Below are 126311 nucleotides of genomic sequence, written 5' to 3'. Positions count from 1 at the left end.
TGCTGGACCTTTACGTGACTTTGCTCTCCAACGAAAGTGACAAGTTGAACTCAATGAATACTGTGGAATAAGTCATTATACTGTTGGCACTTATTCACCATTGAGCAGAACCGAACACTTAATATGACGGGCTTTAAAAAATGTAATTAAAGATGGGGCAACTTTACAAAAATATGACCGCATTCTGAAAAATGGGGTGCTATAGGTATCAGCACATTAGACTCGATCGCTAATTTGTAAAACGCTAAACACTAATTTGTAAAACACAATGCTCTAAAAATTTGAAAAAAATCCTAAAATTTTGAAACAATTGGATTATTTGTTTAAAAATCATGAAAATTTATATCGTTAATGGAATTAATTGTTTTCAAAATGTTGATCGTATACGTCCAGAGCGACTTTATTCAAATCCAATGGGAATTTTAATCCGTCATGATGTTGTGATGGTTTTCAATAACCATTTCTTCATAACTAAAATCAATTTTAGAGAAAAGTCACGTTCGTCACACACAAATCCTATATGAAACGTCAGGGACGGAAGTGGAAACAAAAATTTATTTTCCTATTTTTCCAGGATCGGATGATTTCATTATAGTCCGCGACATCAAAAAGTGGATGCTATGATTGGCTGAGAAAAAAAAATGGATTTTACAAAAACGTCTCTGTCCTTGCCTAAAAATTGGAGATCAGGCAGTGGTAAAAATGACTGCCCATATTTTTGCCTCGTACCCTCAACTATAACTGCCGTACTATCCTTCCATGACTAATTCCGGAAAAATGATAATTAATGATCCGGAACCTCTCCATAACATAAGCATCCCATTAAAAGTACCATCTCATAACAAAAAATAAAATATTACCCACTAATTCCGTAAATGAACAAATTACCCAGTGCGAAAAATGTAATTTTAATTAGTGAAGTGGCTATCTTGTTAGCCGATGTAATAGAATCCAATAGGCGATAAAGTGGCTGCAACACGTTCGATGCATTAACCCCTCGAGTAGTTCGATTTCTTCGTTACATGAGTTCGATAAATATAAACCCATGGCGGCTTCACTGCACTAACGAGCTGAATTAATTTATGTCCATTGAAATAGTACCAGTGTGTGGGGCTCAACCCGCTTTTCACTGACTCGTAATAGCGAGACACATACCAGAACAATTTGAACATGTACATACGTACAAGACATGTACTTGATACTCGAGGATTTATTATTTATCACAGGGGGACTAAATTTTCGGAGTGTGGGATGAAGAGGAGTTCCCACAGGTCCACTTGCATTTCACATAGACTGTCATATACCATATTGACGCTGTTGACAATACCATGGGGGATGCAGCAACACCCCCGTCGCCCAGAGAGAGGGTGAGACACCCCCATTGATGGCTGGGAAACCATGACCACCATGTCATTACTGGTTCCCATGAGTCCTGATCAGGGTATTGTTGATCCACTCCCGGTGGACCCTCTGCATCACCGGGGGTACGTTGTATTATGTAATTGTTCGAGTGCGGCATTTGGTTGGCCTCGTATTTTTTATGATGAGTACTTCAATCCATGAGAGAGCAAATAGCAGGTCTCGTGGGACTTCATTTTTATGCTGGCTGCCTTTTTTTTGGCTAATGTTCAATTAGAATGGGCGGATGCTTCATACAGACGACGGATAACATCATTTTAATAAATCAATTGACAGTTATTATATCGAGATCAATTTTTATGGATGATAAAACATTTTTAAGCGGCGGTTATTTCAAAATTTCAGATATTTAGAGTCAATCTGATCGAACATCTTATTGCGGAGGTGAAATACACTTTAAATTAAATAAATTAATATAATAAATAATAATAAATTAATATAATAAATAATAATAAATTAATATAATAAATTAATAAAATAAATTAATAAAAATAAAGAATTAATATATTCATATACTTACTTCTATCAACATGTTTTTAAATTAGTACAATCACCACCGTCGAATACCTTTCCGGAATGACATAATAATTATTTATCAGATGGAATGGTGTGATTGATTTTTCAACAACTTAATAAATTTAGTATGAAAAGTCCATTTAATGACGTACATTAGCAATTATTATCAGTAATTTCTGTGCATTATTTACATTTTCTTTCTTTTGGAAAATCCCACTCGACAGTCAATCAATCGACTAATTGCTAAATACTTAATTTATATATTTATGTTTGTTTAAACATAGAAAGTTGTTAAAAATTAGGGGTGGATCAACGGATGTCCATTGTACCCCAAGATTCCCCACATATTTTTATATACTAGCCTATATGGCGCGCTACGCGCACCCTTCTTACGCATATGGGTGTTATCGTATATTTTAAAAAAATTCCAGTAATCAACATATTCATATACACATATATATATATATATATATATATCCCGAAATCCCGCTTCATAGACCTTCATAACACTTGTGTCAATATTCGAATCATAGAAGGCGAATGTGAGCACTAATGAAAATGTTATTCGTCATAATTCTTATCGGGTTTATGTGATTGTTCACATATCTACATATTTCAAGGTAATGTCAACTTCTACGATAGTATATAAACCTGGAGTCTGATCAGCATTTTACATTCAGTATAAAAAAAAATTTTCGAAATGAAGACCTCGGTGATTTTTGTTGGTCTGATTTGTGTCTTCATGTCTTCTCTGATTGAGGCACATTCTAACTATAGTGACTTGTTTGAGTACTGCAATGAAGGTGCTGATTCGTACACACAAAACTGCCAGCCTTGGAATTCGTCAGCCATAGCTGTGGTCAATAAAATACGTTACCACACTATGCAGCTCATTAGAACGATGCCGCCGCTATACAAGCTGAGTTTCACAGAAGATTACTCCAAGGAATTCAGGAAGTTGAATTTAACAGAAGGGGTATACAGTGGTCTCACAGATCTACACGAGGTCACATTTAACAATATCAACATTGACGGGGCATCGGGTCCTTTCATCAATAGCAGTTCTATTCACTACGCTTTCTTCTTCAACAACAGTCTTCAACAATTTCCAAGAGATTTCTTCAAAGGGATAGTAAATCTGCATGACGTTATAATGCGAGACCAAAACATCTTGACATTATCCAAAGATGGGTTATCTGAAATCACGGAAAACCTGTGGATTCTGGAGCTGTCCCGATGTAACGTGACGACTATCGAAGACGAAGCTTTTTCAAAGTTCCATAAATTGTCACAGCTGAATTTAGCCTTTAATTTGTTGACGGAGCTACACCCTGCGATGTTCAGGGGCCTCGGCGAGTTGAGGAGGCTTCAATTACAGGGCAATCAAATAACCACCATAAATTCTCAAACTTTTTCTACCACATTAAAACTGTGTTATTTGTATTTACACAACAATAAGCAGTTTGAATCTCTATCCGATAAAACTTTCAAATATCTTAAGTTTTTGACAGATGTGACATTGAGTGGAAATTTCACGGAGGATAAGTGTATGACTCTTTTCGAGGGTATCTCTACACTGAGGTTTTCACCTTGCTATGATGTAGACAAAAATTCTCTTTACCTTCTAAACTTGATGCGTAGTAACGTAGCCACCTAATTCACGGCCGTTCCTGTGTCCTTTTGGAAAAATCTTCCGGGCATAGCAACAGAAATTGAAAAATTTCCTTTCTCCAAAAAATTTGAAATTTTATTTGTTTTAATCCACGTCGTCAAAAAAATGGTTAAAAAATTGTAAATTCAAACTAGATATGATAAAAATAATTGGTATCGTCAATAAACAAGTTACAGCAAATGGAATTATTTACTTGATCGTATTTTTCAGTGACATCATTTCCCAGAAATCGAAATGAACATTTGCTTATGCAAGAAAAAATATTGGATGGATTATCGAGATACGCGGTAGCGTATCGGCCAAGTAAAAGTTTCGTCTCTATCCAACAAATAAGGCCGAGAGCTACGGTGTATCTATACACGACACAACTACCCCTTCCACTACCTCCTAATCGTATTCAATCCATAAAATACAAACGCTACAAGTTACATGAAATCTGTGCATAGTTACATTATACAAATCGCCCTCAAGCTTTTCATCGATATAAGTTTCCCCTTTTTTCGATTAATATTGGCAAAAATACGCCCATGGCAACGGGCTCATTTCAATATTTTACCAATTTCTATTATCTTTCGGTTACATTGAAATCACTAAGTTGGCAGCAGGTCTATCCAACCTAACCTGGGCCAAATTTGGCGTTGAGATGTTGCCATCAGTGTATTTAAACCGTTGAATCGCAAAAGTGAAACAGAGGAGAATGTTTTATTTTTTCCCTTGGATTTTATATTTTTTATCTATTTCCATAATTATAATTGTTAACTAGAATATGTTAAATTATATGCAAATGAAATATGAAAATTATATGCAGTTCTTGAAAAATCCGTGAAATCTCCCGAAAGGACAAAAACTGGTGTTTTTGTAAAAAAAACTCAGCCAAGTAAAAGTTTCGCACAATTGATTCCGTGAAAAACTCGTGTTTTGCCAAAATATGGCATTCCAAGATATTAAAGAAACTCAGAAAATGTAAATGAAAATGCCAAGAAAAGTTATACGAGTCGATAGAATGGATTCAATAATGAGAATAAAAAAATCAGTAGAGACAGGACCAACTTACTTGGCACGGTTTTATTTACAGGATAATGCTAAAATGCAATTTGATTAATAACTAAAAGTGACTGAAGATAATCTTTGGCTCTAGCTCTAGTTCTTGGGAAAAACCGCGCCAAGTAAGTTGGTCCTGTCTCTACTGATTTTTTTATTCTCATTATTGAATCCATTCTATCGACTCGTATAACTTTTCTTGGCATTTTCATTTACATTTTCTGAGTTTCTTTAATATCTTGGAATGCCATATTTTGGCAAAACACGAGTTTTTCACGGAATCAATTGTGCGAAACTTTTACTTGGCTGAGTTTTTTTTACAAAAAAACCAGTTTTTGTCCTTTTTATTTATTACGGAAAGAACTTTTTCTCTCGTACACACTTGAAGATATTTTTTTCTTAATTTACGTGATTATTATCTTTATTCTATCCTTGAGCTATGCTTTTCGTATGATAAGATCACAAAATTACAGAAATAGTTTACCAAACTTTTAAAAATTAATTTATAATTATTCCATTCATTTTTTGTTGAAAAAATCCACCATCAAACCCCTCACGCAATAAAAATATTTAAGGTTTAAGTTATAAGTATTTATATATTAAGTTATAAGTATTTATTCTAATAAAAAAAATACATACATATATTTTGATATGCATAGCTTAGCTATGCGCCTAAAAAAGCTGAGAAAAAACATTACATGCTTTTTTTTTAAAAGGGATTATTCTATGAGCTAGTTCAGCTTTTATATTATATACATTTCACGTATTTTTGTTCATGACAGTAAGTAGTAGTGTAGTATCATCATTTCCAGCTGAATCAACGTACAGGGAGGGGGATAGCAACTGTTGACGACTGGTGTTATCGTGCTCTACCATTGTTAGCTGATAGCCAGAGACAACTGGGTGAAACGATTGCATGTACGTATCGGCACGTGGCCCCCACCCCTCGCAAATACTTTTGCCACATATTCGTTGTATGCAGTATACATAATTCAATTGTAGGGCCGATACAGAAACCCCAAGCGGTATAAATGCGGCGGGAGTTTTAATTCTGGAGATATATCTACTCGATATTTTGTGGCATTGTTCGAGCTTTTTATGTGAGTGGCACTCACAGCACGTGTCGGGGCTCAAAAAAATTTTCAACAGATAGTACAATTGTTGGAGTATATAAAATCCGCAATTGTCCTAAGGATTGTCCTCACCTCTTCCACAATCATCAAGGTAATATTTTTTTTTCCTTTTTTCGACGATAAACTGGAGTAAATACGATGGCTGATGTCATTGACTCCACTCCTCTCACGGCTGTGGCACTTAGTTTAATCGTCTAGAAATCCTCTGTATGACGCACATCCGGGGGGAAAGTGACGATGGACCTCTTGTGCGAATCGGAAGAAGGAGAGATAACGATGAACAGTGGAGAAAAATTGTCATGGGGATCTTATGCACACGTTCAGTGCCACTCGTTGCCAATCGGAAACTGGTTGTTTCGACAGCCGCCCTTCCTCTTTGTTAACCCTAAGCATTTCACCCCGACACAATGCGAGGAACGTGTAAATTAAATGCAATTCAGTGTCACATCAGTCTAGCCGGAAGCTCTCTTTCACATTCATTATTCTTTATGCGTCAGAATCAGGGGAGAGTTTTTTCGTTTGGCAGTATCCAAGTGCCTTTTGCAGTTTCATATCGATATGATATATCCCGCCTGACAATTTTCAATCATCAGATTTGTCAATTAATTGATTTTATCACTATTACATTTTCATTTTGTCCTACTCTTCATACTCTTCTAGACCTGTTCGTGCCCCCTCTGATTTCCAATTCAAATGAAAAGTTATGAAATTAACAAATAAATTGTCCTATTGATGCCACTGATTTCACCCCCAACATTTTTACCCTCAATTTTTTAATTTGAAATTGTTTGACAGTCCAATATTGTTCCAATAAAAAAAAGATCAATCAAGAATTTCGCAAAGTAATTACAGTGAATTCAACAATAGGTGAATATCGTCAACACCTCAGGAGTTCCCAAGCAGTGACTCACAGAAATATTTTTATTGATCAAACCAATAATGAGCTTGATAACTTCAGATGACGCAATGGGAAAAAACAAGAATTTTCCAAGACTAATGTTTGGAACGTGTTGGAAAGTACTGAAACAAAAGGCCTTCATTAGGGACTTCATTTCTTCATTAGAATAAACAATTTGCCGTCTGTTTAATTGATCATGAAAAGAGCACAGAAAAAAACGAATTAATGATGAATGAAAATCACACGGGTTGTCAGGAGCAGTGGAGACTTGCAGGTTTCCAGAGTGGACACGTGCCTCAATACACCGTGGGACCGAGTGTACATTCTGTTTGGTGCATTGAACACTAGCAAAAGGTTCGATTATAGTGGCACGCGGCATATTGCGATCATCCTACTTCCCTCACCCCCTTAACAGTAGCTGTGATTCAGTATTTCCACGGGTAACTGACAGTTAAGTAGGGGTGGCTCTGACTGCTGGCCCCATCCACATCATTGAAGTCGTGTTTGAAGAGCAATCCCATCCCCTGTGTATACAACTAGCCCCTGGGAATCTCCTCGAGTGAATTCCAGTGACTTTCAGCAGCTGGGGGAGCTGCATTTTGTCGCAATCAATTGATATAAATCAAATCTTAATTGGACTGTGGGCTCTTTTTTGTTATCTCGGTTATACTTTCTTTTTTATTTTTCATTCCTCGTGTCGATTCATTGAGACACATTGGGATCTGGATACCTGCATCGGTGACAGGTAAATGGGAGAATTCCATTCGTGGCAGGCAGTTCTCTCCCACGTTTTTCTTTTCGGCAGCTCGGGGTAACCCGCATATGACCAGGTGGACCACAATTTTTTGGATTCTGTCGTAGCCTCCGACCCGTATTATTTGATAGAGTTTAATAGAACTCGGCTGAATGATTTTTGAATTATTTGAATGAGTGTGTAATGGGAAATTTAGAAGTTAAATGATTCAATGGAAGTGGATTCACTTTTCGTCCATGGGAAAAAATCGAAAAAACCTGAATTGATGGTCTTGCCTCGTCAACTGGAAAATTGTTTGTGAAATTATCATTATCTCGAAACTCCGGATGCACTCATCATGAATCTGAGGAAAATTAAACATGACTTGATATCAGACATCTAACAAGGTGTGTAAATAATGCACTCCTCTTGTTTTCCTCGGGGAAATTGAGAAGCGATAGACCCAGGAACTTCACGGAATTCGCTGACACCCGTGAAATCATCTACATCAGTATCTTCTACGAGAATTGATGTGTTCACTAGCGTCTGCGACGTGAGTTATCGCAAATACGTCATAAACTAACAATTCCCCACTATTCTCGCAGTAATCTTCATTTTACCTCCTCTGTTAATTTGCATGCAGCCCAGTATGAATAAAGTATCGTAAAACGTAGTTCCAGCATTACGGTGTGTAGAGCGTCACGAAATAACAGTTTGATGGTATCCGTTCAGTAGTACCGGCCTTCCTCCACACGCGCTGTCACACATAAATTTAATCGCATTAGAACTCTGCATTCGAATTATAAGGAGTAATTCAAAGTGAGTAATCAACCTCAGTAACCCTTACTATCAATACGATAGTATTAATAGTATCAATACTCATCGTAACACCTCGAAATTTACGGAGAGAAATTTATCAGTAAATTTATCTTGACACTGTGTTCAAAGAAATATTAATTGAAAATAAATTGGTATAAATATAACGAATTATATAAAGGGTCATAAACTTTTGTTTTGACTATACGTGCGGTACATCCTTAAGAGTCAATAGGCAAGCATTACTCAACAAATTTTCTCCGTGAATTTTCTTCATGACTTTCTTGCACGTCCATTGCAATTACGAATTACGGAGTCCTTCAGCTGAGTAGATCAATTATGGGTATTTATTAATAACCGTACGTATTAATACGTTAAAAATTGTTTATTAAACATAATGACCTTTGTCTCCGACGAAAGGATCCTCTTCAAAAAGCCTTGAACTGTTGAGTTATATAGTTTGGCCCACATTCCAATGAAGGCCCGTTCTCTGGCATCAAGGTCATCAGGAATATTCAAACGTAGATGCAAAAGACAAAGTTCTCCTTATCCATATTCAAAACCGATATTACGTATTGGTGTCAATGAATAATAATATTAAAAACCTAACGATTGCAGATGCTGAACAGTTTGAAGATCTGGGACATACTAAGGACATCTTCTCTGGTGCTGTGCCTGAGCCAATGTGTTGTATCCATATATCGTCCTGTCAGGAACCACACTGGTCTTCCTGATGCCAATACCAACAAATTGCGATTGATTTATTCGTGGAAATCACTGGAATTTGACTATCCGAATGCGATCGCACGCCAGACGGCAGTGGAGAGAGGAGAATTCACGCCTGGTGATCCCGTTCCAATCGATGTAGATGTGATACAAGGTAAGATGCTTCCATTTTTATGATTATCTACTGTGGGTGGAGCAGACAGATGGTCAGTAACTCCTGAGAGAAGGAAAAATTGGTGATGGAAAACAGTTGGAAATTACTCATACGTCTGTGTGATCACAAAGGAAATTGAAAAACGCCTGTAAAACTCGAGGTAAACTGCAGAACTGAGTACCGCTCATCACTTTATCCTCAGGCTTGTTTATCTGATGTCAATACTCGTTAGACGAGATGATTATCCATCAATCATTGTAGTCGCTTCATGACTCCTCAAATGCGAAACTATCACTTTCATTGAGTCGGAAGAATACTTTGCAACGCGACAACTGCTAATTCCTTCATCCAGGCCTTCCGTATTTTTCTTTTGTTATTTTTTTTCTTTAATTCCAGGTAGATCTCCAAAGGTTCTGGTAACGATTCCAAGGTTTCAAGACGGTGTTCCAGTCACTCTTGGCTATGTCACGGACAAGGTATCAGCTGAGGGCAATCCCATCATTGCGCCATACCCCAATTGGGAATGGAACAGACTGGGGAATTGTAATAATATAGTCAGCGTTTATCGAATCAAGGTTAGAATCAATAGTGTTTTATCGTTTCATTTTATTAGTGTTCTCGAATTCGACTTCTTCATATATTCATACGGAGAGAAAAATACTGGAAAAAGTACGTGAAAAGTTCGGTAAAAATTACTGTTTGAAATATAAACGGTGGGCGAACGGCGAAGTCGGAAATAGTATATTACACTTCGAGGAGGTTAATTTTGTTTTTTTACGCGTGTGAGGGGTGTTATCGTACGCGTGAAACACAAAATGACCGTCCGAGTGGCATACATTATTTTATATTTCAGAGTGCAGGAACTGGCTAATCACACGCGGACAGTGCAGCGCGCTGATGTCTAAAAAAATCGGTTTCCTCACAGCGGATAGGTTCCAGGTTCGATTCCTGACTGGGTAGAATGGTGAGGTCTAACTATTTTTGAAGTCTTGATTAATCGTCACCTAGCCATCATACCTCGAATCGATGTAAAATAAGTAGAAAAAAAAGTATGGTTCTACTGACGTAAAATTTACCCGGAATTGAGTAATCTTTACGGAGCGAAGCGAGGTTTTCGGCCACAATAACATAAAATAGGATCATAGATACGACCAAAAAGCCATTCTGACTCATGCGCTTTATAATCCTCACGTTCGGTTTGGATGTCAACCTTGCATCTGGGAAAGGATGGTATTGTTTCCACGACGAGGCTTCAAAACAACTAACACTGACCGTCTCTTATTTTTTACCATGATTTTAAATAAAAATCACTTACTTTTTCCTGTATTTTTCTCTCCGTGCATAAAACATGAAGCAACAGTTTTGTCATAGAATGCAAATAACCTAGGAATATATGATGACGCGGAAATGATGGACGTTTACTGCCACCATTAAATTTTTTATGTCAAACTTTACTTTAGACTTGTAATCTCGAATGTTTTATGGTGCAGATTTCTAAGGTTTCAAGTTTAAGGATGTTTTACATCTCTTCCCCCAAAATTCATGCTTTTTTTCATATAACGTTTTTGCATTTTGTCATTACTTGATAACTCTATGAAACTATGGAGTTTCAAGGTGGTTCAAATATTTTCTTGTGTTTTCTTCTAAAATTTTAAATAGAATCACGAAACTGTAAAAAAAATACATGAAAATGATTGCACCCCCACGAAACTTTATAGGTCATTAAATAATGACAAAATGTAAAAACATTGCACTTTTCACATCAACTCCATCTATAATTTGCCAAGAATCCAAAAGAAACGGACATTTTAGCTGAAAGGGTGTTAAAAATTCTTCAATAGGAATTTGACGAATCCAATAAAAACTTCAAGTTAATGTGGAAAAATCTGGAGCTATTTGGGAGTATCAAGTTGAGATTTTTGGAACTCAAACTGAGATTTAGAAAAGCTTCACGTCGAATCTTTGGAAAATCTCTCGTCAAAAATTTTAATACAAAATTTCATTTGTTGAATACAATAGTTTTCCATTATTCAAAAATAAAAACTGTAGCCTTCTAGCACTTTTAGCGTCACTCGGAGTTCAGGAACCTGACGCATTTGGAATTTGAACTCTGATACATCACATCGATGACTATGTAAATTTATTGATACATTCGAATGTTTGGGTCCGCGATTGTAAATTAAAACATGTAAAAGACAATGTGCTGGACTAAAAATTCATCAGAAAAATATATTCATAAAGAAATAACACAAAATCAATCAACTAATTAATAATGGCGAATAAATGAAGCCACACTTATGATTCAGGTTGACGAGTGCGGTAGACTCTGGGTTTTGGACAACGGAAAATTGAAAGAATCTCAGATTTGTTCTCCCAAACTCCTTGTCTTCAACACCAGAACTGGCTACTTGATTTCTCTCTACCGATTCCCAGATCATCAGATTTTGCCTGATTCTCTGTTCATAACGCCAGTAGTGGATGTCCGAGATGCCAACGAACAATGTCTCAACACTTTTGTCTACATAGCCGACGTCACTGGATTCCAGCTGATTGTCTACGATCATCAACGCCAAAGATCCTGGAACATTCAGAACGACCTGTTCCTTGTTGATCCCGATAATACTACCTTCACCATCGCTGGACAAAGTTTCGAGATGCCCGACGGATTGTTCGGTCTTGCATTAAGTCCTATTCTCCCAAACGGAGATAGAATCTTGTACTTCCATTCTTTAGCTAGTATCGTTGAGAGCTGGGTGTTGACTTCCGTTATCAGGGACCCTTATCCTTTCAATTATAATCCACGGGCTATGGCCAGGTTTTTCCACTCTTTTCGCAAGACCAGACCCTCTCAATCTGGAGCTCAAGCCATGGACAAGAACGGTGTACTATTTTATGGATTGATGTCGGAAATTGCTCTTGGTTGCTGGAATTGGCGGAACGAGTTCGGTGGAGACAATTTGAGCATCGCAGTCGTCAACAAAGAAACTCTTCAGTTCGTATCAGGACTTAAGGTAAATCATTTATTTTCGTCTAAAACTTTCTTGTTCAAAGTTAGTCCAAGTTGTACAGAAAAAGGAATCCTTGCAACGAAAGAAAACAATAAAGCACGCAAGATTTCTTGAAAGAAGATGTTTTCCCTTAAGAAGGTTTATGTTATGTTTCGATATTTATGTTAAAACAATAATAAGGATGGAGTTTGCATATTCATATTCAACTATCTACAAAATGTATTACGAACTAGACCATTCCAGCCATGACCCTCTAGATGGAAATTCTATAATTTATTGATTTCATTACAGGTTATGGGAATGGGCCAACGTGGGCAGGAAGTCTGGGTGTTGACGAGTGCCTTCCAAAAGGTCATGAATGGGTTGAACCCTAACGAGACTAATTTCCGAATTCAAGCTGGTTTTGTCGATGAACTTGTGCGTGGAACGAAGTGCCGCAGTAAATAAAAATCCAATATAGGTTTAGACCATTGACAGCAGTATAAATAATGGTCAAATCATTGCCATTCTTCATTGTTTGCTCAAACTCCCGGAAATTTGTACATCTGATTATTTCGGTACAAATTCCCCCAAATCGCATTGAGCAAGTTTCCAAAATAATAAAATTCCTCCATTCCGGGACTTTCCCAACTATTCCACAAAAATTCCAATACAGAATACGATTGCAGCAACCATCTGCAAAAATCCGCAAAGCAATCTCCATACGGGGCAATGCGATAGTTTTCCCGTAACGAGCATCGATGCTCGTGAATCTCGTGCGTGAGCCAACAAAAATATTTACATCTACAAATATAGAGCCTCAGCCATCGATTTCGCAAGCAAAACAAAACCTCCAGGGCTGCCTAAGATTGATAAATCGTGCAACTGCATTTTCTTTGTCTCCTCTATTTCAATAATAAAAAACAACTGAACAAATAAAATAAATCGTAACTAAGATCGGAAATTATTAATAATCCTTTTAATGAGTGACCATGAAAGATTTAGGACCTTATTATTATCCCAAGCCCAGCCCCTCATTACCGTCATGCATTATTCCTCAGTATTTCTATTATCCTTCCAGCGGCATTCCAACTATTACATCCACCTTGCATGCACTTACAATTTATATTCCCCACCCGTTCACATCAATTACTCATGCATTTTTTCCCCCGAAATGACCGCGGACTATTCCGCCAAAATAAAAAGACCTCATGGCGCCTTAGGTGCCAACGCATGCGCAGATTTACGAAAAAAAGAGGGGAATCCCAGAATAGCGCGCACGCGCCTCTGCTATCTCATCGTCTCAGCAACGTCTGTAATGCATTATCTCACCTACACAATGAGATTTAAGTACGGATAGAGGTGCAATGAGAGAAAATCATGCGGTTGTGAAAAATCATGAACACGTGTGTGGTATCCAGATGCACGTACCTACATTCTACCATTACCAATGACCCACGAGAAATAAATGTACACAATGGAGCGATGGTGGCCATCGGTATTGCCCAGTGGCGAAACATGAAATAGTGAGGGGGGTGACGCTAAGAGGAGAAATAGGATGCGTTATATTTTATCGGTTGGGCATTATCTCTTACCGATGGAGCGTACACGCGCTACGGAGACTTGATAAAACGTGAGATATACCCGTGTCTGAGATCGGTATTACTGATATTGGAAACCTGATGGGTACAGGTTGATCTCGTCCCCGAGTTGAAATTCTCGAGGGAACGGGTTTATTATTTATTTTATGCTGCCAATTGTTGGGGATTCGAGGTTATTAACAGCTGACCCATAACGTCTCGGGACATTTTGATATCGAGAAAATCTCAAAATCACTTCAACTAAATAGAAAATCTCGAAATCGGTATGTCATTGTACTCACAATATTTATGTACTTTCCTTCCATAAGTAAAAGATGCGTGAGTGTAACTAGCCTTCTTTCTATGAAGCATACATATTGCATACTCATTGGAAAGTTTAATAAGTAAATTTCAAAATGACACCTGATTTATCCATTTCTAATGATTTTTCATTACCTTATGATAGTTTTGGGTGAAAATTTGATTTTTGTGTTTAAAGTCAAAAATTAACAATGGCTGAATTTTTCCATGCTTTTCAATGGGTCAGGCAAAGATATATTCATATATTATTTTGATGAACACTTACTGCTGTTCAACATGGTGTATGAAAAATGTAACCTAACGGAATTTTCATCAAATTATAGCAAATTGTTTTTCTTTTTTACGTTGTCAAACCCAAAAATGATGGTTTTTGCAACTGAGCAAGGCTTGACGCTACACTAGCGCGGGTATATTACATGTCAATTTAAAGGTCTCGATGACATGACCTACAATAAAGAATAAAAATAAAAGATATCGGAATTTTGAACATGACGTATTCAATTCTATATGCGACCTGGCTATAGGCCGCACGTCCCGCCTAGTCGTTGAAAAAGAGCATGTACCGTTTTTTTTATTTAATACCGCCCTTTACATAAACGCTCGTCGAGAGATTCACAATGAGTAAAGGTAATACTGAATGAAACTTGGAAAAACGACTAGTACTCGTGTAGGAGTTTGTCGATGACGTGTATGACGATGAAAAGGCACCGGGAAAATGAGTTGGAGGATATTCGGTTGTACACAAATCGACGACATGCTAGTGGGCGTTGAGGGAAGATTCAAGAGTGGTAACAATTTTATGAACCACTTTGAAGACATACAACACCCACATATTACTCTATTTCTAAATCCACGAAGTGGGAAAAAAAATTGATACACGATGGTTATTGAGACAGAGTTATTTTACAATTTAATTTATAACTTGTTCTAGGCATTTCGAGAGGAATAAAAATATGTTCATGTTTCCGGTGCGTTGTGTATCGCATTGCGCATAACGAGGGAATTCGTTCAGCCCGAGAATTTATTTGATTCGCTTTTTTCCCAAGGCATTAGTTTTATTTTCAATGTAAAGTATTGTTTTTTTTTATTATAGAATAATTGCGAGGTGCAAGAGAATCGATCGACCCCCAATGTAGGATACGGAGTGGATATACATCCGTTGGTTACTATTACTATTTGCAGAGTCGGTAATTTATTCAATTATCGATCAACTTTTCTGATAAAGCCTGAGTGCGGATTATGTTTCTATTGCAGTGGTGTTGGGTTCAAACTAGAGGTTCGGAGCGAAGTGCCCGGCAATTTGACATAATGTATTAGCCACGATTGTAAACCATTGTGATTTGTTTTTTTTTTATCAGTGAGTGGCAGTAATGCTTCGTATTACGGGTTAATTTTGGACTCAATGAAATTAGAAAAAAGTTTATTGACAAAATTATTTTATTTGAGTTTATTTCCTCATTCTACATGAAAAATTTGAAAAATCTAAACAATGCAAGTTTCATTTTGATAGCTGGGATATTAAATTGATAGCTTGCAAAAATGAGAAATTTTCAGTAATGATTGCAAATAAATTCTCAATGTTTTGAGGTTCAAGTTGATTTAAGATTGAAACAATTAGGCTTTCCAATCGCGTCATGGAAATTAAATTTTCAATTCGATTACATTCCCAATAGTGTCAGAATTCAGGGAAATAATTACCTGAATTACCATTTTGTTCACCCATTTTCATGATCATATGAACCAAAAAATGAGAATTTCATTAAGAATTCGAAGAAATTATCTGATTTTCAGTTTTAAAAAATGAAATAGAATTCGCATGAACTGTAGAGTTGTTTTTCTACTTGAAATTTCCGTAGGATTTTTGAAAAATTGGAAAATTTCCCACCACGAAATGGGAAGAATGAAGGATTGCAATGAATCACCAAGGTGTTGGAAACACCTATCCGCAATTAGGAATGACTAGTCATGACCCGACAGACTCACAATTTTTTTCCCCTCAAAATAGGCAAATATCGCTTTTTCGAATCGCCGCCTAATAGACAAAGTGAATGTTCTCCCGTGATAGGTAATAATAAATTTAATTATCAAAGGCTGCACTCTTGCGCCGGGTCATGCTCGAAAGGACAAGCGCGGCGTATGTTTGTTAGGCGGCATTAAAACTTCATACCAAACAATCACTTTACGTGAAAGTATGAAAATCATTCCACACATACTCGAGATAATGTTCGGTTCATTTGCGTACGATTTTTACATCTCCACGGGGTATCATTACGACGGTATAAAAATAATATTGAAAAATAGGTGAGGAAAGAATATTTGTAATGACAAAAACAAATGTTTCTCGGTGGTATTTACCAGCTGATAATTGAATAACACGTGATATTTCACATGTATCCCAGTGTAATATTTTCACGCAAATTCGTATCAATGATTTCACCGTTTGGAAATTGCCTGCAATCGCCTTGGGTTGTAATACGTTAGGAAATTCCGCACAATGATATCTAATAACTCAAACCGGGAGAACAAAAGTGAAGAGTATGGGGTTAAAAAATTGTGGGAAAAAATTGGATAAATTTACACTACAGATCCAATTGGTTTTTCGCGTTGTCGGTAGAAAGGCGCGTGGTTTAATGCGGGTGTACATACGTTCATTGGAGGTGCGTGTCGTAAGATGGAGAATAATGGCTGAATAGTTGGTCAGTGCTGGTGATTTTATATGACGAGAAAATATTTCGTTCCATGTACACGCCATTGTACAAAAAATCCTTCAAAATGTCCATTGAATTTTTTTCATATTCATGCTCTCCAAATTGACAGCATGAATTGCTCTTTTTCGACCATTTATTTTGCCCCAGTTTATGAAAGACAATGTGAAAAAAGTCTCATCTACTATTTTTTATCACCTGTCGAAACTTGATGAGTCAACGGCTCTGTATTTTTTTTTCGAAAAAAAACCGTTGAAGATTCTTGACTCCAGCTTCAATACACTTCTGTGAAATTTTGAATTTAAAGTAATTTTTTTTACATTTATTAATATTTTGTCAGTGACTATGCAAAATTTCATGAAATAATAAATGGACTATTCAAATAAAGACATCCTTGTATTGTCTATTGATCGGAAATTCAATGTAATTTCATACTGAATGATTCGATTTTTTTGGAAATTACAAGAAATTTTGAGAATTCTCGTTTTCTTCTAGTTCAAAAATCGAGTTTCTCTAAAATAATCATTGAAACGCAAAATGTCGTAATTCCTCCCTCAAAAACGATAAATTTGAAAATTGAATCAAATTGCACGGAGATAAAAGTTCAATAACAATTAACCACAAAAAAAGTAAAATTTACAAAATTTTACATCGAAATTCTTGAACATAATTACTGAGAGTACTTGGTATGAGTGTTCAAAGATTCATGGTTAGCCCATGGCTGTGTTAGTCCATATTAGTATTTTATAATTTTTCTTAGAAGAGCATCAGGATAAGGAGAACAATTTATATAAACAGGAATAAAAAGAGATGAATAAATAAGAGCTTTTTCTCAAATGGGTCCACAGCATAAAAATTTTGGTTGCCATGAGTCAGATGAGCAGGAGAGGTCATCACAGAATGATATATCTTCTCAGTGCGTTTAATAAAAGTTAAAGTCTAAACTAATTCCATTTTTATTATTTACTAATTCCTGTCCATAATCCAATAACAATTATCTGTGAACATTAATATCTAATTGTTATAATGAGATTTGCGATCGAAGGTCACAGACGATTGGGGTGATACCCTGGTTACCAAGTGCAATTGATTACCCGTGATTAATGACTCCCAATGATTTCCCCGATTACACTCGATGATTACCAGGCCCCTATCATCGTAGGAATGTAAAAAAGAACGCTTCTATTTGGAAGAAAAAAATTTCAGTTACATATTATTTTCAAATATAATTTAATGAAAATTACCAGAAGCTGCAAGGTAATAAGAAAAATGGGGAGTGGTTACGACAATAAAATGGTGTCACCATCACATGGTAAGTTACACTGACTAAAAATGATGACGAATAGCCCTTCGTTTGCAATTCGAGCTGTCCTTCAAAAATGAATGATCCGCAGAGTTGAAATGCAGATATATTCGGTAGAAGTAAATGAATTTGGCAAAAGTAATTTTCGTTTGAGCGTAAATTGGCCTTATTTAACTCTTGGGTAAATATTTCAGGCTGAATCAAACGGCTTTGCACCCGTGGATGTCGTTAAAATCTATTTTCGCCGATATTTCCCGAGCTGGATGACGTTGGAGATACCGAAGAGTAGTAACAGCCACCCAGTGTGGAACCTGTCGATATAATGCACGCATCAGAGGCTCATGTGGCTTGCAGACCCGTTACTCCCATACAGAGATGGTGTACAGAGACTGAGCAAAAGCCGATCATTATGCGGGTGCTCCGGTGGTATATAACGTAACGCGCGCCAGCCACGCGCTCAGGCACATACACACTTAACCATATACCCAAATGATAAAAGGTACACTCCGATCTAGATTAGCCTCAAAGTTAGTACACAATGGGAACCTCCAGGGCGTACAAAAGCGCTCATGCACGCACTACCGCTCAACTTTCATCGCTTTTAAAAAAACAAAAAACCAAATGAAAAATACTACCCGCCACAGAGATTGCACGATAAGGCAGGCTTTTACGCTTAATTGAAAACAAAATTTTCCGTGAAAATCCCCTACAACATGGCTTCTCGTCTAAATCGCTAAAGTACTTTGAAAATTTATGAAAAAGTTCCAGCAGGGCAACAGAATATGAAATAAGTTGTGAAAATGAACGAAATCGGAAAAATAGTAAAGGTCACTTTTTGTGAAAATTGCAAAAAATACCTTGAATTTTTTTTTCATTACAAAAATAAGTCTTCAAAATCGAGAAGAATACTTAATATTGAATGTTTTGAATTTGTATTTAAAAAAAAATCAAAAGGTTAGAATTTTGAGAGAAAAAAGATGGCGCAGCATCCGCCAGGATTCGAACCCGCGTCTTCCCATTTCAACCTTACAACCCTTCCAACGTAAAAAGTATTTTTTTCACTTGTATCAAAATATACCGTTTAATGAAGAGGGTGCAATTTATTCAAACTTCTCCATTGACGAGACTTGGAGGCGATAAAAAGAAAATCATTTTCTTAAAACTCAAAGTCGTGACTCAAAAGATGAGATGACAAAATTTCACTAGATCAAAAGACGCTCGAGAGTCCGAATGTGGTACACGTCCTAAAAAAGTACTTTTTTCCCGTATCACCGTAATATAGTATTTTGTACTTTCTTCTCAAGCGTTTCTCAAAAAAAAAAAAAAAACACGTACCTGTGTATTATCACAAGATGTTTTTTCTCCATCGCTGACCAGTTTACATAAATCTACGTGCATTATCGAACTGCAATCAGTTGGTCGCTCCACATAGTACAAAACCTCACACACATATACGCGTCTCTTTTGTCTCGGCTGGACCCAGGGTCTTATCCTGCCGTCTTATCCGCGTCTGGTTCTCGCCCGCGTAAAACGATCGACCCGTGACCGCCTGAGTACAGCCTTAGGGGAGTGTCGTAACAGACACTCCACAATCAGGATTTCGGCCGTGAGAATAAAATTTCCATCTTTTCTTCTCCCCCCATTTTTAGATTTTTTTATCAATCCGGACTACATGTAGGCCCGCCAGAACGTCCTACTATTCATACCAGAGACACTGTAATTAAGAGATTCAGCGAACTGATACAATGTGACAATTAACAAACCCTACGCTTTGAAATAATTCCATTCTCTTGGTAATTGATTTTTAGGTTGTCTTGAATGGGCTATAGACTATTGTCAAGATATTGGATTTAATTATCCCACACAGGAATACACTCAGAAGGTATTCAATCAGTTAAATTCATTTACTTCAGCCAATTAAATTTACTTAGCATAATATGAATACTATTAATTGATTAATTTTTATGAATAAACAATCGGAGAATCAAGAAAAGTGCATCATCTTGAAAAAACCAAGTCTTTCCTCCAAGATACCACTGATTTTCACTCATTAATCATGAATTGGATATTCCACCCCATATTTTTTGCTGCATTTGCTGCATTCTATTTCTCGGAAATTAATGAGACTGAGGTATGACGGGTACCTAAGAGAGGGGTAGCCATTTCGGTTCATCCATCATGCCCAAATTTATTCTTTTCCACTCATTTTTTAATCCTGAAATGTTTAATTCCCGTATCCAATATGGAGGGATTGAGGGTACAATGGGGTACTTTTAACGAACTAAAAAAAATATTTCGCCTTTTAAGTTTTAATTGTCTAAAGATAATAGGAAAGCGATTTTCAATCAATACCGAGGATCAAATTTATTGATAGTTCAGTCTGGGGTACAATTGGGTATTAAAAAAATTTTTTTAGGTCGAAAGTTTTTTAGGAGAAAAGGTTTCCGCACATTTAGATTATTTTATTTAATGTATGCATCATATAAGAAAAATGTGTTCATTTATTTTTCCTGAATTGTTGCAATGGATTTTTTTCAACATCAGAAAAGTTAATTGAACGGAAGAAATGATATAATTTTCTTTGCAACTCTGACAGCTACGGAATAAATTACCTTCAAGACTAGCGTGTGCTGAAAAAATGATTACCCTGATTTGCAAAGTGCATTCTATTTTAACACGAGTGAAAAGAGTTGACGAGGGGAGGAGTCCTCGGAGCAATCAACAGCACTCATGTCACCTGCAGAATTGCATCCATACGACCCCAGTTACCGAGCACTTTATAAATAACATTAAAGGTCGCATTGCCCTCTTTTAAAATTGTCAGGAACGTCAGAATGGGGTGTTTCACAGGGCCTACCACCGGTATATCGATTAATCGATGCCACATTTATCGATCAAGCGATAGCACTTGGGATGGTGATTCGTGAACAACAAAACGCCCATTTTACCGATTGCACAATACTCTATCGATCTGTAGCGTGGGAAATTTTTCCAGTCGAGAAAATATGATTTGTGGAATGCTAAGCTCAATTTATTCAAGTCAAAATTTTTCCAAAGATCGCACAGAAAATTACCGATTTTTTTCTGTAACTCGAAGGGCAAAGTGTTTGAGGAAAATTTTATGGAATTATTAAAGAAGTTTTTCAAGTACAAACTAATTTATTGTGTACACATTCGTGATTGGATATCGGTATTTACTAGGTAAATGCCAGTAGCTTCAGCGCGTGTCAGAACCCACTGGCATAATGAGCGACACGGCATAAGATCGAAAACACGTAATTGCGTGTTTGCCGTTGGAGCAATGTTATTAGACCTCTCCAAGTCTCACACGCTAGCTACACACACATATCCTGACTATCTTCAGGATGAAGACCTCTCTACGTGACCTCGAACCTTCTTCATCCCCTCTGTCGCCCTTCCTTATCCCTCCAGAGTAAAAATTATTTCATATCATTGTTTGATCATCGCATTTCCATGTGCATTATTTTTGACTATTTTTTAAATCGGCCAATAGCGTTAGAAAATCTTTAAGAGAGACCAATTCTTCGAGATTTGGTGAACAATTGTTTTTGAAATTCTTTGAAAATGTTGGGAATTCAGGCATTTTTTCTGATTTTCAACCCGATTTACCTGAATTTTTTTAAATCAATGGAAAGTTTTAAAATCAATGGAACGTTTTCAATTAAAATGGAATTAAAAATTCCAATGATATTACGGCTGAAATTGTAAGAAATTTCTAATAGTATTGCATTGATGGATTTATAATTATTTATTTTTATAAAAAACATACTCCTCACACTAAGTGAGCAAAAAAAAAATCGCCTAGAAATAATTCAATCTGAGAAATAACCTAGTGAAAAAAAAACATGTTTCTCCCAAGTAAATATTTTTTCTCATGAGATATTCACACCGGAAAATAAAAAATTGGAGACAACTGAATTTCACAATCCCGGAAGATGTGAGTAGGACTGGGGAGGAGGTATAATCAGGTAGGCGGAGCTACTGCAAACCGCATTAGACCGTCGTCCTGTTGAATGGCGATTGGTTAATTTGCGATATTAAAAGGTGAGAGTAAAAACGAGCTAGCCATTTCCCGTGATAATTATGTCGCCCATGTAGACTGGAGGAAACCCGTCCTGAGGAGTCACTGCGTAATGGACTAAAACTCGCGGTATTATACTCGTAAACCACACGATCATCCCACACATACCCCACCTGTCAGTGTGCACCGACGAGGAGGATAAAAAATACCGAGACATTCCACGTGGAACAGAAGAGAACAGAGCCGAGAGGTGATATTGCTAAATGACGATAGGCTGGAATAGCCGCTGTGAGATAACATCCTCGAAATTCCTCCTATTGAAAAGTCAATGAGCAGCCGGAATCAATATTAATGCGATCATATTACAGTAGGAATAATCATGGAAATTATATATATATCCCTGTGGTATACCGTTGCACCGTTAAAATGTACATTAGTCAAACAATTAAGAGCGCGTAATGGAATACGTCACATAAATAATAACGCGAGACACAAGTGGTTGTCATTTATCTCATCCAGTCTTGTACATTCAGTACGTTGTGGTTCAGGGTTGAGGAGAAATGTTCCCTTTATTTTTATCAGTGGTTTTAATGATGTTTCGTAATATAATTATTCATTTTCTCCGAAGAATTTTTTTTCAATAATAAATATTTCAGTTCCATGAAAAAAAATAATGGAAAAATAAATTCTGATGTCCGTAAAAATTCCACTTCCGCTGTTAAATATCTTCACCAGGAAAGTACTATAAAACATCATTCAAATGCCAATGAATTTACATATCATCGAGTATGTTCCATTATAAAAAAAGTAGGAGGGTATTCTCAAACACATGAATTAGCATAACACCGGTGATGGTAAGACAGCACGTGGGGTATCTACGATCGAATGAATATAATGAGACATCGATTTTATGCATTAAGTCAAGTGATACCTTCCAGTCAATCCCCCCGCCCAATTTTCAATCACAATCACACCTCGGTGAATCATCTGCATTAAAACCCCTGAACAATGCCTGAAATTCAGCCAATGTTGAGGTATTTTTTTTTTACTTACTAAATCGAGGGGACATAATAAATTAAATTGTCCGGTTAAACATGTGTGAAGTGAAAATGTGACGGGGGCGAAGGGCTTAAGACACTCTATTCACTGGCATAATGTCTCATACAATGCCCTGTGTACAGTACATATATGCATCGGGCGAGTTATATGAATGAATGTGGCGCCAAAAGAGAATGGCTGCGTCTGATCCCTGGGCCTACGCACAAACTTGAGTTAAGAGTAAAATCTGCGGACGTTTTATAAACGAAAAAAAAAAGGGATTGCGAAAAATTTTGGTTCAGATAAGCCGTTCAGTTCTCTTCTGTTTCGTCACACTTCAATCTAGAAGGAAACAATTGATCATTCTGGTCTATTATTTGTGACACATGCCACAGGGCCCCAACAATTCCTCGCAAAAAAACTGAATCTAATCATTTATCCCTCACTTACACTTCATGATTTTTTACCATCCCGGAAGTGCGTTTTATTGCGAAAATATCAAACTATTATCTATTATATTGAATGTGTATCATACAAAATATATGTTTTGTATGTATTTTGTATATATTTTGCAATAAGGATAAAATGAAAATGAAAAAAGGAAAAAGTGATAATAATCTGGTAAAAATACAGATAACTAACCATTTCCTTCCCATTTTCGAAACAAAACGTTGAAGAATTATTTAAAAAATCAGTCGTAATTTGAAGGGACATATTTGAATGCTTGTACTAAATGATAATAATCTAATAGTGATAATTATCAAAAGAACCGCTTTGGTCTTCCAACGGGGCGTAATCGAAGAAATAATAAATTGAAAACGTGATCCTGTACAATAGTCAATGCAGTCAATTGCGCAATTGTTAATGAAAGTGATCATGTAATCGTGCTGGTGGTTCGTAATTAATCAATTGAGTGGTACCAATGGATGGATGCAACTAATCACGCTGCGAACCCGATTAGGATTTGATTGTCGAGCGCAATTGTATCTCTTTCCTCCATTGTCATCACAACAATTCCGTCAACTCATTAACGCAATTTCACGACAACTCCATCATTAGTCCTCTGCACTCGGCCACCAAGCACGTCAATTCTCCAGCTTTTTCTCTTCCCGTTTTTATTCAGTTACGAAATATTTGTTTAACTTAATTACTAATTAAGTCGTAAATGCTGATGTCTCTCGAGTACGATCTTTGAGTGGCGCTTCTTACCGGTTTTATGATCAAAAACTCATTGCATGGTTGGTAATTGATGGGGATTTAGAAGCTCCAGAGGTTGATTCTATTAAATAAGTAACTGTTCTCAAGGGACATGCGAGGATGTTCGCACGATGAGTTATTTATGAAATGTCCTTTGCTTTTATGCCGATGAAATTCACTCGTGTGAAGAATGTCATGTAATTATACCCGAGTACTTGGCGGTAATCTTCTGCACCTGAGAGTGGCCTATCAATTTTTTAATATTTTTCTCTGTCCAACAAAGTTTGAATTCATTCATTGAAATTTCCATACCCTATCTATCGGCAACTCATCAAAGCGTCCCGTACTTCAGAAAATACCAACTGCTTTTCGAATTTCTACATTATCTACAGAAGAATATTATCTTGTGACCGACTGTCGGTAAATGAATTTTCGTAAACCAATTTTGAATTGGGATTTGACGAAAGGAAGAGTCTAAAGACAATTTAATATAAATAATTCATTGTCTTTTTTTCTCCATCATATAAAATGTTGAATTAATATCCAAATATAATACTTCATTACATAGGCACATTTTCTCCTCCATTTACAAAATCAAACATCATCGTTGTACCACATTAATTCATGTTCCCTGAAACAAGTTTATTTATTAATAATAAATACCCGAATTAACCATGTCATACATCCAGAAGAGTTATAAAAAATTATATCCATAAATAATCAGTGTCAGTCGACTGGATTGACTAGACCGTGTATATACTATACTATATCCAAAAAATAAACCTTCTTTTAAGAATAAGAAGGTCTCCATTTCGAATTTCTAAAAGTCGTGCCTTCAAATTATCCTTTATTGCAAGTTTTCTTCCAAAATGCGTGATTGAAAAAAAAATTCATTGCCGCAGAAAATCTGAGGTTGACTTTAGAAAGTTTCGAGTAGAGACTTCTGAAAATTTGACTGATTCTAGAGCATAAAAAATTGGTCAATTGGCATTTGTGGAATTCATAACGGAATCGTTTTGAAAGTCTCAAAATACAGTTTTAATTTTGCAGGTAGATCAGTAATTTTATACCTCACATCAATATAAAAAGAGTATGAATTACAAAAATAGACATTAATCTTCCTGACTTTGGTGAAAGCACAGAGCACAACGGAGGACTTGTGATGCTCTCGCTCCACTTTACACATTCCAATTCAATAACTCAAGCAACGACTTACATTTTATCACGAATTACAATCTTCAGACTTCTCCTAGCTTCATTATCTCTATCAGAAGCGTATTATCCATTTATCGATTGCAGAACTCGTCTCGATTTCCAGCTCAATTTAAAACTACTCGTCGTCTGCCTCAGAGACGCCGCAATGATCGTGTCATTATTTGAAAAATCAACTGCCTAGACAATCTCTATGATGAAATGACGGTTACAATTGCTGATAATTAATATCTTCTCATGATCTCGTTGAGAAGACCTTGGACAATATTAGCTAGAGTTTCTATCTCACTCATTCAGGTGGTGATGGATATATCACCTCCTAAAAAAGATCTTAATTTATGATTTGAAACATCTTAAATTGAGACTTTCACAAATCTCAATTTGCGGTGTGGTAGTTTGAATCCTAAAAGTCTCGACACTCAAAAGTGTCAGAACTTAACTTGACATTTTCTTTTAATCTAGATTTGTCGCAGTGAGAAATTGGAAAGAAAATTAAAGTTAAGTAGCTAAAACTCAAAGTACCTTTCAAGAATCTCAAGTTGAAACTTGCAGGACAAGCCGTGATTATTTTGATTATTCAAATATATATTATAATATTCATTTAACATTCAAGTGGGTCCATAAAGTTTCAAGTTAAAAGATCTGAAAACACAAAGTCATGATTTTAAAAATCTTCAAATCATTCAAATACTTAAAGTTTCAAGTTGAAGCAATGAAAATGGTGAATCAAATAATGTGAAAGTCCCGCCTCTTACTTTCAGCCCGTTCTATTGAACACCGTCATTTTCAAAACAAAATTTTATTCTCTTGGATGTATTCCTGCATATATGTAAGAAACATTTCATATACAATATACAACATATACCACATAATATCTAAACAATCGATAAAACGCAAAGTGAATGAAGTATTTCACTTAATTGCGTTGTTATCATCTCAGGTACTGCCCCGGATAGATATCCACCACCGATAATCACCTCAAGAGGAGTTCCAGTCCCCAATGTGCCTTCCAATCCATTATTTCTACCCAACTGTCTCGTTACGCTTCCACCAACGAGTGATAACCCATCAAACGTATCACAAAACATCATTGCAAATAAATCAACCCTCATTTTGTGCTGACACCCTTCAAAAAACTGCATCACCCTCCGTCTCCCTGATATCATCCTCTAAGTTTCTCTCCTGTAGCCCCCCTCTTCCATTTCCAACTTTCAATTCACGAGGTTGAAGATTCACATACCGTGGAATGTCTTCCGGTTTAACATTAATCGGTTGAAGCAATGCAGAAGATTCTCCAGAAAGCAGAGGTAGTTGTCCATCGTGCCTCATGGGGGTGTCTACATTATTTTCCTGATGGATATCCAAAAGAGGAGTGTTAGTGGAATCGGAAATGATTTTCCCCGAATTGTCTACAGTTTGTCTCCTGGACATGGGCCAGGCTAGTTGCAGTGAGAATTTCGTGATATTATCATGCCCTGGGAAGTCCAGTTGCCTAGAGCTCTCCAACTGTACACTGGCAAGAGGTACATCGAGACATGGACTGAGAAGTCTCGGATTAGTGGCAAGAAAATCAACGATTTCCGGAGCTGTCGGCCTCTTGGAATGATCAACAGCCCAGCACGACTTGATGAGTCCTTCCAACGTGGGCTTCACGCCTTTGGGCACCCTGAGAGAATTTCCCGCCTTGACATGCCCCAGGACTTCATTATTACTCATACCCTGAAACGGAAAACTCCCGAAGGTGATGATCTCGTACAGAAGAACCCCGAAGGACCAGACGTCAGAGGCCGGTGTAAAGATGCCGAGACCAAGTGATTCTGGCGCCATCCACCGAACAGGCAACATCCCCTTCCTGTTGAACTTGTAGTAATCATTCTCGTACATCGGTCGAGTCATACCAAAGTCACCGAGTTTAACAACTCGTTGCGCATTGACGAGACAATTACGAGATGCTACATCCCTGTGAATGTACTTCATCTGCGCCAAGTAGCTGAGAGCTCTCGCCACATCCAGCGCCATTCCTGTTAATTTCTTCGTCGATATTTCGTCAGAGTCCTCGTAATTCTGGTCGTTGACCAGATGTCGCCTAGCAAGTAGATAAGTCTTAAGATCTCCATAGAGCATGAACTCCATGACTGTTAGTACAGGCGCTGACTTGATGCAGACACCCAACAGTTTTATAATGTTCTTGTGCTCGAATCGCTTCATCACTTCGACTTCACTGAGAAAGTCGAGCTTCTCTTCGGTGGAGCTACCGGTTTTCAAGGTCTTCACAGCCACTGCAAGCCATCCCTTCTCTGGAAAAAATGCCTCACCTCCGTAGACTGTACCGAATGCACCCTCTCCGAGTTTACGATTGATCACAACACGATCGCGTGGAACCTCCCACTTGTCCAGACCGGAAGTCGTGTGACGTGGATCGAGACCAAAAGATTCCATCACCTTCTCATGTTGGCGAACTTTAGCGTCGTACTTGCGTTTCACTATGATGAACCCTATAATTAGAAGCACCACCAAAAGACTCACACCTATCACATTGACAATGACTATGGCAGCCTCGCAGGAGACGTTGAGAAGCTCTGGCATGTCTCCGAGGATGCAGCGCACTGGGGGCTCAGATCCATCATCCGGGGTCGATTCCGATAACCAGACAATTTCCGATTTGTTGAGGATCAATTGGCCCCCAATTATCTCGTGACTCATCGGGGATACCTCGGGATAGAAGTTACCAACCATTCGGATCTTGTTGTTTATTCGTTGCATGATGTTTATTACTGAGACGCGGGACGCACCACCGAAAAATTTTATGTGTCCCGATACCTTTGAGAGAAGAAATTGGAAATTATGAAATAATTTTGTTGCAAGATTGCAATAGAAAATTTGTATGGATCTTAGTAGATTAAATGCTTTATTTACCCCGTTAAAATCAGTCTCCTCAATGATTCTGGTCAATCGTTTAACTGTCTTCTCAGAGTGAAGGTCAACGACATAACTTTGATTTTCTCTAATGAGTCGATCCATCGCGTAGGCATATGTCCACATAGCGTCGTAAGCATAGGCCGCGTGAATCGATGGTGTTTCATTATTTTTCCTGCACGCTTGTTCGTAACTGTCTCGCCAAGTGGCGACTGTTTCCCCCGTTTGTATGACATTATCATCAGGCGCAACGTATGCATGGGATATTCCAAGATGGCCATTAATAGCCGTAACCATTTCTGTCGTATTACACGGGACCTTCTCATCGCTGTACTTGTTGTGGTAGTCCGTGTCGTACCAATTGGACCGCAGCCAGAGATTCAGAAACCATACATAGCCCTGAGGAAAATCAAAACAAATTATCAAACAATCGGAAAGCTGAGAACTAACGGTTCAATATAAAGCATAAAGAATTGTCCTTTTACAAGTTTTTATGAGGATTCAAGAATCTCCAAAGTAGCATTTTTGTTTAAAAAAATAAAATTTTTTGACGAAGACAATAACAATGCGTCAATTAAATGCGATCTGTCTCGTCTTCTTGTCATTTTTTGCTTCACACTTTACATGCCTAAAGTAATGGGTTTATAATTTTCATGAAAGTTGTAATAATTTTTAGAATAATTTATTTAGCACTCGAGAGGATTTCTAATGGTCGTAAACATGAATCCCAAACATTGAATTTATTATACATAATCATTTTCTCATTGTATCCCTAAAACTGGTAATTTTTCAAATAACTTCTGCCATATGGATGAATATTTATTTCAAACTCTTATTTGTCTCTAACAAAACATTCTCAAGTGCTTCAAGTATTTACTCATTTTTTTAGGAATCAATTCCATCCGATAAAAAATTATTCAAATTCTTACTCGTACTTTTACTTTGGGACTTACTATAATTATAAAAACGTCAGATACAGCGACCCAAGCAAAACAAGTTATGGAGAATATATTACCTGCGCGGGCATCATCTGCAATTTGTACGCCTGGCACATGATTTGTCTAGCAACTGTATCATAAACATCAGCAATGATTATCCGGGCGCGTTTCCGTTTGAGGTCTAGCAAATACTGGGTCATCTGATTGTTCTCTCTCTCCCTCGGAAACTTGATATTAGCAATAAAATCAATTCCTTTATCCCTCAAGAGGTCCTGCATATAAGATATGTATTCTGTGTACTTCTGTCCATCCTCCGTAAGTGCAGCAACTCGTTTCCACCCGAAGCTCTTCAATAGCTGCAGGTAAACGTACCGATACTGCTTATTTTCTCCAATCGTTCGGAAGAAGTACGGATACTTGGATCGATCATCGAAGCTGGAACCATCAGCGCCGTAGCTAATGATGACTGTTCTGTAATGTTTCGACACACCCACGAGTGGCTCAACAGTTTCTGTGCAAGCAGGTCCAAGGACACCAACGAGTTTCTCGTAATAATTATGGAAAATGTAATCGATGAAGGACTTCATTACCCTATCAGATGTGCACTGGCCATCATTAGCAAGCAAAACCATATTATAATCCCGAAGAATTGTGCTGTTGTTATTGATAGCTTCTTTTGCCATTTTGGCTGCTAACAGAATGGATTTGTCTCTGTAGTTTATCCCAGACATGGGAAAAATACCACCGATGTACAATGTATTCTTGTCAGCACTGTTGGGCATCCACTCTTCAAGAGTATAATTCAAATTGTCTCGCAACCAGCCACAGGCTACATCGTCCTCGGTCTGATTCCCCGATAGCCTGTTGTAACGATCTATCAAGTCTTCGTACATGTATGGGTAGAATCTGGACCGATTGATTGCCTCCCAGGCGAATTTGGCGATCGACTCGAGCTTCGACCACGCGAGCTTGACTAATCGATTTGTCTCGTAAGTGCAGCCAATCCTGAGGTCTCCACTACCGCATCTCGGCAAGTCAATGGCTATGAATTGACGTTCGTTTGGAATGATTTCGCTGGGAGTCCAGTGAAGCATCACCAGAGATTTCTTACGGTCGTTCCTCTTATTCCAGATTGCATATTCTTTAGTCAAAGAAGTTGTTAGCTTCTGTAGATTGGGACCGACCCAGATGACTTTGACGAAGAGCTTAAGCTGGTCGATGTGTTCTTTAACGATTTGAGTGATGTTTGTCTCGGAAGTGAGGAGAACAGCGCAGGACTGAGTTTTCTCTGCTAAGCACTGAGGAGGAATATACATTCCTCGTGTACAAAAGGATGCCTCGCAATAGTATTTACCCGTGACTGGATCTATCGAAGACTTTTGAATGCGTTGGAGAGTGTCATTGTCAACGGAAAAGCGTTCGGCTGTCTCCCGATTTGCGAAGATCCGCCAATTTTCACCGAATCTGCTCAACTCCTCGGGAACGAACCAACCAATTCTCCCGGTGGAACAGATGGGTCCGCATTCTTTAACGTCAAACTGATTCAGCAGTTCTGTCGCTTCGGTCTGGGGAGAAATCCACACCTCCATGTTCACCATCGTCTCCGGAATCCACCTGTCGACGTCAGGATCGAAGCTCTTGGCCATCTTTATGAAGACGGATGTTATATCGAACACGTCGTCTGGTTCTTTTAATGTCACGTCGGCATAACCGAGAACTTCCATCAGGAATATCCTCATCACTCTTGTCGCAAGTCTTTGGGTTGCCCTCTGAGTCAACTCGAAGGGAATCGTCAGGGACTGGCCATCTAAGTAGACAACTCGCTTGGGGTTCATCTCTAAAGACAAAATTTATAATTAACTCAGAAAATTGGTACAAGTAGATACGATCATTGAAACCCTTAAAAACTAAGCAACATTCAACGATGACAGAGTAAACAGTTGATGGTTTTGAAAATAAATACGAGGTTTGAAAATTCTGTCGATTAGTTCGATATTAAACAATAATAATGAAGTTTGATTGTACCTGGATAATGTTTGAGGCACTGATTTGAACTTGTTGGTCGTAGGTACCCCACGATAACCAAGAGGACGATGATCTTTCCGTATCCCTGCATCTTGACCTCCACCTGCAAAGAAAATCGACACACCTACGTCAGTGATTTAAAAAAGAAAAAAAATAGGAGGAAACGTTTCAATCTATGATTGCAATGCACGAGCCCGCTTATTATGGATTAATACCCTCAAGGCAAATGGAGATATTGAGTAGCTGCATAAACATTATCGCCGACTACATTGTTGTGAAGACGGATATGAATCTAAGGTCTTCATTTCACTGAATTAATGAGGAATTCAGTTTTTCATATTCTAACTAATGGAAAAACCATTTCTCATCTTCTCTCGATGCAACGGAATATCAATCCTCTCACACAGAGATAAATTTATTATAAAATTTGTCGCTCTAGTACTGAACAAATTATCATCTGCTGAGTCTCAATAATAATAATTCACTTCCTTCGAGTCATCAGTAAATGCAATGGAAGAGAAGATTGTGGCAAGAATGAACTTGATCCTAGAAATTTTTTTCCCCCTCAGTGTACCGTTATCGTCGACGCTGTAGTCATTTTGTTTTTCTCAGACATACAAGTGAATTATCACGTCGTCGCGTGATCGCAATCGATGGAATTGCGCGGCTATGTGATTACATTTGCGAGAGATAATAAGTCGGCAGTACTATTATACGGCACATAGAATGATAAACCCCGAAGTATCGTGTGCGGTTGATTTAAAGACGTTTGCATATTCATTTCCATTTAATCTTGCATGTGATCAACTGCTGAGTCGAGTTTTTCGACGATACATTTTTCAACCACCAAAAAAAAAGTCTGAAAATTGAAAAGAAATTAATATTTATCTTCATTTTCAAGTACCGTTTATTCAACATTTTAGACCATATGTTGCTTATTTATTCAACACACGTGTGAATTAACTGCTCGTGATATTCCACCAATGGCAAGATTCAGAAAAAAAAATGTAGAGAGGAATGGAGAATTCGTGAAAAGACAAATTTTTCTTTCGAGGAATACGACGGATTAAGGAGATATTTGATAAGATAATCACGTGAATCATCAACTGGATCAGCAGTCGCACCTTCTGAATATGCATTGGTGCTTTTTAATCTGATTGTCATGTGTCTGATGTACACGATCAATTTTTTTGGATTGAAAATGATTTTCTGCATTCGATGATTAAACTAACTTCCGGCCATTAATAACTCCCTGCACGAGCTAATCACCAATTATCTGATGCAAATCAGCAAAATTATTTTAGATTGATGTAATTAGTACACACAGTCATTGAATGCAATTTAAACTTGCTCCATTCTTTTCCCCTCGCTGTTAACGTTCCAGATATGAATCTAGTGAATGGAAACAGACGAGTCTCTTACACCTAGAAATGGTAAAAATGATTAATTCAACAGAAGGTGAATTGTCCGAGTTGAAAAGTCCCACTTGTCACGATCATCGAATCCATGATGCCGTCATCGCGCTTGTTATGTCTGGGAAAGTATTTGCTGTGACAAATAGTTTTTTATCATTTATTTTCGTAACGAACACCAGAATTGTTAATGGAGTGGCCTTCGACGTTGACCTTCGGCGATTCATTAATACATTAATAATTCAATGGCGGTATTCGATATCAAATTACAGGCGTTTTCAATTCATTTAAAATCGTATCCAGTGAGTTGTATCAGTAAAAAATTAAGAGTAACTTTTTTTAAGATATTCAATTCCGTTTTTTGCCTCATGTGTTTGATGAATGACTATTGTAGATAGAATATTGCTTAATGTTCTTATTGTTCAAAATGACTTGTTCTTGGAATAATTCTTATTTTTTCTCATTTCTCGAATAGCAATTCCATTAATTTCAGGAATCCTTGATTGTAAAAGAATAGAGTGAATCTGAAAATCAGATTAAATTACAATTTAAAATGGAAATGAAAATTCGAATCGTAATTGTACTTGCGCATGTCAGAGAATTGTTTCATGATCCCAATTACGTCTATTATTCATACTCGTTTAAATTCACCGTCAACATTCACCTCTCCAATTCTCTCCAATTAAAAAATACTCGAAGTAAGTGACCGTGACATTGAATCATAGATTGAACCATTGTCGTAATTACATTAGTCCCTCGCGTTGTCTATGTCGACTGAATTAATGAACGCACCAACAGATAAGCAAATGATAGGTAGATCATTTTTAGAGAACATCTTTTGACACATTTTTTACTTATCAATGAATCAAAATGAATGAATGAAAATCGAAATAATATAAATTATACAAATTGCCGCCAAATATCTTTTCTTTTTAATGAGAAAATGTCTGAATGTTACACCAACAGGGGAAGACCAGATAAGTGTGGAACTATACTTCATCAATTATATATGCGGGAAATATATGAGAATTATACCTCGTATAATGAAATAATATATTTCTTATATTACTTTGAAATGGGAAATCGAAAGATAATTTTGAAGCATAGCTGGAGGTTGTCACAGATATTTCATATACATATATTTGATATATATATAACAGTGTTAACAGACATATATGTTAATGTTAATGTTAGTTGTTACATCGGATTTGGAAATAATCAACATTTATTTCACATAAATTTGAGATAGACTTCAATTATGGCATTTTTGGCCAAGATATATGTGCTATGATTTCAATTCATGTTTTATATAAGTCAGCATACAATTTTTTTCCGTGCGGGTATCGATGGACTTTACAAGTCTGCTTATAAAGCGTACATTTACTCACACATAGACATAAAACACATGAAATGAAATGAAATGATCGTGAGGCTAGTGACACTTCCTGATTCCGGTGGAAACGTGTAAAACGCTCCTAAAACCCTAATACCTCATTGGAAAATAAAGATAAACAATGAATGACACAAAACGTGTCATCAATTTTTTTAAGAGGAATATCCTTCTTTTCAGTTTGCCTTGTAAAATAAATAATAACACACCCCTGCATGAATTACGCAGAAATTCACTGGTCTGCAAGAGACAATCGTCTTCATAAATGTTTCGACAGGTGTATGAGCGTCTCATATCTTCGGAGTAATGAGGGAGAAACCGTCTGCTTACGGCGGCATGAAAATTTATTCCTGTCTTTCGTTCTTGAATACACAAAATCCAACTGTGACGTTGTGTCCTCATCGTTGGTTGCCAATGCACCTCAGCTTGTGACAGTGTCACGTTGCTATCCCTCCCCTCTTCAAACTCACCACTAGCTAAATCTGTCATAAAGCACTGAGACTGCACGTGTCCACGTCACAACTTCTACTGAAATATCCGTCGAATTGACGTGAAAAAATGTGACGTTTTCACATTTTATGATCTATGAGTACCCTATAAAATTTCATCGTATCAACATTACGCTTTTCCATAAATATCTACAAATTTTCAAAAAAATTGAGGAAAAACGATAAAAATGAATTTCCACTGAATGATCGAAAATATAGCGTTATCTCCTTTATGCATGCATTTGAATATTGTTTAATGCTTCGTTAGCATTCATTGACGTCTTTGGCATTCGCAACTAGGGTGGTAATTGTAAGAATACACGTTATCTAACTAATTGATGGATAAAAAAACTTCATCGCTTTGTCTCAATTTCGTTAATGGTTCACAGAAAAAATGGTTTTACATCCGTGAACATAAATTTATACATTTCAGATATCCAACGGGGTAATATAAAAAATAAGTAATATTCTTCGTGTACAATTGAATTTAATTGAAACATCACATCCCCGTGGAAAAAATTGCATTCTTAAGTATCTTCTTTATCAGTCTGCTCTCCCTCGAAAATATTTCCCCATTTTGCATGTACCATCAATCTCAACTTTAACGTTATCATGGAGAAATGCGTAATATCCCAACTCGGGTCCAGCACGTAAGAGTGGGAACGTTCTCTGAGATTAAATTTCCAAGGAAATCTCCTCAGGGTTACGTCCCGAACCCGACAAGCTAAGTAGTCTGTTTACAAAAATTAATTGGAGATGAAAATATGAATGAAGTTCTACGTCATGTATTACCATCATCGAGAAATAATTGAAGGTATAAATGTTTGTTTGAATCAATAAAAAATTGCCAGCCACTCTTTCTGAATCATTGCACATTTTTTCAGCCGTAGCATGGATGAAAAGCAAATGAGATAATATGAGGCGACGATGCATTAAAGTGGCACCACCACAATGTGATCTAGTGATATCTTCAACAAATAGAGCAAACTCAATACTGCCCTTGTAATCAGCATAATGTCATCACTTCTTTTTAATAATTACATGAAGAACTGTCGACAAATTTTTACTATTCTCAATTCGAATCTTTTGCTGCGACAAAAAGTGTCTTTGTCACTCAACACCTTACCTCCCTAGGGCAACAAAAATCCCTACTCGGGTCTCGTAACATAAATTACTATAATATTTGAAAAAAGTCTTTTCTTGATTAAGGAAAATTGTTTACAGACTCAAAGAAAAAAGTCCATTTTTTCTGAAATTTTTTTTACCGAATTCAGACTGTAATTCCTAATTTCCAATATTCTTTGAGAATGCGGAATTTGTATGAGACAGAAGAAATTCCAGTGCATGAAAAAGTTGTTTTAACAAATAAAAAAAAAACTTCTTTGTTTCGATGTAAAAAAAAATTGTTCAACATCAAAGAACCTTGCATATGCTCTAATGTTCCTTGAATTAATAAATTTAGGATAATTTATCGTTCTGCACAAATTGGCTCCGCCATAATAGACATAATAGTAATTTATCAGTTAATACACACTATTTACTTCCTCGGCGTTAACATTGCTCATCATCACAAACATTATGACGAGTTATATATCGAGTTAGACGCGCAAAATGGCGCCAGTAATCATCCAAAAAATATGTTATGACCGACTTAATCTTCTAGAAATTATGAATTCTGCAAACATCGCTTGTTGCTCGGGTATAAAAATAGTTGAATGTTGTCAATCCAATCTGATTGGATAGCGATTGTCGATGCATCAAAAAAATTTATAAAAATTTAAAATCTAAACAATATCGTTTTTATGATGAATATCCATTCTTTCTACTTATCAATGAATTATTTATATTTGTTTGCAGTAAAATTTCAAATGGAAATTATTATTAATTATGGAAGCAATGGTTGGTCCTTCATTGAACCTTATTTAAAGAAGTAATAATCTTAAATTAAAAAGTAATGAAACATGATGTTTTGCGATTAACAAATTACGAGGCCGAACCTATCCTATAGCGCGCTGTAATTATAAGAATCATGAATTTGAAATTTCAAAATTAAATGAGTTCTAAATTCAAATTGGCCGCCTCAGAGGATTAATTTTATTTAATTTGCCCTTTTTATAATAAGGGTAAGAAGGATAGGAAGGATTGATTCTCAGATTGAACTATTCTGATCCTTTTCACGCCTTTCCAATTAATTTCAATAACAGAAATATTATAATCGTTTTACATGAAGGGTTGCATCAGAACCATTTATTCAAGTTGAATAAAAACATGAAACACAGGCTATCAATCTAGTGACATCAAAACAAAAGTATTTACGGATATATAATGCTGATAAGAAATCATTGGGCTATGTCAATTGACGTCAATCGAATTATAACTGACCAGCATATGGATCTAAAACTCAGCTTTCGTTGATTCGGTTCAACTTCTGTGAGACTTATTTTTCGACTAGATTCAAGACAATTTTTCTCTGAGTTCTTCATTAATTTCAGAAATATTCATCATGAGAACCAAAATAAGTAAAGAAATGTAAAACTAAGAGAAAATTTTATTTTTAGTATGTAAAATACCAAAATAATCGCAACAATTGTTCAATGAAAAAATATAAATTTTTCCTAGACTTCTCTTTAACTCAAGCCAAAGGATTTTACAACTGATCATTTTCACAGAGCGACTTTCTTGACGGAAGGTATTTAGGGTTGAGAAAAATTGAATGGAATGGAATGAAAAATTCAAATGACTATTTCAGTGTGAAAGTGATACTTATGGGATTTATGAAGTACAGGAGAGAATAAGAAGATGATAGATTGCAGTCATTTTCTGTAGTCAAAACGGTGACTGTTTACTCTAGCATTGGGAGGTTGGTACTAAAACCAAGTGTTTATTCCTGTCATGATTTATGCCATGAGTCTAGACGTGGGTGTACTTTCACCCAACCGAGTAAGTGTAAGAACTACCCTATTATACTTTCTGGTAATTGATCATTCCTCAGCAAAATATAACACTTAATTTGTCTTGACTGGTTCTCGTATTTTGATGATACTACCGGGTGCCACTGAGATGATCTTATGAAACTTTGTACTTGCATGGCTCTCGGAGCTTTCCCGATTTCAATGTACCAGAAGGAATCGAATATGGAGGAGTAAATGGAAATAATCTTAATTATCTGTCAATTGTAATTCATTTGTTGGAAATATTTTCGACGTTAAAACGAACAAGAGACCTGTTGTGACAAACCAGAGGGAATAATGGAAACATTTAGGCTGTTTATACGAAACAGCCCAACACGTGGACCAACCCCATAGACAAAGGGCCTTGTCTAATGGGTAGACCTGACACCCTGGACGATTTGGTGACTGAGGACACTTGGAGACGAACTCGCGAGCAAGCAACATTAAATTTACCACAATCAACCCAGCTTATATTATATCGAGTCTTTAAACCAAAGTTCAAATGTTAACAATAAATGGAAGATCGGATTAATTAATTAAAATAAATCGTTAAATATTTACTCTCTTACATATCAGAAGTGGGATAATATCCAAAAAAATACGCATAAAAAAAAATCCTGAAAATAACTGAAGACTGAAATAAAAGCGGAGTGAAATTATCGATATTAGTTCGAAGAATGTAGTGATTAGCTCCAGTGAATTTGAAACTATTTTTAGTGTGAAGTTGACTATTAATTGGTGGATCCGTGTATAGTTAACAATGGCGAATACATCGACTTCAAGGAAACATTTTATAATTCCTATAACTGATACATTGATTATAAAATGTAGGATCAAAATCATATAGGAACAGGATTTTTTATTTTACAGTGATAACGAAATGTATTTGAAAAGAATATGGACTGATTTTACATAGAAATGCTCTACATGCTCACTTACGATCAGTTGAATTCGAATTGACTCACTCCTATTTCTCCTATCTTAGACATACTCATTTTCGTACTCTATTATAAACATAATTGTTTCACTTACTCTCACTTCTTAACAATACAACTTTTGTCTCAAAAATTACCTCATATGTTGGAGACTAAATATTTAACGATTATTTAATTAATTGATCCGATCTTCCATTTATTGTTCACAATTAAACTTTGGTTAAAGACTCGATATAATAATAGCTGGATTGATTGTGGTAAATTTAATGTTGCTTGCTCGAGAGTTCGTCTCCAAGTGTCCTCAGTCACCAAATCGTTCAGGGTGTCAGGTCTACCCATTAGACAAGGCCCTTTGTCTATGGGGCTGGTCCACCTGTTGGGCTGTTTCGTATAAACAGCCTAAATGTTTCCATTATTCCCTCTGATCTGTCACAACAGGTCTCTTGTTCGTTTTAACGTCGAAAATATTTCCAACACATATGGCAGAAGAAAGACCACTATTATGTAACAAAGAAAACTCTTAAAACCCTAAACACAACCGTAATAAAAATGTGATACTACGCAAACACTTTTCCATTCACACTTATATCTCCTAATGCAAGCATAAACATTCCAAGGAAATTAATTACTTAGCGTCTCTTATATTCACGTTTAAACAAACTCATAAACTCAATCGCTGACGATATATCCCCCTCTCACTCGTTAATATCTAAACAAAAAAGTAAGAAAGGACTAATTCTCTCATTTTTACCAATCACAAGAAAAATCAACAAGAAACTTAAAAACCAAAAAAAAACTATTTGCCACCCCTACTTTTTTAGATATTTGTAAAAATTCTGGGTCCCTTTAACATCAGAAATATTCTAATTCTAATGAAATGAAATTTAATTTTACTGCGAGAAATTATTTATACATTAACACTCGGTCATTATAATAATAGAGTCAACGCGTTGGAAAGATGATCCGTGCTATTTCAACGGATGTTAGTTAGTCTTTTGCATGCAGGCAAACATTATCACTAGTTAGTTTATTGCAGAAAATATTTCTTGTAAATGAAGTGATAAAACACCAAAACAATCGACCTACTGTCATAATTTTCCACCATCGCAGTTGAAAAGAAAAAGTTCTCACCTCCAGATTTATCCATAATTCCAAGTATTCATGCAATAATTGGATAATCAAACTAACTTATCTGTAAGTGACATTCGATCCAAATTATATGTATACATATAATAGTAGTAGTAGAATGAGCATTAAATATTGTGGCATCAATCCCACTTGAGAATAAACATTTCTTTACCCATCTACTGTATTCTAATCTAATTGTATGAGCACGCACTGCTTCATGAGGTTTCTTATATGAGATACATAATTGTTTGCTCTCTTTTCTCAAGGAACTTGTTTTATCGAAACATAATTTGATTACTGAAGTAACACATAACAAAGACTTATCATTAAACTTTGATAATCTTAAACATGACTGATAACGCCCTGGGCCTGAGGTTTTGAAAACATCACAGATTTTTATGTCAATCTCATCAGGCATGTCTCCTATGAGATCAATACTAATTTTTAACAATGTTTATGCTCTTTGAGCCGTACTCAAAGCTAAGAACATTATCGTCTTATACGTTAAATTTTCTAAATTAGATATATCCAAACTCTCTAAAAAACGTAAAACCATCGCTACGTCATATGTTGAGGAATACTTGGGGCGGCAAGGCCTAATCTTGTATACTGAGCTTGAGACTATCGCTCATCTTTTGTAGAGCGTTGGCCTCCTTTATTTTGTCCGTCAAAACTTTGCCATATAAAAATTTTTCAGGCTTTATCTATTTCAAAATAGCTTTTGTTTCTTTGGATAAACCAGGTTGTGAGAATTTTTCCCGAATCACGCATACGTGTCAGGAGTTTCTCCAAGTCAAAGCCATCACTCTCCTCCCTAGATGCTGGTAACCACTGAAGCCAAGATTGCGGATTTAATTTTGGGGCTTCTCGTTCCGATGCACACGCATATTTATTCATAACAGGCTAGATCTTCCTTATTTACTCCTTCTACCTAGCTAGATAAAAAAACATCTCGGTTCTTTTTTTAAAAATTATTCACTTAATTTCCCCATACATTTATAATAAAAACTTATGAATTTCATCCGGTCCTTATTAGACTCAGTTTCTTATGTTCATCAGCCGTCATATCCACCAATTCTTCTGACACAATTGTGGGCGTTTCTGATGTAAACTCAGTGTGTTCTTCCAGATTTTCCTGGTTATTCTGCGCCTTATTTTCCGACTTATCTGGTGGAATCTCCAACTTCTCTTCTATTTTTTTAACTTTATTTAATAATCTCTCTAATAGTTCATCTCTTCAACGAGATCTTTTGGATTGCTTTCCCATCGTGAATACCCAAAGAACTTATGAACAAAGAACATAAAAATCTAAAACATATGTGCTACCAAGCACGCGCGAAAGAAAAGTGAAGTTTCTTTCGCATAGTTTAAAACCTCTAGCTTTCTTTCTATTTACCTCTAAATTCGGGTGTGCTGCCTTGCCAACAGGAGGCATACTACAGTTGTAATGTAGAAGAGCAAGGGCGAAATATAATTGAAATTGAATTATAGAATTATTACTATGGCCTGATTCCCGTGAAATTGCAATTGAAATAACCCTCCACCCCCCGCTGTCTACCGAAAGTAAATAGAGGTTGTTGACTTATCATCTCCTGCGTGTCTCAGTAATTATGAGAGAGTTTATTTGTGATGGATTAAAGTCCCGTGTCCCTAGAATGCCATAAGTCGGATCCTTGAGTCCCTTCAATTTCCTTGAGCAAGTGAGAGAAGCTATTTGCAATGCGGTAGAAGGGAATGAGTACCCGTTATTCGCAACATGAAGGATCATACCTATTTGGGAGAATTAAGGTCTGGTGCATTGTAACTGATTGGGGAAAGTATGGGATGAGGAGAGGAGAAGTACGGACTGATTGCTTTGCGGGATAAGCAACAGGAGGTGTGGCTCAACTGAGTCGTGGGGTTGCACATTAATTTCCCAGAGATGCATATTATTATTTTTTTTCATCGTTCCACGTTGGAGCAGCCTTCGTAATATCCAGATATCATTTATGTGACTGGAAGAGAATGGCTATGATTCGTTGGTCTGCATTAGTTCGCCACAAACCCTCAACCTTTGCGGCAATCCCCGACGCGGATTGAAAATTGTTGTGAACGGGCAATGAAGTACACATGTAAAAATTTTTATGAAAAATTTCACATAAATTGCACAAGTACATCCGTGAAATACCCATTTTTTATTTAAATCGACTTGACCTGGTTGACCACTTCACTACCGAATTATGAGACCCTTGTTGAGAATCACGTTTCCAATTGGTTCACGACGTAATTAATTTAGGGAAAAAAGCATCGTTGAAGCACAGCCAATTGGAATTTTAGCTCAATTCAATGATATACAGTATTATTAGCCATCTTTCAACATTACTTTCATTTATTTTTTATTTTTTTGAAAATTCTACTTGATATTCAATCAATCGACTAATTACTTAATGTTTAATTTATCTGTTTATATTTGTTCAAAAATAGAAAAATGTTGAAAATATAGAGAATGGAATGATTTTTAAAGGTAGTTTGTTTTACCCCAGCATCCCCCATATTTTTGACAAGTCGAGTAATTCCAAGAGGAAAACCTCAGTTTAAATACTCCGCATTTCATGTCTACCAAATATTGAATAGGTAGTATATTTCTGGACTGTTGGGATGGGGGTTTTTACTGTTGGCAAACGACACGAGTAAAAAAACACCATTGCAAAAGTCCGAATAACATTTTTCTGTAATGTTTTTCAAGTTTTCGAGTTTGGAACGTGAGCAGCACCAATTCTCAGACGAGAAATCGTGAGAAGCAGTACGGAAAAATTCATTCCATTAGATTCTCAAAAAGGATGACTCATCGAGGTTAATAACCAACGCAATAACACGTGTCGATCCCCTGAACGACTTTTCGTTCCACAAATACTTTAAAAATCTAAAATAATTTCTTTAGATTTATCATCCGACATTCGTTGTCACCACTCATAGGGTTGAGGTAGGTTATCACTGCTATCAATTTCTTTCATCCTCCAATTACTTTTCATCTCAAGATAAATCAATTATAAAAACAAACCCCGTGATAAAGAATATCAAGGGTCAATCCCAAGGTCACGGTAGTCGATGCGTCATGCGTAAAATTTCCCGTGAAGTAACTTCGGTATTCCACGAATCAGCGGCGCTCGTTTATCTAACTGTTTATATAGCATGAAGACACCCGGAATTTCATTTCAAATTTTTTTTTTTCAGAAAAACAGCCATGTGCAATGATTCTTCTCGCGGAACCATTTATTCATGAAAGAATAACATTCGTGATTTTTTGGGCTCGACCGGTATCGGCGTACCATCTAGACGGACCGACTCCCACGTCCCCCAATTTTTCGAAGTTTTTCACGCATATCAGGGTGAAGCTGCGGAAAAAAGTCTTCATCATATGCGGGGTGGCATTTGCCTGGTCTAACAGGGCTATCTCGGCATAAGATAACATAGTCCTGAGGAACGGACACAAATTGAAGGACGTACTGGAAGTGAGGTTAGGGTACCGAGACTGCCAACCTCAGGCCCCGGGTTTAACCTGCATCTCATGGAAAATTCTCGGCATCGCAATGCAGAGCAATCGTCTGGAAAGAGTGGAAGCAGGCTGGACAAAAAGAAACTCTTTAGGAACCAACAACGGCCGCACACAGATCTGGAGAACACTCCCCGAGGAAGCAGGGGCTCCAGGTGAGGATGGGGAGGCAAAAAAGTACTATCGGTGGTCCTGTGGAAAGGGGCACAGTAGGCACAGAAATTATACCTGGGAACTTGAAAATGCCGATGGATTCTGCGGCAATTAAGGTTTAGGCAATTAGGGTTAAGGGAAAATTGGAAGCACTGCCGTTGGACTTGCAGGAATACTAGTGGAAGCGGTCCTGTGGAAATGGACGCGGCATGTATACGAGGCAAGAATAGGGCTTGGAGAAGCCCTGATGGCGTACAGAGGCAATGGAGGGACCATCGGAAATTTTCTCGAAAATTTTTTTAAATTTCTCGGGATGTCTTTAAAATGTTTCTTAATTTATTAAGTGCTTTCTTACTCAATAATTTTTGCGGAAGGAAGTGACGATGGTATCTACCCGGATTTTTTTAATTGTATATTGTATTGTAAAAGGTGTAAAACCATACAGGAAGGAAATAAATAAAAATAATCATTCGTGATTTTATTATAAATTCCATTTGAATTCTGGGAATTTAATTATGACTAGGGATCGTCACACATTTAATTTCCTACAGATTCAAAAATCAATTTTGATAGTTCATGATTACTGAAATAATTGTTAGTTATTTGTTATATTTTTCATTAGAAGTGCATTCTTCCTAATGGATTTTCAACGTCGACCGTTTCTTGCCTTTCTTAGGCTGATATCAGGTAAACAGGTGAAGGAAAATCCCAAGAGAAAATCAGTTTATAGGTGTTTGTTAAACAATGAGAGGACATGGCTGCAAAACCATGGGCGGTCGAATTTACGGACTAAGACCTCGACAATCCGACCAGTTTAGCTGAGCGTTTATAACAGCATTTTATGAATGAAACTTTCGAGGAATGCATTTTCAGCCTAATAACACTGAAGATCATAAAAAATCGATTTCTTTTGAACTGGTCATTAATTGCCCAATCCGACCCACACATTAATTAATTCTATCATTCTTCCTTCATCACATCCTTCATCCTTCCAGCCAAAATTCGCGTTTTTGCTTCCGAATGGAAGCATTGCAATCGTCCGATCCCGACCGGAAAAAAAAAATTCTAATTTTGCTTGGAAACGATGTAGAATGGTCTGAAATGTAAAAATACAAAAGTTTTTGAGAATGTCTGTGCGTGGTGCCCCCTGGCCAGGGGTGATTTTTTAGTTAAGAAAAGATAAAGGTGGGTAAAAAAATTCCAAAAAATTTGAAATTTTGTCAAATAGTAGGCAAGAGTTGAGGCTAACTATGGAATGAAAATTCGGCTAGATCGGTCAAGCCGTTTTTGAGAAATCGTGATTTGTTTATAAATCGTTTTTTCGAAATATCTCCAAAACTAATGAAGGTATTCAGTTTTTTTTTATTTCATTCTCTTCGCCATGATTGGCTCTATTGGAATCAATCAAAAATTTGAAAATGAACTCTGGAAAAAATCATAGTTATTGTCGCTTTTATGTTTTTGAAAAAAAAATGTTGTACGCACTCTCACCCCCGCAAAAATCGAGATATCAACTTTAAATTTTGACGAGATTGTCCTTTTATCACTGCAACGGATGGTATTGAAAATGAGTAGGATTGACTGATTAGTTCCGGAGATATTCAATTTTTAGTGTAAAATGATTATGTGGAATATCTCAAAATTGACTAGACCGAATTCATTTTTTTTTATATGAAAATTTTTGTCTCGATGTCCCCTGTCATTATCAATCAAAATATATAGAGTCGCCCATACAAACTTTTCGAGATATTTAGATTTTTTCGTTTTTCAGTTCATTTTTTATTTTGCTGGCAAACTATACGTGGGATTAGTATGAAAAAATATAACATTTTCGTATTTTGTCATTCAATTATTCAATGGCTCCCGAAGTTTCTTTCCCGTTTAGCCTTCTGGCCCTTTAGGGCCAATTTTCTTATAAGTTAACCACAGTTAGCATACCGATAGTTAATTATGCATTAATGACTTCCATTGGCTGTAATCTAATCTGCTTTAATTCCATCCCATTGGGGTTCTTGGGCCCAAGTTAACTTTAACTTAACCAAGCGTTAACCATAGTTAACTTAACCAGAAAGCTGACCCTTAGGAGACAGATAGAACCCGGAGGTAAAGTTCTAGATTCGCTGGATAAATAATGGCATCAATTTCCCTCATGCAAATTTTAAGGTGGGCAACAACTTTATATTATTTTTACAAATGTTTCACTTCAAATTTCTCTGAATTTCCATATAATCCAATAAACTTTTCCATGAATCTTAATAATAATTATTTAAATAATGTAATCGGTAATCATAGCATAGAAAATTTCTCTTAAAAACATATCAATGTATAAGTCGATATAATTCAATCCCTTCTCAATCTGTATCACTGTGTTGACGCACATAAGGTCAATTTTTTCGATAATTAAAAAAGAATATCCCAAAAAAAAATAATTACTGCCCATCAATAAGACATCGACTTCCGTTTCTCGTTGCCTTATCACCTGTCAGTGCTGTAACTGTTTAACTCCCAGAAGCCCAAAAACAAAACTGTCAAGTCACGCTCAAATATAACTAAAGAAAGAAAAACTGGTGATTGATCTGAGTGATTATGCGAGTATGAAACATGAAAGAGGACGATTAAAATGCGGGGCATAAACGAAAAAACAGGTGGTAGCAGTTAAGTGGAACAATGGAGAAAAACAAAGTATCAATAATTCCTTATTCCTTCGATTTCTGGACTTACGAATTGACTATTTGACTCTAAGTAGCTCCTTGAGCGATTACTCATATGCCCCAACGATTCCTAACTATATTAATAAATAATTAATTCATAATTACATAAATCACATGATTGTGTGAAGGATAAAGTCGGCAAATAATCATTATCTCTGTATAAATAGAAATCATTGGAGTCAAAACTCATTCAGTGAGACAATAGTATGTAGCATTTGTGGAAATATTTATGGATGAAGTTGGTTCCAACTGTTTGTCTGCCCTCCGACGAATATTCGTATATCTTTTATAATATTATTCAATATTTATCCACACTTTTTTATCACTGCTTTGTGTCGAATTATTGATATTTTGTATCAATGACCAGTGAATATTTCGGACTCAATGGAAGATTACCGAAATCAAAGTCTAAATGATGATTTCGCATCGAATAAAAAACCAGATGTCAATTATCGCAATCCTCCTCAATCTCCGCATCTTTCGTAAATTAATGAATATCTAGTGAAATCACCATTAACGCATTTTCAATTTCAATATATAATTTCATGAGGCCGAAAAAATATTTAAAAGACATCCACACGTATCAAGAATCAACAAAAAATAGCGATAAAACCGAGATACGTATTACCTGCGCAGTATTAATAAATAAAGCATACAGTATTCGGGTACAAAATAGCTAAATCGAATCTACGCAATTCAATGTCAATATCACTGACGATCAGGAAAATTTTCTTATTCTGTCGTGAGGCAATATCAGCTGATTTCACTTACCTCATGACCTAGTGTTGAAATCAATCCAAGTTTTGCGCTCAGACATCCAATTGTTTAACACTTATTATCCATGACCCATTGAAAACACGAAATACTCCGAATAAATTTGTCCAGGACATTTCCTCTTCCCTTTTCCATCATTCAATGTCATGAAACATTCGAGGGATTGGCAAATTTGGGGTAGCACTGTTGACAAAAAAATGTTACACCACTTTGACTTATCAATTGAAGGTCAATTGTAAACTTCGGGCCTCACTCACAAGATTTGAAGTTGATAGACAGTTCTCAATTTGTTGACAGTTCTAAGAGGTTAAATGACGCACACACATATTATGCGCACGAAGGCTAACGCTCGACTGACAACAACAGGCCAGAGTCGAAGTGATGAAACTCGAGAGTGAATCGAGTACAACATGAGTCGGACAAGCGAGGGACTCCTATGGAGGGGCAATCCCAACTGTTTCCGTCGTTCCGGTAGATTTTTTTGATTCATTACCGTCAATATTCCAGTTAATGCCCTTGTTGCTGTCACCCTCATCCATCACTAAGAGTTGCATCTCTTTAGCTCTGAAAAAACATTTTTCCACCATTTTTGAAGAGCACATGTAAAAAAAATTATTGTGGTGCTCGAGCGAGTTGATGTTTATTTATTATTATAAATAATTATAGTTTGCCCTAGGAGCCACAAAATGATATTTTTATTCAGCGGATACTATTACATTTTAAAGTGCTAGGCAGGCCTGCACTTTTTACTGAACCTTCAGGATTTGGGAATTAATATGAAAGAAAGAGAATTTAAGAGGAAAAACGATGTTTAATGATCCTCAACTTCATCGAAGAGAATAATGGTCAAAAAAATAAAATACTATTTACAATTGACAATGCTCTTCACACATACACATACTCGTTTTAACAATAATATAATTCTGTCTCTTTCACGATACGGATATTTGATTAACAATAGGTTAACAGTTTGACAATTGACTAATGATTTCGTCTCTGCACGAACATTACAATCTTATAACCAACTTAGTAAGAACGGCACCTCGTTTGCCGGATGCGGAAATAAAATATTAATAATAATGTGGGATTAATCACTACGAAGTTGTGTGTAATTGTGATTAATAATAATCCCGAAATACTCGGATGAATGATAAGCACTGGGTAGAGGGAATGTAACTGATTCTGGAATCAAGTATCAGACAATTTTGGAGAGTTCTCTTCTTGGTACTTTCCTTGATGAAGCTAGGACGCGACTAATGTTTAATTTGGAAATATGGAATAGTTGGAAGTCGGTCAATGCACGAGTGCATTGAATGAATTGCTGATTTAGTTAAATTACGAAACTTGAAACATGGACATCATATTCGGTCGATAAAGCCGTGTGAAGAAGCGTGAAATCGATGGGATTTATTCGCTCAATTTTAAATCAAAGAAAAATTAATGACGTGAATATTTTCAAAAATTCTCAAACAAAAAAAACAATATTTGATATTTAGAAGGGGGGGAACTAAGCTGGACCCCCTCTCACCATTAATTTTTTCTACTTTTTCACGAAACACATCATTAAACAAATATTCAATTAATCATCGGTGACTAATCAATTTATTTCCTTCCCTTTCTGTAACTGCGGTACAGGAGAATGGAGTGTGGTAAGGGAACAAATCGTAAAAGCCAAAAAAGGTATACGAGAAGAGAAAAGTTTATTTGATAAAAATGAAGAGGGTTCAGTCACCTTTATTTCCCTAAATACGTTATGTAACAATATACTCAATATATTCTACTTTTTTCGGTTTTACTATGTTAGGTTCAGTTAATAAAATTTCATGAAATTGTCAATAATAATAAAAAAAGCTTGGCGTTACACCTGGATTGTGAAAAAAAGACTAGAGGTAGATGCACTACGTGCGGCTAAGCCCCAACTAATTAATCAAAATGACTAATTCCCGTGGAAGTTTATTGGAAGTTCATGTTCGGGGCGGAGATGTTGGGTCCATCGCCGAGCCACAGGACTTGGAAGATACCATGAATTGTATGAGGATGAGGAGATAAGTAGTAATGCCCCCAACGACCTGAGACAAAATTACAACAAAAATCATTAACTCTGTGGCTATTGTGCCCCCGAGATTGGATGGAAAGGCAGACAATGGGTGTTGAGAAGAAAGGAGATGGAATTAATTCCGGTTGTATACCGATGTCAGAAGTGTTGCATCCAGAGTGAGACCTCGGGCCGTGAAGGTGTTGTCACGATGGAGCACTTGCAGCGAGAACAACTGCAGCTGTAATTAGAAAATTCCATCATTGAATTCAGAATCGGTGGAAGAAAACGTTACCCGCTTTTTTTTTCAACAAATTTCCAATATTCACCTCTTCTTTCACTTGCTTGTCGACCGTGTCAATAAGCACCTCATGGACAATAATCCCCGTCTTGACAGCTTGATCTTTAGACATCTCACATGCCCACACAATAACAACCAACTTCCAAGCATAATAAGTAACTGAAGTGCTGAAATAGGAGTACCATATCTGTTTTTCCATATTGATCCCAGTCTTCCCAAGGCACTGCAGAATATAAAAGTACAAGGAGAAAGTCACTTCAGCAAACGTCATCGTGACTGATGCGACAAGCTGAAGACTGAAAGTCTGATTGAGACAGTGAACGAGTTCACTGACATCATTATGTTGACTCTTTATGCCCCGAATCTCCATCAGAATCAAAGGATTATGTTTCTCATGGTATACCCTCCTGAGCAGATGAGGCTGATCCTTCTCCATATTCATTTTTAGCGTCAGTAACTTCTCGTTGATGTTTTTGAAGCACTCGCCGATCACCAGAACGCAATCAGCATAAAGCATATCCATGAAGAATACAAGAAGGGTTGCATACATGCTGACAACTTTGCTAGTAGCCAGATCAAGTCTCGAGGAGTAGAGATTCGTTGCTTGTATCATGAGGAAGAGGAACCCAATGATATCTTTCCCATGGATAATTCTCGATAAACGTTTGAATGATGATGCAGACAAGTTGGCAGATACACTGGCGAAGTTCCGCAGCATTCGCATTCTTTTGGAATGTAGAAGATAGGAGACAACTGCCACCCACCATGCCAGCAAGAGGTAGCAATTGCCTTGAAGAGTCCCCGGAACCGAGTCAAAAGCTAGATCCTTCGAGATGTCCATCAGATACAGAATGACGCCGATGAAAATCGTATTCACTATCGAAATGAACGTCGCGTATATCCATCCATACTTCGATGGCACAATGACACCTTTGCTGTTGAACTTGTATGGAAACAAACCGTAGATTCTCGATAATTCAAAGCACGGCCACATCAGAGACAGGTAATTACTCGCACGAAAGAGTTCCCACCTTTTTTCACTCTTCTCACCGGATGTACCCATGTTCTCACCTGAGAAGAAAGGATGAATGTGGAAAAAAGAGGGGAAAGGCGAGTGAACTTGCTTTTGCAGAGTCACAATTGCAATTCACATCGCCGTGACTCTATAATTTTTATGTTGCAGTTCGTGTTGCCATGACGATGCTCAATCCATCAATTTCACGTATTTTTTTACATCATTAATTTTTTTAATTCATCGCAGGGGTATGAAAGGGGTAAATTGGAAAGAGTACTCCATTGGGAAGTGGCTTGAATCGATTGACGTTGGTATAATAGGCTCTAATGGAATTGCATTGTGGAGATGTCATGATTGGGTTGTACTGGTTTTTTAATCAGCAACTATCAACACGCACTTAACTGATTGCAATGTACAATTGTACCCATCAAATAGGAAAAAGGTGTAGGAAAAATGAAGAGAGCGTCGATTCTTAATTATGAATTTGCTGTCCAATGATTCATATTGCTCGAATTATATTTCTGGTATCGTACTGATGATGTAGTGCGATCACTCCGATTCGTCGATGCTCATGATATATTCCACAATAACGTCATCTATCTTTCGATATATTAGGATCAAAACACACTTTTATGAGCTGCTTATACTGCGCAAAGAGACAACAGGTTCTGCCAGCGATTTTTTGGAAACCGGTTCCGTCCATATCTTCCTGGTGTTATATTTAATGTCTATTTCGCCGCTAACGTATGTAAAATCTTTGAATTTTTGAAGTGAAGTGACTTCTTTGATGGCGGTCGTAAAATGAAAAATCGTCACGAAAATCGGAACGGAAGTGACGCAATTGATGTGACAGATGCATTCTCATTCTTCCATTCTTTCATCAGGCATTCTCTTCTGCTATTTTTGCTGCTGAAATCCTTATGATCGATTTACGGAGAGTGATTGGTTATTTCTTGAAATTTTGCACTTCTAAATGCCGTGATTCGTAATATTTCGGAATTCCGATAACATCAGGTACCATTTTTCTCCTCTTTCATTCCATTCCTACACTGCCTAGACACATTTGATAAAAAATTTGGAAAAAAATCGGTCGTATATACAGGGTACAACTTAATTTACAGCCTGAATTTTTCAGTTATCGACGATCGGACATAGTCTCTCAAAATGACTATCTGCTTCCATCCTCGAGTGATCACATCTTCAAAGGGATCTTTTTTATTCACATAATTAGTTCACGCGCCACCGCTGTGAAACATTCCTGTGGAAACCAATCAATCCTCTTTGCCCGTGATCTTGATAGATTTTGATTTCTTGTGATACATAGCAGTTCCACACACCTGTTGCGAGAGCTCACATGATATTTAGCGCCTCTTAGGACGCAATCTGTCAAATCAAAACGAATCATGGCATTATTGATATTCACCATCAACTCCTGAGAACATAATTCTTCCTGATGGAAACCGACGATGAAGATGTATTCGCCTTGGACGAAGAGGAGGACGAGATAATCGAGATTCCCCAGGTGTATAATCCTGTAGATGAGAACTTGATAAAACAGCTGACCGAGGTGGAGGAACAGATTGAACGTGGAAAGAGGCAGAACGATGAAATCAAGTTGGTCACTGATAAAATCCTCGAAAAACTTCATAAAAAGGCTATGTACTATGACGCTGACAGCTCTGGCACTGACACCGATTCCGAGGTAAGGATGTAATCAACAACATTCATGTCATAACCTCATTTATTTGATTTCTGATTCAGCGTTACGATGAGGCTGGTGTGCCTGTACTGAAACGTCAGAAAAGGAAGAAAAGTGTAGGTCCACCTGCCCTGATTGTCTCTGGAGTATGGCAGCGAGTAGTGGATGACAAATGGGTCATTGGTGTTGATCTTCAGAATACGTCGACTAGGTTAGTCCTATTTTCGTGTTCTTAAGCGGGGCAATGGTCGACAGGGGAGAGACACGAAGGGCACGTCCTGTCCGTACGCCAGATACTTGTCCATTGAATATTCGAACAGCTCGAAATCAGCCCTAAAATTTACGTTGAAGTGGAATTATCAGCTGAAGTATCCCACACATGCATATATTGACAGTTTGGAAAAAGGGAAAATTTTTGGGGCTTAAATGGCTCCAGGATTTTGTAGATTACTTCAGCTGTAAATCATGACATGATTCTCAGGCATCATTCAGCTCTAAATCATGAGTCTCAGGACAATTCTTTGGTGATTTTGCAGTCACAACTTAGAAGTTTACAAAGAACGTCGACAGATTCTGTCAAGTTTTGTGAAATTGGCTAATTACTGTGGATAAATATCTCCAGAATATTTTCACACATCAAAATTTTTCACATCTTCCCTAATTTATGATAATAATAACTAATATAAATTCCTTCAATTGTGACTGCATGTTTGCTTCAGAGAACTTCTAGCAATAATTCAATTCATTTAATTTCTCACTTGTAGTACTTGTAGAGCTCGAGAATTTGTTGTTTCGAGAGTGTGGAGAAATATTTTTGCTCTAACACTTCGATTTTTTCATCTGACGTATCATCTTCCCATCTGGGTTTTAAAACTTCTTGAAGGTTTGCACGTTCTATGAGTACCTGCTCTTCCTTCTGAAAATTAATAGTCAAATTTTGGTATTTATTTTGACAAATTTCTGTCTTTCGAATGTTTCCTCACACTTGGACTCAGAAAATTTTTAAAATTTTTTTGAAGTTCTTTAAAGTGAACTCTTATTAAACCATTAAAAATTAAAAACCGGATATTTGTAAATATTACAATCCGTGCTATCAATCAGTTTTCAACGCGAAATTGGTTTTTTCCACTTTGTATTATATACCAGAAAATAATTTCCCTTCTGCAAATAATGATTTTTACAAAACCTTGAAATATTTTCAAAACTGCGAAATGTCATGATTGAATATTCTCTAATCGATCGCACAAATGCCTTTAAACCATCAATTGCTACAAACATTAGATCTCGCCATAACATTTTCCAATCACTCTAACATACCTCAAGTGTTTCAAACTTGATGATGTAATCAAAAGGTACATGACACGGAGTGCAGAATTTCGTAATAGGTTTCCAGTGTTCATCCTGGAGTTTATTATCTTTCCACTCGCAGAGCGTAAACTTGACGAGCTCCTCGAACGAGGGTGGTAGGTACGTCTGATTGATCGTTCCATCTCTCAGCAGCGAAAAATCGTCCTACCCAAATGGCTATGAAAAATTATCGCCGAATGCCACATCGACATAATTTTTCGATTATGCTTACCTGTAATCTCGTTCTCCATATTATCTTCTCTCCCATTTCTTGATAGAACTTGTCATCCCCTTCTAAAATGAATTTATCCTCATAAGTCCTGATTAACCGCTCAAAAGGATGTCTAACGATTAAGAAACTGAGATTCTTCGTGAGAGCTTTAAGAAGTTCTGAGGGCAAAGGTCTCGCGTATTTTCTCCTCGCCACCGTCATGGGAGATACCGTTTCCAGAATTCTTTTTAAAGTCTCTGGAGCAACACTAGAAAAGAAATAAACCTGGCCTTATGAAAAGTTGAGAGCACATCCAATATAACAATAAAATCTGAATTACCCCGCTAACAAGTTCATATTGTACAACCACGAAGTCGAAGCAGCCTTGAAAACACTACAGTAAATAATATGATAGTCATAGTTGATGAAAAACTCTTGGGCATTTGGCCTGGGTATATAATATTGCCTCCTGATGAGCCCCAACTCTTTACATTTTTCTCTGACATGATCTCCTCTTCTCAGAAATTCAGCTTCGAGCTGCTCTTTTCCGTCCAATTTGTAATTAATTGTTGGAATTGTCGCTATCATTGCTGATTTCGTCGGCGCAAGCACCTGATACTGTTTACCAAAATTATTACAATTCTGTTATTAGTATTCTCAAACAAGTCTTGTCTGTATTTAAGACTCAGCTGTATCCTCATTCTCAAATGGACCTTGAAACATTAACGGGATCTGTTCGTTACATGTAAATAAATCCTTCGTACACTGTAAACAAAATAATAATTCCGAGAGGAATCCGGTAACTCAGAGAAAAAATATTTGTCTTTCCACTTCACGTCATGAGGGATATTATCTGAGATTGCCAAATTTCGCGTTAATCGTTTGCCTTTTGAGACAAACGACTTAGAACACTTTAAACACTTAGAAGCATAATAAATAAAAAGTTGAACAATTTTGAACGATCAAGGTACGACTTTCGTTGAACAAAACAAAACTTGTTTGAGAACTTGTTTCCCTCCAACTCACCTCACTTAACTCATTCAAATGTTCACTAGTAATGGAGATGTAATTATAAACAACCAAGATCATCAGGAAAATTATTCCCATGATAAATGCAATCGTCTTGATCGTCCCGAGCTGATAAAATCTCCGAAGACTGCCCTTCAGCAACAGATCTCCATTCAGCGTCATATTGTCCTCAATAATCGTGGAAATATCCTGATGACGTTACGAATGTTCCACTTCACACGACATACTGCAGCGAATACTGTTTAAGTGCCCACGAGTATCAAGTGATAACAAAAGAGGAAAAATATTGTACCCCAATCCACAATAGCCAATTGCATAACAATGCGAAGTTTATATTTTTTTTTATCCAGTTCACTGCATACCTTTCATAATTTTATCGGTCTAGTTTTTGCATTGATGGGACTGATAATAATAAGGAAAAAGAAAAATCTTTGTACCGATATTCATGCCAATGGTCAATAATTCTTGTAATTATCCCTCCGGAAATATTAATAATCTCAAATTATGGGGTGTTAGGTTAATATTTATAGTTATTCTTAAATTCGTTGCTCGACAGACTATTCACAATTCTCCTGTTTACTCTCAAAAATAGCAATTTGTCATTCTGAGTCACGACAGAACGTAAAAAAAAACGATTTGGGAAGTCATAATTATGTGGCCTTGTATAATAACAACGTATGCACATGTCAATTACTTCTTCCATAATTGCAAGGCTTTGCTTTCTTTGCATTCGTCCTTGTACTCACAACTTCCTGTCATTACTGCCAGAAAAATAATGGAGGCTCTTTTTTACTTTTCTAATGTAAAACATATATTTTTTTAAAGTATCCTTACATGTACATATTTACAACTGAATAACAATTCTTCATTATTACGTTAATTAGCTGCTAGCTCGACATTAAATTGATTAACACCTAAATATCGATTTATAATCATTCTTATTTGGTCGCTCTCTTAATTCTCCTCACCGTCGAAACGTCTAGGTTTTAGTTCATCTAAAAAATTCAAGTAACATTGGTTTAGTTCCATTTTTGAATTGTTAATACAGTGGGATTACAACTCTTGTAATTAAATTAGGCCATCTCTTATTAAATTACATAATACGTTGATGGATCGTGAGGCACTATTGCAATATATCCAATGAGTTTTATGATTTTAATATCAGCAGAGTAGATGTTAATCTCCAAATCCATGCTGTATGTTGATTTCATAAAACTGAATGTAATTCAAGGTCACGGTAAGGATCTGACTGACTTTTTCCTTGACTGATGAAAAAAATAATTGCTATAGAAAATGCAATGAGACGAACAATCTAGTACTTAAAAGGATTAATTTTACGGATTTATTTGTGCATTCACAGAGCGTCTTTGATGCTAATTGCGCCATTCTCATGGGCGATCAATTTGTAAATTCTAGCTACTTAAATTAAGTCCGATATGTGCGACTCATTCACTCAATTCATAAGATCGTAATGAATAATTGAGAAAATAGTTGTCCTAACAAGGCGAAGAAGCTTAATGAGTGGGTTGGAAAACTCGAATTGTCATAAACGTTCCTTCGTTGTTCGCTGATGCAATTTTTTTGATTAATTTAGATTGAAGTTACCCTGGCATTTTTGCACTCGAAAGTAGTGGGCTCTTCTCTGCCGATTGCCAGATACTCATTCGGTGAATAATCGAAGAGTTCAAAGTCATACCTGCAGAGTAAGAGAGTTAATTAGTCACTGCGACACTGAATTAAGCAAGTGAATTACTCACTTGAACATGTCATATAGATCAGCTATTTGACTTCTGGATAATTGCATGAAGTAAGATTTCATGACATCCCTGGTTTGTGCACCTTTGGCTGGGTTCTTCCACTCCGGGCGGATCATGTGCTCCAGATGGACGTGTTTTATGAGGTAATTTTGATCTTCCTGGAGCAAAAGAAAAATATCAATTGACCCACTGCAGGTGCAGTTCATTCATTAGTTTCTCCTGACCCTGTAACAATGCCAACTCACCTGAAGCGTCTCAAACTTGGCAATTACATCAAATCTAACTTGACAGGGTGTGCAGAACTGCAACACTGGAGTCCAGTGCATATCCAGTTCATTACCAGCACGCCACTCGCAAAGTAACCACCTGATAAATTCCTCAAAGAGTGGATACCGAGGCCCCTGTCGCATTGTGTTCTTAGGATTCTACAATTCCAGGGATAAGCATTTGAAATATTGAAGAAGGAGGTCAACGAGTTCCTCAGGCACTTGGCAAATTAATGAAAGAGTCAACTTACTTTGGGTCTGTACTGGTTAATTATCCTCACTCCAAGCTTGCTGTGAAGTGTGTTGGGTAGACTCTGCTCGAGTTTGTCACGATAGGCACTGAGTAGTCGTTCAAATGGATGTCTCACAATGAGAAAGCTCACCGAGTCGTTGAGATACCTGGCAAGCTCTTCGGCCGTTGGCCTGGGATATCTCTGTCTAGCCAGTGACACTGGAACGGCCTTCGAGGCTTTTAAGAACTGCGGACTGTACCTGCACTCAACGTTCAATCTCAATTCTCTTTCGGTGAATTATTCATCTTTAAATGGAGAGGTTTACTTGGCTCAATTGGACTTACCCGGCCAGTCTATTGAAGTTGTATATCCACGAGGTGGAAGCGGCTTTGAATACGTTGCACCAGATGAGGTGGTAGTCACGGTTGACAAAAAATTCCCAGGCATTTGGCTTGTGCAGTGAATCATTTCCAGGACGATCTAGACCAGCTTCCGAACATCTTTCCGTTAATAATCTCCTTCGCTCTCTCAATCTCAGCTCAGTCTCCGCTGAACTACTCAACTCAAATTGCCTCTCCTCCGCATTCTGCGATGTTTCCTTCTGTGAAGTATTCATTTTTTTCTATTATTTAGCACAATGAAAACATAACGATTTTTTATTTTTGTTGGTGACTGAATAATTGGCACAATATAATTGGAGGAGTTTGAAATTGAGATTGAAAACCTCATTTCTTTTTCGAATTTCATAACTATTTTGTTCAAAGCATATGTTTAAACCTCATAATATTAACCTTTTATAATGTTTATCATTTTGAATTTTATTGGATCCATAAAATCTTTTAAACATCTCGGATGTAATTCAATTAACAAAGTGGTTGATTAGGAGAAGGACATGAAATGTTTTTGTAAATACATCAAGAACAAACATTTGCACTGGGCAGTTGTTGAATGACTTTGAAGAACATGAAGATAAACAAATTGACTATGACTCAATAGAGTGAGGCGCTCGAGTGGTTCATTATCATAAGGTTACCAAGGTCTATCCAATTTCCCAATTTCTGCAATTACCCTAAGTAGATCTGATAGTTGACCTCCTCTATGTATTTCATGACCACTTGTGACTGTGTGCTGTGCGCGTTTGCCGTGAAGGCATAGGTAAATGTACATGTGGTCAATAATTCTACACCCGCATGACTACAAGTCAAACCTCTACTGACTGACACCTTTATGTTGGATATATACGTGGGTTAATGCCATGGATCGAGAAACTTTACTGTTCAAACCGAATACATAAGCCCTCAAGAAACTTCATACAAAATAACTGATTTTATAAGTGTTATATTCCTCGTTATTATGGGGAACAATTGAAATTTAATAGGTAGATTGGTAATTTTCAAGCGGCATTGCATTCGCCTGAATTGAAAAAAATTATGAACTCTGAATTCATAATTTCCCATAATTTATGATGATTTTTTAATTTTAGGAATTCAAGGTCGGTAGAAAAGTCACTTTTCTCCACTAAAAATTGTAGATGAAGCCTAGAGGTTCTGATGGAAAAAATGTTTCGTATTTTTACTGGATAGTTTTCTCACAGTTTAATTTATTCCACAGTTGCCTGAGATAACTATATTTCAATAAAAAGTGTCCATTCTTGAATCTCCGAAATTGTTCCAGTCCACGCAATCTTTAATATTGTTTCATTTGCGTGGAGGAACATTGTTATTGGAGTGTTCACCAGGTTCGTGGGACAGGCAAGGGAACGTGAGGAGTTTTCAGTGGTTTTTTAATTCTGCTCGAGTCTTTGTGGAGAAGTAGAGAGACAGCAAGGAAAAAAGTGGAAACCAAGTGGCCACTTTTTGCAAGCAGAGTGCCCTCTCACCTATCGCCCTATTGACAGCACGAGGGTACTATTGAAAAGGGGAAAGACCTGAGGATATTTTTTCTATCTGCCAGAAGGGGGACCATCATTCCTCTGATATATTAAATTCCATGAAGGCATTCTTTAACGCCTATTCCAGATTCTGGGGTATTCTGAAAATCAGATTAACGCAGCTTGTAGAAAAATCACGGAAATTTTGGCGGATGAATTTAATATAGATTCTGCCAACGCATTAATTTAAACGCGTTACGATGCAACTATCGCTGCCTAAGAGATAAGCAGCTGAATTGAACTGGATTTGCTGAGTGAACTTGACGTACACACGTGGATTGAATGTACGCGTTGGAGAGTGTATAGGCGAGGTCATCCTCAATCCGTAAGAAGGACGATTATCTTTATTTAACTGAGAACGACAATCTTCAAATCGATTTCATTTTTTTCTTCCGGAAAAAATTCGCAGTTTCATCTAGAATTTTTATTCTACATCTCATTAAAATTTCAATAAATATTTCAAATTGACAAAATCAATACATAATTTCATACGAATTTATAGAAATGAAAAAAGCTGGGAGAAGTATATTCTTTGATTTTTGATCAATCGTCAAATTTCTTCTAGTAAACTCGAATTAATTTCGAATTTCAGGGAATATTCATTAACTTAGAGATTATCAGACTTTTCACCCTTAAATATTCAATTTTTCGCAGTAAATGTAATTTAATTTTGTTAAAAGCGTAAATTGAATATTTTTATTTCTTTCGCCCGGGAATGGCCTTGATGAACAGTTTTTGCAAAAAATGTCCGACGATTTTCGTTGCGGCCCACATCCGCATCATTTATATCTTCACCTTAATCTTCTGATTCATTCATATCGTGCAATTAAGATAATTGAGTCTGAAAATGAATTGTTCAATTCTTTAAACGATTGTCATATCAGATACATTTAGTGTGAAAAACAGTGGAATTAGTGACTCAATACCCGCAGTGGGCCAATTACCCCGGCCAAAATTAAATCGACTATTTCATTCGATCAATTCTTCCGAGGGTCAGCTAATCTTATTATCCTCCTCAAACATTTTCATACTCCTTGCGCAGTGTGGAAAATTGCACTTGATATTTGTCTACAATTTTTCATTGACAAATGACTTAATTTTTTGAATCCCTTTATCTGTCGATTTTCAAAAAATTTTATTGAAAATGATAAACTGTAATATCAGCATTTTTTGAAAGTCAGCTTTTAGAAAATATCTTGGAATTGAAGAAGACTAGTAATATTTTCATAATAATCTTTTTTCTCGCTCCCATCTTTCTCTACAAAAACTGTATACACAAAAATATCGCTATCTTCCTCGCATTTCGATATATTACCTAACGACAGGTCTAAAATTTCTGTGGAGTTTCAATTGCAATTGAATACATCCTGGCGTAATTGAAAATCCAGATAAGCAGCTATAATATTGCAACTGGAACTTCGAGGAACTGCATTTTTCTCCCTGAATTCCCGATTACTCTGCTATCATATGAATAAATGTTTCAGACAGGTGAAACGACACGTGATGCATCAAACGGTGGAATACCCAGTACAGTAGTTAGAATTTGAATGCACAAGTGACGCCTTCCGTTTATTGATTTTCCTGGTGTTACCCCCCTAGCCGCAACGAATGTGGGCCATACTACCTACTCTCCACCGGTTATATACCGTATCCCTCAAACGTGTCATGAACAAGGGGCTTTTATGCTGTTTCATGTAATCTGATACGTTTTTTTTTTCTCAATTTCACTGCGTCACTTCTCAAGGATCAAGGAGAGAGAGAGAAATATTAGCCAGTGGGCATGCAATTTTTCCAACGCAAAATTATTCTGGGGAAGGTTAAGGTCAACTGCGTGATGGTAATTAGCTTTCATGCTTATACGTACTGAGGCTTATTGCATATTGGAGGTATGAGGCAACTACAATTCCAATTGTCATTTCGTTCAACGAAGTTGCAGAGGAAAAATGTTTTACTCTTGAGAATAAATACTTTACTTTAGGGATTCTCGAAGCGAATAATAATTATATATTGAAACAAGTAGAGAATTGCTCTTATATCGCATATTATATACTTATCTTTTAATGAATTAAAAAAATGAGCGCTGAAAAAGTTTATTTGAACACCATTAATTTGAATTTTCGGTCATATAGTACACTGCTACCGAATGATTCAATTTAATGAAGTAAAAATGAAAGCTTATTCAAAAAGGGAAAATAATGGGGAAAATAAGCATTCGGAAGCATATTGCTAATTTATTAAAAGAAAACTATATGATACGCGATATAAGAGCCATTCTCCACTTGTTTCAATATATCATTATTATTGGCTTCGAGAAACCCTAGAGTAAAGTATTTATTCTCAAGAGCCAAATATTTTTCCTCTGCATATTCGTTCAACGAAATGATAATTGGAATTGTAGTTGCCTTATACCTCCAATATGCAATAAGCATTAGTTTTGTAGAATAAAAAATGGAATTTCACAGAAATAAAAAATAGTATATTTCACGCCTAGGACGGAAAAAGGGAATCTGACGAATGCGACTTTATAGTCCGACTCGGAGACGAGGATTATAACGCGCATGAGTCAGAATCACTTTTTTCACCGTGGCTATGATGCTATTTTATGTCATTGTGGCCGAAAACGCGTTTTTATCCGAGCCGCAATGACATAAAATCATTATTGCTGCCAGCAATAATAATTATTATTTACCTTCGAACTCGGCCTAGAGAACATCAGGACAATTTTTTTAAGACGTCATTTAATTAATTCCAATCATTTTTTTTAAATTATCGTGAAACAAACGAATTTTCAAAAAAGAAAAGACTGAAATCAGCGAAATCAATTTTTATTGATGGCGATAGATAGGTCCCAATAAGATATTTGAAAGAAAAAATTTAATTAGGTAGAGATGAGGGTGAACAATCAGGGGCAATGAGTGGAAAAAAAAACACATACATACACACATACATACACACATACATTTAGGCACGGTCTCAAAACTGCACTATTGAACTCCTTGGGTTATACTGAGTTGATATATGACAAAAAAAGGGAAACTTGAATTCGGTAGATTACAAAGCTTTCATTCTGCAGTAAATATTACACAAAATAATAATATAATTAAAGAATGAATTTACAATTGATTCAAGTAAAAAATACGACAATTTAGATTAATATTGTGAAAATATACGGATGGCAGGAACAGATTTTTGAAAATTAAATATCTAGGTTTGAGAGACAGATTTGTGGGATAAAATAGAAGAGGAGCAGAATAATAAGGGAATTAGAGTGCCAGTTTGAATAGTTTTAATGAGTAAATGTCAATTCAAAATTGTGCAAAAGGAGTTAGTTCTACTTGAGAACCTAAATTTCGTATGAATAAGGAGTATTGCTATTGACTTTGATGATAATTACCTTAATTTTACAGTATGCATTACTTTCATTCTTTGGTGTTTTCCATGCCTTTAAGGGAAATCCCACGCTCATTAATTTTCATTCAGAGAAAAATATTCAAGTGACTTCTTACAGAAGATGTTAAAATATTAATCTAGCGGTAGATTCACTGACATCTCCAGGAATTTTTCAATAGAAAATTAGATATTTTCTGAAGAAACTCAGGGAAACATTAATTTGTATAAAAATCGAAATTAGGAGAATTATTTTTGAAGGTCTAACTAAATCGATTGCTCTGATTTACATAAATTGAGAATTTTTTTCATCTGCTCATCAGTTTCATTTTCTAGGGCAAAGCGAGATCGTATCCCCGGCAGATGAAAAAATTCCGGAAGACTGTCACACAGTCAAAGAACTTGATTACAGCTCTTGGATAACTTAACTTATCGACTTTACCCATCTGTGTCATTAGAAAAAATGGCATGATTACCAGGCAATCACTTTTCTCGATTTTATCTAGTCCACATGACATTCTGCTATCACCGGGTATAGGTTGGAGCTAGTGGAAGATGTCGTGCGTTGGATCAACTCTTTCATTCTTTTTTGGGGTTGGAGAAAGGTCGATCTACGGGATTTCACCGAGAATCGATCGACCCACTTACAGCTTATGCTTCTGCCCCGCGCAGAAAAGACCTTCCGTGATGTCTTTTGATCGTTGTGGTCTCAACTATCATGCATACAAGGGTTGCATGGTCAAAATCGTCGGGGATTCACATCGTGACTCGGTACACACTGATACATTAGATGTGCGTGACGTGGAATAATCATTTTTCAACGTTTCAAGATCTACCAAATCGTGAGGAAATAGAGAGTTGATGGAAAGTTTAGGAAAATCGGCTGTGGCTTTTGGACGACAAATATTGTTATCGGATATTGTTATTGTTCTGGAGAACCTCACGTTACACTCATGTTTACCCTAACGTGTGCAAGGTCGAGCTTAATGAGACATTGAAGGAAGTTTATTTTTTTAACCCACTGCAGCTTATGTTTTCATTACGAAGGAATTTTAATTTCCCGATAGAAAATTTCATTGTTAAAAGTTCTGGTACACACTAGTAGAATTCACTTTATTTTCAATAACTACAATTGAAATTTTATCGTTCATGAGATTGCCAATTGTGAGAGAATCCCGTAAAATAACGACCTGTTTTTCCCCGGGTTTCACTGATTTTCTTGGTTGCATAAGTTTCATTGAACACTCAACGGGTTTTTTTTTTCAATGAAAACAGTTATCTAAATGTATTCATAACATAATTTCCCTTTTCTTCATAAATTAACTCCAAATTCATGGCAAAAAAAAGAGTGACTCAAGACACTTTGGAAATTAATGTGCATTATTTGAGATGTATAATTAACTGAGAAGACAAACGAATGGAATAAATTATTTGACAGCAGCATTTCCTGGTGTTAAATGATGCAATTAACATTCCCTTGACTCTAATCCCTGCGAAATTCTATGGAAACCGAAAAATATATCTCCTGACACCTCTTAATGGGATCAATTGATACAAATGAGTGTTTTGAAAAATAATTACTACGCTGGAGGTGCTACCACCTGCCGCAATGCGTCTGGAGGTTTGCCAAATGCAAGAGCAAGAGAGATACCGAGCTTTTGAATTCTATCGCCGACCATTCAGAGGCTTTGTGGGTTTGGAAGTTTTCCGAGCACTTTGCATCCCCCAAACGTCACCAGATTGATTTCTCCTCGAGTTTCTTCCTTTTAATCTTATAAATACATTGTGAACGGTCGTTGGACGCTTTTTTCTGCGTCACTCACTCTATTTTGGGCTTTCACTCTGTTCCTCTCTCCCTAGGCTGCAATCACTGGGGAATTCGATGGAGGGGACGACAGGAATGAAATGCACGACTTTCCAGTTGATCCGGTGGTGACAGACATTGCTACATTGGAGGAATGAGGGGAATGAAGGTGAAAGAAGGTGTCCAGGGGAAATCAACCCTCATCTGGGGATTTCTCGTTGAGTCATACCCCACGGACAGGGCGAAATTTGCCCATGCGCTTCAACAGCCTGATTTGACAGGTCTCGAGTGATTAATTAATCCCGAGTACATTAGGACGCTCCTCGAGAAGTCTACAAGTAGTAGGGTACTATTTTCGTCAGACTTTTCATCTTATACCCCTCCATGTGACGCCTCCGGAGCCCCCGGAGTCTTCACGGGAGATTGCAATCATTAATTTTCACTTCTCCCGTTGCCCTCTATCTTTCATTTACTTTTATTGGGAATCGCAATATTAAACGGTTCATGTTCACTTCATTAACTGGTGCGCGAGTTTATTTCTTATATTTGCAGCTTTCTATTTATTTTTAGGGATTAATTAGTTTGACATTTAGTTATTTTAGTTATTTGACATTTAATATTTCAGTCAAATACTTGAAACTGTATTGCAAATTTGAATAATATTTCAATCGATATTTCAATTACTACTTCAAAAAGTATTTTCGCTATGTAAACGTAATATTCCACAGCAAATATTATGTTTCAATTCCCGGTTGTGCGTGATATAAATGAAAAATCAGCGGATTCTTTCTCATACCCAATTCTCCTGCGGTTTACTCACTGGGTACATAAAAATCCAAAGCACTGATGTGAGGTATGGGCTATGCTCGAAACCCCTGGATTTCTTTTTTACGATGAGTTTACGATCCAATCGAAGGCCACAGAGAAGAGATGCGAAAACTTGCAGATATTCTCTTCTCTCCAGGCCCATCTCTCCTCAACGCGCACAGAGTTGAGAGGCTGAAGAACTCGTGAAAATCACAACTCGCTTTCCACTGTGCAAAGTTTTCTCAGTCTCTTGCTGTTTGTACTCTTGGTGGTTTTTTTTTTTTTTGCTAAAGTGAATTTCAGGCTATTCGCGTGTGTTCTGGGAAGAACATATGGGGTTTAGGGTGTCGTTTTTCGGAGAAAAGTTTGAGTTTTTAGAGTTTATTGGCGAATTGTAGGGGAAGTTCGGCGTGGGAAGAACTCAACTGGTGGTACTTTCTACATTTTATGAGGAGAAACAATGTGGATGAGCAAATAATGTGTTTTAATCAGGCATTCGACAATTGCATTTATTATCTCAGGGGAAATTCCGAAGAGAAAAAATTTTGGATTATGCCTCAGTTGATGATTTCTCATAACCAAGTGCATTCGAATTTTTGGTGAACCCAAAAATATGTTCCTTAGCGAGAAATCTGTGTTAATGTTGTATCGTAAAATTTTTGTTTGACAGTTTTCGTTAAAAATTTTATGGTGAACAGTTCAAAAAATTAACTACAAAATGAGCGCTTTCTTTTTCCTTTGAATTTTTAAAATTCAAGTGATTTAACACGTGTTTAAATAGAGTTTCATCGATTAAAATTTTTAAAATATCAACGGCTCGGCAGTATTCAAAATAAAAAAAAAACATGGAATATATATCGTGGCAGGGAATACAGGAAAAAAAATCAAATCGATTACTATTTGGTTTACGCGATATAAATCGAACATCCATAAATTTATATAATTGAAAATAGTTAATATGGAAAATATATAGTTATGCTTCAGATATCTATGTACAATGCAATTTATCAAGTGCGACTATATACCGTGAAGAGATTGTGTTCTAAACTGGCCCGTTTTACCGTATAACTTTTTGCAGAGACTATCGTGATACAACAACCGTAATCGATCTAGCTGCGGCTGAGGCGCACAAGAGATCTTGGATTTATTGTAAAATTGTGTGAATTATAACACAAGTATGCAAAATAATTCACAGCGGTTTAGCTGTCAAAGCAAATCACAGGTTTGCATCATGATTTATCTCATTTTCAAACCCAAAAAAAACCTATGTTTCAATCCAATTCCGCATTTATCAGATAAAGTGCAGTGCATTTTCGCGAAACGAGTTCATGTTTAATTGATAATTAAAAAAACGTTAAAGTCGACTTCGTTAAAAAATTGAGAATTTTAATTGTCTTGTGGGAGTTTAATCGTTGATTTAAATATTCAGAGTTTCTATCGATGAAAGAATTAATAGAATTTAACGTTAGTTCCAAAAATGGCAAAATTTCACTTTTTTCTACCAATTGGGCAAGAATATTGAATGGAAATCAGACCGTTTCCTAGTGTGGCCGACGATTTATGGGCCAGTTTATTAGCGTCCAACGAATATGGGGGGTTTATGATGCCGTTTTTGGAGGAAAATTCAAGGAGATGGTGTTTTTAGAGTTTACTGTCGAATTGCCCGGCAAATTCGATGTAGAAGGAATTCATCTCCTGGTGATTCGGGCATTTATAGCAAGGATGAACGTGGAAGAGTTGATAATATCTCTTAATCGGGTGTATCTAGAGGTAATCTACTGGAATAAAAAATATTTATGCTCTATTCCCGACGAATTTAGAGAATGTAGCAATTATCATTTATCTTCCGTAATTATTAGACACAAGGAATTAAAATTACAAATTGGAACAAGAATCATCTATTGACTGCCCAGACATTTTCACATAATAGAACTGCCATCAGATAATAATTCCCCCAAAATTACTGGCTCTGATTATACTGTCTTATTAGATATAAAATAAAAATTAGGGAGTCGGGGTAATTTTGTCAACAGATTTGCATATTGAAACTTTTGACCAATGAACGAATTTGTAGATATTTGAAATTCAACATAAATATTGGATATAGAGAACTCAAAATATCTGGATTATGTCGACATTTTTGTGGGTAATTTTACTCACATCCGACAAATATGGGGGTTTATGATGTCGTTTTTAGGGGAAAGTTGGCGGTGATGGGATTTTTAGAGTTAACTGTCAAATTATAAGGGAAATTCGATGTGGGGCGAATTCGTGTGGCGATATTTCGCTATTTTATGGGAAAGTAGAACGTGAATGAGTTAATAAAATATTATACTCAGGTGTATTCAAGCGTAATGTCCTCGGAAAGATTATTATGTTCAAATCGAGAAGAGTATATTCATTATTTAAAAGCATTCTCAATCAAATATCTACCAATAATTTGATAGAAAATATAAAATTATCGTTATTGCATAATAATATCGTGGAGAGAATTGAATATTAAAATTGCCAATTTTCCACAGTGCTAATGTTCAATTAAAATAGAAATGGGTGCTTGTACTCACTTCCAATGGTGACTGCACTGTGTTATTACTGCTGTCCTGACTCGACAATGCGAGAATGATGATGGCAAGTACTGCAGCTGCAAGTAGCGTCCTGCGAATTCCAGCCAGGACGTGTCTGCGTGGTGTCATCTTTTCTCTGTGATTGTTTTTCCGCCTGTACTCATAGCGCACTGAAAGCACAATAAATTACAATAACAAACAAATTAACATCTGATTCATTGGCCGTGTAAATTGTTCAACTAATGACTCAATACGTCTATTCTGGACACAATTCTGGTAAATTCGCATTGCAGATTTCTATTTTTGGTGGAGGTCACATCGAGTTCAATTTAAATAAAAAGAAAAAAAAACCCTATTAGATCATAATATCAAAATTTAAGAATCAATTTTATAACATTGCTCAAATTGTGTGAACATAACAAATGTAATGTGATTTTTACTTGGATTTTCAGACAACAATTATTTAATAATTATTTGAAATCGTCAATTTATATTCGTGCATTAATTCAAGTCTTTTGATACTATTTAAATTATTCAGATATGTTTCAAGATTAATACTGTAATGGAAGAGAAGAGACAGACGAAAAGGCAGAAATTGCAACCAAAAATTCTTAACACCGTGTGAAATTTGTCGCAACCTTCGTAATTACTTGTCCGTTATCCATCCGTGTTAATTTTTTCGGTCACGCACTCCCAAGATTGTGATCAGTCCAATACAATTCAAGTTGATTGTCATTTCAAAGACTAATACTTGCTGTAGGATTAAGAGGACATTTTCATAGAAAAACTGATTTCCACTAAAAAATGCCTGAAGTTTTTCTTTCGCAACAGATGATAAAATAGAACTTTTTACATTATAGAATATTCATACAAGTTTACAACAAAGATGTAATCACCACCAATTTAGATATGCAATTCCTTCATAATTATCTCCACCTTCTCAACGATAATTTTTTCAACTTCCTGATGACGGACATCCGCAGCGAATTGTGGAAAATATTTATTAGATTATCTCGAGGTTTATTCACAAGGTGAATAATCAAGTAAGACAGAAAAAAAACGTCAATCCAGATGGCAATTGACAATTGCGTAACCCCGTATGATTCCTCTCGGTGAATGCTTGTGTACTGGTTCTGTACACGGGTGTATACCTCACTTGTTATGCCCATATTACCGGCAAACCCAAGTCAATTAATTCCATACGATGGATATCGCATAGGGTACACCCTCTCCTCGATTACCATGTGAATTGTTTCCTATATTATTTTCTTTACACCTCACATAAAAATATTCAATGCAAAAGGCCATGTGATAGTGACACTCGCGTATATTAATTCTACAATCAGGCGAATTCCGCAAGTTTAACGTATTCATTTTTGATTTTTTTTTTTAATTCTAATGAAGGACTGGCGAAGGTAATTGTGTTGTTCAGTGCGTGAGAATGTGCAGTAATGCATGGGAATATTCATTCAATTCTCCTGGAATCCAACGATATCGAGGTGAAACTGACTAGAAGTTTCTTTTTTAATGAGGCAATTCTCGTGTTTTCTGTGATGAGAGAGTAATTTAGTTATGTTTAGTAATTTAGTTATATTTATTTTCATCCCGGGAGAGTAATTTATTTATGGAGAAAAATTGTTATTTCATGTTCAATTCCCAATTTCTAATTTTCAGTCATTCTTAAGAAAAATCATATTTAATTTAATTTAGTAAACTTACGGAAATGTGAAAATAAAGTTATCGATTATCTAAATTCGCAGGATTTTTTTGGGTCAATACCTAATAATTTTATTTTATTTAGCACACAGAAAAAAATATTCAACATAAATTACTCCTTTTTTTAATAGAACGAAAAATGGTTGGGGCAAATTTTTCCGTGACTTCTTAAATTTTTATGTTATTTTTCAGTGAAAGATTACAGTATCGCGTGTAATTTTTCGTAATCCTGTATGTAATCGGTGAGCAAAGTCATTTTTTTTTTCATATTTCCTCTGTATAAATGAAGAAATCATGAAGATTGTTTAGTACGTGAGAATGTGCTGTAACGCCCCTTTCTGAATTTTCCCAGTATCAAATGAAACCAATGAAGCTAGGACTAGTTCTAACGGACTTTATTGGCTCTAGAATAACAGACCATGAAATAAGGCGATCATAATTGCAATACCACGAATTACGGGGAACAAGGTGGTTGCGATGGGATGAACTCAGTGGGAAATTGAAGTAACCGAGATTTCTTTACTGAACGGACTAATGAATCCGTATTTCTCTTGCTGTATTGAACTCGACGATCCGCCCGATTTCCTTCATCCGCTTTTCGTGCAAACAGTTTCGAGAAAGAATTCACAGAGATACGAGCATAAATGGGAAATCAATTTAGCCTTTTCTGTTGATTCTTTTTGTCTCTTTCACGTGGAAAAGTCAGTTTTTTTGTCGTGCACACGACCAACGATGCTGACTCACTTATTCATGTACGTTGCAGACAGCGGGGGATTCTACAAAATTTACATGGAATAGCAACTACAGAATTTAATTGAAAAAATATTACTTCAAATTAATGGGACAGGGGTTTAATTTTTATTTTTGCCGCCAATGTTGCTTTTTCATCTAAGTCCTCTCGCAAGAAAAATTCTATCTCTAGAAATTCAATAAATTAAATGTTTTCTATGGGTAAAACGGAAAATATATGGGAATTCCCTCTCATACTGCAGATAAAAACATTCATTTGATGCATTCATTACCTTGGAAACTATTTCTCAGGGCTTTTACACTCGGGTTTTATCAAAATTAAGAGGTTTTTTTCATACGGAATATTCCAGTATTGTGAAATTATTTTGATTTTTTTTCGCGTGTTTTTTTATTGTGTTTCATAAAGAAAGATCCTGACAAATGAAAATTTTTGCGAATACACAACTGGGAAAATCCTTTTTCGTTTGAATTCCAGAATTAAAGACAACCTATTTTACCCCGGTATTAACAGATGAAAATTTCTTCATTTCACCGAAGGTTTTTTTTATCGCATCGTAAAAAGTACGGAGGGAAAACCGGTTTACTTTTTTATAAACTGAAAAATCCCTGGATTGGCAATTCAGCCTTGGAATATTTCAAACTAATCGATTTCTCGATTCCATTTGTCACTTTTTTCGCAATTAAGTTCTGTATAGTGCCATAAAAAGAAAATCAATTTGATAAAACGAAATTGAATTTCAGGGATTGGAAACTAGTCATTTTCAAGAACGTCATAAAATTCAATCTATTTCTATTGAATATCAGATCTAAAATTCACTATTTCTATTTCTTGTTGATAAAATCCCAATTTTCAGTTTCCGCACAGAAATATTCAATAAAAATTACGGAACTCACGGTTCGCCCAGCGATTCCGAAAGTCACTCAGAACCTTGACAAAGTTTTAGATTTTTCTTCGGAAATTTAAAAAAAAAACATCAAATTTTTATCAAGTATTTATTTCCGCGCACTAAACTGAGATAAAAATGCCCCTGCTCAACGAATTCACATTTTCCAAGTAAATTTGCTCGGCAAAAGTAAATCTATACAAATATTTACATCTTCAAAATGCGATTTTTTTATAGCAATAATAATTATTTTTCTCCGCATGTTTGCCATTATTTCCTTATAAGATAAATAAATAATGAAAAAAATATTGAGACTTACCTCCACCTAGCATACACGCAGGGATTTGATCACAGTATCATTTACCCCGACGACTCGGCGTCTCGTCGCAGCTCCACCCGGGCTTTTCCCCCAGAGGAAAATTCACCGAAAAAGCTGCGATAAAATTGCCCCGTGAGTAGGGGAAAAGTTCGGTACGGGTCCGGATATGATCGCGTATTTATCTCTAATCACCTAGAATGTGGATTCAACACGTGTGAATGTGCTGACGATATGTCCCCAGGGTGCATCCGTTCACGGCGGCATTCTCTGGTGCACTGTCCACAACGAGTAATCCGTCGACGACGCCGGGCGCCCCGACGCTGTCGCTCTTCATTGCCAGCGCCAAAACCAAACACTTCGGCGCATACCAACACACTCCAATCTCCACAAATGGTGGGGGATACACTCCAGTATCGACGTCAAAACTATTGACAACTTCCATACTTTTTTTGCAATAACAAATTAATCCGTTTTTCCTCTTTAGAAAATTCAGTGGAACGTTTTTCACTTACATCTATATATTTTTTTCATTATTTTCTTAATCTTCACAGTGATTTTTCGTTTAGAAAATAGATTAAAAACATTAGTATTAACAATTATTAATCATAAATAATAATAATAACCAATAAATTCCGTTTATAGGAAGACAAGTTATTAGACTATTTCGGACACCCTGAGCTCCGTAAACAAAATTAATAATTGAAAAAATAGTTTGTTATGATCTGACATTTGTTTCAACTTCAATGATAATTTGACAAAACTTGAAAGTTTTGCATGACATGCGCGAGTAAACCGCGCAATTAAATGTTTTCTTTTAAACCATTTATTGGAAATATTCTGAAAATTCCAATTAAATAAAAACCGTAATACTACAGATTGGAAATCATTGATAAATTGCCATCCTTGCAGATTTCGGTTTCATCTATTTAAGTGAATAATCGATTTTGCATTCTAAAAATCTCGCAGCAATGAATTTTTCAAGAAATTCATCGTGCCAAGGAAACCAAGAATTCAAAAAGCTGAAACCTCTAGATTCTTAAAAAAAAAAATAATTGAATTGAGTCAAACAATTCGAAAGAACCTATCAAAAAATATCAATCAATCAAAGACGGGGATCGAGTCACGAAATAGTTGGAAATAATGCTGTCTGCTAAAAAAATTCTGGCCCATTTGATCGAATTATTCGGTAAAATTGAAGAATAGTGGGCGATAGAATTGTTTATGTCAGGGATAAAATTCCGAGAATAAGGAAACGACAACAGAGAATAATGCTGAAAGTCGGAAGTGTCAGTACTTTCTACACAGTATCTCCAGTTGAGATTGGTCAGATGCATTTCGCGGGTCGATTTACCAGTGAACATGCTGAAGCGCAGACGCAAACATCCAGTGGAAGCTCATCATCACCAACAATAAAGGATCAAGGCCAGATCTGACAAAAATATTTTCAAGAAAAAGTTATGCAACTTTTGCTCCCATTTCTCCTTCCTTTTTCTCAACCTCGGGACTGATTAGAATGCACATCTACTGACACAGTCGATAGTTGACCTGAAACCCAGTCACTCTTTCCGCCTGTCTGCAATCGGACCACTAGGTCCTATTCACTGTCATATTCCAGTAGAAAAAGATTACAAAGACTCTTCCCTTTATTCATTGGGCAAAAAGTAAATTCATTGAATAGAGATGAAGTAATTTCTCATGAGTAATTTGATGGAAATACAAAAAATTGTCCACATGAAGTTTTCTTGAACACTCATGATTTTTAAAATTCCTCCGAATTTTTTCCGTTTAGAATTCTTCCAGGAAATTCACACCGATGATTGCATCCAGGTCCTGATGATCTCCACAATGAAAGGAATGTAAACTCCCGGAGCAATGCGAAGTACCCGAAGCATCCAAACTAAGAAGCGAGCTGTAATCGGATGTTCAGAATTCTTCGAATAATCATTCAAATGCGGAATTGGGATTCTGGTTCATTGGGTATTACCAATAGCCAGAATTAGTTTGCGGTGGGGTTCATTCCCCGGGCATTCGAGCGAATCACTCTATCTTCATTAAGGTTCGTAGCCAGAGACTATAAAGCCGGACATCGTCGGATTGGTGAAAAAAAAATTTGATCCGCCTTTATGACTGAAGGGTAAGAAGATTAAGTACTTGGGTAGTAGGTGCAAATTGCACGGCAATAAATTGAATGCGATGAGAGACAGGGGCCCTAAACATAGACGTTTCGGTACACATTAAGATGTGTCAAGAAGACAGTTTGGCTGATGCTAAACAGTCGTATGCTAAATTATTCTGGTCTCATTTTTCAATGTTCAAAAGCACTTCCTGGTGTGCTCGTGGCATTAATATTTGACATATTACGCAACTCTAAACGCTTCACGTCGGTTCACTGAACATGCATTTTTTTTCTGATTGATGAACGTATGAGTCAGGAGAATCGCGGAATCATAATGTCCTGGGTGGGTCCCGGAATTGAAAAATTGATGAGTTTGAAAAATTGTTTGCATCCGGGAAATGGTAAGAGGTGGGGACAGGAGAGGGGGAGTGATTGGGCATCGATCCACGATTATTCCACTCGTTTCCGCTGATTGGGAATGATTATTCATATATGAAGGGGGAGGGAATCAATCAGGGTCGTTAGTACTTATGAATTTACGAGGGAATAATTGCCAGTTTGTCTCTCGATTACAGAAGAAAATTTAACGAGTTTTAGCGCTTGTTAATGCATCGTTAGACAGCCGTTAATTTAAATTACAATTTTAATGAAAATTATTACTCTTCTAAATATCTTTTAATTATTATTCTTCTAAAATTACTTAATAAGTGAAGAATGGAGATTTTTTCCCTAAAACCCATCGCTTGTTGGAATAATCCAACATTTCCAATGATGAAGAATCATTTTTGTTTAATGTTCGTTATTTCACTATTTTACTATTACGTTTTTGGCATAAAAAAATGAAACTGTTCAATAACATTTTTTGGCTGTTGCGTGTTTCTGTTGTGAAGTTGTCGCCACGACAATAATTTTCACCAGTGCACGATTCAAAATTGTAAATAACAGTAAGAACGTGACACTACCGTTATCAGACTCACCGAAGGTCCTCCTATCACAACCCCTTCCTCTTTCCAAGTTCTCCCAGCAATTCCTACAAATACCATCTCCTCACAACACGTTTTTATTCCCTTGCATTTCCGTTTTCCGACAACTGCAGACACTTTTATCATGAAAAATGTTCAAGCAGAGTCGAAAAACGAGTGATTGCTATTGTCGTCCCCGCCCACATGCTATCACCACTGCAAGACATCCATCCGCATTGATCCTTTGGTGCTAAAGGCCGCGATAAGATACAGAACTTCAAAACTTTGAACACAAATTTATTTTTCCAACTAAATTCAATTTTTTTTTTAATCCTAATTATCTTTGAAATTCTTTCTACATGAAAAAAAAAAACTGCGAAATTTTTATGTGAATATTTTTTAGTTCATATATCGTTCAACAAATAAATGGTCATGAAAATTGGCTTCTTTTCATACTTATTTTGATTTCAGTTTATTGACTGTAGAATTGAATATTTAAATAAGGTTTCGGTTTGAATAAATTTTCATAGTCAGAAGTAGTTTTTCTTCTTGACGTAGATTCACTTCGAGCAAATCAATTTATCTCTCAGGGATAGTTTTTTCTTCCATAACATCGGTTATTTCATTTCTGTCCACAGGGTGCTGGTGGAACCAACTGTGTACGTGATGATAAAGGGTCAGAGGGAGTTGCAGGGTGTCACGTGCCTCTGGGAAATGACGGAGGCAGCATTGTGGAATAGGATAGAGAATGTGACTCCAGATGTTGGACATAAGGTGGCCACTGTAGTCCTCGATATGCCGAGTTTCGAGGATTGCGAAGTTATCGAGGGTCACGGTGTCATCAGTTACGAGATCGAGGGCTATTATCTCCAGACCCCAATCGAGTCCTTCAGCATGACAGCAGCTCAGGCCGTTGACAAGTCAATGACACCCAGACACTCGGCTGTCCTCGAGAAGAGTGTTCTGGCGATAAAAGCATCTTCTGTCGAGACAACTGTTAGTATTCCACTGGGACAGGATCTCGGGGCTAAACTCATGGACTTCATGGAAGGGAATGGATTCAATGAGATCTTTCCTGATGTTCATGTCTCTAAGCACACGGAGATGCTCAGGCATTGCATCATTGAAATACTCCTGGGGGAGGACGACGTCAATTTGAGGATTTCAGCCAAGTAATTCACTGTCTAGATTTTTTTGCTTCCGAATGGAAGCCTTGTATTTGACTGATTCTTCGATTTTATCATTGCAATTGCAAGTTATCTAGAATGTTATGAAAGGCAAAAAGACGATGTTTTTAGACCGTGCCTGTGCGTATGTGCTGGAAAATTCGGAATTTTTAAGATTAACTTTGAGAAAATTCTACATAAATACGTGAAATTTGTAGCTAAAAATTAGAATTTCTAACTTATGATAGGTATCATCAACCTTTACTTTGATGCATCGTTTTAGTACGATCGGTCCAATAGTTCCTCACATATAGCAACTTTCGTTTTTCTTCAATATCTAAAAAGCTACTGCAAAGATTTGAATTTTTCTTTTCTAATACTCGTTTCAGTAGGTCCTGTCTATATCAATAGAAATATATACATTTGTTCGGATAAAATTTCGTGATATCACCGTTTTTAGACTTTATCGTCATCTGATGCACAAGCGTTTATTAAAAATTCTCCAATGATTCTGCTAATTAAATTATCGATTTCGAATTTTAGAAGAGAAAATTGATCTTTAAAATTTTCAAGCTTCTTATAATTCCATAAATTTACTGAAGAAAAGAAATAAGAAAGCCAAAGTCTCATCATTGAATAAATGCGTAGTATTCAAATGTCAATATAGAAAAGGATATCAACAAAAAAAAATTACCCAAATCCTTGAATATTCTTGAACTTTCGTTAGTCAATTATATATTTGTTCCCCTCCTTTTTTTAAATTTGAAATTGATTGAAATGATTATTTTTTTTCACAGATCAACATCACAAGTGAACATAATTCTTCACCTCCTGAAAACAGAAATACCAGAAGTAACAGAGAGAAATAAAGGCGACAAATTGCTCGAGGCGGCGATCGCACTAGAACGAGAGATCGAATTAAGATTAGAGGGGCTCAACCTACGTAAAATACTCAATGCCAGTATCTTCACAGACTTGCTCATCCCAGAATAGTCATCAATCCCATGATTACATAATAAATGAACCCAGTGATAGAACAGTAGTTCAGAGGTGTTTAAAAACTCAACTAGTATTTTTCAAATTATTTATTTTGTTAAACTATATAAAGCACATATTTTATAATAGATGTTGCGAGTGAGTAGAGTGAGTTTGAGTGAGTGTGAGTTAATGGAACTCGCTGAGCACTTTTCTTATTATTTTTGTTTCATTTATTTTTCGATAAAAAATATCATCATTACGATCGGCACATTGTTACGTACCTCAATCACTCATGTTCTCATTCAGTCACATTTTCATCGTTATCCACGAATCAGTGACATGTTCTATTCGATCAATAGCTTTGATATCCCTGAAGCTTTGAACAATTCCTACCAGCATATTAAGCATTAACAATTTCAATGAAAATATACGTGTTTCAATGCAACAACTCTGTCGGTCCGGCTATTTGAAAACGATAAGAATAAATACATAGTTTTTTTTCATATTAAAACATTAAGATTGACTGATTAATCAACGATGTTTGTCAATTAATATTCAACATTTTTTTTCAATTATGCCGATTAATGATGACAATTCATATCCCTTTCAATCACCACATTAGGCAACAATACAACTCATCGATATTTATTTTTTTGTTTCATGACGTTAAAAAGAGGTAGATGAGTAACGGTGACAGGATTTTATTTCGATTTTTTGTTTCTCAAATGCTGATGAATAATAATACTAATACTCGGCCGTTATCTCGAACGCAACAAATGATTTTTTGACTCTCATCTGTCGTTGGGCACCGAATCGTTCAGTATCGCAGTTTGCAAGAAAGTGAAATGATAATGGACATTACTTTGTTTTTACAATTTCTTATCATTACCCATTATTATTTATTGTTGCAGGCTGGATTATTCAACGATTCAGTGGGGTGCAGGCCCAGGCATCCCTCTTTATTCCCTTTTACACTCTAGGTATCGTTACTTAATGGCTCAGTCTATCTAGTATCGCAAATATCACTAAGTTTTTTTGTCCATATAACACTAGTATGGCAAGTATTTTTCATCATAGTTTTTTTTTGTTATTCCCTTCTGAGGCTCTCCAACGTGCATATATTCTTATCAGCCACAAAAAGATAATTGATTCTTCAGTTTTCCTTTGATGGTTTTAACAGAAACGTCTGATAGGATGAGAACAGGGGGCTATCTATTTACAGGGTTTTCTAATTCCGTTATTGCGAGGGGATAATTCGTTAGGCCTTTACCTTCGAACAACATTGTGTGCCTAATTATCCTCTTTCATTCGTCCTTAGAAATTCCTCTCACTCGATTATCTTTTTCTTTCTCGTTAGAAAACAAATGATTCTGCTAATTGTTACTGGTTACGTCTCATCGACTGGTTAAAATCGGTTCTCTAGGCATTTTTTTAAATCTGTGTTTTGGGTGCTCAAGCTCAAGCGAATTGCAATTATTTTTTTTTCTCCAGAACTTTGAATTTTAGGGCAGAGTCATTCGTTGGTTCATTCAGACAGGGATTTGTTGGGTCTAATTACATGTTCGATGCTCACGAGTGGCGAATGCAGGAGACCAAGGGATGAATTGGTAATTAGTGGAGACTAATTATGTTAATTCGTTGGTTCTTCAGCGTTCGTGGGTGATGCTTCACACGTAGAAAAATAAATCGTAGAAAATACATAGGAAATTCTGTCTTCGTACAAAGTACACGCGTGCGACGAAAGCTGAAGAGCTATTTGATAAACACTCATTGATGCTTAGGAAGTTTGAAGAAATACATTGAGAATGAATATTACTTTCGTCAAGTAGATTTACTAATACTCCACGCATTTCCAATGCAAATATCTATATACATTCAATTGTGGCAAGTAAATTTGGTTGGCCGAAGCAATTCTTTCTCTCAATGTGAGGGCTTTGTTGAGTTTCAAAAGAACAATGGATATGTAAATAATTATGAACAATTGCGTATTTCAGGAGGTCGATTTGGATACTTGATGAACGTTAATCGATTATTTTTAGGAGAAAAGACGTATCATGAGGTGTTTGGATCAAAAACAAAACGCAAAAGAATTCCCATTGAGACCAGGGTGGGTTATCTATCGAACGTCATCTTTTGTTTAAATTTGATAATTTTAGCCTAAAATACATTAAAATTTGGAATCAAATTTGTGTTGCGGTAAGCAGTTAAATGGGTATAAAAAACTAATGAAAAAAAAGAGGAAAAATTATTGAAGGGCGCTAAAGAGCGATATTATTTAAAAGGGATCTACCAAGTTGACTAAAAAATGATACAAAAAATACGTTGGTTACCATGATGCAACACATTAGATTTGTGGCCGCCATTATATATCAGATATATATACATCTGTATATGTCATATATCATGAGCTATGTATTCTTTATTATTTTTTAATAAAGTTGGTAGACCCCTTTAAAACAATAGCGCTCTTCAGTGCCCTTTAATAATTTTACCACTTTTTTTTTCATTATTTTTTTATGTCCATTCAAGTGCTTCTTGCAACACAAATTTGATCCTAAATTTTAATATATTGTGGGCTAAAAAGATGAAATTTAAACAAAAGATGACGTTCGGTAGATGGTCCACCCGGGCCTTAAAGTTGATATCAGTTTGCGTTAAAAAAAAAGCAATCATGAACATTTTGCCAAGGATTTTATCATGTGTTTACATTTTTATGAATAAATCACTAAAATTTTTGAGAATCTCAAAAACTGTCGTTGTACAAAATAAATTTCTTTCGACTGACAGGGAAAAGGCGCATTTTGGATTTGCAATTTGATAATAATTCAATTTTCTTGGAAAATAGGGCAGACGTGGCTTGAATGGAAACTCTAATATTCAACTGCAGATATAGAGAAGAATTAAAAAAAAAACACCTGGTAGCCTGTCAAATCACAGTTCTTTATCCAATACTGTGATTTATCTATAATAAACACGACTTTAATAGAGCAGCATCAATCAAATGGACCTTTTTCGTTTCCATTTAATTTTGAATATCTTTGTTTATGAAATTTGTTCTCTTGGCTTAACGGTTTCCTGACTAATGCAAAATTAATCCTCTCCGGCTCGTATTTTCGTCTCTATACATTAGAATGCTGATATATGATATACCTCGGGGATGATTCCGGCAATAAGTTACGTCTTTTCCTCCAAAAAACATCGTACCAATAAACAGAGAAAAAGGCATCTAGAATTTTTCATTCGCCACTCGCTCCTCATCACAGGAGCATCGACCTATAGTGGATAATGCTTCAAAATTATTCATCATTTCTTTCGTTTTTTGACCTCGAAAAGAGTCATTTTGCGCAATCTGATTAATCTATCACATGCCCCCTCAAAGACATCAATAGGTTGAGTGTCTGGGATTAAAATCCCAAAATTTTCATCTATTTTTACTGTCGATTGCCCCTAAATCCCAGACACTCTTTCCCGCAGATGGAGGTGGAGGTGGCGAGAGGCCGCAGGGATTAACATACTTTGTGGTTTGCTTTATCAATTCATTATTTGTCCTTCCTATTTTTTTATGTACACGCTTATCTGTGCACCAGTGCATACGGACATTGTTGGTCGAAGTGCTGCAGTTCAGAGGTGTTTTTATTACTGCAGCACTCCACGTACACAACGGCCCACAGATACACTTTTTCACTTTTTTTGTAATGTTTTTTTTAGATTTTTTTTTACTATTTAGATATAAATTACAGCGGTTAGAAAATGATCGACCCTTCATCGTAAGGCTAGAATCCCTTCTACGTTGCTTATTTTATTTAATTTTCCCCCTTTGATACTCAATTAATCTTATACTTTTTTTGGTTTCACGTTTCTCAAATCGTTTTTTTTTTTTTTTGGTTATTATTCAGCCCGCTGGTGATGCTTTGTGTCACTGGTTTCGATCAAGCCCCTAGAATTTTTTCATTATGATTTTGGATTGAAGATAGTGCGATACCACTTGTCGTTTTCCATTGCGTTCTGGGTTTCTAATAGCTTAATTTTAATATTTGATATGCGACGATCGTCGTTCGTCACCGGGCGTATCATATCGGAAAACTTGGAATGGGATGAACTGACAATTCATGGAACATCTATAATTACATAACGGGATAATAACGTGAGAGCATCAGTAGCTATTTTTTTCTCAATATAGTTAGAATAAAATAAATGGAATAATATTGTTTTGTTAAATACCCATAAGTATCTGCAGTTAACAAAAAAATAAATATTGAAATCGTTCCAGTCATCAGCACTTTTCCATAATTGGACAGTTCACCCTATCCCTTGCATCGATAACAATCTCCTGGCATCGATTTACGTTCAACGATTCAGATTATTTTCTTTCTTCGATTTTTAGGAAAATCGAACTCCACAGCCATGAATGGGTTTTTCATAAATTGACTCATGGGGTTTATTGATTTTTCTTCTCACTCTGGTCACGTCGATTGCATATTTCATCGATACGGGGGTCCGGGGATTTCAGGAAGCGAAAGTCAATGTTCATGACGGATTTTCTATTCTTTTTTTCGAAGCAGGTGCAGTAATGTAGTGGCAATTAATCTTATTTCGCTTTGTAAACGGTTTCTGACAAATGACGGTAACTCTTAGATTCAAAGTAGTACACATACACAAGAAAAGTATTTTTCAAAGAAAAATTATTTACACGTGAAAAAAATCTAGACAATTGTGAATCTCTTCCCTATTCTTATTCCAAATTATAGTGGCAACAAACGATTTTCTGGCAGCAAATACGCATTCTGTAGAACTGGTTTCGTCAATTTAGTTATTACTAAATTATTGCATTAGTTAAATTATGAGATTACTTGCAAGAAGATAATCAGGAAACTAATGGGACTAGAACACCAGGCAAATGTTTCCTATAATTTTCTTACAGTTAATTAAGTTAAAATAAAATTTGTTTCAGTTCATTTACTTTTAAAAGGGAGTGACCAATTTTTCTTTTGTAATTTGGTTGACTTTCTTTTGAATCGATTACCAGTATTCGCTTATTTTTTTATAATTTCCCTGAAATTTCACGCGCTCGCCAAAATAGTATACAATAAAGTCACAGTAAAAATTGGTAACGTAGATCTCCAACGACTGAGGTCATAAATGAATTAATCTTGGATATGAAGGGTCATTTTTAAGTTCAAAAATTTATGTTAAAGTGGCCTGTTTGTTGAAAGATTAACAAAAACTGCACATAATTTTCAGAAAAATGCATGGAGATTTGGAATTGTAATTTTTCTCTTGAAAAGAAAAACTTGAAAATTTTCATATCTTCACTGTCAAGCTATACCCCTCTTTCCTTTCAAAACGCCGTCTCCCATTTTTTTCAGGGTATGTAATTTTGCCCCTAGAATTTTGCCTCTCAGATATATCGCGTATGACCAGAATTACTTCGTTAATTCATCCACGAGGTCTCGAACCCAATTCTTATTTTGAAAAAATGAAAAAAAAATAACAATGATATGGGAAATTTAATGGAAATAATATCAATACATACAATGTAGTCTGAAAATTAAATTCTCTTAATCCTTTAAATTGATATGGAATCCTTTTTCAAGATTCCCTCGTAAAGCGAAATGAGACTTCTCTTGGAGTGAATTCCTCCAGTCTTACCACATAATTACTGACCTACTTATTGACTAATGGAATAACGAAAGTTGGCATCGAATGACAGCCAGTGCCTAACAAGTGGACGGGCGAAATCGATTATAATAGCAGGACTTACGATTACTCATTATGGTCATTTCATTCCTCGCTTTCCATTCTCTCTATTACAGTAATTGCAACCTTATTTTTTCAAGTAATTTCCTTTTGCTTACAGTTTAATTAGTTAATAATTTACTATATAATTCTCACTTCATTCAATGTCACCTCCGAAAACATTAATGTCTCACTCCCCGTCTGCGTTCACTCACTTTAATATATTCTATTCATTAATTTTGTTTAATTTGCCATAATGGTTTTCTCGTTCTAAATACCACTCTACGTATTTTCGTGTGAGTGTCTAGGTTCATTTTCTCGCTTATTTGTAGATTCACTTTACAATTATACGTTTCGCTAAGGCATTCGTTATGGCAAGTAGTTATATCTGAAATGATGTGCGATCAGAGTTAATTTTGGTTTGTTAATTCATCTATTGGGATTACCTGGAAAATAATAGAAAAGCGGATGGGGTCACTGGGTTACTATTAAGATTTCTTTGTACTTGTTATTTTCCTCCAAGAAATAGTGAAGCTATTGTAGATGGGAATTTCACTAGAAAATTGCTAAATCATGATGAACAAAATGGCATCAGAGCTTTTGGATTTATTTAAAAAACGAGTGATTCGAGGAAAAAGGTTTACATTTCCCTGGAATCACTGGTTATCGAAACATTTTGAGATAATTTTGTTCTGTCATGTTTTACAACTCTCCTAATTTCTCCGGAGAAAGCTAAGGGTCAGGTTGCCTTGACGATAATCTTTTAATGTTAAAATGAACATTAGGAGGCTGTTTAATTGGCGACCGAGAAGCACGTGCACCCGTTGTCCGACTCTGCACGCATTATTTCGTAGAAAATTGACGCAGGGGTGATATACATTATGTTTTCATATTTTTCATAAATTCATTGAAAGTTCATCATCTTACCTCCTCCCTGTTTTATACAAGGCTCTCTACTGCGCGTTATCTCTTTAAAGTTCAGCTGAGAATATAAAAATAGTTCTTACAGGGTGTCGTGATCCACCCGCTCTGGATACCCAAAGGAACGAAATTCCATTAACTTCAAATGAACAACAGTCCCTACTCATCAAATCGCGAAAGACTACAAGTTAACTGAGGATTTTCAAATATTTCTGGAATTGGAAGCTACGGTTGGGGTCAACTTGGAACACTTGCTGCTGCCGTTCATTTCAGCTCGCGAACCTCATGGTGACACTATGGCACGTGTGAGATTACTATTTTAGAAAATATGTCAACGTGGAAGATTCAGCCAAGCTTGATTATCCCTTCTTTTACTTTCATGTCTCTAACACATGAAAAATTAAGAGCCCAAAGAATATGTAAAGGAGAGGTGATGAGAGTTCGCAGACGCTTGATTTTATTTTCGTTGGGAGACACACCGCCAATTTATTGAAGATATTCCTGTGCGGCAGTTTATGCAATTAAATTTATTTTTGGGTGTTAGAATCTCGGGAGAGTTTAATGTGACGTGTGTCATCCGTTGATGGTCTTGCGGAAATAGAAAATATTTATTGATAATTAAGAGAGACCTGCACGTCAGTCAGTTCTGGTGCAGATGGTCCTCGGCAAGTTAATCTTGAAGAATCATTGTGATAAAATAGAATCTGACCATAATGATCCTGAAATGATCACAAGACTTGTGAATAGTCTGTGATGAAAAGCACAAATTGAATTGTTCACTTTGCTTATTTTTTTTCGAGTAGAATGCAATGTAACAAGATTCACATGAATAATGTGAATTGTTAATTGTCTTTTCTCAATTTTCTTTTTATTTCCGCCTCGTATACGATTTAATGTCCTACAATTTTATTTTCATTAAAAAAAAACAGGATTGTTTTTTCTATACGGATCCATATGTTCAGAATCATCTTTTCAAGATTGAATGATAAGAATTAACAAGAAGAAGTGCTCACGGCATGAATTACAATGAAAAACGATAAAAATGATTGTTAGCAAATAAAGAAATTAAATTCTTCGACGAAAGATTTTTTTCGATAATTTTAGACGAATAGAAAATAAATTAATTGAAATTCCAAAAATATTCTGATTGCAGAAACTTCCTCATGAACAGTAATCCCGCACATCACACCTACACCTTGTAATTATGATCTAAAGATTATCCAACTAAGACTCGACTTTCCCATCCCCAGGATTATTCTACCCAGAATATCACACACCTCTGTTGTTTTCACTCAATTAATAATCGTAATACCTACGCATGATCCGTGAAATCGGAAACGGAAATAATGGCCCGTGGGGGTGGTCTGGGACTGGCTTAGGGCAATCTCGCGAGCTATACTCATCTGCAGCGTTCCGGTTTCATACCTCCAACAACTCGGCTTATAAATCCTCTTTAAACCTTACTCTTAAACAATTGATTGAACGGCGTATTGTATCGAGTAGAACTGCTCTGATATGCTCAAGGGGTTTCATTCGAGAGAGAAGAAAAATAATGGCTGTTTGTCATTGCTAGAATTTAGTGATTGCACTGTAGTCACTCTTGGCTCACGAGTCACTTCAATATCAATTTTGATTATTTCTTTTAACAAGACGATCCTCAATTCGCCATCCGGTCTCGCCCCTCAATTCAACAAGTTCCCTTACAAAAAAAAAATGAAATATTATCCTCTCACAACTCCATATCACGTAAACATTGAACATAAAAACGAATAAAATGTCAACGATTAAATTCCCCTATTTCATCAGCATAACACTCACATCATCAACGAAACTCCCTGATAATCATTCAACAATAAACTATTCAATTATTCAAATACTGAATTAACTTGTCATAAATTTCATCCTCTCACTCACAATTTAAAATAGCAATGGCAACAGCTGTTTTTCTCGTTAATAGTAAAGGTCTGTATATTGTTTTACAATTGTATTTCATCATTCAATAATTCATCATTAAAATATTGCTTCTCAACGGAATAAGCAAACGTCACGAGGTAATTCGTAGAGCGCAACGCAAGGGGCTGGATAAATGCTACATTGTTCTCCGACAAAAAAAATAGTTTAATTCATTTATTTCTCGCATTCTGTTATTAATTATCTTTCACTTGTGTCTCGTGGTGTTAAATGCTTACGAGCATTACGCGATATTTTTCTTATTCATCATTTTATTCTCGTGAATACCTAGTTTCAATTGCGTGTTTCACGTGTCACTCCTACAGCGACTGTAATTTATTCATATTTACATATATGCATAGTTACTCATGCTTTTTATTTAAATTGGAGATTGACCGGTAATCTCAATTTATTTCATTGACTTTTAGCTAGATTTGTTTGGGCTACAAAATTATAATTCATTGCATCATCAATTCTCTAGGCACTCACTAATAATTCAAAATCATGAACAATTCCAACTGATATATTATCTGTAGCTTATCAACAACTGGAAAAAGGGGAAAACCAAATTTACCAAATTCGTTTTTAATTTATCCTCAAAATCATGATCGTCGCAACTCGCGTAAATGAATTTTCTCCTCGAAAATAGTAAAATTTAATCAAATTAGTGCAATTTAAATATACTTATCAACCCTGCATTCATAAACTTATCATTTCATTACAATAATTAAAATCTGCAATATTGCATAACGTCCTCGATAGCATTTCACTATTAAATATCTATTTTTTGTAATCCACCTGCATTTAATATAATCTCTCAACTTCCTAATAATGCGGCAATGGTAGTGATTCATCGCAATAATTTATTTCTCTCATTATTTATATAGTATTTGAATCTCTTTACAGTACACCGCGTTTTTTTTTAATTCATGAATTACTTCTTTGCTAATCTCGTAAAAAGATAGCGTTTTATTCTCTCCCGCACTGTTTCCTTGTTAGCCGATTCCACGACCCAGAGGACTCTCAACAAGTTAACATAGTCCTCGGGTCCCTTTCGGGTCGTTCCAACTTTTATTGTTTTATTTTTATTACGAAATTGATTGGTGCGCGCGCATTGTCCATACGTCCTATTAAACATTTTCATGATTTTGGAGAATTTTCAATGTGATTGCTCCGTGGATGCACACGTGGAATTCCTATGGCATCTTGAGAGAGCATTAATGATGAGTGTTTGATGCTTACGTGTGGGTGGTACAGCTGGGCAATACTGTGATTAATACTCCACGGATGTACATTGTATATTCTTTCAGTAACGCTGCGCGTGCTAATAGGACGAGTGTCGTCATTGATACGAATCCTTGTGGAAGGTATCGCTCTTGTGGAAGATTCGTCGGCCCTCCCTCGTCAATTCCTGACTGGCGAAATTATTCTCTGATTTTGGCCGAGGTAGGAGGCATGTCGGGAGGGCACGGAGCTCAAGACTGTGCACCTGCAAATTTCACTGCATTTCAGCATACTAGATCTAATTTATTATAACATTACTCTACACTGTTGGAAAGTTACATGAAATTTCTACATAATTCTTCATTCATAAATTAGTTAATTTTTCAAAACTCTGGTCATTCTCCATTTTTAGGTCTATATGATATTGACACTGAGACAAAACCAATGTTTCACGATGAGGATGAAATTATCATTTAACATGAAAAACACATTTTTTTATTATTTCCAAGATAAATAAGAAATTGAGTGATAGTTTTTAATTGAAATTGCATTCAAACTCATATAATTGAAAATTCAAATGACTTTGTGATTGTTTCAATAGACTTCAAGCAATTTTTAATAGCGGAGGTGCAGGAGATGTTGAGATTCTTTAAAAAAATTCTCATTCAGGTGCATTAAATCTCAGAGGCTATCTGATTTAAATTATTGACTTTATCAACAACTTAAATTGCCTTCAACTGTATTGGACACCTGAATAATACTCCTGCGAACCTCCTTCACAATTACAAAGATAACGAGAGAAATAAAAAAACTCATTCAACTCAATTTACCGATTCCTCGCTGACACTAGCGTGCGCAGCTTGCTCCGCTAATGCATTAACGACAGCATTTATCGTCTTTGATTCACTGCCAAGGTCCTCCTCCCTATTTCCCACGAGATTCGGATTCTTTCCAATTTTGTTCAGCCTGCGAGGAAATGAGTATTAAGCGTAGGGAATGTCGCAATGGACACAACCAACGATTATTATCAGTTGACCATGAAAACCCTCGCAGGATATTCAGCAACAGAATGCGTATTACCTCACATGTCACCCGAAAAAATAGACAAGTTGCTTGATTATTCCCGCCAGAGTTTTCCATAATGATAGACCAGTGGTTCAATAAAAACGAAAGACCCTTTGTCACAGTAGTTATGCATGATTAGAAGGGAATGCATTCAACCATCTTCGAAGAAACGAAGATGTCGAATGTATTCTAAGCACTTAATCGTCCGGGCCAAGAGAGACAGGATAATTATAATCAATAATTGAAATTATCAGCAACTACATTGATTCATAGACACTGATTAAATCACATTTAGATGATTAAATATATGTTTAACAGATCGCTCTATTGCTGGCAGCTGTGAGCTTAGCGCTGAGTGTGAAGAGCAGGCAAATGCTTGCGCCTATTGACTTGCCAAGACAATACGATTGATTATGCAGAGTTAAAATATTGAAATATTCAGTGATACTCATCTTCAATCTGTCATTTCCCTCTTGGTACTTAATCACCCAGTATTTTTCCATAATAAATCTTGGAACTCAATGAAGTAATTAAAAGGGTGTAATTAACCCGGCTGATTAAAGAAAAGATAGCAGAGCGGTTTAGCGGCTCATCAATCTTTTAATATTATAAAACATCTAGTGGAGTGAATCGTTTAGTGTTGAAATCTTGAATTTTTTCCTTTCTCAACTGTATTGTTTGTCTCGGCGAAGACAGGCTGTAATTTTTCATTATTTAAAAAAAATTTGAGTAATTGAACGCTAGACGATTTTCTCCAATTATCTACCTATCTTAAAAGATAGATCGAGTCGCAAGCGAAGCAGAGTCGACGCACAATGACTGAAACCCTCGAAACAATGTCTGAAGACATGATGAAATTTAGTAGAGATAGAACAATGGATAAAAAAAGAATGATAAAAACAATTTGATAGAAGAAATTTCGTTATGACGGGAAGGAGGGTTCGGTGAATCGACATCTATTAGCACACCAACTCGATAGAACAAACCTAACCAAAGTTTATACCTCTCGGCGGCAACGCTCTCCATTGTTCTCCGCATTAAGGGATATTGGTCGAGTACTGCGTTAAAATGGTCCACCGAGAGGCTAAAAAGATTGCAGTAAGTCTCAGCTCTGACTGATGCCACTCGTCTTGCATTTGTTAGGAGGCAAATTTCACCGAAGTACGAGCCATCAGATAGGGATGTGGCTACTTCACCATTTGCCATTACTATGTCGACAATACCCTCTTGGATGAAATACATTTTTGAACCTATTGTGCCCTCTTTTATGATGATGTCACCTGGAGAGAAATTACTATTCAATGAAAAGTTCAGAGAATACATTAAACAGCTGCTTAACGAGACAATTCAATAATTAATAGGCATGAAAAGACGCCGGGGAAGTTATTCACAAGTATTGGATCATCTCTTTACTACCCTTAATCGTTGAATTAAATGTGTTTGAATACCTGGCTGGAAGACTTCGTATCGCAACTTTGTGACGACGTCCGAGACAAAGTTTGAGTCGGCGTTGGCAAAAAATGGCACAGATGCCACCAGCGACCTACAGTTATAGTTTATCACATCCTAGAGGGGATTTCAAACTCACGTTAATCAACAATGTCGAGAAGTTTTTACAGTGAGAAATACGTTATTCATCTTTGTGTTGAGCTTAATAGCAATCCTATTCTTACCTCCCGCAACTTTTCAGATAGTTCACCCAGGATGAGCTCTTCGTCGAAGAATTTACCCTGGTATCTGTGCTCAAAGTACTCCGTGATCCTTTGACGCATCTCACGAGGCAGTTTTCTATATGCCATGTACTCTTCAACCTGCTTGACCTTTTCGCGATACTGTCTTCTAGATGAGTCGAGAGATTGAATGAGATTTGTTGCGTGACCCAGGAAGAGAGCGTAACACGTTGCACCACTTATCATGCTCAGCATTGTCAGCCACATGTCGGTCAGTGATTGGGGTGGAAACCTCCCGTAACCGATGCACAACATGTGGGACATCGCTTTGAACAGCGCCCAAGAGTATTGCTCCAGCCAAAAGGCTTCCTGTCAATATTTTATCAATTATTCATTCAATATTTTTGTTAATTTGTCACTCTCATTTTCCATCATAACGTGAATATTCAGTGGTAAATTACATTAAATTTTGTATTCATCGAGAATTTATAAATATAGTTAGCTTATATACCTTATATTTGCTACATAAAAGTAAGATCTTTGAAAATTCTTCAATTGATTTCAGAATAAAATAAGAGTGACAGACCGTTTCTAGATAATAATTAACAAACCTGCAATTCATTGATAGCAACCCAGGAGTTGCTAGGAAATCCCTGGAGCATAGGTACAAGAAACTGTAGACACCCACTCCAATGGCCAATCAGTAGCATCATGCAGATCAGATTGAATATCCTCATGAACACCGATGCCATATTCAGGAACTGCCAACAGCAAAAATCAACATTAACCCCACGACATTGACCCAACGGTAGAGTTTACCGTTCATTAAAGACATTTTTCTCCACAGGGAATAGTAATTCACCCCCTAAACTTTGGGGTCGTCGAAAGCTTCATTGGCGGATTGTGTACAGCAAATAAGCGAGGGTGTAAGTACGCAAAATAAATATACTTCAACATTTAAAAATCAGATTAATAGTGATTGAGAGAGTCCTGGGACCCAACATCGGCTACTTCGTAGCTAACACACTTAAATGTCAAATATAGGGAGATTAATGGGGTCGCAACGTAAATCAAGAAATCCGTGGAACACATCAAGCAACATGGAGCAGAGCTGGGTAATAACACTAGATACTATTCCAAATTACTACTTTAATGTCCTACAATTTCATAAAATCAATGCTAATTACTGCAGTAGCGAGGAGGTAACACTCCCCAAATCGACTCCTATTTTTACAGTTATTAGAAATCGCTTTACCTCTCCGCTGCTTTCTCTCCATTAATTAAACGACAATATGCAGTATTTATTGCCTATTCACCTATATTGTTCGATCTTTGGTAAGACATAAAACTGACGAATACAAAAAATAAAACACCTGAAAACCAGAATCGTTTTACCCAGCTCTGAATTACAGATCTAATAAAATCCTTGGGGCTTTCACAGTTGTTTACACAACAATGATGTCCAAAATAAAAGAACAATCATGCTGCATTTTTAGCGAGCGTCTAAACTCCAACAAGAAAGTAAAGGTGAAAAAAATATAAGTGGAGCAGGACGGGAGGACAGGAGGAAATACTTTGGGGCCAGGGGCTGAGATGGTAAGGGATTTTAAATTCAGGTATAACGCCATGTATAGAGGTATATAACTACATTGTATGCTTTCAAGCAGCGGCCACGAAAAATCAATCTCTTGGCAATGGGCGGTTATGAAATTCTGAAATGCGGGGGCGACCCTGTGTGCGCCGGTGCAGCTTTATCCTTTCCGTGCGTTCTGTAATATATGGCTCTATCAATCCGTTGGGTGAAATCATATTGTTGAATAATTCCAGAGAAAACAGGAGAAAATATTTTCATTATAAAAAAAACAAATTCTATTTTGTGAAAATGCCGCAGACGTACAATCTCAAGTAGTCATAATAATAACATCAATGATATTGACGAAACTTGATGTGTAAAATGATAATTATAATTAAATTAGATATGCCAATGATTGAGACAATTAGTAGATGATGAAAAAAGAGAGACAGAGTTCACCCACCTGATGACAGATAGAATTAAAACAGGGCGCAAGGAGCACTCAGGGCTAAACGCCTCATTAATTTCAAATAAAAAACCTATCAATCGTTTGATAGGTTTTTCATTGAAAACAAACAGACTAACAAAGCGAGGTCACGCTAATTTGAAACGAAAAACACCACAAATATGCGACAGTTAAATCCACAAAAGCCAAATAATATAACAGCCGATAGCATAACGAGAGACAAATGTGGTAATCAATCTACTGAGCTCACAGCAATATTATTTATCTCATCAGGACACATGGGTTTGATCAACGATACCAGGAAATTCCTGAACGCAAAATTGATAAATTGGATTGAATGGAGGGTATCATTTGATGATGTCGAGTGCTTCAATGTATTAATACACCTGGGTGCGTGATCCAATTACAGCCCAGTTGTGATCTCGTACAGGGGTCAGAGTTTGGTCACGCGCACATACAGGAGGTTTGGGATGTACACAGGCATGAGGTATGAGTGATTCAGCGAAACTCTGTACTCCCAGCTTTTAGGGGGGTCCAGTGTGACGCATTGTGTACGACAAACCCATTTAGCTCGATTGTCACTGGCCAATATTTGCCCTCAAATGTTGCAAACTCCTTTGTTATTGCAAGCCAGACAACACCCGAAAATTGTCTTTTTATCGAGATATTTCAGAGGTTTGACGTGCAATTGATGATTTATCGATGAATTTCGTAGTGAAATTATAAGTGGACTCGGATCTTTTAGCATTTTCGCAAATATCTACTAAACCAAGGGAGATAGAGCATTTTTTGTCCTCATCTTTTTTTCAGAGCTTTTGAAAAGCCACGAAAAAAGTTATAACTCAAATTTCGCGATCTGCCTTAGTTTCGGAGATATTTTTGAAAGACTTGCCTACTTTAGCGCTTCACTACGAAATTATTGGCGATCTAGAGTAGAATTTATTGGGAATTCAGCAGAGAAACGATGAAACGTGATGATTTTTGATAATTTATAACATCCTCTTCGGGTAACAACTTTTGAGCCTTTACGTTTCACTAATTCTCCGCTGAATAACAAACAAGAGAAAATATATTCAATTCTACTGGACCATAAGTCCATATAAACTTAAATATTCCTCTTAAATTTTCTAGTAAAAACCACAAACATCTCCACAAAGATAACATTACCTGAACTAACTATTTACGACAAAACGCAAGAAGTCACGAGGAGTGGGAAAAATGACATAAACCGGGGGTACGAAATATATGAAAATACTCAATGATCGCCCAATGGCCAGATAAGGCGAAAATCCTCACGAAAAATATCTATTGAACCTCGTGTGATTTAAAATGTTGAAAAAACTTTGATCTACGAGACATATCAATCGCGAGTCGTGTGAGCGAGAGTTTCTCAATGAATTGTTCACTTAAATAGAGATGAAATAGAACATCATCCTCATTATAAGCACTCAAACTAACGAAAACAATAAAGTTAACTCAACTTTTTAAAAATGTAATGGAACAGATAGCAATAACAAAATAGAGAATTCAAGAGAATTAATAAATTTGAAACAATCACGGATTTAAAGAAAATGGTCAAATGTATTTAATCATTCAGACGATGGCTGACAAGCGAAGAGCAACTTCAAATTTTTCATCAATAAGGCACAAATAAGAGATTAATCGTCAAGAACTTTTAATCCCTGCCAAAGTGCATGCAGCAACACAAGCTCGTGCAGGATGTGCATACGAAGGATTTACGACACACAATAAATCAAGGTGTTGACAAATAATTCAACTGCAGCTACACACATTCGTCGAATGGTGATTTTTTTTTTCAAATACTTAATCAAACAATCCTTCAGCTTCTAATGCATCATCTACGCTGGTTCTCAACAATTGGGGCTTATTTATTTTTAATATATTCATGTTCGTGGAGAATTATAGCAACTTTATTCTTCAACGGCTCAAGCGACAGAGGAGGGACACCCAAATTACGTGCGCTGCATCGAGAGTCAAATCCTGTACTGCACCGTCTAGCGATCAAAAGCCAAGTTTTTTTATGCATCGCTTGTCGGTGGACTCTAGAGGAGACATGGTGAGAGAAAAAGCTCTTTCAGGCGGCAATATTTTGCTGAAAGAATTTTTATGCAGAGTGGAGAGTACAGATGGAAGTAGAGAGGAGTGAAATGATACAGAAATTATTGGAGTGGAGGAATTGAGTGGAGGTGGATGAGTTCATTTTTTTCTTCTCGTGATTATTTGATTATCTCGACCACTGAACATCTCTTCATATCTGTGCTAATTCAATCCTTAAGATCGCATCAGGACATCTGGCACCTGCTATCTGGCCATTCAATTGCTGAAGTGAACAATCCATACTGTCATTCATTGGGAAATGAATAAAAATGCCAGAGGATCGGTGGAGAGTTGATTTGAGAGTTGACGATTTGAGTAGCTTGTTCGGTATCCTTTTATGCTGAGATAATTGCATAATCACGAAGAATATTGGAATGAACTCATCGATTCATCACTCGATTGGTGTCGGATCTGGTACAAAATCGAGGACTAAAGCTACTGTACGGGGGCGCTTTTATGAGCTCAACATACTTTCCATCGCTAGGCGGATGTGTAAAAGAACTTAGTGTTATAACGATTTTAACTGAGTTCTTTCCCATCATTTATCTGAAGCCCAAAAGTAGCCTATCGCTGCGGGTACAACGATAATACCAAAATAATCAAAATAACTTGTCAAAAAGAAAGGCGGCGGAAGGAATAATTAAGCGAACGTCTTGTAAGTATAAACCAACGATCCAATCAGCGTGCAGCTCCTCCCTCCACTATTCGCTAAATTATCCTGATTCAGGAAAACGTCGATGGGACCCAGAGACCAATGAAAATTTACATATCCCTGCATTACAATTGTGAGAAGAATCATGAGGAGTATGAAAATTAAAGGTAACGCCTAGAATCGGACAAAATCGGCAATTAAAACGACCCGTTCTGCTCCATTTGCCTTTAAAATATTTTTAAAACTTTCAATATTGCAAAATTATTATTGTTATTTTTCAGAGTATGGAAAATATCGGGGCAGAATGGGTCGAAAGGAGTCAAGTAGATTTTTGAAATGTTGCGTAAACACTGAAATCGATTGAAGAAAATGAACTATTGCTCATTTGGATATTGACATTCTCGAAAATTACAGAATTGTAATTGAGCCTCTAGGACAGAGAGTCGTAATACAATACGTAATATTCCGAGGTTAAATTAAACTCGACACCGGGAGAGTTAGTGCGACAGTGATAAAAAAAAAGTATAAATGGATGAGACATAGATATAGATATCCCTTGTCTCCAGGGATATATGGATGTAGATGGGGTCCTTTCCATCGAGTTTTCCACGCACATGGCACAGAATTTATCACAGATTTAAGTTGTTACTAATTATTTAAACAGCGGAGGAGAGTGAGCCTTTGCGCTTATCCTCGGTGAGGGCGGGTTACCTTAAAAATAAGGTCGCTTTTGCTGAAACCGGACTTCTTTTTATTCATATTGTCAGAGCTTAGGCGCCCCCTCCGCTCAGTGCGCTTTTTTTGTAGGTTCTGCAATATCTAGAAACAAAAGAAAAGCCGGGACATAGCAAGACATAGTACAGAGAGAAGGAGTCAGAGATATTTTTGGGGAGACGGATTTATTTTCGTTACATGGCTTGTTAATGGATGTTAGGGGTGTAATTAGATTTTGTTTTTCTATGGCCGGATCAAATTCAGAATGGAGAGGACGAAATTAGAGGAATTCATTTTTAGTACAGAAATGTTGAGAGTTAGATTGGAAAATAGAAGTGTAGAATCAGTTCTGGAACCATCGACGATAACTTGGCCCGTTGAATTTATGGAATCTCCTTGTTTTATGCGTTTCAGATGATTTTTTTGTCATTTTTTTTAATGCTCTGGTATTCGAAGAGGTGATCCAGTTAATGTAGGTAATGAATGTTTGTTTGGTTTGTTATTTATTCATCGATGTCAGTTGGTGGAGCACGTCCTCAGCACAAGAGGACGAATTATTCATTCCGGTCTCGCAATGAATGTATGTAGAGACCGATTTATTCGGGCATGTGACAATCGTACAAGTTGACCATTCAGTAATGGTTAGGGATTAATTTTCAAGTTGAGGTGAGATTATTGAATTGATAGAACTGATTGCGTTGGTTGATGGGTAAGCTGTTTGTCAATATATCAATCAGGTGAACAGAATTGTTTGGATGGATTAATTGCAGGACGCGCGAATGCTGCGGCAAGCGCAAGCTGCAGTGACTTTCGATTTTTGCCAAGTGTTGAATGCGCAGAACGCAGAAGCGCGGAAATTAAATTTATGGAAGTTATCAAGCATTCACTGTTTAATATTGTCGACGGAGAATCAAAGTGTCTTATGTGAAAAAAATGTGGCGAGTGTCGAGAATATTTTCAAACTAAATATTTATGAAGTGAAGAATAATTCAGCGACTCCATGATAACAGCTTGACATAAAAAGAATTGTAAAATATCTCGGGCTTTTACTATTGGTCAACTTGCACATTAAAATCAAAACCGAAAACCTGAGTAAACAGAATATTATCGTCTGTACGAATGTGAAGTGTTGATTATGCATTTTTAAAATTTGGTTGTAAAAGTTGAAAAACATTTTTTATGGAGGTGATTAAATATTTGAGGGGTCAATTTCTTTGCGATGATTTTGTCATTTTCAATTGAAGGATGGTATTGCCTATTGTAAAGGTGGGTTTACGCTTCACACGTAAACATCACTAATTTGATATTGTTGAACGGAGGGCAGAACTTTCTACACACAGATTCTGTAACTGTTCTACTCTATGTATTTATCCTCGACCTAGTTTGATGAACTAATAAATGGGAAATACGGAGTTTCAATAGTATCTCGAAACAGTTTGTCTATCGTATCATCTTTATGGCTTGAGGATGAAAGACGTAAAAACGCGACAAAAACTATGTTTTCGTTGCTAAACGATTTCCCTATTTGCGCAATAAATTTCCCAATCGTATCGACGAATTCATTTAGATTCGAAAAAGCTTTCGTTAATTTCAGGCAAAATCTACAGGTGTTTTATTCAATTGTTTTCCAACAAAAAACCCAATCATGCGTATCCCGCGATGTTCTCTGTCTCTAAGCCGTTGGAATTCATTTTCAGATATTATCGCATGGAAATTGATATTCCTATTCAGATTGAAGAGATTCGTATCATGCTAATTTTTCATCTCCATTTTCAACGTTTCAATTTATTCTACGCATTTGTGTGTTGATGATTTTGACTTATCGCAAATTCAATTTTCCTGGCTTGATTAATGTTTGGATATCATTATTCGGTTTATGACATATGTTCGGTGAAGATCGATAAAGTGTGATTGTTTTGAAATGGTATTTTCACCGTACGGACCAAAATTGATCGCAATATTTTCCCCAAGTTTATTTTGTTAGCAATTTCAGCGGTAAAAAGAATTTTGGACATTTTAAAAACTCCATTCCATTCAATTCTAACTAATCGTCTTCCTTAATGAATGAAAAAATATAGAAAAATCATTAAAATTTTAAAAGTACTGACCAATTTCGCCACAACAGACATATTCTTGCATCATGGAAACTACAGCCGCAAAACGGCTACTTTTTTGTTATCAATTCCAAATGATTCTCCGAATGGGTCTCTATACTTAAACTTTAAAAATTACAATTTCCACAAGTTGTCGAAGAAGAATAATTCCCCCGTGATGTTGTTTTTAATTTAAAATTTAATCTCATAATTTTCCATCCGAAATGAGAGTAAACCCTCATTCTTTCTGGTCCTCCCAAGCATAAGAGAATCGAGTGGGAGTACTGTGTAAAGAGGTTATTGTTCCTGGCCTCTACGTCTGCATAATGAAAGAGTAAAGGAGCGTAAAGTCATAATTAGAATGTTAACTACACCTTGCACTCTCGCCATTCTCATTTGCAGAGGGAAAAGACGATTAAGATTAATTATTTATGCTCAACCCGTTGAAGTCCCCTTGAGAGTCGTAGGGCCACGCGAGACCATTACCACCATAAACATTTATCGCCAATGAGTAAAAATTCAATTGTAAATCTCCATAATGCATTTTTCTCTGCGAACCGGAAGTGCAGTTATTTTTTCATTCAATTCGCCGACTGTCTAGTGTCGCTTGTATATTTTTATTCCCATTTAACGGTGGGAGTACGGGCGAGCAATGAATTGCTCAATTATGCACCGAGTATTGTATTATGTGATGTGATTTTTAACGTAAAAAAATGGAAGAAATAGCCTGAAAATAAACAATCAATTGTGAATAATTTTTCGGATGATTATGTAATTGAATGTGATCACGTAAACGGTTTCAACCGGACGCTCTGTTTTTTCCACTTGTCGCATTGTGTAATGATCATTAATAAATAATTCGCATTAATATTTACGTTAAGTGAATGTTACAATAAGACTAAGCCCTCCCCTTCCCACAAACAAACCCAATGAGACAATGAAAGGAAGGGGCAAAACAGGCAATTTATGACCATGTGCATCACCGTACTACCACAATGATCAAGAAAATCAAAGGATAACTCATTGTAAACGATCTGAGGATGAAAAACAGTAATCAAGCAGCAAATGACACGAGGCAGCAAGCAGGGGGTCACGTGTGAGTGATATTGTACCCTATTAATCTCCAGGAATGACCAACCTCCATGGGTTTGGCCAGGACTTCTGGCTGATACACCAGAGAAAGTATATGTACATAAGTATTACACTCATTCACAAGGCAATTTTTGAGGACAAACAATAACGACGAAAACACATCCTCTAATATCATCAAATTGCAAACATTTTCTTCTCATCTTCTCTCAAATCCTAATAACACTGACAGGCAGACCTAGTTGATCATGACACCAACTGGTGTTTCATTAATGGATTATCTAGAGATTCAGGCATCGAGCCTCCTTGAATCATCACCTCTCCCCATTTCTCCATCAACCCTCTGCAATCTTCTGATTAATTGAATGCATGAAAGCATTGAAGGCTCGATGCGAGAATGCCTGACAGGCTCTACAGCATGTTAATCTCAGAAATCCTACATCGGAAACTTTTCAACAAGACCTCCGTTGAACATGACACACGTCATAACAAATAGTTCCCAGGTACATGGGCAGTAATAACTTTTCATACCACTCGTTACAGAGCAAATGTTATACTTGCTGTTAAATCTCACTATTTTCATGGCTAATAAAAACATTTCTACAGTGTAATTGCTCTGCAATGGGTGGTACGATCCGTATACTACGTGAACAATTATCCGTTTTCTTGTTCAATTAAATCATAATAGTTTGCAAATCAACATCACATAAAACAAGAATTAATTAAAACAGAATGAAATGATAATACAATTGAAGAAGCAGTCTTCTCAACGAGTTTTCTCAACGCGCATCTCGAGAATAAAATCCATAAAATCAAGAAAAATAAAAAGTCACTAAAAAAAGGTAACAAACACGAAATAATAATCCAGAGAAAATGAATAATTCAAACACGAATTATTCCTAAATATTGTAATTTCTGAATTTTCATTTTCTCTGAAATGTTGAATGCAAAATTCCGACACCACACAGACTAATTGTAAGAACAACTCCTCTAGTGTTAACGATTATTAATCCCAAGGCCTCAAAAACCCACAACTTTCCATGAATCATCATGATCATTACCACCAATCAACAAATCAACCAAATAAACAGACTAAAGAAAACAATAATTATAAAGAACAAAATGAAAGAAAAGTAATATAAATCAAATGAACAAAACGTGAAAGAGAAAAAAATATACATAGTACACAATCTATGCGTTAAATAGACGTAGAAACATTAATTTTTTTTGTTAACAATTAACGAACGATTTAGTCAAGATAAAAAGGGCATTTGGCCTTGGTAATGAGGGTTACTAGGCAGGCACACCTTGCTCGTTCTGTCTGGTTGGGGCGGTGTAGCCCTTCTCTCGTAGTGCCTCTCCGGCTGTTGATAAAGGGGAATCTGCAAACCCATTCGAAACGTGTTCGCAAGGCCCAGAAAGACAAATCACCATGTCATGTCTTAATAATTTCTTAATTATATCCTTCTTCATCCACTGGGATTCACTACACAGGGGCTGAGGTACATGTACATGATGGACCAGGATGTGGCAATTACGTATTGGCAACAGCAGCAATGAGATGATGTGAAAATTATTGACGAGACATATTTCATGGCGATGCAATAAATATTATGAAATAATGTGGCGTTTATGCTAATGATTGTATTCGGAGTATTCGTGGTATTTTTTAAGTTACTTCTTTGTATGACTGAATAACGAGACATGTGAGATATTTTTTGAATTTATGTGCAGTGAAAATCTGAGTGATTGATAAATTATAAAATATTAAAAATGAGCCTCGTGCCAGCAAGAGTGTACTTTAAAATTTTCTATTGTTCTAGTTTATTACAAAGACGTCGGGGACAATAAAAGCAAATAGCTTTTGAGTTCATTTTCTATTCGGGAGATCTAGAGTTATTCTTAAGTTCTGATGGAGAATTAAATATCAGTAATGGGTGGAGTTTTTTAAATTTCAGGACAAAAACTGTCTTGGTTATTGAGACTTTCATGGATATTTCAATAGTAACTAGAATTTATAAACTCATTATGTAAATGGAGTAATTAGAAAGATAAAAAATTAATGTGTTTCGATTGTTGTTTCTGAAAAATAGAGACGTTAACTGATTTGTCATTGGCAATTTTTATTTCATAACTCTTTCATCCCAAACTCCAACTAAATGCCACTCTTTTAAAAGCTAATGAATTGTCCCTGAAGTCTCACAATTTTGAAATTAATGTATGTGCAACTTCCAAAGTAATTTTCTAATTATGTTGAGTTTTCCATTCTCCCCATTACAGACGGAGAAGAGTAATAAATAATTTGAAAAAAACCTGTACCAGAGTGGTAATTCGGGAATAAAGAAAGAAAAAATGAGGAGCATGAGACAACAGTACAACTAAAGCAAATTGCGTGTAATGGAGAAAAGCTTTTGTCGTGAGACGTTGGTCGCGGCGTGTTTAACTCGAAATAATACAGTCCGGAGGGATTTTTTCTTCTGGATTCACTGCCAACTGTGGCAAAATCACCGTGACAATACCGAGAGCAGAATAAAAGTCGAAATGCAGAGAAGGTAGAGGTGCGAGTGGTCTTGTTATTTCGAGGTCCTTAGAGGAGTTGCCCCGATTTTTTTTTCATCACTTTTTCAGAGAATATCTCCGGGATTTTTACGGAATTCTATTAATCAGAATGATCGATCGAGTGGCGCGAGTCATCGATCACTCGGATTTCACTCGTGTCCGTCGTCGTTTGCACCTGGCTGCTGTTCGCAACCACAGGAGTGGATTAAAAAGAATAATGTGGCGTTTTGTACTGATAGAAAAATTCATGAATTCGAATGTATTTTCACCTAGTAATAGGGAAAATCCCGTCTTGGGAGAATTTTTTTTACAGTCGGAACGTGAGAGGAAAATTAAAAATAAAGCCACTCGAGGAATTCCTATTATTGGAGGAAATATATTCTGGAGTGACGTGCAGAACGTGAAGGAATCGCTCGATTTTTTCCATCTTCTTCATTATGGGATTATCTTGATATTGAATGAGTTTAGGGGAAAATTTAAGAATTTTCACGACACATCTAGTACCCCGGGGAATTCCAACACATTTTGTGAATGCTAATGCAAAATTTTCGATAAAAGTGAATAGAAATTGTAAATGAAATTCTCCGATCAGACGATATCATGACAATTAATCACTCCACTCATGACGTTCCCCCAATTCCCTACATTATGACTATTGAATTATGAATAGTTCCATCAGCATTAAACATCCACCCCTCCATGATTTCCAAAACAATTGATCCACTCCTCGCTACCATGAAATAATGCCTGATTGATTCGTTGGCCTGTACCACGTGGCATGTGCCTCTATTGACTGTTTTATTTGCACTAACGAGTGACAAAGCCAAGCCAGAGAAAAAGACAACAGTGGCAATGAATAAAACAAACTGAAAAACGAAAAAAAAAGTAACAATCGTTGAATAAAAATGAAATACACCGGTTCGAGAGCACTTTTTCAATACGCGTTGACCTTGAAATAACGAATGGGTGAAGTTTTAATTACTCCGTTTCGACCAGCGTTTGATTAGACTCCGAACTCGTTTTTATTCGTATCTGTTGTGAATGTTTTTCACTCTGTATTTCGACATTTGCGAGCGACTCTTCTAGTTGTGTACATCGTGATGAATGTCTGATGTCTGTTCTACTGACTTCTCTATCTCTCCTAAAGGACAACTCGTTTATCGATAAGGTAATCACTGCATAAATATGAAAATTGTTCGACCAGAATAAAATTACAATTAATAATTCCCAAAAAAATTGTGAAAACCCAAAAAAAATTGAAGTTATGGATTCTTGATTATTTTTGTTGGGCATTTTCTATTCAATTTTCATATTCAGCTTAGAATAGAAACTTTGGGGATATTTCTGAGTCATGTGGAGCGTAATTATCATTCTATTATCCTAATTGAATAGTCTCAGAGCTCTGATAATATTCACGAATATTCCATTAAAGTGTATGTTGATATAATAGAGATTGAAATAAACACAGGTAGCGGATTGAATATAAGGAAATATTGTTTGGACACTTACATAGACTTCTTCCCATTGTGAAACATAACGAACGAGTCTAGAGAGTCGTAGTAATCTGACGAGTGACAGGAGTTTGGCGAGCCTGAGGATTCTCAGTGCACGTCCAGCATGCAGCAGTTGAAAAGACTCGCTAAAGTCCTGGAACTGATAATGTAGAGGATTTTCAACAAAAGAATCTTTGGGGGAATGCAATCAGTGTAAGTGAGGTGGAATTACATCCCACCTTTAGGCTGATGAAACAACCCACGTGATTTTCATTTTTTTTAATTTTTTTTCGGGAGAAGAATAAATGTACTGTACTTACTTGATTAAATATGAGAAATATGTAGTCTAAGGGGATGGAGGAAATGAGGTCGAGAAAGAACCAAGTCCTGAGGTAGTGTTTCGCGATCAATTTTGGATCCAGTATCACCTGCTCCGCATTGTCCTGCTGCATTATACCTGTAACAAGACGCAGCAGTCAGGGGGATACTCGCCTTCGAGTTAATTAGTCATTAATGGATTATATACGTGCACTAAAAATTATTATATGGCCATCGCAGGTGAACTGGCACTTAAATTGAATATTAACATTTTTTTCAAATAAATGCGCTTGAGATAATATTGTTGTGTACAAGTTATTGCGATTATTCAGACTTCTATTATGTTTTACTGGTTATATTTATTTGGAGTTTAGCATATTGCGAATTTGCCATGAATCTGATTTGAAATTCTCTTGCGTTGCGAATATTCATCAAAATAAAGTATTTTATGTCATTGCGGCCGGTAAAACGCGTTTCTAATCTCGCTTTGCTCGGATAAAAACGCGTTTTCGGCCACAATGACATAAAATAGCATCATAGCCACGGCGAAAAAAGTGATTCTGACTCATGCGTGTTATAATCCTCGTCTCCGACTCGGACTATAAAGTCGCATTCGTCAGATTCCCTTTTTCCGTCCTAGGCGTGAAAAATACTATTTCACATTAAAGACTGCGAAGTAATTTGGAAATTAAAATTTTCTTCGATATATTAAGCATTCTCCGCTTAATGAAAATAATAAATTTGGCGTTCTAGTACTATTTCCGAGAAAAATAAGACCCCTCTGGAAAATTAGATGATAAGGTTTTCGGATGAGACAAATTAATTCTAGGGTTAATTATAGGGGAAAATGTATGAAAATTGGAAGAATTAATTTATTAAAAAATGTGATGTGCACTTTTAATTTTCTCGGTCCATTAATTCCCACGGGGTCGCGGGGGCACGGCAGGGGGTGGTAAGGGGCGGTGAGGGGGTGATATGAGGAATGAGAAGGGGGTGATGAAGCCGGAAATAGATAGGGAATTTGGTATGTGGCGGTATAACCGAGGCTGATATTGCTAAGGAGTTCCCCAGGGTACCGTTTTCTCGTCGCAATAACGGCCCACTAGCACTGGCCACCCTTCATCATCCTGGATAGAGTTACTGTGGTCCATGTATCCCATTTTGTGGAATATAAAAATGTTCAATAGTTTTTGCATTGCAATCGTCAATCCCGACCAAAAGAAAAAAATCGCATTCTGCTCGAAAACGATACAGAATGGTCTGAAGTCGAAAAATACATTTTTTTTTTAATGTTGAGAAAAGGCACTGAAATTCATGTTCAGATAATCCAAAATATGCGCAAACTACAAGATTTAATGTTGCCCAAAAAAGCTTTTCTTATATGTGTCCTTATATTTACGATCCCAATCACAGATTTTACCTGATTGAGATGTCGTAAATGACGAGAAAGGGAGTGTAAATGATGGGGTCGGACCCCGTAATTCCCGAGTTCGTAACTTGTAATTCACAATATGGGCCTCCTCATTCATGAGTTCGGAATCAAGATACGCGACTGCGTATCGGCCAAGTGGAGGTTTTACCGGTGTGACGTCACATGCCGATGCTGTCGCGTATAATATACACGACAGAACTACTCCAAAAATGTGTTTGATTTTTTTTCTCTTAATACGAGAATTTTTCGCAAAATCGGGCCTTAGTTACATTATATAAGTTGACAGTGATCTTTATAAAGATATTTTTACTTTTTCGATTGAATCACTAAATAAATCGTAACTTACGACATGAAAATCGTAATGTACGGCATTTCTGGGCGTAATTTACGTGATTTTAGCTTGTAATTTACGTTTCTAAACTCGCAATGCTCGAGATCTGAAATCCTGGAAATTACGGTCTAAATCTCGTATTTTAAGTATAGTATTTTGTGTGCGTACATTTGAATCAATAACTCATCCACAGTCGCATAACTGCTGTCGCCCGTGTGTTTAATTTTATTCCAAAAAAGTCATGAAATTTCAATGAGAATTTAACACAACCAGCAATTATTTCTGTGAATGGACTTACGTGTTGATGTCTTGAAAATTAGTAGCCGATTGTCCGTGGAATTTCATTGTTTTTATAATAGTGTATTCTAATCAAATGGTGCAGATGGATGGACAATGATTTTTGTCGAATATAGATTCAGCAGAGGAATAGACAGCACGAATCAGCAGACAGTCTCGTACGACCCAATTTCACATTTTGCGCCACTCAAACGTGCATCAAATTAATCCCCGGGTAATAACGAAATGTCAAGGAGGCCCACACTGAGTGTGTCCCTTGATACTGTGTGAAACAATAGTGTTATTGTTGCTGAGAGTGAATAGACGTGGTTGACGTGAATTTCTTAGTTCCATTCATGAACCCTCAGGGGGTTTTTCTCGTAATACAAGTGTGTGAATTTTTTCAAAGATCTAAAACAGCCGGCATTTTCTTTTAATTGACAATTTTTTTTAATTGAGACTTGACACCAGAAAATATCCTCTGATCGAATCGAAAAGTCAGAAAATCTCCCCCACATTTTGGTGGCAAAGTTCAAAATGGAATTTCTAATTATTAGAACCACGGATTCAAAAAAAAATGTCCTTCCACTATAAGTAAAGGAAAATATTGTCAATGTATCGAGTCATGCTAATAATAATCATTATTGTCTTGATTGACAAAATAATTTTTCAAACTTCTGAATTTACCTAACAGTTGTAATTGAATTTACCTGTCCTAAAGTTGACAACGATGTCTACGAGGAATATCGTATCCGAAAGGCAGTTGAAGGCTATCCATCGGGTACTTAAATCGTCGTTGAAAAAACTAATTGCAACTGGGAGAATTATCAAGTTGGCGACGAGCAGCAGCAGCATACAGAGATCCCAATAGAATCTGTAAAACAATAAATAATAATGAATGAAAAAATCAGCTACCCATGGAAATTGAGAAATTATTCATCTATTTCTCAAAAATGACCAACAATTATATAAAACAATATATTTTATTCATTAACGCAGAATAATTTTTCATTCGTATGAATTATTAAATTGTAAATCAGGAAAAAAAATCCTTTAATTTTAGAATTCGTCACTCATTGAATTCGAGAATTACTCAAGGGGAACAACTCTCATGTCCTCTTGGGGATAATAAAAATCTTTTCAAAGTGGCGCTAGATAAATTCAATTTTGCATTGGTGCTCTCGTTATTGTTCATGTTTTTAATATGATTTATGATCTTCTCAATGAAAAAAAAAAACGGGATCGGTTGTTTCATTGAGGTTTTGGGGACCCATTCATACCTGAAATATCACATAACTGTGAAAAGAACTAGCACACGCACTTAGTAAAGAATGAGTCCTCAATTCCACATCAACAGGTGGTCTCACCCTTGGTCCCTCCTTTTTAACCCCCCATGTTGAATAAATGAGAAAAACACTGGGTGAGAGGCCCAAGAAAAGTAGGAAAAACTCAAAGGAGCGGTGGAAGCAATCGAACGAAAAAAACTAAATGCCAAATCAAGTGCAAATGCAACCGGGTTGTTCGTCATAATGGACATTGTGTTGAACATGAAAAGGGGACAAAAAAAATGGTGGGGTGGGAACACTGAAAGGCTTTCACCCGGGTATAATGAGGAGAATAAAGGTAATACTCGAGGGGTTTTGCAGCACAAAGGTGCAACTTACGTGCACCTGACACGCGATGGCGGGTTTAAATGCTGGAGTTATGCTGCCGCAGGGAAGTGATACGAGTCATGAGGAATTCTATAAATCTACGGGTAAAAATAAAATAATTTTGTACACAATTAATTATTACTCATTTTCAGGGGAGCGACATTTAGCTCGACTCATTGAAAATTACCAATTTAATCTCAAGATTTCCGAATCATTTTTAGCCATAACTTGCTTGGAGTCGACTTTGGTCAAAATTCAATAGCATTTGATACCCAATTTTTATGATTAGTCTGAAAATTTATGTCTTCATTGGAAAATCAATTATCATTTAATGGAAAACTAATTTTTTTGAATTTTCAAGATAAAGTAAATTTAATAAATGTTTACCAATAAAAATTAATTCATAAATTTTATAAGAACTCAATTGTCAGGTTTTGTAGTAATTTGTCTCGTATGATGCATTCAAATTTAAAGTTTCTATCGATTTTTTCAGTGGAATTTTCAATTTCCTGTAATGAAAGCCTTTGGATCTCAGTTTAATGTTCGCAAATTACAACAAAATTTCTTTTGAAATTGAAACATGAATATTCATTAGCTAATTACGCTACATTTTCCCTTGAATTAGAAATTCAAGAACATTTACATAATATTTACATACTTTTTTTCTATTCCTAGGCATTCTCATGGAGTTAAATCGTCAATATTCAGTATTTCTGGATTTTTCAGTAAAAAATTCTTAACTGAATAATTTTTGAGAAAGAAAAAAATAAAATTCGAAAGTGAATTTATTAAAGTTGTGCAGTGGCTGAAGGAGCAAAATGCGTCAATGCGGTGTGAAAATTCTCCTGAGATGGGGTTTTATCACGGAGAAAGACGAATTTCTCGGGTAAAGTTTCTATCCAACGTTGAATTTCAACCATAAATGCTAATGCAGAGTTACCGCAGTGGATGAGGAATTGTTATGATTTTCCAGGAGTAATAAAAAAAGAGATAAGTTGGATGAATAATTCATGAATTGCTGGAGGGATTGGTGGATAATTATGGGATAATTGATGAATTGATCATTTGAGAGTGAAGACTGACTGGTTGGGTGGATTAAAAATTATTCCGGGAATGAACCTATAATGACGAAATCGGGATGCCTTCATGGAATTAATTTAGGGTTTTGAGGGTCCATTGATCTTTGTAACGCAACGATTCATTCCTGAACTCATTTCCAAATAAATTGGAACAAAACGATTCTGAGAGATCTTTCAAGGATTTTATTATGTTTTTATTATGTGCACAAATGTGTGAGATATTCATCGAATTTAAAATATCAATAAATCGATTGAAATGATGAATTAAATATCGCTAATTAGAATAATTATAGATGTAATACAATGTAGGCAAATGAAAAATGAAATAAATTATAGTGAACGTTAGTTTTCGCAGATGACACAAAATTTGGGATTCTCAAAGAAAGAATTTGTGAAAAATTCAGTAAAATTTTGATATAATGCACTTTCCCAAAGTAGAGAGATAAAAATTCAGCCCATTTTTTGAACAGTCTGTAATGTAAAATTCAGTGTCACAGTATTTGTGTGTGCTAAAAAAAATCATGAAAAAGTCTATCACTTGTTCGTTGCTAACCGAACGTGAAAACGGATTTTGTGGCGGTGTAATACCGTAATAGGATTAGTGTCAAGCTAGATCTGGGAATTCACCCCCTTCCATTATCCGCATCTGTACACGATTTTCAGTGCAGTGTAATCAGCCGGATACATAGGAAACAAAAGCTCCCAGATCCTTTGTAACCCAAAATAATTCCGGGCTAATAAATCTTCTCCAAATATACCCGAAGAAGACGTCAATTGGTATCGATTGGTAATTGCTTCCGGTATAGGTGTATCCGCAATTGTCTGAGCGCCATGTCCGCACTTTCAGAATAAAACCACTCCGATGAGTTCTATTTATATGAAAATTTCCGAGAATACCGGCGAGGTAATCAAAAACCTTATCTGTTCTATGAATCACTTATAAAATCACGTTTCAGGACTGCTGAGGTCATCTAACTTTGGAAACTCTTTTTAAGGTCAAATCAAAACACGCGTCTGATGTCTGGTTTAAATAGATGTATAAAAATAAAAAGAATGAGATTTCTGGTTTCACTCACAGCTCAGGTGGATCTAGGTGAATCTAGAATTTCAAAAGATCCACGGAACAAAATATGTAATTGAATCAAATATTTTTTTTTATACTTGATTCTAGTATTTTCGTTTGCAATACGATATTACTAAAAAATCGTTTTTTAGACGATGAAATGTCTAATGAAATTGAGTTATTTGTGTCACGTTAAATTGGATTGAGTATCTGTGATTATCTGACAGATGCAATTGCGATTAAATTATTGACTCATCATCAAGCCAAAAAAATTCCACTAATTTCTAAACATCTGTCCCCATGATCTTCGCATGACTTTCCGAGGTCAATCGTTTTGCCTGACATGAGAGAAAGTATCTCCACTAATAGATCCACCAGAGAAGCGCCCACATAAATTGCCAAGTGCTGTCCACTTGATTGTGTCAGCATCTCACAATGACCTCGTGCATCATTGTTTACGGGTGATAACACTGTCGACTCACCATATACAATTTATTATAATGTGCATTGTGTCAGGTGGAGGCTGTTTGTGTCCTAATCGACTCGTCGACCGAATAACAAAGTTCGTCAAGCCTGGGTCACCCCTGCTGTCATCCAGAACGATCGATTATGCACTTGACAAAGGATCCAGAGGTCAAAACCGCTAAACAAACCAAAACTTCGGGAGTCAATAATTCATTTCCCATGTTGGAAACTAATCAAAGATCAAATGGTATTGATCACTCAGTGAAATACACACATTATATGTGTTGATGATCAAATTATGACACACGGAAGAACTATATACTTCAATCAAGTATGTGATATATTTAAAATAAAAATATTAATATACTAATTTTAAGTACACTTTGTACTTGATTCTAATATATACTATGTGTATTTTCATGTAGTACATGATTTTCGTGACCACAGCAGTTTTCGAAAATCAACTTTCGATCCTTCATAAATTTATTTATCCTCCGAATAATTTGAAAAAACTATTATTTTCTACAGTTGAAAAACAAATTTTCATTGATATCACATCGGAAAGGTAAAACAATTGATTGGTTCCTGATTCTGATGAATTTTTACCCCAACGCTGTGAAAAAATGATAAGTTTAGCGAAAATTCCACGAAAACTATTATGATTTAGGAAAAAAAAAAAATCTTTACTAGATTCATCGTATTTTTTTACAGCGTCAACAATGCCAAAGTTTTTACAACGTCCTAGGAAGAAATATATCGTCGCCAATATGTCATACGATTATAAAATGTCAGGGGAAATTTTACTATCAATTTTCTTTTATGTGGTAGATTGAAGTTGTGATGACCCATTTCTTGCTATTGACCTTCTGATCGGTCCGTTGAAATTTGCAGAGATTTATGCTGAAATGTATTGGGTTTATTTGAAGATTTAATATTAATTGGGGGAAAATTTGATAGATAACCAGTAAATGGGACAATTACACAGCGGAATTTTCGATAGGTTCCGGTAATGATCAATTGCAATAATTTGAACTAAGAGAAAATTATAAAATACTAATATATTGAAGACATATAAATCATTGTCGCCATGAATACTGTGAAGTCATATTCAATATAATGATCACGTATGATAAAAAAAGTTGATAGAAGAAACAAGAAATAAGCTAGTATACAGAACACAACTACTGTTATGGATTGTTCGTGACCGAGCAGTTTCCCCGTAAATTGGAAATCCCTCGCTGACGGTTTAATAGGAACTTTCGTAGCAAAGTAAACAAAAGAGACCTCAAGGGTGAGCAATCGATATCAGCTATTTTCCAAAGAAAACGATCCACTAATTTCTTCATCAAAGAAAATGCTGAAGGACTTGAGTTGAATAACGAACCCATTTTTTTCTGAAAGGAAATTAAACGAGAAGATAATTCTCAACTTCTTAAAGTAAGAACATCAAATTATAGATATAATAGTTTTTTACCCTAACAATTTCACAGTTAACGATATCATTATTGTTTTTTTGGGGAAGTGTCTAGTTTAGCTCCACCACCAAGAATATATCAGAGATATACCGCTCGTCGTGTTTAGTAAGCGCGTTCAGGCCTAACCTGGAGATTATTCTTTCCCACCTTCGAAGTTGATATCCGAACTGAGGCAAGCATGTGGGGAGACTGATATATTTTCTACGGTGTGGCTTTAACCTGATTTTTCCAGGACAAGCAGCGTCCAAAAAATGGTATATTTCAGGCACCATGCTAGATACATTCATTCATATCTTTGTGTGTCCATTGTCTTTCATTGTACCAACATGTAGTCTTGGGGCCGGCCATACCGCAACGTCCTCGTTGTAGCCCTGGATAACGCAAATAGCGATGTATTGACAATCACATCTCCCAAACTAATTGTTTTCCTAAAAAAGGTCCTACACACTCCACCACAGAACATACAGACTGGCTGGATTGGGCTATACTATAGGCATTTACCTTTTCTTATATTTCGTTATCTTCTCTGTGTCTTTAAGAATGTTATCATTATCTAGGGGCGAATATATCCATGAAATCAATTGTTAGTTGAAAAATGCCGTTTTGAGGAAACGTTTCTTTCCTCTTACAAATATCCTCATCCGCTCAACGTCTGGCTAAAAAATGAAGGTGAATTTATATCTCTCGGATAAATTATTTGGGGTGAGGCTAAACTTGACATATACGAGAATTATGTTTTTTCGAAATCGAATTTTTCATATTTGTCGCGTTATTGAGGAGTTTATTATCATCTGGAGCGCGGATTTATGTGGAATCGACGATTGGTTGATGAAAATATTCGAATTTGGAAAAGAATCGACGCTCACCAAAGGTCCAGGAAATCGATCTAAAATTATGGGTAGTCACTCATTTCAAAATTGCATTTGCCTTTCAACCCTGAGAATTCTCATTGCTGCAAATTGACATGAGAATTTTCCTTGGCGCAAAAGGAGCCTCCAAATAATCGTAAAAGTCTCGTGGTACGCGTTGTGGGTGGCGTGTGGGTCATGGACAAGATTCTCAAGACTCATACTATCGGAAGGCTTTAGAGTGAGATGATAAATTAATTAATTGAGTTACTCCCAATTGCACCTCTTTAGGCGACTTATATTCTTATGACGGACTGAACTTTAATTGAGACATCAAGAGCAGCGGAAAATTGAGGGTGGTTGATGAGTTTTTTCATTACGTGGATCAATTAACAATATCCAATTCACAAAAACCGTCGAAATTCTTTATATTTCAGTCCTGAAGCGACGTCCTATGGCGTCACACGGCATTGCACTCATAATTATATAATTTATATAGTTTTTGCTCCGATCAGCTACAGTATACCCCGAAAATCTCATTTCAACTTCAAACTTATGATCTTATATGAGGACTTTCGAAAGTTCCAACTCGAGATTTTGAAAAATCTTGAATTGAGTACTTTGGTAATCTCAAGTGGGAACTTGGCTGTCTTAACTTGGAACATTTGAGATTGTCAACTCATGCTTTTCAGTGTTCAACTTTTCTCGATAATACTGAAATTTTTCGAAACTAGAAACTAACGGTTATGTGTTCAATTCTTCTCAAATTTTAAGCAGTAGGGTTGTACGTTTAATTGGACATATAATAGTTTCGTGGAACTGAGATACTAACGTACTCCAATTATGCCTGATCTTTAGGTATACTAGACAATTGGAAATCAAACTTCTTGTCAAAATTTCCATAGTTTTAAGTTAAAATTTATTAATTTTGTAATTTCAAGTTTAGATGTTCAGAAGCCTTCCAAATCTTAAATTAAGTCATTGGAAAACCTAAATTAAGCCTTTCAAAAACCTTATTTTTAGATTTTCACAATCTTAAAATACGATTCATTTTTTTTGGGTCTAATATAAAAAATGAAATACTTCTCAATGCCCTCAATCATTAGATATTTAGTAACTGAAATTTTTCTTATTTCTTTTGCGAGAGAAAATAGCGAGAATGATCAATACGAACATTTGTAAAGTACAAAACTCACATAATTACGAATTTACAACCGAGAGTAAACCGTCAGTTATAAAACACGTCTAGGTGGAAGGTCTGTGAATCTTGGGCTTATTAAATATTTGAATCACTTCCTTACTTCGACCGTGGCCTACTGAGATCAGGAACTCCTCTCCTCGCTGTCCTTTCTCCATAACACATAAATTTTCCAACTATATGCAATGACAATATCGGTATGCAATATATATATGCAGTGAATGCTTTCTGTTTGGAAGTGTTGGGTCCGATACTGCAACCGTGCGAATACCAATTTTCGTTAACCAAAGCCTCTCCCAAGGACGTCGCAAGAATTGACATTTGAATTTCATTTCACTTTACTGACCTTTGATTTATGAAGTCATCAGCCACGGGACCGATCAATCTTCGCGATTAATGAATATCGGAATCATATTACTCGTTTCACGGAATTACCGGGACGCCCAGTCCTTCAGAGATGAATCTTCTCATAAGAAATTCGCTTCAACATTTTTGAGATCGTTTTTGTATATTATAATTTGTTATATTAGTATTATGTATTGGAATATTATATAGTCGAGCAAGCGAATTTCTAGCTTGATGCTAGGCAGATGAAATTAGGGACAGGTGGAGCAAAATGCTCATTATGAAAATTCACAGGCTTTTCGCGAATATCTGCGAATCTAGGAGACAGAAGAATTTTTAGACTTACAAAAAAGCATACATGAAAATTTCGCTATCTACCATCACCTGTGAGCTTCCAGTGGAAGCTGATTTGATACATCATCTCAACGTTGTTGCATTATTCATCTCAAAACGAAGTTGTGACAACAATCCACATTCATTTCATGGCATTATACAAAACTGGTGTCCATAATTGTCCCATTCTTCCGTATCTATTTTTTTTAGTAAAGAAAAAATAAAATACTGTGAGAAATAATTATTTTGGACAAATGATAGCAAAAGTATTTTTTTTCTCAATACTGCAGTGTCGAAATGTACTTTTGCGATTCTAGTGAGAAAAAGGAAGAAAATCTCGTGGAAAAGTGTCCTTATTTCCACGAGTATTATAAATAGATTTTTTTTTCTCAGTGAGAAAATCTCCCAGGACTACTATTCACCGGTTGTCCCAGTGTGTCTACATGATAAAATCTGCATGAGGTGATAAGAGAGGAATATCCGAGGAGAGCGATACGATCGGCGTCGATGGCACTGGCGGATGGTGTCGGGACAACGTTCAATCCCATTCTGTACTCCAGAGACGAGAAGTCCAGGGGGTTGAAATATAATGTATGTATACATAGTATACATAGGGCTTTACACCCGTGCTGCGTTACAGTCGTTTGCTCAAAGCCTCTTGGCTTTATTTGCATAGCACAACGGATATCTTTCTACCGAACGCCTCTCGTGCTATCGATCTTCGGAATATCGGATGCGGCTTATGAATAAAATCATTCGTCCTCAGCAAACAGAAGATTTCGATAAAAAATTCTTCAATTCATATATGTTTTTGCGTCACTCTCATTTTTATTCTAGTCTGAATTTTCCATTTGTCATTATTTACCATTGAAAAATGATTTTTTTTTTAAATTTAATTGGAATATTTCCGGAAAGTTGTAAAATTAAGATATTTCATTAAATAGTGATAGAATACACTTGAAAAATAGCAGAGAATAAAAAATGAAGAATTGAAATGAAGAATTTTATCAGATTTCTGTAGTGTAATGTAATATGAATAATAATAATTTAACCGATGAAAAAAATTTATTTTCATGTGCCAGTTTGTTCCGCAATTACCGTAGATTACACAATTACCTCCTGTTGGACTAATTTCTTCAATAAATTTATGATAGGCCGATGGTTAATTCCTAGCTGAGATGGAAAAGCCAGTTTTCTAGCGAGCTTCATCAGATATAAGCCGCAAAGGACAAATAGTAACGCGCGATCAATGAATTCCTCTCATCAACTACATTTATTACCCCATTCTCTCGTCCTTTACGATGAACTTATCGCTTTACTCTATGTTAACCCGCCCCTTTTATTATACACAAACTCAGCCTAGATAATCGACAATTCTCGAGCGCAAATTCGCTGCGCATAAAATACTATCGAAACTGGAGCACGAGTTTTATAACCCCTTTTTTTTCTTCACCATCATAATAATACTTCAGGTCAATACGTGATTTGTGACGATGGGTTTTTGACTCGACTCTGTGCATAAGAAATAGTTGATTGGTGGCACTTGATACTCTCGCTAACAACTCAATCCACTGAGCATTCAACGAGATATTTATTCAAATTATGAGGAAGGAATGTTGCAAATTACAGTCATCATTCGGAGTTTCGGTGAATAATTCTCGAGCTTCAAATACCGGACGTGAATGGCACTGAAAAACCGAGTCTATGTAATATTAAATGTAATTATCCCATTAATTCAAATTCCGGAGTCACGGTGATAATAGATTCATTGAGTAATTAAAACGAGTTTTTCGAGAATAAATGAGAGATAATGACACATGCAGGAAACGATTACTGTCAATAATTGCACAATGTTACTCGTTCAAAGTATTGGCATTTACATTGATATGTCACCATCGATCCCCGATGATTCGATAAATTCGGTCATTACCGCTGATCGATTCTACCAGAAAAACTTCAATTAATCGGTTAAATGTGGAGCACGAGTATAATTGTTTGTTTGCATATGGAGTCACGCAAGCGTGGAAAATACCACTGTAAGACTAAACGAGAGAATTAATAGCGTAAAGCTATTGTACAATAAAATTTATCAATGGGCTCGTTATGGTCGCTTGCAGCAAATGATGCAGTCACAGAATTTTATTTTCTTCAATTAACGTACATTGTTGCCGCCTCACTCGGATTTTTTAAATCAAGGGATTAGTCATTCCAGAAATGACGTGAAAATCATGAAAATGATGGAAATCGCACGATTTCCAACAAATGAATCACGAATTATGATTTAATTCCCTTAAATCACAAGAAATCATTTGAAATTAATTGAATCAGCAACCATTAAAAATTTATAAAATTCTTGATCTTCGACCAACCCTGAATTCACCAACCCTTTGAAAATAATTAAAAATCCGGGAAATTTCCATAATTTCCTTCAGATTCTTCTAAAAATAAAAAACGACTTTTAAGAGTATAGAATTTGGAATAAATTCCATAAAAAATCCACGAGGTTGCTATGCTCTTATTTAAAGAACCAATTTCTTTAGCATATTTCCAATGCCTCTCGTTAAAAATCACTCATCTAAGAGGTCATCAATATTTCCAACCTCGAGTTTAAAAAGCACTCAAGAAAAACAAATGCCTCAAAGTAGTTGCAATATAGAAATCATCAAATATCTGAGGCATCCGGGAGGACAATTATGCAAATAAATGAAATAGCGCGGGAAAACTGTAACTCAAGACAAGTTTGGAGGCCATTCAGTCATCACTTAGAACCCTGAACAATGAAAAGATTATTTTCTCGTAAATGCCATTGGCAAACCGTCGCAATGTCCTCGATTTCCTGAAACTCACAGGAGGAAATACTTTCAGCATCCAAGCAAGAGGATTAGAGCGATAAAAAACAAATTCTGCTAGAGAGAACAGATGAGGGTTCTGGGATATTGGATGAAATGTTCCATCAGGTAATTGATCAAGAGAATTAAAGCAAACAGGTTCTGGTGGGATCGACCCAGTTTTTTCCGTTGCCCTAGCGAAGGTCAGCATCGATTCCGAAGGTGATATACATCCTGGGGGGTTCTGGTGCACCACGTTTTACTATTTCAGGTAGGCAGTGAATATACATCCCGGTTTTCATATTCAGGAGAATATAGCTGTTTTCCCATGGGTGAAAATCTATGAGTCAATTGCATTCACCTGACCGTGATCCTCTTTCGTAGCTTCAAGGTGAATTGTTACTGTCGGTTATTCGAGTATATGATTGTGTCAACATGATTACGATCTTCCGGAAAGTCTTATATTTACTGGTTACAACCGGTTTCTGCGAGAGCACTGAACGGCCATTCCATAATCAATCAATCTTATCAAGGAATGGTTTTGGAGGTATGTGGATTGATCATTTTTTCGCATCACTTTCAAGGCTACTTCAGAAGGTTTTTTCACGGATAGGGCCGAGTTACACCTTTGCATGATTCAGTTCTCTATATTTAGCAGAGGAATGTTTCGTGTGATTGACTAAAACCCTGGATCTGCCAATTTTTATCGCGAATCTTCTTGGAATTTGATGCAACACGATATTCACTCCCAAATAACCCAACTTTCGGTTATTTTTATTGAATTTTTCTATTCGTTCCATATCGTTGTTTATTACCTTACAGAATTAAAAAAGGGAAGAATTTATTGTTTAGGTATTTCTAGGTCACGAAATTTTCAATGCAAGCTCTCACTCTGTAAAAAACTTCCTTCATCCCTAGTCCTCATCATCACTTCAGTTGTCGGTTTTTATAAAAATATTTCTGTATAAATTCACAATTATTGTTATTATTCGAGAATACCCCTGTAGTCATTTACTAAAGTTAATTGCCCAACATTATCATAACAAACGCTCATTTAACTTTTATTGTTGTTTCTACCCTGGGAGAAAATACAGACTATATTCATTATATTTTAATGGTAATTTGAGCAATTTTCCTCTGCCAGGGTACTGTGATAGCTGTTCGATAGCAGACGAATATTAATATCCGAGTGGTCGAGGGAAACTTTGTGACGGTCAAATGTAGAGTAATTGACATCATAAATTGAAATGAGAAGAGGAAAAATCTGTTTTACGTTAACGTCGGGCTTTGAGCCGGTACCGACGGGATTGGATTGACAAATTGAACTGCCTCCCTCATCTCGCACATCGTTGGGTGCCCCATCATTACGTAGTTTGCGAATTTAAATAATGTAGCCAATGGTTTCCTACCGGTTCCGTTATGTAACACCAAAGTTTCTGGTTAACTGATGGAATGAGTCAATATCGAAGAGGGATGGATTCCCATCATGGGGTAACAATGCTCAGCATTCACTGCAATTGATCGACCAACAATTCTCCAAATCACTGAAGTCACAACTGACAAACTTCAAAATGTCGCCATTTCCAAATTACTCACCTCAAATTGCTCGCATCATTTTTATTGACTGTTTTCTCTACACACCGAACATTGAAACTCCGTATGACAGATAGAGTTTGAAAGATCGGAAAGATGTTATATAAAGATAAGAAAGTGTTAACCATTTTTGATAATTCATAACTTTCCTCTACATCACTAAATCACTTAGACCCGAGACATGTCAAAATATACGACTGTTTGATAATGGAAGTATTCAAGAGAAATTTCCAGAGAGAAAGGTTTGCTAATTTTTAGAGACCTGTTCTTGTTTTTAGGAATCTTCACAATTTCAGGTATTTTTTCAGCACTCACCAGCATATGTTCCAAATAATCCAATAGTGCAAACTAATTCTTTTCGACTCGAATCCCCTGAAAATTCGTGTAGATTTCATAAATTTTTCATTTGACGATCTCGTCCGGTATTAATCCGCGTGTATAAATCCAACAAACGGAGATAGGTGAGGTTTTTCGATTACAAAAGAATAAAATGGATTCATGGGGGAGAGCAGAAGTGGTGCCTGCTGAAAGTAGTAAAAAGGCGTCGGAAAGTTTTCTCTCCGTGATTCTTGGGGAAAAGTGGGGTGGTGGAGTTTGTTTGGAGAAAAAGGAAACCTAGAAATTGAGAAAGTGCCTGAATAATCCAAGCCCCGAGGATATTCCCGTTGCAGCCGGATGGTTTTTGTAATGTATACGAGGAGTGTTGAACAGCAATTTATGATACTCTCGGGAGGCGGGAGATAGCAGCTTTGCACACCAAGGAAACCAGGTTTCCGTTTTTTGTTGTAACGAGGGAGAGGAAACAGCTATTGAGGAGTTCCAGGATGCCTGAATGTGCGTGACAAAAGTTGTTGCTGAACCCAGGACCAATATTCCAGGACCAATAATTCATTCCTAAAAAGTTCATTTTTCATTTTGTCTTGGCTGTTCCGCTAATTTGCCAACGAATTTTGGTGTAATCCGCGGCTCAGAGCTCTTGATGGTGAGGAATGGTGCACATGATTTGCGTCAGCACGCGACGACGTTGACGATGTGCATGCGGATGTGATGTTCGGAATATTAGCCCGCGACGGAAACATATTTAGGGGTCTATTGTTGGTGGATAAGGTTGCGTGTGGAATAGGCAAATAGGCGATGTGGATTTTTGTTGATGATTGTGAATCATTTCGTGGTATCAACTCATCGAATTCAGTTCCCACACAAGTACTTCAGACAGGTAAAGGAAATTGTTGGTTTCATCTCTTCGCTCAAGTTTTCGCAAACATCTTGGAAACTGAGGGGGATAATGATATGCCTGTTGAAATTTTTTTTGTAGAGCTTCTTCAGAGCTACGAAATCGTTTACTTGCAAAATGCCAATATACCTCCCTTAGTCTCAGAGACAGTTACGAAAAACTTACTCAATAGCTGTAAGTCATCAACTTGTATCACTTTTAATTTTTACGGGGCAGTTTTAGAATATTATTTATGTGGGAAAATTATCCACAAAAATATAATTCTTGAATTACAGAACTTTCACGTAATTTTTATTGAGCTTGTTCTCTCCATGCAGAGCATTAAAACTCGGGATGACAGATACAGGTTATAAAACCGGAATGATGAGGTTTACCATGTTACGTTCAATTACCGTCTTCAATTATGGAACTTTTTCCCCATAGTTTGTGCACGAAAAAATGATTCCAAAGAAAACAGATTTACGAGGAAGAAAGTGATTTATCAAGTTTCTGCTCCATAAATTCCACCGAAAGATTTTTCATTCTGTGTGAATTTTTGAAAAATGAATTTCCCTGATGCAGCAGTAAATATATGGACTAGAACAATGGGTCGAATATTGTTGTATGCTCGAATGATTACAATATGAGAGAGAGAAATTGAGGAGCAGACAATCAGGCGTTATCAACACCAACGCAACCACTGAAGGGATCAGCCTAAGAATAGCCTTAATCCGATGATTATTCTGAGATGATTTTCCACAAGAGTCTTTGCGCCATTACAGCACCCATTAAAGCATGATGTATCCCGATCATGAGTATTGAACAACTTGGGGCATAATCAATGATGATAATTGGTGATGAAAAAAAATCTCATAACGATGGAACTGATCTGAGTTAAATGTCGGACATGACATTGTACAGTAATTGACACTTCATCAGCTTTAATCAGATAATTATCAGGGAACGGCCAGTGCTTCCTACTCCGCACACTTCTTGCTGATGAAACCAATACTTGCGGAATGTTACAGATGAATGAAGCAACAGTCAAGAGTAATGACGTCGTTCCATTATTCTGGCAAGAAAAAACACGAGATGTGGACAGCGAATCTTCGGATGAAAACTTCGTCTCCTTTTCTCCTCCGGTGGATAGGTATCATCCCCGTTCTGCCTCGGAGAAAAGTTCTTCCAGGGCTTTTTAACCCCGATGATAAACCGAGGGGGATATGGGCTAGTCCATTTGAACTCAATTTCAAAACCCTCAACTGTCTTCCCCCGCATTGCCAATTTTTTCTGTTATTCTAGTTAAAATGAGATAACTTCTCAATTTTTCATCAAATTTTTCAGGTACATCCTGCCTGTGAGCAGCTGTCCCGCGCCAGAATCACTCTCTTTTGAAAAATATATTTAAGAATATCTGGAATTGATCTAATTTATATGTTTTTTAACACAAAAAAAATATTTGCAAACGCTTTCTTTATAAATTGAAAAAAAAATATACATATATATATAATTGGCCAAATATTAGATGTATTTTTAAAGTATTCTTTTCCATGTGGTTTATAGTTTTTTTATTTGTCATCAATGCGAAAGATCTCACACGGTGACCCTAGTTTGCTAATTACCCAAACATTTGAATTCTCGCTGAATGATGGATGAGACTATTTACGGTTAAATCAATACCGGATATCAGCGGAATCAGCTATAAATAAGATATGCATAGCGTTCTCAGCTAAAATGGACTTTGCTCGTGTCACCTATCTCAAGTATCTCCTCCTCCTCCACTGAGTCACCAAAAATATGTACAGGATGTGGGTTATTTGGCTCGACAATGGGAATGGAATAGGTTTTCCAGATGGTTTGATGCCTTGCGGCGATTTCACGTGTTCTCACGCTGCGTTGCACTTTTTCGGGTACCATTGACATTTGGCATCGAGTTTCGCACTGACACGTAGAATCATATCAGATGAGTGACTGAGCAAACCCCAGCAGACGAAGGAAGGAAACTGATAAAATTTCCAATATCAATTATCCAGTGGAGGGAATTTGAAAAGATTTTTCCATTCAATTCAAAACGATTTTTCAGCGGAGGTTTAGACATTTTTTTTTTATTTTCAATGTCCAATCACCAGATTTTTATCTAGGGACATTTTAGAAAATTGAGCCATCAAAAGATTTTTTTAATTTGTTGTGGTTAAAATTGATAAGGAATTTCAAATTCTGAATTGGAATTCATACTGATAAAAAACGTTGGCTGCATTTTCCAGTAAAAAATCGAGATTTTATAAAGAAATCAATAGGAACTATAAATATCAGGTCAATAGTTCAGTGAGAGGAATATAAATCCACAAAATGCAAGTAAATAGAGTCTTAAAGTTCAATGAACTGAATGCAATCATAGTAGACTTTTATATTTCTTCACTACAAGATCAATGAATCGTAGCCGTTTGAAAATGAAACTGCTAAACCATCCAGAAAATTTCCAATTTTTTAAACGTTCCATTGGGTTTTTTTTTTATCAAAATCCCATTAAAGTGTCAATAGAATTCCTTTTTTGGCACAACATAACGACATGAATACGTCAACTACAAGTGATATGAAATTTTATTTATATATTTTTATTTATTAAAAATGGCAACCGGATAACTAGAGCGCCTGATAGTGCAATCAAAGCGGGTATTAACCAGGAATATACCACTCGACTCAATTTCTCTTCTATATCAAAGTTGTAAATCTTAACGATTGGAAATGTGGAGCAGTTGGTTTGAAGTTTGGACAGAACATAGACATGGGGAGAAATGTTAACGTTAAATCGACATCTCTCGGACCTCGTGGCGCCTTTGGATTGAATACCAACTGATACGCAAATCTTTTCTGACATTGAGCATAAAGCATCCGTGACTATGGGTTGGTAGGTATTCATGTAGCCCGATTTGTGGCTTTGCATAATTCTCGTTTAATTGCCCACAAACTGGCCGCCCACGCGTAGTTTAAACCCCGTGGAAGTGCATTCGCCTCGATTCAGATTGACCCACAGTTTTCATTTGGAATGGTTTTTCAATTTCGATATTTTTTTCTTGTTTTTTTCTCGTTTTTTTCCTTCACCAAAGCTATTTGTAACGCTGTTTGAAAGATAACATTCAATTTTCAATCGGTTCATTTACAAACAGAAAAAGTTGTCAATATAATAGTTCTATTTTTTTATGCGATAGTTTTCTTCAATCAAGACATTTTTTAAAAGCACTAAAAAAAATACTGTTGAAAACAAACAGTTGATGAGAGAATAATATTTGATATTGTTGGAAAAATATTTCGAGGCATTCATCAAAACCCCAACCGATCTGAAATAGTTGCTTTTGAATTACACTTCCTGATTCTCTTTAAATAGAATGCTTTTGCAAAAAAATAAAGTGATTGATCGTCCAAACAAACAACAACCGACCAATGAAGCCCATCACTCCCGGGGAAACAAAAAACCGCATGTTTATCCACTTGCGCCAGAAAATGAAACTGAACTCACCGAAAACTGGAGCAAGGATGTATGACCCAGTGACCGGCAGCTTTTTGCCTGATTCGTTCCTTCATGAGAGCCTTTTTGCTGCCAAATAGCTTCATCGCCAGCTTGTTGTCCGTTGGTTGGAAGAGCGCCTGCAGCTGATTCTTGAGGAAGCTCTGTTTGACCTCCTGTCCTGGAAGTCCTGGGCCCAATTCCTCCTTAGGGGTGCCATATAGGGAGACATCGTCCACTCCGAAATGGACTTTCCCGCTGCCCTTGTAATTCATTTCGTTGCCTGAAAAAAAAACCGCATATTTCACTGGTATTTTTATTATTGATCTACTATTGACTATCGGTTTTGAGGGATTATTGAGGGCTTTGAGAGCCTCCAGCTCCAGTATCTCCCATTAGATATTTCACAACGGGTGTGCAGTTTTCCGATCTACTTCGAATATTACAGTCTATAAAACGGTAGGCAGCATCCTTTAGAATCTATCGTTCACGCTTTACACCTCAAACATACTTTTTCATGACTCGTTAAATCCCACCGATGTGAGATAAACTGGAGAATAGGCGGTACCATAAGCCGTTACGCGGAGAACAACTTCTTAGGAAAAAAATTCAGTGTTAGCATGAAAAATTGCCAGTTAGCCAAAAATTCCACCTGGCACGGGATATTTCATTGGACAATACCCGAATTTATCGGTTTATTACCGCCCGGAGAATAAACAGTTCTTCGAGTTCGAGTTCAATGCATTTGTACGCATTTTTATTTTTACCTGGAAGTCATGGAGGAAAGTTTAACAAAAGTCTGTGCAGCGCTTAAAGATTTACTAATTGCACATTTGAAGAGGAGGAATTGTGATATTGTAGGTTGTAGGATATTGTAATCTCACTGCAATTTACTTTCGTGGATTACGGAAGCAATGGGTCAATCATTAATAAAGACAGTAGGGTACCGTGAGATGCGTGACTTTGGGAATTTTCTCCCCAGAGAATCATCTGGGGAAAAATATCAGATCAATCTGACGTAGTCTTATTATCAAAAGAATCGCCCCGCAAGTGTGATAAATCAGGAAAAGAGGGGGTGCCAAGTAATCAGGTTCAATCGATCTCTGAGAATTACAGAGCGATTAATTTCTCCGTTATCAATTCAGAATGTATGGAGGACACGCATTAAAAACTTAGAGATAAGTTTCAAATAAGTTTGGAAATAATTGATTGGTCCGTGTGATCTTCCAAATGCCTGATAGGCACTTAAGTCGAAGAGCTTGGCTATCAGTTTGACAGATCTAAACGACAACATCAGAGCAATTCAAGGTCCACGATCTTGCTCTTCATCTTAATTCACAATCGAGATTTCCGCGTTTACAGCGAAACGCTCCAATTGTTTAATGTCCGTGGTAATGCACGTGACGAGGTCAAGTTGTACATCATTGCGACCTCGAAAAATTAGGGTGAAACCTTTTGCCACTTGAGAAAGCGTGAAAAGCGAAAGTATAATGAAAAGAAAATTCGTCATGACGACGGATGACATGTCAGACATAGAAACGATGAAAGAAACCTTGATTTGTGAATTTCAATGACTTCCTGGTGAAATTTGAAAACTAATTGAAGATAATTACGAATACATGAATTATTAAAATTCGAATGACTGCCGGATTGCTTTCATATGAATGTTACTAATTACTGAAAATTGCTGGGATAAAACTTTCGGTGAATTCTTTGGAATATATTTTTCTGATTGTTTTTCCATCTTTTTTTGGCAAATTCAATGAAAAATATTGTCTGGAAAAGACATATTTTACAAAAATCAATAAATATGTGAAAAATTTGAGTGGAGGTTCTGTTGAATTGTTGAATGATTCAATAAAACTTGCCTGTGTCGTTAAGGAAATCAGTAATGAGAAGTGTCTCGTCGTCTAACGCTGTGACGAGGCTGTCGGTGCACGTGTTGGTATTCTCGATGCTGATCTTGATGCTGTCATCCTTGTTCAACTTGCAGTGATTGTTCGATGATACATTGTTAGCGGCATAATAATTGTTGTTATTGTTTATGCTGTTCTGATGACCAAGATGCTGATGGGGTGAACGGACGGACTCGGTGCTGCTGGTATGCAGGCCAACCCCAGTGGTCGCCCTGCCGTTCACCAGACGAAGACTCGGGGCTCGCCTACCACCGCCCCCGGATGCGGTACGCCCGCCCCCGCCACCCCCTCCACCCTCGCCCTCCCTGAAACAACACCCGCCAACATTACATTTTATATTTCATTTGAAAAGTTATAAAAAAAATATGTTTTATCAGTAATCTAGTTAGCCCAAGGCAAGTCATAATCATGGGGATGGTTATTTATCTTATTCTTAAAATTCAAAAATAATAATAATTACAATGACAATTACAATTTATACTTATTTTTTTTTAATAACATAATATGTTTAGATTGAAAAACAAAAAAAGCAATATATGTAGGGGAGGGTGGGGTAAAATGGGCCGGTGAAATTTTCTTTTTTAATTGTTGATAGCATAATTATAGGATAAATTTTGTAGCGTGCTTGTGAGCAAGTTGATTCCAATAACTTGAACGTGTTACGATCATTGCTTAACCTGGTGCTCTGGGTTTTCAAAATATTCGAGACTTACAATAATTCTAGCTGACCTTAGGCCGATTCGAATTGCACAGCCTCAGAAGATGAAATGGTCTACTTGCTTTTCAAGGTTTCTGTTGTTTTTCTTGTTTTTCTCGTTTTTCATTAATCAATATCTTTTTTAATAACTAAGAAATCGCCGACTCAAAGAATAATTTTGTAAATGAACATTTTATACAATTATTGGATTCCGGTAAAATAAGAATAAACTTCAAACTTTATATTCGAAATCTCTTTCATTAAAATGAAACTTAAAACAGAGTCACTATTTGTGGATATCTTCCTGACTGTTGTTCTTAGAGCGTTCGATTTAATCTGATCTGTTAGATTTTGCAAAAGTTTGGATTTGGGGTTGTAATGGACAATCAGTAGGGGTGGAAAGAAAGTGGAGGGAGAAAGGCCCAAAGCAGGTGATTGGTGGATATGAAAGGAAATGACATGACCTCCATGAGCTGGCCTTATCAGGTCAAAGTGGAGGTCCAGGTGTAGGTGTGGGAATATTGAGGGAAAGGCCCAGGTTAATGCTTAGAATGTAAATCGGGGATTTGGGGTCCGAGGTACTCGGTTGAGTAGTTAGGAGTATTTTTATTAGGGTTGGTCAAATAAACCGATTTGTTGGGTTTCTAGAAAAAAGTGGTGAAATGGACGAGGGTTTTTAGTGTTGTCGTTGCTAACAGATGGTGGGAAATGACTCCGTATATGCTAAACTAAATATTAAAAATAGTGGGTATACAATACAATGAATGTTATGTAATCAGCAATAAAAAAAATGTTCACCAATCAATTTTGCCCCGCGGGTCGATTTTGCCCAGCCCTTTGCTACTTTAATTCATGTTTCTGAGATTCACCCTTGAAAATTAAGATGAAAACCAAGATAATTACTGTCTAAGCATATGCCAAGGGAACTAAATGTCGTGCAAGCCGCAAACTATCTAGAATTGAGAAGGTTGCCCCCTGCATATCGCAGAAATGACTTTTATCTAATCGAGCATTTTTATTACGCAGTCATTCGTTGTTTTATGAAAAAAGTGTTTGAGCTATATCCTTAATTGGATAATTATTTTTCCTCTATGACGAGATTATGAGTTAAACTTAGTCGAGGAAATTGAACAATGAAATTCTCCGGACCATTCTCCAAGATTGGTTGAGCTCCAAGAGCCTTTGGTTTTTACATGAACTGGAATTAAGCATCCTAGAATCGGTGAGAGTAGTGGTGTACCGTGATTGGTACGTTCACTGGGCAGGAAGATTAAATGGTGACCTGATTACATTTTTTCTCAACTATTAGTGCTATCAAGGAAGTCGTGCAAAAGTGTCAGCTCCAGCAGCTTTTTGGATACATCTCTCTTAAGTAATTCCAACGGGTTTTTATTAATGAAAAGAACACTGGAGGCAATACGACCCCAAAAGTCCAAGGTGTAGAGGGGGAAGTTCAAGGTTAGTCGAGTTCCTGCATCAAAGTTCAAAGTCTAAAGTTGTGTATGTAACCTCTGGGAGGACTAATCTCATCTCAGGATATCTTCAGGAATGTGGAAATTCTATTTTAAGTGATGATCACGGAAACATTTTCAGTAATTCATCTTGTTAAGCTGATATTTTTGCAATTCTATGTAAGTTTATTGAATTCTTTCAACTCGACCAGAAAATAATTATAAATCTTAGAAATTACATAGAAATTAATTGATATATCATTTTATACCATTAAAATAAGTTCATGTAAAAAAAATCAGATAAAAAAAAATATTGTTCAATGGTTTGAAATGAAGAATCAAATGTACGGTTATAAAAATAGGAATAATTAGTAAAAAGAGCTTCAATAGAAAGAGATCTCCAACTACAAACGCAGATAATGACTTTTAGAAAAATACAAAAAACCGCAAAAATACTTTAATATCTCGAAAATTTGTGTTTCTTATCCAAGCATTGGGGTATTTGAAGAGATCGATATCACCCGAACAGCTGATGCGATTTGAACAGCTCCGATTTCACCTTGGAGCTTGAAAAAATACCTTCAAAGTGATAAAATCATCATCCAATTCCGCAGTGCGATTCTCGAACTATTGACGATAAAATACAGGATTTTATTCGAACGGCGGAAGGTATTTGCAAATGATAATAATGATAACATAGCAAAATTAGGGATAAAAGACCAGAAACGATTGAATGAACTCAACGTGTAGGAGTTCAAGCAATGGAGTGCCCCCCGGGTACCCATATATTCCTCAGTATATATATGACCCTTATACATATGTATACCATAGCCCTGAAGACTCAGCAT

The 126311-nt window shown here is 36.4% G+C and overlaps 7 protein-coding genes across 12 annotated transcripts; 2 read left to right on the top strand and 5 right to left on the bottom strand.

Moving 5' to 3' along the window:
- Positions 1-5610: 5610 nt before the first annotated feature.
- Positions 5611-13052, top strand: LOC105264074 (major royal jelly protein 3). Of its 2 annotated transcripts, none has more exons than XM_011300659.1 (5): positions 5611-5872; positions 8847-9108; positions 9505-9683; positions 11415-12119; positions 12408-13052. In XM_011300659.1, exons 2-5 carry the CDS (start codon positions 8847-8849, stop codon positions 12561-12563), a joined length of 1302 nt encoding a protein of 433 aa, XP_011298961.1. In that variant the 5' UTR covers positions 5611-5872; the 3' UTR covers positions 12564-13052. The 2 variants fall into 2 exon arrangements, with proteins under 2 accessions (XP_011298961.1, XP_011298960.1); XM_011300658.1 differs by lacking the exon at positions 5611-5872 and adding an exon at positions 8059-8231.
- Positions 13053-25295: 12243 nt separating this feature from the next.
- LOC105264073 (uncharacterized) lies at positions 25296-47220 on the bottom strand. Of its 2 annotated transcripts, XM_011300657.1 has the most exons (6): positions 47104-47220; positions 46844-47029; positions 31373-31475; positions 29425-31184; positions 28410-28808; positions 25296-28313 (listed from the first exon to the last, which is right to left on the bottom strand). In XM_011300657.1, the coding sequence occupies exons 3-6, from the start codon at positions 31461-31463 to the stop codon at positions 26622-26624; spliced, it is 3942 nt and encodes a 1313-aa protein (XP_011298959.1). In that variant the 5' UTR covers positions 31464-31475; positions 46844-47029; positions 47104-47220; the 3' UTR covers positions 25296-26621. The 2 variants fall into 2 exon arrangements, with proteins under 2 accessions (XP_011298959.1, XP_011298958.1); XM_011300656.1 differs by having other exon boundaries at positions 46844-47220.
- Positions 47221-48656: 1436 nt separating this feature from the next.
- On the bottom strand, positions 48657-50306 carry LOC105264072 (uncharacterized). The gene is made up of 3 exons (XM_011300654.1): positions 49211-50306; positions 49036-49122; positions 48657-48915 (listed from the first exon to the last, which is right to left on the bottom strand). The coding sequence occupies exons 1-3, from the start codon at positions 50243-50245 to the stop codon at positions 48811-48813; spliced, it is 1227 nt and encodes a 408-aa protein (XP_011298956.1). The 5' UTR covers positions 50246-50306; the 3' UTR covers positions 48657-48810.
- An 842-nt stretch (positions 50307-51148) lies between these two features.
- LOC105264071 (uncharacterized) lies at positions 51149-77894 on the top strand. The gene is made up of 4 exons (XM_011300653.1): positions 51149-51899; positions 51959-52107; positions 74617-75150; positions 75942-77894. Exons 1-4 carry the CDS (start codon positions 51651-51653, stop codon positions 76135-76137), a joined length of 1128 nt encoding a protein of 375 aa, XP_011298955.1. The 5' UTR covers positions 51149-51650; the 3' UTR covers positions 76138-77894.
- Positions 52017-54724, bottom strand: LOC105264069 (carbohydrate sulfotransferase 11-like). The gene is made up of 6 exons (XM_011300650.1): positions 54481-54724; positions 53795-54072; positions 53476-53722; positions 53214-53408; positions 52655-52812; positions 52017-52229 (listed from the first exon to the last, which is right to left on the bottom strand). The coding sequence occupies exons 1-6, from the start codon at positions 54643-54645 to the stop codon at positions 52115-52117; spliced, it is 1158 nt and encodes a 385-aa protein (XP_011298952.1). The 5' UTR covers positions 54646-54724; the 3' UTR covers positions 52017-52114.
- LOC105264070 (carbohydrate sulfotransferase 11) lies at positions 55355-71398 on the bottom strand. Of its 2 annotated transcripts, XM_011300652.1 has the most exons (8): positions 70901-71398; positions 67232-67401; positions 57084-57340; positions 56758-56998; positions 56486-56665; positions 56241-56398; positions 56089-56179; positions 55355-55478 (listed from the first exon to the last, which is right to left on the bottom strand). In XM_011300652.1, the coding sequence occupies exons 1-8, from the start codon at positions 70911-70913 to the stop codon at positions 55470-55472; spliced, it is 1119 nt and encodes a 372-aa protein (XP_011298954.1). In that variant the 5' UTR covers positions 70914-71398; the 3' UTR covers positions 55355-55469. The 2 variants fall into 2 exon arrangements, with proteins under 2 accessions (XP_011298954.1, XP_011298953.1); XM_011300651.1 differs by lacking the exon at positions 55355-55478 and having other exon boundaries at positions 55803-56179; positions 70901-71183.
- Positions 77895-82373: 4479 nt separating the features above from the next.
- On the bottom strand, positions 82374-123575 carry Ih (hyperpolarization activated cyclic nucleotide gated potassium channel Ih). Of its 3 annotated transcripts, XR_891957.1 has the most exons (12): positions 123268-123575; positions 121412-121682; positions 104513-104676; positions 101766-101902; positions 101462-101605; positions 89300-89449; positions 88692-89057; positions 88467-88584; positions 88010-88298; positions 86784-86919; positions 85972-86218; positions 82374-85856 (listed from the first exon to the last, which is right to left on the bottom strand). XR_891957.1 is itself a non-coding variant. In XM_011300648.1 (11 exons), exons 2-11 carry the CDS (start codon positions 121672-121674, stop codon positions 86072-86074), a joined length of 1914 nt encoding a protein of 637 aa, XP_011298950.1. In that variant the 5' UTR covers positions 121675-121682; positions 123268-123575; the 3' UTR covers positions 82374-86071. The 3 variants fall into 3 exon arrangements, 2 of the variants coding, with proteins under 2 accessions (XP_011298950.1, XP_011298951.1); XM_011300648.1 differs by having other exon boundaries at positions 82374-86218; XM_011300649.1 differs by having other exon boundaries at positions 82374-86218; positions 88022-88298.
- Positions 123576-126311: the final 2736 nt, after the last annotated feature.

Source organism: Fopius arisanus, unplaced genomic scaffold, assembly GCF_000806365.1.
Source record: "Fopius arisanus strain USDA-PBARC FA_bdor unplaced genomic scaffold, ASM80636v1 scaffold00019, whole genome shotgun sequence".
Lineage (NCBI taxonomy): Eukaryota > Metazoa > Arthropoda > Insecta > Hymenoptera > Braconidae > Fopius > Fopius arisanus.
The sequence above is the reverse complement of the archived record's forward strand: the minus strand, read 5'-3'. Positions and strand labels throughout refer to the sequence as shown.

Bases quoted from the DNA above. Each gene is read 5' to 3' on its own strand.
- LOC105264074 (XM_011300659.1), top strand. From the start codon at position 8,847: ATGCTGAACAGTTTGAAGATCTGGGACATACTAAGGACATCTTCTCTG. The intron at 9,109-9,504 runs GTAAGATGCTTC...CTTTAATTCCAG, and splicing joins CGATGTAGATGTGATACAAG to GTAGATCTCCAAAGGTTCTG. The intron at 12,120-12,407 runs GTAAATCATTTA...ATTTCATTACAG, and splicing joins AGTTCGTATCAGGACTTAAG to GTTATGGGAATGGGCCAACG.
- LOC105264073 (XM_011300656.1), bottom strand. From the start codon at position 31,463: ATGCAGGGATACGGAAAGATCATCGTCCTCTTGGTTATCGTGGGGTAC. The intron at 28,809-29,424 runs GTAATATATTCT...GATTTTCCTCAG, and splicing joins TGCAGATGATGCCCGCGCAG to GGCTATGTATGGTTTCTGAA. The intron at 28,314-28,409 runs GTAAATAAAGCA...CTTCTCTCAAAG, and splicing joins AGGAGACTGATTTTAACGGG to GTATCGGGACACATAAAATT.
- LOC105264072 (XM_011300654.1), bottom strand. From the start codon at position 50,245: ATGGGTACATCCGGTGAGAAGAGTGAAAAAAGGTGGGAACTCTTTCGT. The intron at 49,123-49,210 runs GTGAATATTGGA...TTCTAATTACAG, and splicing joins ACAAGCAAGTGAAAGAAGAG to CTGCAGTTGTTCTCGCTGCA. The intron at 48,916-49,035 runs GTATACAACCGG...ATTTTGTCTCAG, and splicing joins ATGCAACACTTCTGACATCG to GTCGTTGGGGGCATTACTAC.
- LOC105264071 (XM_011300653.1), top strand. From the start codon at position 51,651: ATGGAAACCGACGATGAAGATGTATTCGCCTTGGACGAAGAGGAGGAC. The intron at 51,900-51,958 runs GTAAGGATGTAA...TTTCTGATTCAG, and splicing joins GCACTGACACCGATTCCGAG to CGTTACGATGAGGCTGGTGT. The intron at 75,151-75,941 runs GTAATTCACTGT...TTTTTTTCACAG, and splicing joins AATTTGAGGATTTCAGCCAA to ATCAACATCACAAGTGAACA.
- LOC105264069 (XM_011300650.1), bottom strand. From the start codon at position 54,645: ATGACGCTGAATGGAGATCTGTTGCTGAAGGGCAGTCTTCGGAGATTT. The intron at 53,409-53,475 runs GTAAGCATAATC...CCATTTGGGTAG, and splicing joins TATGGAGAACGAGATTACAG to GACGATTTTTCGCTGCTGAG. The intron at 52,813-53,213 runs GTATGTTAGAGT...ATTAATTTTCAG, and splicing joins TCAAGTTTGAAACACTTGAG to AAGGAAGAGCAGGTACTCAT.
- LOC105264070 (XM_011300651.1), bottom strand. The intron at 56,999-57,083 runs GTAAGTCCAATT...CGTTGAGTGCAG, and splicing joins AACTTCAATAGACTGGCCGG to GTACAGTCCGCAGTTCTTAA. The intron at 56,666-56,757 runs GTAAGTTGACTC...CTGGAATTGTAG, and splicing joins TTAACCAGTACAGACCCAAA to AATCCTAAGAACACAATGCG.
- Ih (XM_011300648.1), bottom strand. From the start codon at position 121,674: ATGAATTACAAGGGCAGCGGGAAAGTCCATTTCGGAGTGGACGATGTC. The intron at 89,058-89,299 runs GTTTGTTAATTA...AAATATTGACAG, and splicing joins TTGCTATCAATGAATTGCAG to GAAGCCTTTTGGCTGGAGCA. The intron at 86,920-88,009 runs GTTAGGTTTGTT...ATTTCCTCGCAG, and splicing joins GCCGAGAGGTATAAACTTTG to GCTGAACAAAATTGGAAAGA.